The 144179-nt window shown below is 36.2% G+C and overlaps 8 protein-coding genes and 1 long non-coding RNA gene across 10 annotated transcripts; 4 read left to right on the top strand and 5 right to left on the bottom strand.

Annotated features, from left to right (window-relative positions):
* The first annotated feature begins 12296 nt into the window (after window positions 1–12296).
* Window positions 12297–15477, top strand: LOC143588566 (toll/interleukin-1 receptor-like protein). Of its 2 annotated transcripts, XR_013145126.1 has the most exons (3): window positions 12297–13583; window positions 14138–15232; window positions 15327–15477. XR_013145126.1 is itself a non-coding variant. In XM_077069542.1 (2 exons), exons 1-2 carry the CDS (start codon window positions 13105–13107, stop codon window positions 14400–14402), a joined length of 744 nt encoding a protein of 247 aa, XP_076925657.1. In that variant the 5' UTR covers window positions 12297–13104; the 3' UTR covers window positions 14403–15255. The 2 variants fall into 2 exon arrangements, 1 of the variants encoding a protein (XP_076925657.1); XM_077069542.1 differs by lacking the exon at window positions 15327–15477 and having other exon boundaries at window positions 14138–15255.
* On the top strand, window positions 14421–16786 carry LOC143588818 (TMV resistance protein N-like). The gene is made up of 6 exons (XM_077069734.1): window positions 14421–14580; window positions 14700–15232; window positions 15327–15505; window positions 15592–15625; window positions 15716–15889; window positions 16043–16786. The coding sequence occupies exons 1-6, from the start codon at window positions 14421–14423 to the stop codon at window positions 16784–16786; spliced, it is 1824 nt and encodes a 607-aa protein (XP_076925849.1).
* A 25694-nt stretch (window positions 16787–42480) lies between these two features.
* Window positions 42481–44705, top strand: LOC143588557 (omega-hydroxypalmitate O-feruloyl transferase-like). The gene has a single exon (XM_077069531.1). The coding sequence runs from the start codon at window positions 43116–43118 to the stop codon at window positions 44493–44495; it is 1380 nt and encodes a 459-aa protein (XP_076925646.1). The 5' UTR covers window positions 42481–43115; the 3' UTR covers window positions 44496–44705.
* A 30689-nt stretch (window positions 44706–75394) lies between these two features.
* Window positions 75395–79929, top strand: LOC143589138 (palmitoyl-acyl carrier protein thioesterase, chloroplastic-like). Its single transcript, XM_077069984.1, has 8 exons — window positions 75395–75648; window positions 76196–76310; window positions 77332–77861; window positions 78407–78540; window positions 78626–78739; window positions 78828–78999; window positions 79106–79174; window positions 79520–79929. Exons 3-8 carry the CDS (start codon window positions 77355–77357, stop codon window positions 79784–79786), a joined length of 1263 nt encoding a protein of 420 aa, XP_076926099.1. The 5' UTR covers window positions 75395–75648; window positions 76196–76310; window positions 77332–77354; the 3' UTR covers window positions 79787–79929.
* An 11298-nt stretch (window positions 79930–91227) lies between these two features.
* On the bottom strand, window positions 91228–91749 carry LOC143588810 (mavicyanin-like). Its single transcript, XM_077069724.1, has 2 exons — window positions 91527–91749; window positions 91228–91472 (listed from the first exon to the last, which is right to left on the bottom strand). Exons 1-2 carry the CDS (start codon window positions 91747–91749, stop codon window positions 91228–91230), a joined length of 468 nt encoding a protein of 155 aa, XP_076925839.1.
* Window positions 91750–93591: 1842 nt separating this feature from the next.
* LOC143588799 (mavicyanin-like) lies at window positions 93592–94113 on the bottom strand. Its single transcript, XM_077069717.1, has 2 exons — window positions 93891–94113; window positions 93592–93836 (listed from the first exon to the last, which is right to left on the bottom strand). Exons 1-2 carry the CDS (start codon window positions 94111–94113, stop codon window positions 93592–93594), a joined length of 468 nt encoding a protein of 155 aa, XP_076925832.1.
* Window positions 94114–97875: 3762 nt separating this feature from the next.
* LOC143588788 (mavicyanin-like) lies at window positions 97876–98399 on the bottom strand. Its single transcript, XM_077069709.1, has 2 exons — window positions 98177–98399; window positions 97876–98087 (listed from the first exon to the last, which is right to left on the bottom strand). Exons 1-2 carry the CDS (start codon window positions 98397–98399, stop codon window positions 97876–97878), a joined length of 435 nt encoding a protein of 144 aa, XP_076925824.1.
* A 2831-nt stretch (window positions 98400–101230) lies between these two features.
* Window positions 101231–101752, bottom strand: LOC143588777 (mavicyanin-like). The gene is made up of 2 exons (XM_077069699.1): window positions 101530–101752; window positions 101231–101475 (listed from the first exon to the last, which is right to left on the bottom strand). The coding sequence occupies exons 1-2, from the start codon at window positions 101750–101752 to the stop codon at window positions 101231–101233; spliced, it is 468 nt and encodes a 155-aa protein (XP_076925814.1).
* Window positions 101753–125870: 24118 nt separating this feature from the next.
* Window positions 125871–128236, bottom strand: LOC143588549 (uncharacterized). Its single transcript, XR_013145124.1, has 5 exons — window positions 127472–128236; window positions 127233–127381; window positions 126731–126810; window positions 126199–126257; window positions 125871–126082 (listed from the first exon to the last, which is right to left on the bottom strand). It is a non-coding gene; the product is annotated as an uncharacterized LOC143588549 (long non-coding RNA).
* Between the last annotated feature and the right edge of the window lie 15943 nt (window positions 128237–144179).

The following is a 144179-nucleotide window of genomic DNA, read 5'->3' as shown; positions in this document are numbered from 1 at the left end:
CTTGATCACCGCTGTACTTTGTACAATCTAAATTACTGACTTGATCAAAATCCGCTGTTAGTCATACAATTGTTCCTCCCTTTCGTGCGTCTCAATACCAATAAGAAACGGACCCCAGGGGATACAATGTATATAAGCCAAAAGATGGACTCGTGCATACTCACTCACAATAAAGGAAACTTGATGCATTGCTCAAATATTCAAAAAGTTTCAAATTTTATCAACATTATAATGGTTTAAGTCAAGTTGGGTGATTTGGCAAAAATCAAATTATGCTTTAACCGAGATTAGGGGCTGATAGTTTCTGATATTCTGTGCGCTAATGGAACCTTAAATCATATCACAAAAATGCTCGAAGGTTTGTTATAAGATTTAAGTGGACAACAATATCAATGACCGACTTAATGTCAGTCATAATATCGCTGAAATATAAAACTGTGATGAAAGGGTATTTTGGTCAATATGATTCTCTGCTCAAACTCAACAAAAATACAAAAATATGTTTTGTTTTTGATAAATCATTGAAAAACACAAAAAGATTGTCTATTTTTAATGATTTGGATATTCTTTTGTAAATACATTCTTTATTTTTTTACAAAATACCAAAAATATTTTCTTCTTTTATTTTACATATTATTTAATGGTTTTAAGTTATGTTTCGTAAAAATGAAACAGTTTTAAGGAATTTAGTTATCGGGATAAAACGGTTCTCGGTAACGCTTTAAAATTAAATTTGATTTATTCATTATTTGATTCATTTAATTATTTAATTTAAAATTAGATAAAGTATTTAATTCGTTAAAGCTACTTCGCTAATTATGGATAACGAACTAGGTGATTCTTTAGCGAACTGATTTCTATTTCGCTCACCTAATTCGCTTCCGCACTCTGTGACGAATCATCCCTTCTTTGTTACCCTAAGGTAACGAACTGGAATAGCGAATTAGCTAACTCGTTATTTAAAATTCAAACGAATTGCGTAATTCGTACACAGTGTACCTCGGGTAGTGTGTTAGGTTATATACGACAGAAAAGACGAACAGTCCTTCACTGTTCACCTTCTTCCTTCACTCTAAAGTCACCATATTCAAAATTTTCTCTGAAATTCGACCTTTGATTTTCGACATTTCAAGGCTATTATTGTGATTCTAAGGTATAGATGATCACCGCGGTGTGATTTTCGTCAAAAATGACTGAGATTTGATAGACCATTTATGGATGTTTGTGGTCTAAGGGTTTTCCGAGTTTATAAACCCGATTTATTTATGATTTGTCATGTTAAACCTGCTTATTTATGATTCAATGTGATCGGAATGTGGTTCCGATACCCTGGGTAGACTTTAATCGTTGATTATTTATTGTTTGCCGGGTCGATTGAATGATTGTTGTTTCAGGGTTTTAGACTGTTGATTGTTCTTATTTAGGGAACGGTGTTAAGCCTTAATCTTAACCTTGTGAGCTTCGTTTAGCGATTCCGAGTACCATTGATCTATTATTTTGTCTATTCAACGATAAGCATGTGCTAATTGTAGCTGGGTTAGTGTTGTTGACTATCTGTGTTCATCGCAATTTTGACCTTGACTATGAAGAGTCAAAGATTAAGTCTAATAACTAGACCATTCGTTATCCTTAGCGAATTGGGACTGTTTCGTGTCCAATTCGTTAATGACATATACGAACTAGCTCAGCGAAGAATGTAGTTCACGAATCAGATGTGGATTCATTAAAAGTATAACGAACTAGATCCTTAGTTCGTCATTTTGAAAACTAATTCGCTAAAACTACTTCGTTAATTTATTTACCTGATAGCGAATCGCACGATTCGTTACTGTATTGTAACGAATCAGTGGGATATTTAACGAATGACATTCAATTTTAACTATTTAATTAAATTTACAAGTCATTTTTAAATAATATAATGTATTTCAATCGTCTAAACGCGTAAATAAACTAAATACACATATCTTACACCATTTATAATTAACTAGACATATATTGATGTTTAATACATATTACGTCTGCTCATTCCTTATATCTGTTTTTATTCAGTATAAATAGTATAAATGGCTGATCAAGTAAATCAAGATCCACCGATTGTCGACCAAGGGCAACCCGAGCAACCACCACCAGAAAAACCTCCACAAGATCAACCACCACAACAAGAACAACAAGACGATGTTATTTTACTACCATTTGACAAGAAACATAATATTTGTGGATACGTGAGTCAAGATGTTGCAGATTTGGATGTGTTTGGGGACATGTTAACTTTTTTAAGACGGTCAGTGATACACTATGCTATAACAGCTAGACCTAAGGTGTGTCTGAGTATTATCAGGCAATTTTGGAACACAGCTGAGTATGTTGAAGCGGAGAAACACATTCGAGTCACAAACAATCAAACTCTGATTACAATTGATGCTGAGGTCATTCGCCGTGTACTTCAATTTGGTGATAATGATAACAACCCGAGTGAATTTGACAAACCGTTGGTCAAGGGTTTATTCACACGCTTGCGTTATGGTGGCGACATTAATAAATCTATGTTGAACAAGAACGGGTCATGTCCACCATACAAGTATCTTTTACATGTTCTACTTCATTGTATGAGTGGCCGTCGTGGTGGGTTTGACGAATGTAGACTCAGCTTGCAGTCAGCCTTTGTTGCTTTGATTCTGAATAAGCCGTTTAATTTCTCAGAGTTAGTCTTCGATCATTTGAAAGAACAAGTTCAGCAAACACTTCAGTCAAAGAAGTTCTTAATGTATCATCGCTTTCTACAGCTGATTATTCAAGCTTTGATCTCGAATTTGGTTATTGATCAGACACTGGTGAACGATGTACTTCATATGGAACACATGACAGCTGAAACTGTGCATCGAATGTTAACTTATAGAAAGGAGAAGCCAAGAGATAAACGGATGATTGGTCATATAATCAATCCTAATTATGTCTTTCCTCCTAATGAACGTTGGATCCATGACGATTCGGACTCCGAGCATGAAGGGGGGGAAGGTGTGAACGATGATGATGAAGATGATGATGGCAATGATGGTGGAGCTGGTGATGCTGCCTTTCAAGAACAACAAGAGGCAGTAAATGCTGCTTTAGCTGCCACCATTGCAGCTCAACAAGAAAGGAAAAGGAAAGGAAAACGGTGGCAACTGGTGAGCCATCGAAGAAAAGACGCGTTTCAGCAGAGGCAGGGGTAATTATAGGTGTGCCACCACCTCGTCATTCAACGCCTCAAAGCTCGGTAGTGCCGACTACTACTACTAGCACTCCGATGCATACATTGATGACAACGTTGGTACCGCATGAAAGGCTTGGTGTAATTCCACAAACGGCGTTATCAGAAATACCAAGGCCTCCTGCTATAGTGTCTATTGTCCCCCAACACCATCCATGAGGCCTCCCCGTCCTCCAACTCCTCACCAAGTGATGTCTCGTTTATAAGAATCACTCGGCCTCAAGGTCCAATGCAACCAGTTCATCCATCTCTGTATAACATGCCACCGAACCGTCAAACTGAGATGCTGTTGAATCTTCTTCATCTTTATGAAAACCAAATGGCAGCTCAAAGACGGATGATGGGTTACATCTCTTTCTGTCAAAAGGAGCCTAAAGCGCTGCGGGCGATTGTTTAGTCTCAGGGGGTGAAAATGAAGGAGCAAGAAGAGTTGATCTTACAGTTAACTTGTAAAGAAGATGCTCTAAAGAAACTCAGAAATGATGATCAAGATCCTGACGAGTCTGGTGCAGGAGGTGAGCCTAAACAATCGCATGGTTCATCTTCTGGTGTTGGTACCAGTGGCAGAGAGGACTCGAGCAAACAGATAATTGTTTATCAAGATCCAACTGCCGCCAAGCCAATTGAGATGATTGCGGCTAATACTGTGATATTTATTGATAGATCGGGGGTGGTTAAAAGTGTGGTGAACAGGGATGAGATAGAGGTTGGTGTGTTTGTGGAGAGGTCTCTGACATGAGAGCAGATTTCTATACTGCTTGTCTTGAATGACGAACAATTAACCGTGTTAGAGATTGAGCCCGATGTTGAAGTGGTGAATGAGGAAGGTTTAGAAGATGATCCGTCTATTCAGATGAATACGGATTTTATCAATGAGAATGAGGATATTGAGATGGAAGACGTAACTGCTGAGGAGTATCCGAACTTGTATCAACACACAAATGTTGATCAAGGTACTCCGGTATTTCATGAAGAAGTAATTAAAGAAGCAGAAGACCATCTTGAAGAGAAGTCCAAAGGAAAGGGTTTTTATACTGGTAAACCGTTTGATCCGTCTGTTGAAGAGATTCTGAGCTGGTTCAGATTTAAAGCTGTGGGTAAAATTATTCAGGCACATCGTTATGTTGATCAAGAACAAAAAGACACAGCTGCAGCTTGGGTTAAAGCAAATCAAGTGACCTCCTTCAAGACTGTTTCCAAGGTACATAGTAATATTGTATCCTGGCTTTATGACTCTGAACTGAAAGTATGTATAATCAAATGGGAGAAGGGGCTCCAGTAGTACGAAACGATAAGGGACGTTCTGACATTACCGCGGTGGGATGTTCGTACCCACGCGAGACGTCCATTTATCAATCGTGGGGTCACCAGATAATTAAGTTGTTTCATCGACATTTACTATTTGAGGTCAATAACGGCTTCAAATTCTTCAAGCCCCAAGTCCCAAGACGTAAGCGTATTGACGAGATTAATCCGAGGACTGGCTGGAGAAAACTTGTCCTGAAGGTGAAGCCACCAAAGATGATGAAACAGGTTCCTGTGAAGACGATGCCTCAAAATATGCATCTCTCTTTCAACCGCTGTACTATGACAATCGTACTGGCGAGGCCGTCATTGTTCTTGGTAGAGGACTGAAGACTGAGCTCATCAAGATAATCGACCCGATGTGGTTGGTTAATTTATCAGAGACAGACAATGACGTGCTCCACAGGAAGCAGATTTTGTTCGAGCGCCATGAAGACTACGACCTGGCTATGCAATTCCAACGAGTCGTTCGTGTATGTCATGAGCATGGAATTCATAGTTGCAGAGACTGGCAGTCCAAGTGCTTCAAGTAATTTAAAGACAACGAGCTCAAAGACGAGGGGGTGTCTGTTAGTGCACGGTTTTGCGTCTTGAGTCTTTGTAATTAACGTTAATGTTTTTGTTTAATATTTAATGTAATAATTAGTTTAATTATTATCTAGTTCGTTATATGTGCAGTCTAGTTCGCTAGGGGATGTTAGCAAACTAAGACTTAAGTTTAATCCCTCCTGATTCGTTAGGGGATGTTAACGAATCAGGGGGTGTTTCGTTATTTAAATGTATGTAACGAAGTAGCGTCTGGTTCGCTAGGGGATGTTAGCGAACCAGACCTGTCTTCTATATATAGTGAACACTGTTCACGCATAATTTAAGTTTTGAGAGTTTTAATTAACAAAAACCTTGCCCGATTCCTCTCTCGATCTTCAACCTAATATTATACAAACAATTGATATACATATACTGATAATATATAAACATATATAACACTTAATCTAAGGTAATTATTGAGCTAGATCTACATAAACGTATTAATTGATTATCCACAGATCTGAGATCTATTATTGTTATTGGTACTGGATTGATACAATTGAACGGGTTACAACACAAAGTATGATTAACAGTACGTTTGCATCTGTATCGGTTACAAACTGAGCAGTTTTTATGTTGTTAATTAACAGAACAGATTACATGGTTTACTTTGAAATTAGTGAATGCGTTTGATGGCGAGGGGAATGAGTCAAGCATGACGGGTTTCGGAGCTTTCAAACTAATTCCAAACGAAAGTGGCTTAGTGGACTCGCGGGCTTGTTTGGGACCGGCCCAAGCTACCTCCACCTTGGCCGACCCCTAATCTATCTTCAGTATAATATTTGTTTAATTTTTATGTTTATTTAGTTGAGACGTGTTCCTCAAGTTTGGATTTTCTGTTTAAACTCTTTCTCTTTTACGTTTGAAACTTGGTTGTTTATTTTTACGAATTTAATAAAGTTTATCGTTTAGAGGATTCAAAGGTGTTCTTGACATAGCTCAGGAAATTAGTGTTGACATAGATCAACACCGTGTGACCATCACGCTATCAAGTGGTATCAAAGCCATGTCGGATCATAACATATGTCAACGTCGATTCGCCGATAGAGGCAACGGTGATTATGAACGTGATCCGCGAGACATAGAAGAAATTGAAAGGCTGCGCCAACAACTTTTGGATGCAGAATTACAACCGGCCAATGAAGGAAGATGGCGGCATGAAAGCGATTCTGAACAAACTGAGTCGGATGGGTACGATACGAAGGACGGGATTAACGACAACCCTTTTGGCCAACATGCTAGAGTGCGTCGCCAGCCACCTCCCGTGTCCGACCCACTGCGATCCCTAGGGATTCACGTGGAAATTCCAGATTTTGAAGGCGGTGTTCAGCCATACGAGTTTATTGATTGATTGCATACTGTCAAACGGGTCTTTGATGTCAAGGATGTCCCTGATTACATGAAGGTAAAATCGTTTCTAATAAATTAAAGAAGCACGCGTCATTATGGTGGGAAGACTTGAAAAAAACACGTCCAAGAAGGTAAACATAAAATCAATTCATGGGATAAGATGAAGCGTTTATTGAAAAAAAAATTTTACCCATTAATCATCGGCAAGACGCTTTTTTAGAATATCATGGGTTAAAACAGGGGACTTTAAATGTGTCTGACTTTCTTTTGGAGTTTGAACGATTAAGGATGCGGTGTGGCGCAAACGAAGACGAAGAACAAGTTATTGCTAGATTTTTGGGTTCGTTACGCATCGATATTTCGAATGTCGTGTAGTTACACCCCTATTATACTTTTAATGACGTGTGCATGCTAGCTTATAAAGTGGAAAAACAAGCTACTGTGAGGGGACGGTATTCAAACCTTCGGCCAAATCAAAGCCAGGGATCGACTTCCGTTTCCGCTCCACTTCCGGCCTCTGCGGCCCACCCGAAAACTGCTGTCCCAGCAGATAAACCGCCGGCGTCAAACCCGCAAGGGGGGAATCGGTGCTTTAAATGCCTAGGGTTGGGTCACCTACAATGAAATTGTCCAAACACGCAAGTTGTTGCACTCGTTGATGATTCAGTACCCAAGTTTGATGATACTCATGATGCGGACGATGAATTCCACGATGCTACAATTCTTTACCCAGATCGGGGTGAAGCTTTAATATCTCAGCGCGTCTCTTGCATCAGATGTGGATGACACTATGTGGCTACGCAATTATATTTTTCAAACCAAGTGCACGATAAAAGGTAAAATTTGTGATATTGTTGTTGACAGGGGGAGTTGTGATAATCTGATAGCCACTACGGCTGTGGATAACTTGGGATTAACAGATAAAAACCATCCATAACCGTATCAGCTATCTTGGCTAAAAAAAAGGAAATTTAATTAAAGTGACACGTCAGTGTTTAGTACGTTTTCAATTGGTAACAAATTACACGAACGAATTTTGGTGTGAGTTCATCCCCATGGATGCTTGTCATATCCTTTTGAGGAGACCTTGGTTGTATGACCGTCGCGTGAAACATGATGGGTATCGTAATACCTATAGTTTTCGGAAAGACGAGTTGAGTATTACTTTGGCACCTTTTAACCCGAAAGATTCACTAAAAGAAGCGTTAATTCTTTCAAAAACTGAAATTTTGGAGTGCACTCTAAAACGGGAACCCGTGGATTTTTGGACTTCTTATTGTTGAGGAAAATCCGCCGACACCACCTCCACCGGTGGCGGTAAGGCCTTTACTCACTGAGTTTCATGATCTTTTTCCGGAGGAAATACCTGAGGGCTTACTATTGGAAGGCGAAATTCAGCATTGTATTGATTTTCACCTGGGCTCGAGTATACCGAATAAACCAGCTTATCGAATGAACCCAAAAGAATTTGCTGAATTGCAACGACAGGTGACAGAGTTGTTAGAAAAAGGTTTTATATGTGAAAGTAAGAGTCCGTGTGATGTTCCCGCTTTACTTGTGCCAAAACCAAGGGGCGCATATCGAATGTGTATTGATAGTCGAGCGGTGAATAAAATAACGGTGAAGTACCGATTTCCTATTCCACGATTTGAACACGACTCTAGCATTTTCTCCAAGATCGATCTTCGAAGTGGATACCACCAAATTTGAATGTGACAAGGGGATGAATGGAATACCGCTTTTAAGACGCGAGATGGGTTATACAAGTGGATGGTTATGCCATTCGGGTTAGCTAATGCTCGGAGTACATTTATGCGTCTTATGAATCATGTTTTTCATGATCTTATTGGCGTTTGTGTCGTCATTTATTTCGACGATATTTTTTAGCAAGACTTTGGCACAACACTTGCAGGATCTACGAGTAGTTTTTACTATTTTACGGGATCAATGCTTGTTTGCTAACGAAAAGAAGTGTCACTTCCTTACTCGTGAGGTCGTCTTTTTGGGATATTTGGTGTCGGGTGATGGTATTCAAATGGATGAGAGCAAAATTTCGGCCATCACATCTTGGCCAGCGCCACAAACCTTACGCGATGTCCGGAGTTTCGATGGTTTAACTTCTTTTTACTGTTGTTTCATCCGAAATTTCAGTTCTATTGTGGCACCTATGACCGAGTTGTTGAATAAATTCCAAATTCACCTGGACCGCTGCTGCACAAAAATCCTTTGACACCTTGAAGGCTCTTGTTATGACGGCTCCTATTCTCGCCCTCCTGAACTTTGATGATGTGTTTCAAGTTGAGTGTGAGGCGTCCGGTATTGGGATTGGTGGTGTTTTGAGTCAAAGCGGACGCCCGGTGGCATATTTTAGTGAAAAATTGAATGAGGTGCGACAACACATATGATAAGGAGTTCTACGCTATTATTCGTAGTCTCTATTATTGGCGTCATTATTTACTTCCAAATGACTTTATTCTTTTTTCGGATCATCAAGCTTAAATACATTCAAGGAAAAGTTAAATTGAATCAGCGTCATGCCAAATGGGTCGAAACTTTACAAGCATATTCGTTTACCATTCGTCACAAGGCAGGATCTTCTAATAATGTTGCTGATGCTTTGAGGCGTCGCTTACTGTTCCTGACTTTAGTTCTTGGAAACACTTATATATTTTGATGATCCTGATTTTGGGGATGCTTGGTCCCGTACCACCAGTTCGCCGTGGGGTTTTTTCACCCGTTGTCAAGGTTTTTTTTTTCGCGGTACCCGCTTATGTGTTCCACAATCCTCGTTTCAGGAAGCAATCATTTTGGAATGTCATAAGGGTGGTTTGGCTGGACATTTCGGTCGTGACAAGACGCTTGTGCAGGTTATGGATCGATTTTTTTTGCCACGCTTGGAACCTGATGTTGCTCGATTACTTCGTCGTTGCCACGTTTGTCGCATTGCAAAGACCACTCACACAAACCAGGGGCTCTATACACCCTTGCCGATTCCACACGGTCCTTGGGAGGATGTTAGTTTGGACTTTGTTCTTGGTTTACCACGGACTCAGCGACAGAAGGACTTGATTGTGGTCGTCGTTGATCGTTTTTTGAAAATGGCGCATTTTGTTCCTTCCGTAAGACTTTTGATGCGTCCTAAGTTGCTCGACTGTATTTTTCAGAGATTGCTCGCTTACATGGAGTTCCTAAGACTCTCATTTCTGATCGTGACATTAAGTTTGTTGGGCACTTTTTGCGTACACAATGGAAACGTATGGACAAACTGAGGTAACGAATCGTAGTTTGGGTAATTTACTTTGTAGTTTGGCTGGCGATAAGCCCAAGCTGTGAGACTTAGTTTTACCTCAGGCTAAGTTTGCTTATAATCGTTTGTGTCATAGGGAAGAGTCCGTTTTTTATTTTGTACGGGTACAATCCCTTTACTCCTTTAGATTTAGCGCCTCCTACTGATATGTCTCACCTTAGTACCGATGGTGATGTCCGAGCTGTTCAAACTCAGGACCTCCATCAGCAAGTTCGCGCTCAGATTGCTAAACATAACTTGCTATATCAAGATGCTGCAAATAAACATAGGCGTTCGGTTATTTTTCAGCCAAGGGATTTGGTTTGGATTCATTTGCGTCGCGAGAGTTTTACGCATGGTCGTTTCGCTAAATTGCATCCTCGGGAGGATGGACCTTTTCGTGTGCTCGAGCGTATTAATGACAATGGTTATAAGATTGATTTGCCGGGTCACTACAAAGTTTCTGCAACATTTAATGTGGCTGATTTGTCTTCCTATGAAGGTGATTTAGATGATGATGACTCGGGGACGAGTCCTTTTCACGCCAGGGAGGATGATAGCGAGGGGAATGAGTCAAGCATGGCGGGTTTCGGGGCTTGCAAACCGATTCCAAACGAAAGTGGCTGAGTGGACTCGCGGGCTTGTTCGAGACCGGCCCAAGCTACCTCCACCTAGGCCGACCCCTAATCTATCTTTAGTATAATATTTGTTTAATTTTTATGTTTATTTAGTTGAGACTTGTTCCTCAAGTTTGGATTTTCTATTTAAACTCTTTCTCTTTTACGTTTGAAACTTGGTTGTTTATTTTCGCGAGTTTAATAAAGTTTATCTTTTGGAGGATTCAAACGTGTTCTTGACATAGCTCAGGAAATTAGCGTTGACATAGATCAACACCGTGTGACCATCACGCTATCAGCACTGATCAACACCGTGTGACCATCACGCTATCAGCACTGTACTCAGAGCCGTGCAAGTAAAATTGTGAAATTGGCATCTTTTTTAGCCGTGTACAATTACGTACATTGGTACTGTGACTACGCCAATTGTATTTGGTATGCATAGTTTGTGATTACATCCTTGCATACATCGTATATTTGTAATTACGATAATTGGTATCATACTATGATGATCAGGTAAATATGATGGTTTATTTTCTTGTACATACGGAGGTTTTTTTTTTGTTTTTTTTTTTAATTTTCTTTTTGTTTTTTTTAAATACTGTCTATTAAATTGCTCTAAATATCTAAGTTTCTCTTTATGAACGATCACCACGCTTAATCAATAATTGACACTCTTTTACCTTTATGTTTTTTTATTATTCAAGACCATTTTATCCCGACCCCAACCCATCATAACCTACTTTTTTCACGTTGAAAATTCAATACATAAATCTTATCTTTTTTCAAAAGATAAGAGGCCTTACTCTTTCCACGTAAGAGCATTCACAGCCCATCCCTCATTCGCATTTTTATAATTACACTAAAAACAGTGAATTCTCTCTCTGGTTCAATCAAATAATAATTTCTTATATCTTTGTCATTACAGTTTCCCTTTCCTCTACGCATCAACCAATTTCAAATGTTCCATAAAAGTAATATGAATTTCGAACATCATGGAAAACGGAACTTTGATAAAATATATGTGTGTGTTGTATACGATGCGGTACTTCCTATATATAAACACCCGACTATATTATCAAGGTACCGTTAACCAAGATGAACGAGCTTCTTGTTACGCTCAGGTTTCTTCTGATATGTTATACCTTGGTCAGTAATATGTTAATTATTTGTTACGTTTTAACCAAAACAAGCATGCAGTAGATTGAAATTGATTTTACTCATTATTGCATGTCCTAATACCGAATTTTTAAATGCTTCAAAAATATATGTTTTGTGCGGTTCTAGCTTCTTGTGTAGTGTCCCACAAGCATGTTGTTGTGACATAAACACCATGTGCTCCTTCCGTGACGGAGAGATTCGTTCACGACGTCTCTTAAACGCAAGTGTGGTCTATAGCTATTACTAGGCATATGGATCGGTCCTAGATTTGCTACGGTTTCTACTACGGGAAATGGTTGTGGGTATGCCAACCAGTGCCATTTCGTGTGATTGATTATGTGTCATCACGTATTATGAGTTATGTTTTTGTTTGGCTAATGGGTACATCCGTTGATCTGTATGATATGAACTATCTGTAACCATTTAAATATGTGGTATGAATTATTGTAATGAATCATGTGTTGCAGTTTTGGATATTTGTTAGTATTCTGACTTACACACTAGTGTTTTGACTTATTCGAAAGTGTTTTGACTTATGCGAATTGTTTTCTTAATTGTGTATCAATTATCGAAATTGTTTTACTATTACCGAAAGCTGTTTTTCTACAGCCAACGTAAACTGTTTTTAAACTTACCCTCTTTACTAAAGATGTTTTCCTTTCTACGCGAGCCTACTATTCTGTACTGGTCATTCGGCTCTTTCCATAAACCTATTTTCCTCATAGGTTCACTATTACTTTGGGAGGGATGGAGAGAGTGAATTAAACTTTAGGATGCTTATGGAGATTGCTATCTAGTGGAATAATGTCTTCGGCCTCTGTATACCTTCGTACATTGTGACACGCCAGCCCATTTCATGTTGGGGTGTTAGAGTCACGTAGAGCGATGGCCTTCTCCCCGTACTTCGTGTAGAGCAAATGACAAACTAGTTGGATTTTACTTCAGGCTCCCTCACGTAGCGCGAGGGGGTGGCTTCAACCCATCGCGTAGCACGAAAGGGATATGAGGCAAGGAGTTTTCCTATATTTTACTTGTTTAACTCTGAAATGTGTGCGTGCTGATTTGGATCATCCCGAAACATCAATGTAAGCTCATAACTAGCTCCAATAAGCACCATTAGCGTTCAACTACCTTAAACACAAAAGCATGGCCGAAGTACCACCGTTCACGCTAAAAGCTTAACAAATATAAAAGATTACATAATATAATACACAACTTAAACCCACCATCATTGGCAACTTGTAATGAAATGAATTTTGTATGTTTTTAAAAAATCAACATGTTCCCCATTTCCAATATTTATGTGAATTCATCTGAACCCACTGCCTTCCACCAGCTTTTAGCACGGACCCATTAGTAAACTTATAATGTTATATGTATTTGCACACCTTTAATACCCATAAAGTCAAGAAATGCCACTACTCTTTGTCTCTATGGTCTTTATCCTTTTTACTATGAAAAGTAGAACCCATCATAAACATTTTTTCAAACTATCTTCTTAGAATTATTAGTCTTTATCCTTTTCATTTTATTTGATCATTCAAGCAATGGCATCTAGTTCGGCGTCATCTATTCAAAAGATTTTCAAGTATGATGTATTTTTAAGTTTTAGGGGTGAAGACACCCGTAAGACCTTTGTTGATCATCTCTATCATGCTCTTCACCAAAAAGGTATCGTAACTTACAAAGATGATGAAAAAAATGAGAAAGGGGAAAGGATCAGTGAGCAAGTCATCAGATCCATTGAAGATTCGAGATTTTACATAATTGTCTTCTCCAAAAACTATGCATCTTCATCATGGTGTCTAGAGGAGCTCGTAAAGATCATAGAGTGCCAAAAGACGACAAAGCAAATTGCTTACCCCGTGTTCTTTGATGTGGAACCCACTGAAGTCCGCCACCAAAGTGGGGCAGTTGGAGAAGCTTTTGCAAAACATATAGAGAAAGAGGATGTTGGGAGATGGAGAGATGCACTGAAAGGAGCAGCCAGCCTGGCTGGGTGGGAGTTGAAGAACACTAGTGAGGGGTAATTCCTTCATTTAATTTCTATTTCCGGATTCTAACTCAATACTAGAACTTGAAACATGAGTATACCAGTATGATGTTGCTTCATTTATGAAGTTGTGTAGATTAGGATACATCAATTTTCCTTGTTGGGCATACTATGGGTGGTGTTAGAATGAGTGGGCTCAAGAATATGTTGGTTAAAGAACAACATATGATGGTAAAATAAGATTGAACTTTCAATATTCACTACAAAAGATCACTACTTCAGAAATACTTCAATTATATGATGGTAATGGAATACTAAAATTTATTATCTAGCTATAAAATCCCAATATTAATTGTCAGATTTACATTGGTAGGGCCCTTAAGGAGAGTAGTGCTCCTTCCATCCTTAAAATTTAAACTAACTTCAAGAAAAACAAGATTCTGTAGGCAAATTTTCACATTTGCTACTTAAGTACAGGCCTCCGCAATTTACGAGGTCAATCTGGTTATGATTGTATGTTGTAAATTTGAAATTAACTGTTAATGTGGGACATTGGCTAATGCGATTTAAACTTCTTTAACACACAGACATGAAGCGAAATTTATCCAAAAAATTGTTCAAGAAGTTTCACTAAAGCTACATTTCATTAATTCAAGCATTGATGCAAAGTTAGTAGGCATGGAGACTCGGGTAAAGAATGTAGTTTCATCTTTAGAAAGTGGTTATGATGATGTCCGTATGATAGGGATCAAGGGGATGGGAGGAGGCGGGAAGACCACTTTGGCAAGAGCTGTTTTTGATCTTATATCCATTTGGTTTGAAGGTAAAAGCTTTGTTGAGAATGTCCGATAAGTTTCAAAACGCTCTAGTATGAAGGAGTTGCAAAAACAGGTTCTTAAAGATGTGTTAAATGATATAAACATTGATGTAACAAGTGCATCTCATGGAAAAAATATGCTGAAAAGGATGATGCCCAGTAGAAAGGCTCTTATTGTTTTAGATGGTGTGGATGATATAAACGATCTTGAGCGTTAGCTGGTGAGCTTACTTGGTTTAAGCCAGGAAGTAGAATCATCATCACAACAAGAGATCAGCAAGTGCTGGTAGCACACGGAGTGAACTTTATTCATGATGTCAATTTGTTATCAGATGAGGAAGCAATTTGCCTCTTTAGTAGGTATGCATTTAACAGGGATATTCCGAATCAAGGGTATGAAGAGCTTTCAAGAAAAGTTATACGTTATGGTGCTGGTCTTCCTTTAACAATCAAAGTTTTGGGTTCACATCTTTGTGGTAGAAGTGAGTGTGAATGGGTAGATGCCTTAGAAAGACTAAAAACAGTTCCCGAAGATCAAACTTTAAAAATATTGGAGCTAAGCTATAATGGTCTGGAGAATGATCATAAGGAAATATTCCTAGATGTTGTATGCATACTTAAAGGTCAAATGAAACATGACGCAATCAGAATACTTGGAGGCTGTGGATTTAACGCTCTAATTGGTTTAAGTGTTCTTGAGCAAAAATATTTGATAACTATTTCTGATATTCATGGTTTGGGTTTCCATGACCATATAGAAGAAATGGGCTGGAATATTGTTCGGCGTTTGCACCCTAACGAGCCTAGCAGACATAGTCGATTATGGATTAAAGAGGAAATTGAAAAGATTTTTCTGAATAAATCTGTAAGTTTCAAGTTTATATGACTAGTAGAAAACTAGAACATTTTTATTTGTTGACAAGTTTTCATATTTGTTTTTTTATCTTATTTATTTTTAGGGTACTGAAGCAACAAGAAGTATAAGACTGAGGCTCACGAATATAGATCCAACAATTATTGTGAATGGTCTTAGAAATATGAACGGACTTAGATTACTTTATGTTCATGGGAAATTTGGAAAACGGTCATGGAAAGATAATACAACTAGCATATACTTACCAGATGCTTTAGAATCTCTGTATGTTGGCATGAATACCCTTTTCGGTATTTAGTTAAAACATTTAAATCAAATAAGCTTGTTAACCTTGGAATGCGGTGGAGCAGTATTCCTCAATCTCAGGAAGTGAGAGAAAGAAAGGTACATTAACGGTTATCAGTCATTCTGCGTAATACAATGTCATATTCTGTCATATATCTAATATTCATCCATTTTTTTTATATATGACAGTTTCTTAATAAGCTTAGGTTCCTTGACCTTAGTTATTCACGTTTGACAACCTTTGACCTTGGCATGACTCCACATCTTGAAGTGTTAAATCTTCAAAGCTCTTGGGGCTTTGAAGAATTCCAATTTCCCATTGAATGTCCGAACCTTAAAGTCCTCAACCTCAGTTATACTAAGGTACGTCAACTTAACTTTGGGTTGACTCCACATCTTGAGGTGTTAAATCTTTCAGGATGTTCTCATCTTCAAGAAATTCGTTCTTCGACGGGATGTCTAAAAAACCTTGTCGACTTTCAGATAGGGCATTGCTTAAATTTTACATATTTTAAGTTTCACAAAGAGCATGGATCAGCTAATCTCGATTCTGTAGGTACATTTAATATAGATGTAGATTTCACTGATGTGTGCCCACTACATCCAAAAAATAATTTCCCAATGTTTAGGTTTAGATGTAAGTATGACGAACCTAGATCCTCGCCGAGTGGAAATCTTGAGAAACTTATTTCTTTTGGTCCGTGCGTTTGCGAAAACCTTAAGTGCATTTTAGCAACTATTTGTGGTTTACAACATTTAAGAGAGCTTTCACTTGGACGAAGAGTTCCTCAGGATCTATGGCGGTTAGAAAGACTAGAATTGCTACATTTAAGCGAGCAACAGTTTCAGCATCTTCCAGATAGCATTTGTACATTGAAACATCTACAATCACTTGAACTAGGTTCTTGTTTGGCACTTGAGCAGTTACCTGAGAATATACACGAATTAGAGTGTTTAGAGTCGTTACGCATATCCTGTTGCAAATCCTTACGAGATATTCCGAACAACATATGTAAGATGAAATGTTTAAAATCCTTAAAGCTCCGCTTATGTGATAATATTAAGAAATTGCCAGAGGAACTTGGGAGTTTAGAATGTTTGAAAGTGTTAGATATAACAGGTACAAGAATAAGTCATCTTCCACAAAGCATATATCAGTTGAAAGGTCTGTGTATTCATGGGTCAAGGAAGCAACTTGAGTCGTATGGTTTTACATCCTTCCCAGAAGAAGTCTCAATATACACTCACGTAGAGCTGTGAACAAGATAATCAGCCAGTCACGACATGAGTATCTCCTTCCTTACAGTCTTTATCAGGTACATCAAAATTCCCTACTCTTTTCTTTTTTGATTGCACAATAAAGCAACTTTTATTGTTTGGTTTTGATGTGTTTGATAGATTAATTATAGACAAATTAACTTTGGAACCCTTTTATTTTCTATGACTAATTCTCTCATCAACTTGTATGCAGGTTATACTTACAATCATGAATGCTTGAATTTGTTGAAGTTGTTAATCTCCTGATCAAGATCAAATCAGTTTGGAAGCTGTTCAAGGAAATATTTACGTTTTACTTTGTTGTTGGGTCAAACACTAGTTTAGTTTTATTTGGGATGAACTTATATTAAGTCCAATATTTATGTTTAATATGTAACGGGCCTGTTAGCCCAGTCAGTATGTAATGTTTAGGTTTATTATTGAACGATGTAAATTAGTTAGGATGAACGGTTATGATGACAGTTACAAACAAAACCGTTCATCAACAAATATATATAGGGGTCGATGTAAAGTATTGTATGTACATGAATTCTATGATCAATAATATTATCTTTACATCAGTTTGTTTTCTTGTTCCATTCACTATCATCTATTGTGTTCTATCATTATTGTTGTTAAACGATTCATACGATCATCATCATGAAGCCCTCCTCGAAGCAACATACCAACAGTGGTATCATAGCCAACGGGCTCGAATCGATCCGAACGACTGGAAGTTTTGGCAACGGCAGGAAGACGTCACCGGTGAGACGACTATCAACTGTGTTGTCACGATTATTGTTACAGGCAGATTTGCCTAGGGTTTCATCTCAGAATCGTTTCAAACATCAGGCAGCAAAGAGAATTATAAACCGGGAGAAATTCCACCAACATCGTCTTGCAAATGCACCCAGAAGAAAGAAGGAAGGCCATGGTGCACGGATTTGTGGTAAAGACGATATGGAACCTAGTAGTGTGGAAAATCTCTCGGAAGTTTGTTGGTATCGTTGTCAGAATTTTGGTCACTATGCTTATGCATGTCCAAGTAAGTTATCCAAGTTTATTTTTCCTACTGAATCCAAACCAGAAGATATGGATTATCTTGTTAAGGGGGGCGGACTATGGCGATAGGGATAACATTTGGTATGTAAACCCTAGTATAAAGAAACATCAAACAAGTAGTCTGACTTTGTTTTTTGACTTTAAACCCACATATAAAGTGGAAAAAGATCACCAAAATAATACGATGTTTGTTTACGGGATAGGGTTGACCAAAATTCTTGTGGATGATAAGATAGAAAGGATTCCTCATATTCAATATGTTCCTAAATCTACAAAAAAATATTTTTAGTAAGGAACAATTGATGTTGCAAGGATTTGATATAGTTTTTGATGGGCCTACATGTGTTGTTTCAAAGACTTTTAAAGAAATCTCAAATGTTGATAAAAGTGGGAATTCAGGGAATTTAGAGGCCGGAAAAGATAAAGAAATTGTAAAGCCTAATTCCCTAAGTTTGTTAAAATTCCATCAACATGAGGCCGATATAATGTTTGATCATTTGGAAGAAGTAAAAGAGGGAAACAAGATTGGTGTAAACTGGGACATATGTATCATGTTTATGAATATGATACAAGTTCACAATATGTTCCTTAAATATAGAAACTTTCTTAAAACCGAATTCAAAGATCTTGTTAAATGGTTCATAGAAAACCTTCAAAATGAAAAGGGAAAAGAGTTTCCCCCTAAGTTAGAAGATGGTATTATTGTCGATGTACTTGATTTGTATATGGAAGTTCATATGCTTGGAGGTTTTAGGAAGGTTAGTCAGGGTCAAAAAATGGACTGATTTGGCAGTCAAGTTGGATTTTCGAATTGATCAAGGTAGCGATATTCAAATGGTCTACTACAAGTACTTAAACACACTCGAATGGCATTATCAAACAATCACCAAAAGAGGGTACTTTGAAGACGAAGATTTGAAAGAACTTGTTGATAAAATAGGCGAAACAAGTAGCAACGAAGAGAAGATCAAGGCCCTGCCTATTAAGAAAAGAAGTACAGGTTACCAGCAAACTGGACCGTCAAACAGCCACTTTGCAACAAATATTGAAGACGAGGCTGTTGAAGATGCAACCGAGAAAGATTCAAATGAGTCGACTCATTTGAAATCATTTGCTAATCATGTCAAGGGAAAAGAGTAGCAGATGATCGGGGGTGTGTTGAACATGTTAATCTCCTGATCAAGATCAAATCAGTATGGAAGCTGTTCAAGGAAATATTTACGTTTTCTTTGTTGTTGGGTCAAACACTAGTTTAGTTTTATTTGGGCTGAACTTATATTAAGTTAATATTTATGTTTAATATGTAACGGGCCTGTTAGCCCAGTCAGTATGTAATGTTTAGGTTTATTATTGAATGATGTAAATTAGTTAGGATGAACGGTTATGATGACAGTTACAAACAAAACCGTTCATCAACAAATATATATAGGGGTCGATGTAAAGTATTGTATGTACGTGAATTCTATGATCAATAATATTATCTTTACATCAGTTTGTCTTCTTGTTCCATTCACTATCATCTATTGTGTTCTATCATTATTGTTGTTAAACGATTCATACGATCATCATCATGAAGCCCTCCTCGAAGCAACGTACCAACAGAATTCAATGATGATTTTTGTTTAAACTGGTGATTATGAGGATCAACTGAATCAAATTTTACATATCCACATGGTATTTAGTTTACGCGTACCAACTGCTCGAAGAAATCGATAAAATGACTTCCATGTTATTACCTGTTATGTACTTCCATTTTATGTTGTGATTTAAATGCAGCATTAACCGGATACCATTCGAACTGATATGATGCACGCATGTACAGGTTCTTTAGGGAGAAGTTAGCATTTTGTAATTTTGTTTATTCCCACGTTGTATAATGTAAAGGTCATTTATAGCCTAGTTTCTTTTAATGAATTAATGTACCAAGCTTTCCAATTCTCTTTTATCTTTGTGCAAAATCACGTAAACACAAATTGGTCTGAACTTCTGAGTAGAACTTGGGGCCTGAACCAACAGCATTGACTTATTCTATACTTAGGTTTTTATGTTGTGATTTTCACAGATTAGTCCATTTCGAGCAACAAAACTGATAAGTAACCAGATACAAAGTGAGCTGTTGGGATTTTGGTCTTGACTCAGGTTTTTTGGGTAGGTTATTTGGTCTCATTTTTCAAAGAAAGTTTAACAAAGGTAGAATCTTGAGAAAATAAGACCTTATTATTTTCTCTACTTTCCATGTTTTGTGGCACTATAAGCATGTATGTATGTTTATTAATTTTTAATATTAGTTTATTACTACAGAAATTTGGTTTAGTATAAATGATACAGGTTTTGTGTCTAATCCTGAACAAAAGCTTACATGATCATATTTTGTAACAACCCTCATCTTTGGACCGGATTTTTTCTTCCTTTATGATATAACACTGAGAGATAAAGCCTACAAATATTTATTATGGATTACATTTTAGGACCCATTGCGCGTTAGAGTTATATTAATGGACTAGGTTTGTCAGACTCGACCCAAGCACCCTAAACCCAGCGATGTTACCATAGTCACATGGTTCGCGGTACGCTCCGGTTCGGGAACGTGGAACGGGATCGCAACTCGCTAGGTGCCTAAAGTTCGGTTCGAGTGGGGTAGGCTCATTTCGGATCGCTCCGGTACGATGTACCATAATGTGATCCGATGTACCAATTAAACTTGTATGTTTATATGTATTGTTTTAAAATATATACACATTATAAGAAGTACAGGGTCAATTTTAAATGAAGGTGACATCTTCAAGGGTGAAAAGTGTCATTTAAGTTAACAACTTTAACATAACAAACCCTCTAACCCTATTTTCATCCGACATCATGTTCTTCATCGTCTACACAAGGCAAATTCTGGAAATTTAAATCTGGTGACTTTCCAAATACGTAATGGCTTTCCAAATTCTTTCTCTTTCCAAAAACTGTTTGATGTTCCCATGGAGTTGGATAGTGTTTCGAATTGATCCTGTTCACGATCCAGAGAGCATCCGAACCAATTGAAACGAATAACGGGAACGCCAATTTCAGGATTGGATCGCGAACCAGAGCGAACTGGGATCGTGTTCGTACCGCGTTTTGGTACGAACGATCCAGATCGAAAAACGCGGCACTTTGAGCGAACCTTGTGACTATGGATGTTACTGCTTTGGATTGACCAAGACTCAATTCCAAGGCTAACATTGTGTTCCCAAGTTTCATTTAACTGAGGAAAGGGAAGGAAAAGGAGGGATGAAAAAAATATGTTGTGTTCCCGAGTTTCATTTAAGAAAGGAAAAGGAAGGAAAATTTAAAAGAGGTGTTCCCGAGTTTCATTTAAAGAAAGAAAAGGAGGGGAGGGAAGAGAAAATGACAAGTAAAATAAAAGAATTTGTATCTTTCCAAATTGGAAAGATTAGGAAGGAAAATAAGTTGAAGAGAAAGAGGAGATACCAAAGGAAAAGATAGGAAGAGAAAATTTTCTTTTCCTTGGCTTTCTTCTCTAAAATGAACTCCGGAAAGGATTGTAAGTATTCAATAATCAAATCTCCTCTTCTCTTTCTTTAAGTTCCGGTAGAAACTTCAAGCTTGTTCCTCCATCCGTATCTCCCTCCTCAGGTCTCTAAACCACATAACACTTCTACCTCACCCAAACAAATCCCCACTGGTTTCACACAATTGCAGTGAGTATTAAACCTCCAAATCGTGCTCCCCTCCACTGCGGTGGAAACGTAGATGTTGTGATATCCCGCCTTTGTCATCCAATTTAAGGTATCAAACGAACACCAAATATTTTGATTCCTCTTCCTACCTCCTTGGAGTTCAATAATATTAATGTTGGTTGAAATAACAGAAACACTTGAGCTCCAGACGGACATCAAATCTGACCAGAAGATTCTCGAGTTCTAGAGGCATCATAGGTAAGCATTGCACCTTCTTGTTTTCGGATGTCCAGAACATTTATATTCTTACTAAGCTTCCGGTTATTCTTAATCTTAAAACTATATTACTTTCTTTTTGTTCCAGCCCTTCCTGAAGCTATAACTAGCCCTTTTGAAGCCCTCTTAATCGTCCCGGATGTTGGAAAAAGAGACCCTATGATGTTCCAGCCCTAAACCTCGATTCAAAGCACTCAAATCCATCCTAGTTTCTGTTGTGATCCGGCTAATAACAGAGTGTGATTTCTATACCTACACACATCAAACTTGTAAGTTACAATACATATATGTGTTCAATTGTTGCTTCCTAATCATCCTTAGATTGTTATTATAGAAGTTCCCAGCCCCGTGACGCTCCATTCTGGACGCACAACAGCCTTAATTGAACACGGAGCGTTCTCATAACAGCCCCTAGATCATTCCTAACAAGGTAACCCGAAAGCCCAACGTAAATCATCCAGATTCACATGTAATCTTGTAAGACAAAAAAAGTTGTGACTTGCGATATCAATGTGGCAAAACTCATTATATATATTGGTTGATCAATGGTAATGCCGGCGAGAATATGTGTCTTTATCTATAAAGAGGGAACACTCGTTAGTTTTATGTGTGTGTTTGTATGGTGTAATCAACTACCCAAGGGGAGCTCACCTTGGGTGGGATAGGTGTGACACCCGACTAAAAATTAGCCTAATTCCGTAACTAATATAACCGTACTTATGTAAATAAAATAATATAAAAATAAGTGATAATATTTTAGTCCAAAAACTCAAAAAATAGTTGAGATGTATTTAACTTCATTCGAAAAGTTCAAAATTTTGGCGCATAGTGAACACCACGCGAAACAACAGCCAATAGAAGTCCAAACGTATCAGGAACAACCCGAAAAATTTTAATTTTTTTGAAAATATTAGTGATAATATATAAAGTAATTTTCAGAAGATTCGAATCGTGAAATTTAGAAAATAAGCGAACAAAAGCCTAGTTAGATTATGTTTTGTAATACACCAACATTAGTTTTTCAAACCTATTATACACATCACAAGCCTACTTCCTCTCCCTCTCCATATATTCACGGCACCACCACCACCATCTTAAAATTTATAACTATACTTGATCAAGAACACACACTATAATAGAAGGTTAAGTATTATAGAAAGCAAGAATCAAGCTAGGAAGTTAAGAGAACACCCACACACAAAATCTTCTTTCATCATCTTACTAGTTTCTTCAAAATCCAAGGTAAGATATATAGTTGATTTTTGGTTAATCAAGTTTGATTAAGTAATGTTTTACACAAATGGGTTAGAATCAACCTTAGAAACAAAAAATAGTGAATCCATGTGTGTGTGAGTGTTTGAGCCGTGTGTGTGTGTGTGTGTGTGTGTGTGTGTGTGTGTGTGAGGAGTGTTAAATACTCACATACTTGGATACACTCATGTTAATAAGCTTGTTTGTATTGTTGAAATGGATTATAACACTTGGATTTGATAATAATCTTACTTGATTTGAAGACTTAGGAAGTACATACATTGTTTGGATAAGTGGGTTTTGATGTAAAAATAGCTTTTTATTTTACTAGTGTTCAAATGGTTGCTTGATATAGTCATAATATGAAAAATGAATAATTGATAATAGTTGATTTCCTAGAGTTAAAATCGAATTAGATGAAAAATGATAAATGATTATTCATAGATAGAATTTGCAATTTGGGAATTTAATAGCTTACTTGTATAAATTGGTGATTGTTAAAAAAGTTAATGTAACTTGAAATTAATATTGATGATAGGTTCATGCTAGAATTTCATAACATACTAATTCTAAGACAAGATTCAAAGTTAGATTGTTGTAGATTGTTGATTACTAATAACGGAAACTTTCTTGTTGATTTAAATTAAAACTTGTCTAATGGCTTCATTGATTATTGCATATATGAATATATGAATGATATATTGTTGGATTTCAATAGTAAACACCCTTATGAAAAATTATTGATAAAAAGATGGACAATGTTTGTTGCTAAAATAGAAACTTTGTAATTTAGTTAATAGAAAAATCTAAATTCAAATCACATAATAGGTTGCATGGAACCTTTTCAAATTAGTTGAATGAGATTACCTGAAAGTTTGAAGTAAATGAAGTTATTGAATTCAGAAAAGTTATTATTAGTAGAAACTTTTGTTATTGATGCTAGGACTGCGATTACTTTAGATGATGTTAAACAATAAAATATGACTATATTATAAATTGTTACAGTTTGGAAATATTGATGTCTAAACATTATATTAACATGTTAGAAATTGTCACACCCTCAAAATCCACTAACGGAGTTTTACCGTCAGAGGGTGTGAACTAACAGGATCGGAATCATCAGTTATAATCAAACCATGAAATAAAGTTTCAAAACCATGAAAACGTTTACGAGTAAATAAATGCGGAAGCGTAAAAACCTTTAATCAAAAGTTGCGTCACGCAGGACGACTTAAAACCAATGATAACCGTTAAAAATAAGTTTTGCATAATTAGAATGTGTCAAGCAATGCATGTTCCTAAACCGCGCGCCCGCCTTGGCTACCTGAGAATAACATACTAAAAGTGTCAACACAAGGTTGGTGAGTTCACAAGTTATATAAAAATAAATCGTTTAGCGTTTGCGTTCAGCGTTACGGCGTTACAGCGTTTTGCGTTACAGCGTTTTGCGTTTTGCGTTACCGGATAGTGTTATGTCAAATTATATATCTATAGGTAGCTAGCCTATAAAGCAAGTATTTACTAAGTGTTCGACACCGAAGCTGACTCGTTTATTAAGTGCCTTGTCACCAGGTCATCCAGACCATGGTACGTGTTAGCCAAAATTACACCCGCTCGACCTCCAGTCGAGTTTAGCGTTGGGTGGGGTTTGTCAAACCCAGTAGTACTACTCAACAGTGACTCGCTATTCTAAATATTAACCGGTTCGATGTGTAGGACTTCAAATGTTTCGTTTGCCACTTAGCCTTTACAAGTGATATATAATTTATAACAAAATCTTAAATGCGTTGTGGAGTATGTTATCTCCCCCAAGTGAAAAGCGTTTGAAAACAGTTTAAAGAGGGGAAAGTGAAACTCACTGTTTGCGAAGAAATTCCCAAACTAAATCACCAAGATGCGCGTCACAGAAAAACTCTCTCTAGCGTTCTAAAACAACAAAGAGATTTTTCTAAGTGTCGGGATATTATCGAGTCTCTAGACCCGGCACATAATACCTATGCACATAACATGTTTCGTGTTTCGTTTGTGAATCGTGTGTGACTTTAACAATGTATTTGTGATACGTTACATGTGTAAGCAATCATATACGTGTCATGTATTCATAAAGTTACTAGCAATTATTCCCCGTAAGGGCATTTTGGTCAAATCATGACAATTAACTAGCAATTATTCCCCATAAGGGCAATTTGGTCAAATTATGACAATCAATTAGCAGTTATTCCCCGCAAGGGCATTTTAGTCAAAACACGACAATTATCTTGCAATCATTCCCCTCAAGGGCAATTTGGTCAAAACACGATAATAAATTAGCAAGTATCATATTTCATGCATTTTCACAAAACTCAGCAGCTAGTTTCACCGAGACAGAAATTCTACTTAAAAGATTGTACTATTCCACCGATCATAGCATCCCAATTAATTTACCAAAAATCATCACAGAAGCATATATGTCTTAGGTTTCCAGAACATATTTTATTATATTTTCATTCCACATAGTTTTCTCACAATCATCAAATCATTACAGCAAACTCATAACAGTCAAATTCATGCGCAACAGAATGTTATTTGCAATTCCCGTTAAACGAAAAATCAAATAAATGCAAGACCACTTGGGTTAGGTTTCTAACTCAATAAGTCAACTTCCAGAAGTGGAACCAACCCAATTGGTCTCGTAGTTCATGAGATATAACATTTACAACACAACCTAACAGCAGGTCTAACAGCTCAGCTTTGCACAATGTTTTTGTAAAATCATAAAAGTTAACCTTTACTTGTCCAAAAATTACAAATTTACACTCTATGGAAACTAGACTCAACCTAGTTTACTGTAGTACAAATAATCTCAACCAATTTTCATATTTACACCTCGTTACAGTCACTTAAACTTCAAATACACATTCTGTCCAGAAACTGTTTGCATCCAAACTCAACATATTAACAACCTATGAACTATCATGCATTCATATGATCCTCTAGACTCCATAAACACCATCCATGCACATCAATTACATATTACATACTTGATTAGGGTTTGTGTTTGAACTCAAATCAAAGACACAACAATCAACATGTTACAATATCAATTCTACTTATCAAATCATTACTCAATCAACAACAATCATATTGATTACATGTATACATGAAATCGGCTGCTAGGGTTTGTTATTAACCCAACAAACATCAAAATAAAGTAGTAGAGATGTATAGGATGATCAATTATACCTTCCTAGCACCTAGTTCTTCAATCACAAGCTTGATTTCTTGATGTATGTGTGTGTGAAAGTCGACGGCAGCAAGGGTTTACAAGGGAGGGGGGGGGCCGATCGGGGTTGGGATAATAATAATAATAGTTAGGGTTTACTTGTTAATGATCTATTTATAAACACAACAAGTTACACTCAAGTCCCTCCACTTTCAATTGTTGTTTTTTTCTAACTTAACTAACTTAGTTCTTGTTTCTTGTCTAGCATTACACACAATATAATCAAGTAACACATATGTTAACACATAATTATTATGTTGACATTTTTCGTTTATTCATCAATCGTTTGCGTCAACTCGTTTGCGTTTCGGTGCAAATCCCGAAAGACTACACATGTAGTAAGTGTTAAGCGTCATTTAAACCCTAGTTTAAATGTAATGAAGTGTGTGTTATAGATTCAGTGATCTTAAGTTTGAATTGACGGAGTTGAGTTAACGGAGTTAACCTGAAATTGACTATTGTCACATCATTCCCATGTTAAAGAATTTTCGTCTCGAAAATTTGAGTCAAGTCGTGATGAGTGTCTGAAAGAGTAAGAAAAAAAAATTTCAGTTTGTCATATCATCCCCTAGTAGAAGAAATTTCGTCCCGAAATTTAATTCATACCTCCGGTGATGTCTGTCAGTTTGCCGGGTTTCGCGGTTTTCTGTGTTTGGTTAGCCCTTCAAAAAGGTGAGGATACTTTTTCATCATTTGATCCTCGCGTTCCCACGTGAACTCCGGTCCACGTCTCGAGTTCCAACGAACTTTAACGATTGGAATTTTGCTATGCTTGAGCGTTTTGGTTTCCCAATCCAAAACCCCGACTGGTTCCTCAATGAAACGTAACTGTTCATCAACTTGCAGTTCCTCCAAAGGAACTACTTAGGTTTCATCGGACAGGCATTTCTTCAAATTGGACACGTGGAATACATTGTGTACGCCACCGAGTTCCGTTGGTAGGTCCAGTCGGTACGCCACCGGACCAATGCGCTCAGTTATCCGGTAAGGACCAACATATCGTGGGTTGAGTTTGTTTCGCTTACCAAAGCGAACCACACCTTTCCAATGTGAGACTTTGAGTAACACTCGATCGTTCACTTGAAATTCGAGAGGTTTTCGGCGCTTGTCGGCGTAACTCTTTTGGCGGTCTCGTGCTGCTGCCATGCGATTTCGGATTTGAACAATCTTTTCCGAAGTTTCGAGTACCAGTTCTGGACCAGTGATTTGGCTGTCACCCACCTCTGCCCAGCAGAGTGGTGATCGACACTTCCGTCCGTACAGCGCTTCAAACGGCGCTGCCTTAATACTTGCGTGGTAGCTGTTATTATACGAAAACTCTACCAAGGGTAAGTGGGGTTCCCAACTTTTTCCGAAATCCAATACGCAGGCACGCAACATATCCTCCAGGGTCTGAATAGTTCGTTCACTTTGCCCATCCGTCTGAGGATGGTATGCTGTGCTCATATCGAGACGGGTGCCTAGTGCGCTTTGCAGCGACTTCCAAAAGTGCGAAGTGAAACGAGAATCTCGATCAGAAATGATTGAGACAGGCACTCCGTGTCTAGACACTACTTCCTTCATGTAGACGCGAGTCAGTCTTTCCATTTTGTCCGTTTCTTTAATTGCTAGGAAGTGTGCCGACTTAGTCAACCGGTCAACGATCACCCAGATGGTATCGCATCCCGTCGGTGTCTTAGGTAAACCCGTGATAAAATCCATTGAGATGTGTTCCCATTTCCACATTGGGAGTTCCGGTTGTTGTAGTAGACCAGATGGTTTCTGGTATTCTATTTTGACTCTGGCACAAGTCAAACATTTGCTCACGTAGGTGGCAATGTCGGCCTTCATGTTCGGCCACCAGTAAAGTGCCTTTAAATCATGATACATTTTATCCGAGCCAGGGTGGATAGAATATCGGGACTTGTGAGCTTCGTCCATCACTAGAGTTCTCAACTCTCCGTACCGTGGAACCCAAATCCGGTTCTCAAAATATCGGACCCCGTCCGATCTGGTTTCAAGTTGCTTGTTCATGCCCCGCATGAGTTCCGATGGAAGATTATCATCTTTCAAAGCTTCAAGTTGCGCATCGCGAATTTGATCGGGTAAGTTGGCACGAATCGTGAGTTGCAATGCTCGCACTCGCCTGGGTTTATCGGTTTCTTTCCTGCTGAGAGCGTCGGCCACTACATTGGCCTTGCCATGGTGGTACTTGATGGCACAATCATAATCCTTAAGCAGCTCGACCCAACGACGCTGTCGCATGTTCAGCTCCTTCTGATCGTAGATATGTTGGAGACTCTTATGGTCGGTGTAAATGGTAAACTTGGTACCGTACAAGTAATGCCTCCATATCTTAAGAGCAAACACCACAGCTCCGAGTTCCAAATCATGGGTCGTGTAGTTCTTCTCGTGAACTCGTAGTTGTCGAGAGGCGTAGGCTATAACCTTCTCGAGTTGCATCAGCACACAACCGAGACCTTGTATAGATGCGTCACAGTGTACCTCAAAATTTTCCGTTCCTTCGGGGAGGGCTAGAATAGGGGCGCTACAAAGTTTGGTTTTCAACAGTTGAAAAGCGGATTCTTGCGCGTCACCCCAATTGTACTTAGTGCCTTTGTGAGTCAAAGCGGTGAGGGGTTGAGCAATCTTTGAAAATCCCTCGATGAAACGCCGGTAGTAGCCGGCCAGTCCTAGGAATTGCCGCACCTCAGTCGGAGTCTTAGGTGCTTCCCAGTTTTTGATGGCCTCTACCTTACCGGGATCGACATGGATACCATTCTCGTTGATCACATGTCCTAAAAAGTGAACCTTACGAAGCCAAAATTCACATTTCGAGAGTTTAGCATACAGTTGTTCCTTCTTTAATAACTCCAGAATTACCCTTAAGTGTTCTTCATGGTCAGCTTCGTTCTTGGAGTAGATGAGAATATCGTCAATGAACACAATCACAAACTTGTCGAGGTACGCCTTGCATACTCGATTCATGAGATCCATAAATACGGCGGGTGCGTTGGTTAGGCCAAAAGGCATAACCGAAAACTCGTAGTGACCATACCGTGTTCTGAAAGCCGTCTTAGAGATATCTTCCTCGCGCACTCTTAGTTGGTGATAACCAGATCGTAGATCGATCTTCGAGTAGTAACTCGATCCTTGAAGCTGGTCAAACAAATCATCAATTCGGGGTAAAGGATAACGGTTCTTGACCGTCACCTTGTTCAACTCCCGGTAGTTGATACACATGCGGAAAGTCCCGTCCTTCTTTCGGACAAATAAGACGGGGGCTCCCCATGGCGATGAGCTAGGTCGGATAAAACCCTTATCCAACAAATCTTGCAACTGAGTGGACAGTTCCTGAAGCTCCGCCGGTGCGAGCCGATACGGGGCTCGTGCTATAGGTGCTGCACCGGGGGTCAATTCGATTTGAAACTCGACTTGTCGATTAGGAGGGAGTCCAGGAAAATCCTCCGGGAAAACTTCCGGAAAATCTCGCACAATCGGTATATCTTCAATTCGTTTCTCCTCCGCGGGTTTCTCAACAATATGCGCCAAAATTGCCGGATGACCCTTTCGCAGGTACTTCTGCACCTTCATAAGGGAAATGACGCTGGTGGTCATGCCGCTTCTCTCACCTCGGACCGAAATGATCTCGCCGGAAGGGGTAGTAATGTGAACTATCTTATCGTGACATATAATCTCCGCTCGGTTCTCGGATAAACAGTCCATGCCGACCACGACATCGAAACTACTAAGCGTAAAAGGAATAAGGTCGATATCAAAGACATGACCTGACAGTTTTAACTTACATCCCGCAAGTACATGAGTCGTTACTATAGTCTTACCGTCAGCTAATTCAACAGGAAACTTAGCATCTAACGGAGTTGGAGTTAAGTCTAAGAGTTGGCTAAAGGCTTTCGACACAAAACTCCTATCAGCTCCAGTGTCAAACAATACAGAAGCAAAACAATCGTTTACAGGGAACTTACCAGTCACCACGTGCGGATCATTGCGGGCTTGACCCGACCCAATAACAAAAGCTCTTCCTTTACCATTGTTTCCACCACCACTGCCACTTCCATTACCTCCATTGTTGTCGTTCTGTTTCAGCTTGGGACAATCTTTCCTGAAATGACCTTCCTGCCCACATTCGTAACATCCCTTCGTCGTTATAGGTGGTTTAGGAGCACCCGTTGCCGCAAGGTCTCCTCTACACTCCTTCGCCTGGTGACCCATCTTTCCGCATCTCTGACACTTGACACGGTTACACGGGCCAACATGATGATAGTTGCACCTATTGCACTTCGGATATTTTCCAGCATATCCGCCCGAACCCTGCCCGCTACCGTTGTTATTGTTGTTGTGACTCTGGTTGTTAAAGCTCCGAGTGAATTCGGGCTTACGGTAGTATTGTTGCGGTGGGAGGTTCGAGGATGAAGATCTGGTGTTGTCAAACTTCCTCTTCCCGCTACTCGGGTTGCTGTTGCTGTTGTTGTCGTTACTCGGGTTGTCACGGGCTTTAGTGGTCGAACCCCTAGGTGGTAACGCACCTTGGGTCACAGCCTGATCCGTCAGTTTGTAAGCTAAACGGATCGCTTGTTATATCGTGGCTGGTCTGGAAGACGTCACCATGCCCTGAATCTGCGGTGCTAACCCATCAATGTACATTTCAATCCTCTTACTCGGCGGATCCACCATCCGCGGACACATCACAGCCAGCTCGTGAGAACGAGTAGTGTAGGCTTCAATTTCCGAGCCCACCATCTTCAGTGACCAAAATTCCGACTCCAACTTTGAAATCTCTTCTCTCGGACAGTACTCCTCTCGCATCATGTTTTGAACTCCTCCCAGTTCATCGCGTTAGCCAGTTCCAATCCAAGGATCTGGACGTTCGAATTCCACCAAGTGAGGGCAGAATCTTCAAGTGTTCCAGCAGCAAATTTGACCCTAATGGCAGGGGGACAATTACACATCTCAAACGCCGATTCGGCCTTCTCAGCCCAACGCAGGAAGCCTATAGCTCCCTCAGTGCCCTTAAACGTACTGGGCTTGCAGTCAAGGTAATTCTTGAAGGTACACATTCCAATTGGACCTCCAGCTTGGTTCTGAACATGTGCGGCTAGAGCGGCCGCTGCGTGGTCATTCAGCAGAGTTTGGAGTTCTGCTGCAGTCAGGTTGATGTTACCACGTCCGTGTCCAGCGTTTCTTCCTGCCATTTCCTAGAATCACAGCATAAAATGTTAAACATGAATTTTTCTTTCATATGCAACACGCCATAGGCGGGAAATTTCCTCCGGTTCCTCTTCAGGTTCCTCCTCGGGATCTTCCTCGGGTTCCTCTTCAGGCTCTGCCTCAGGTTCGGCTACGTTGAGCAATTTGCATTTGTAAAACATCGCTATGCTCTAAAGCTATCTCGGTTCGAATTCTTGCCACTTGGAGTTGCTCTTGCAAGTCTATCATCTCGGCTTGCATCTTTCATAATCTTCATCTGTTGATCACTAGCCTCTTGCATTTCCTTCATGGCCATTGTCATGCGGGAAATTTCCTCTTTAGTCTCGGTTCCATATTTTAACAGTCCGGAAATGTTCGCTCTCGTATAGCACATGTAACCCACGTCACGCTCCAAGCATGAAACAACAGCTGCGAGAACTCGCTCTACAGGTTCGGTTATGGGTGGTAGGGTGTTGGGATAAGCAGGGTGGTTCGGGTGAGGCAACGGGGGAACTTGTTCGCGATAGACCATACGTCTGATCATGTTAGGGTACCAATCCCAGCTAACGTCGTTCTCGTATATGCCTCCGGATAGGCGGTACCTCTTCGGTGCGGGAGCTTCGAGTTCCGGGACTACTCGAGGTGGCGATGCGGTAGGTAACTGCGGTTCCTTCCCGTGAGCATGCGTCATCGAATCGGATGATGATGAGGGTGGCGTCGACATTCCTACAGGTAAGCCGTGTATGCGCGCGCGTATGAGTGAAAGAGGTAAAGAGATAAGATTACAAGACTACACAAACCTATGCAGTGCGTATCATTATAACTAATGGGTCGTCGCGGTTATAGTCTAGTATGCATGCAGCTTCTAGTTCTCTATAACCAATGGCTCTGATACCAATCTGTCACACCCTCAAAATCCACTAACAGAGTTTTACCGTCAGAGGGTGTGAACTAACAGGATCGGAATCATCAGTTATAACCAAACCATAAAATAAAGTTTCAAAACCATGAAAACGTTTACGAGTAAATAAATGCGGAAGCGTAAAAACCTTTAATCAAAAGTTGCGTCACGCATGACGACTTAAAACCAATGATAACTGTTAAAAATAAGTTTTGCATAATTAGAATGTGTCAAGCAATGCATGTTCCTAAACCGCGCGCCCGCCTCGGCTACCTGAGAATAACATACTAAAAGTGTCAACACAAGGTTGGTGAGTTCACAAGTTATATAAAAATAAATCGTTTAGCGTTTGCGTTCAGCGTTACGGCGTTACAGCGTTTTGCGTTACAGCGTTACAGCGTTTTGCGTTACCGGATAGTGTTATGTCAAATTATATATCTATAGGTAGCTAGCCTATAAAGCAAGTATTTACTAAGTGTTCGACACCGAAGCTGACTCGTTTATTAAGTGCCTTGTCACCAGGTCATCCAGACCATGGTACGTGTTAGCCAAAATTACACCCGCTCGACCTCCAGTCGAGTTTAGCGTTGGGTGGGGTTTGTCAAACCCAGTAGTACTACTCAACAGTGACTCGCTATTCTAAATATTAACCGGTTCGATGTGTAGGACTTCAAATGTTTCGTTTGCCACTTAGCCTTTACAAGTGATATATAATTTATAACAAAATCTTAAATGCGTTGTGGAGTATGTTATCTCCCCCAAGTGAAAAGCGTTTGAAAACAGTTTAAAGAGGGGAAAGTGAAACTCACTGTTTGCGAAGAAATTCCCAAACTAAATCACCAAGATGCGCGTCACAGAAAAACTCTCTCTAGCGTTCTAAAACAACAAAGAGATTTTTCTAAGTGTCGGGATATTATCGAGTCTTTAGACCCGGCACATAATACCTATGCACATAACATGTTTCGTGTTTCGTTTGTGAATCGTGTGTGACTTTAACAATGTATTTGTGATACGTTACATGTGTAAGCAATCATATACGTGTCATGTATTCATAAAGTACATTACTAGCAATTATTCCCCGTAAGGGCATTTTGGTCAAATCATGACAATTAACTAGCCATTATTCCCCATAAGGGCAATTTGGTCAAATTATGACAATCAATTAGCAGTTATTCCCCGCAAGGGCATTTTAGTCAAAACACGACAATTATCTTGCAATCATTCCCCTCAAGGGCAATTTGGTCAAAACACGATAATAAATTAGCAAGTATCATATTTCATGCATTTTCACAAAACTCAGCAGCTAGTTTCACCGAGACAGAAATTCTACTTAAAAGATTGTACTATTCCACCGATCATAGCATCCCAATTAATTTACCAAAAATCATCACAGAAGCATATATGTCTTAGGTTTCCAGAACATATTTTATTATATTTTCATTCCACATAGTTTTCTCACAATCATCAAATCATTACAGCAAACTCATAACAGTCAAATTCATGCGCAACAGAATGTTATTTGCAATTCCCGTTAAACGAAAAATCAAATAAATGCAAGACCACTTGGGTTAGGTTCCTAACTCAATAAGTCAACTTCCAGAAGTGGAACCAACCCAATTGGTCTCGTAGTTCATGAGATATAACATTTACAACACAACCTAACAGCAGGTCTAACAGCTCAGCTTTGCACAATGTTTTTGTAAAATCATAAAAGTTAACCTTTACTTGTCCAAAAATTACAAATTTACACTCTATGGAAACTAGACTCAACCTAGTTTACTGTAGTACAAATAATCTCAACCAATTTTCATATTTACACCTCGTTACAGTCACTTAAACTTCAAATACACATTCTGTCCAGAAACTGTTTGCATCCAAACTCAACATATTAACAACCTATGAACTATCATGCATTCATATGATCCTCTAGACTCCATAAACACCATCCATGCACATCAATTACATATTACATACTTGATTAGGGTTTGTGTTTGAACTCAAATCAAAGACACAACAATCAACATGTTACAATATCAATTCTACTTATCAAATCATTACTCAATCAACAACAATCATATTGATTACATGTATACATGAAATCGGCTGCTAGGGTTTGTTATTAACCCAACAAACATCAAAATCAAGTAGTAGAGATGTATAGGATGATCAATTATACCTTCCTAGCACCTAGTTCTTCAATCACAAGCTTGATTTCTTGATGTATGTGTGTGTGAAAGTCGACGGCAGCAAGGGTTTACAAGGGAGGGGGGGCCGATCGGGGTTGGGATAATAATAATAATAGTTAGGGTTTACTTGTTAATGATCTATTTATAAACACAACAGGTTACACTCAAGTCCCTCCACTTTCAATTGTTGTTTTTTTCTAACTTAACTAACTTAGTTCTTGTTTCTTGTCTAGCATTACACACAATATAATCAAGTAACACATATGTTAACACATAATTATTATGTTGACGTTTTTCGTTTATTCATCAATCGTTTGCGTCAACTCGTTTGCGTTTCGGTGCAAATCCCGAAAGACTACACATGTAGTAAGTGTTAAGCGTCATTTAAACCCTAGTTTAAATGTAATGAAGTGTGTGTTATAGATTCAGTGATCTTAAGTTTGAATTGACGGAGTTGAGTTAACGGAGTTAACCTGAAATTGACGATTGTCACAGAAATAACACATTCACTCGTTGCTAAAAACTTTGAGCATGTTTCGTTAAAATTCAGCTTGGTGTGTATATTTTGCTATATGATTTAAACTCGAAGATAATAGTTAATTACATGTTCTTTTGTGCATATTTTATGTATAAAATGATTTGGTTTTGGTAACATGGCTTAAATAGCTTGCCGGTAACATTAACGGTCGAAAAGTCCTTAATGTGAACTTATACATAACATATACATAACATAAGCTTAAATAAGCTTTTGGAACTGTTTTAGAGCAACCCCTAAAGTCAAAAAATACTTATACATAACATAAGTTAATGTATAAAATGAAGACAAGATAGTAAGATTTGATCCTAGACGGTTCGTGTCGCGAAAATCGACAGGAAAACGTAAAATTTACTATTTAAAAAAAATAATAACTAGAATGAAAAATTAAGTATTTTTTAAAAATAGCTTCTAAAATTACCAAATTTTTATATAAAAAGTGTTCTCAAAAATTTAAAATACAATGTTGCACACGAAAAGTTAACCGGTTCGCCGTCAAAAAGCGAAACCGGTAAAACCGATCAACACCGAAAAAACGACACCATAATCATAATAAGAATAAAAATTATAATTTCATAATATTCTAGAAACTAAAACATATTTATATAAATTTATATATATTATTAAAGAATATAATGGTTTGCTAGAATAGTATAAAGTATGGTATTTGTTAATATTTGATGTTTACTTATATACATGTATATTTGCTAATTGCTAATTAAGATAAGTATATATAAGTTAGGGTCTTGCGTGCTTGTGTGAAAACGTAACTTGACTTAAACAAACTAAAAGTCGCCGACGGACCGTTCGAACTTCAACTAATAAAAAGATAAAAATAAGCGTTAAAATTAAAACGTTTGTGTAAAATATTTTTAAGTTGAGCAAACAACTTAAAATATATATATATATATATATATATATATATATATATATATATATATATATATTAAACACGTGTACTATAATAATAGGACACAAAGTGTTTGGATATATCTGTCGTACCTACCGAATGTGAGTTTCTCTAAAAACCCCTCATTTTTAACTGAAATGTTTTATAAATGTTTTTTTAGAGAAAAGCATATTCTTTTTATTTATTTATTTAAAGTTTTAAATACATTTTATTTTACAAACCGTGTTAAAGTGGGATGAGTCAATTTAACTAAATAACTGTTAACCGAATTAGTAAGGGCATAGAAATGTTGGTTATCGGGGTGACGCCCCACTTCCAATCGCGTTGGGTTAAAAGTGGGAATATTTTGAGTTTGGTATGTTTTGAGTTATCATTTTGATAGTCATACACGTGTTGTACTCTTTGCTCGTTTACAACAATACGATTTGTTAAGAAATATAATGCTTCGTTTTCATAAAGTATCAATCATTATACCGGTTGAGGACTATTAAATATATAAATACAAAAGTTATTTTCATAAAATAAGAGAACTCGCCAACATTCGTGTTGACAAACGTTTTTAATATGTTTTTCAGGTAAATAAAAGAAGTATGAAGCTTCATGAAGAGCATGTGAAAATAGTGACGTGTGCTTGAATGAAAAATGTTGACTTTATGTTCGACATGTAGTTTGAATAAAAAAAATCGTGTAATGACTCTGATGGTTAAATAAAGTTCAACTTTCGTTAAAAATATATTCTTAAATGTGATTGGCTGAAAACGGTGTATGTCACTACCCGAATGACCTTCCGCTGTCTAAATTAAGATTTTCGGGGTGTGACAATATGTACGTTTAAAATTATCGATCTTTTTTGAATAACTTGGGGCTGGGCCTTCTTTTCGCACTATTGCGGATATGAAAAGAATGGGAAAAATCGGATTCAGTTGTCAACTGTCCCTATCGGAAATAGGATTGACTACGGATTCGAGCCATAGCACATGGTTTCATAAAACCACACGATTTTCCAGATCTAAATCAAGCAGGGTTTACATGAAGAAGATTTGGCTCAGCGTGTTCTATTCGATACGGGTAGGAGAAGAACCCGACCCGGTATTATTAAAATAATAGAGGAAGCAGAACCAAGTCAAGATGATACGGATCAACCCCTTTTTTTGCGCCAAAGATCTTACCATTTCCGAAAAAACTGGAGTTCCATCTCTTTTCCATTTCCATTCAAGAGTTCTTATGTGTTTCCACGCTCCTTTGAGACCCCGAAAAGTGGACAAATTCCTTTTCTTAGGAACACATGCAGGATTCGTCACTACAAAAAGGATAATGGTAACCCCACCATTAACTACCATTAACTACTTCATTTATGAAATTCGTAGTAATAGAGATACATGTCCTACCGAGACAGAATTTGTAACTTGCTATCCTCTTACCTAACAGACAAAGATTTAAACCAATTACAGAGTCGTTCGTTATCTTTATTATCTTTAAATTATATATTCGATCGTTTGATTTCAACGCACCAGTCTCGATCGCCTATAAGAACAAAGTAGGTTCGTTTGTCGGATCCGGTGTTTAGGGACCTACAAATCTTTATGTTTTCTTTAAACATTTTTTCTAAACTCTCTGCTATCATGGCCACATATTCACAGACATTTGGACTCCCTTGAAGCTCCTTAATTGTGTGTGAATTTAGCCATAACATAAGGTCATGAAACTCAACCGTGTCACAATATGCAACCATAACCTCAAATAACATAAGTATATGCATAACCTTAACCCAGTAATTAGGTCACGAGCACATATAAAATGGAGCATGTTACTTTTAGTGACACGTTATATGGATTTAGGGATGCTTTTCATTTGGAGCTATTTCAACATGGCATACAAGATTTCTTTAACATTTTTATCTTCACGTATAGACCAAGGTGAGTTCATGCACTACCCTTTTTCTTAAATTTAAATTTTGGGTGGATATATGCTTCTATATGTTTTTAAAATTAGTGGTGTGTTATTAATCAATACCATTTTAGATGCCATAAACAATACCCTACTTTGTAGCACAATCATTAACTCCCTTAGGACCTTATCATGGATGACCTCCCACCAAATGATAAATGGGTATCTTGTGACATATTTTCGTGCAGTTTTGTATCTTATGTTGGCAAACATAATTAAATTTGGCCCACAACAATAACGGGTACTGGGAAGGGGTATATATTATGTTGATGTTCACGGGTCGTGGACACAGGTTTGATTGTGAACTTGCTTAATGTACACCATACTTTTTAATTTATTTGTATACGTATGTTTTATAAACTCATGAACTCACCAACTTTTTAGTTAACCCATATCTTGAAGTATGTGTTCATGTACCTCTTCTAAAGATGTGAAAATATAGAGAATTAGATATGAGCTTGTTTGTAGATAAAAGACCCTTTTTTTGAATACTTACATCAAACTGTAGAGCTTAACTCGAAGATGCCATAATGGATAGTAGAGCCTATCCCCTAATTAGATGGTAATTGAATTTCTATCTTTGTAGTTATATTTGACATTTGTTTGTAACCTTGACCTAGTGTTTTAATATAAACTTGTTATCTTAATTCCTTTGTGTTTAGGTTGGTATTCAATTGTCACGTCCACCCCCTAGTAGGGGTGTGACAAGTTGGTATACGAGAATGCGGTTTTAGCGAATTAGGTTTCCTTAGAAATTCCTAGGTTTTAACCGAAAATACCTTAGGGACCCAAATTATTAAGATACCCACATTGCTTAGGCTTTGACTTTCTTTTTGTACATTAAGAAAACCTAAGATTCCTAAGCCTTGTTTCTAGGATTTGCTGATAAGTAAAAACGTTAGTTGATAAGAATTTGTGTATACCTAGGATGATCACTTCAATAACCTGTTTCACGTGCAAATAGTTCCATGACTTGACAAGTCTAGTTCAAATGTGGGCAATGATCTATCTCTATAGTCCTAAGGCAACACATCATGATACTTAATTTGTGTGTAGGTAAAGAAAATTACATACTCATAATACACTTTCACCAACACATACTATTTGTGGGTAATGACCCAAATTTCTTGTAGTGAAAGGAAAACTAGAAATACAAAAAAAATGGAAAGAAACACACATAATATGACTACAAGGGGAGATTAGTAGAATACTCTGTGAGGAGAACTAGCAATTACGGTCCGGAACGTAATTGTGAATTTATAGGAGCATGAGCATTATGAGAAATCCTATTTGGTTCGCAGGTTCTCCACTTAATTATACTATCTTTGTTTCTTGAATCTTAAAGGCTTATTCAGTTCAGTTCATACAAATTTATAACGATTTCATTTCATTTGATCCTTCAAACATATATGCATTCAATGGCTTCCGCTTCATCCATTCAAAAGAGCTTCAAGTATGATTTCTTTTTGAGCTTCCGGGGTGAAGACGTCCGCAAGATTTCTATTATGCTCTTCAACTGAAAGGCGTTATAACTTACAAAGATGATGAAAAAATCAAGAAGGGGGAAAGGATCAATGAGTAGCTCATTAAAGCCATTGAAGAGTCAAGATTTTACATCATTGTTTTCTCCAAGAACTATGCATCTCCATCACGGTTGTTAGACAAGCTTGTGTAGATTATAGAGTGTCGGGAGACGACGGAGCAGGCCGCTACCGCATCTTCTATGATGTGGAACCCACCGAAGTGCGCAACCAAAGCAGAGTGGTTGAAAACGCCTTTTCAAAACTTGTTGGAAAGGTGAAGAGAAAGAGGACGTTGGAAGATGTAGATCGGGTAATGACTACATTTTGTATTTTCACTTGAATAAAATGCGCTTTTGAGTAGAATAACTTTCTTGATTTGTTAATACTAAGAAAGTTTTGAACCTTAACAAATAGGAAGATGATGTTGAAAGATGGAGAAATGCTCTGAAAGATGCAGCAGCCAGCAGGTCTTGCTAGGTGGGAGTTGAAGAACACCATTGACAGGTATTTCCTTTATCTCATGATATTCCTTCATTTACAATTGTATGTAGTGACGTAGACATGAATTTGACTTTCGAGGCAATATCTGTGTCCCGAAAAAATGAGTTGGGCTAAAAATCAGGTTGATTAAAAAACAACACAAGATGATAAAGTAAAATTAAAGTTTTTATACAAACTACATAAAAGATCACTTGTTCTAAAATGTTTTTATTATGATGGTTAATGTATATTAAAATTTTAATTACCTATGAAATCTCAAGGAAAATATAATAGTGCCATATGGATCCTCAAAATTCATGCTAAACAAGATTTTCTTAGCTATTTTCTTGCATTTTATTAACGATTGTATGTCATAGATTTGAAATTCTATGTTCAAGTGGGATTTCTTGTAATCTGATTGAATCTTCTTTAACAAATAAGCATGAAGCAAAATTCATTCAACAACTTGTTAAAGATATTTTACTACATTCACATTTCATCTATTCGAGCGTTGATGGGAAGTTAGTAGGCATGGGTGCCCGGGTAAAGAATGTAGTTGCATCTTTAGAAATTGATTTGAATATATTAATTCGCATAATAGGGACCACGGGGATGGGAGGTGGTGGGAAGACCATGTTGGCAAGATATGTTTTCGATTATATATCCAACTGGTTTGAAGGTAATAGCTTTGTTGAGAATGTCAGATAAGTTTCCAAAGGCTCTGGCTTGAAGGAATTGCAAAAACAAGTACTTTCAATTGTGTTAAATGATCAAAGCATAGTTGTAGCAGGGGTTTCTAATGGGAAAAAATGATAAAAAAGATTATGTGTGGTCTAAAGGCTCTAGTTGTTTTAGACGATCTGGATGATATAGACTAGTTTGAGGTGTTAGCATGTGAGCTTACTCGGTTTAAGCTAAAAGTAAAATCATCATCACAACAAGAGATAGACAAGTGTTCAATGTCTAAAAATGCTAGTGGTGGCCGAATGATGTGTGATGGTGGTTGTGGGTTAAGTTTTAATTGAATGCAACACAATTAACAAATACACAGAAGGGTATATTCGACATTGCACAACACTTTAATCTAAATTTTACATTTAAAATTTAAATAAATTGAAGAAATCCATGTCATTGCCAAGTAATTGTCACACAACAAGCCAAGTCATTAAAAAATAAATAGAGTTAACGGCCAGTTATATGATCTAGAATTCAATAATGATTGCTTTTGTATTACAAAGATGAGAATTACAAAATAAATAGGAAATACGTTTGTGGTTTAACATGTTTAACAAGGAAATACAATGAAGAGTAACTTAAAAAAAAAAAAGCTTCAACGGTCCATAATTGAGAGAGGATCAAGCTGTCTTATAATAGGAATCCTATTATTTTATATCAAAAGTTCTTAAGTTTCTAACCCCCCCCCCCCCCCCTCAAGATAATTGCGGAAGATTCTTCCGTTGACGACTTTTGTCAATATATCAGCTAACTGGTCTTTTAATCGAACGAACGGTAGCTCTATAATCCCTTATAGAAAACTAGAAGGAGTGGGGGATAGTGTTTCTTATATTTTAATTCAATTTTAGCAAGCTAATGATTTTGTTAAACTCTTTTAACAACTTATAATAATAAACAAAAATAAATAAAGAGTTAAGGGTTAAAGATAACACAACCGGATTTATAGAGGTTTAAGTTAACGTTAACTAATTCACTCTAAATATGATGAAAAATTAAACCAATTACATATATTATAAGTTGACTGACCTTTTCTGAATGAAAGTTGCACTTGGGTGGTCTCCACAATATGCATCATCCCTACAAATATATATATTATATGAAAGTTGACCCCTTGTTTTTCAGTGATTAACTATTTACATAGTCTTTTTTTGATTCTTCACTACAAACTAGCTATTTCTTTTCCTCATGAACACTTAAAAAAACGAAAAGAGATATACTCAGCTTATGTGAACGTAGACGGTGTCTTTGTTTAGTTACCAAAAAGAACTCTATAGATTAGAGTGGCAAGTCTGGCCCATCCGTCTACGAATTACAAAAATAAGCAAATGGCAGACAAGATGTGGATTTGTAACTGTATTGGATGCTGCTGCCAGAGCCGCTGCAAGTGAGGCAGCGCGCAAGAAGTGCAAGACTAGCGGCGGTAAGATTTGTAATTGATGATATTTTGAGAGTTTTCACATAGCAAAAGTTTACATTTACAGTTTTTGTATGGAAATTTACTTTGAGAAAGATTTTGGGTTTTTACTTTATGCATTGTAGATTTGTAGGCAAGTTGTGTTTTTGGTAGAAAGTAGAAATGACTCTTTTATGGATGTTAATGTTTTAGAATTATTCTAGTTTTGGTTTATGGTGTGGTTTGTTTTATCTTTCTTTAATTATGTGAATTGGGGAGTTTGTAATTGGATTGTTATGTGTTTTGTTGAAAGTGTAACTTGCAATCAACGGTGCCAACGAGATGAGTCAAGCTCGTTACAGGAGCTTAAGCGGCTCATAAGTAGCCAATCAGAAATAGAACCCGCCTGTAACCACAATGACTATATGCTTAACCACATCTTTGGTGATCGACTTGGTCCTAAACACTTGTTGGCCAAGGTAATATTAGTTTGTAACCGAATATAAAACAGTAAATTGTAAAATAAATATCCTTGTTTTGAATAACTTTACTGGTAACTTTATAAGATGCAACTATATATCCACTCATTTGATTATCACAATATATGATCTTAATGTGGTTTCATATAATGCAATATGACTTTAGAGTTGACCAATAATTGAAGTCAAAAGGCTATTTATAAAAACCTAAATTATTTAATAAATAACAAAATATTTCTGTTAAATAAACCAAATGGAACTTTAAGTATCATAATCCACATGTTACATATATACAAAATAACTTCCAACAAACTCTCTTTTCTCCCTCTCATCATGCAAATATTATTTTTCAACTACCATTCTAAGAGAGGTTTGTTTAAAAGGATGCACAATATAAAACATTTTATACCCCTATTTATTTGTAGTTCAACATCTTGGCATGGCTTTCCACTTGCCTCTATAATCTTGCACAAATATGCTTACAAAATGACATCTTCATGATAAATTTCTACTTCTCCTACCCCTCACCTTCCAATGGCTACGTTTTCATCGTGGGTCCAAGAGCGTCATTTCCCCGACCTCCATATACCCATCACCATAGACAAATTGTTCTCAGTTTTTCCTGATGGACCAACTCAGGCTCAAGATGGGGATACTTTGTATCTCTCAAACCTTGATGACATCATCGGAGCTCGGGTTTTCACGCCCACTATTTACTTTTATATTGCGGGTGGAAATTCAATCGATGATGTTGTGGGCACTTTACGAGATGCACTTGCCAAGGTTTTGGTCCCATACTACCCTTTTTCGGGTAGATTAAGGGAGACCAAAAATAAAAAGTTGGAAGTGTTTTTTGGGCCTAACCAAGGTGCACTCATGGTTCAGGCCCATACCGAACTGTCATTGAACCATTTGGGCGATCTCAATGTTCCTAATCCAGCATGGTCCGATTTGGTTTTTAAGTTCCCCGATGAAGGCGACTATAAGGTTATTGACATGCCTTTGTTAATAGCCCAAGTTACTAGGTTTAGTTGTGGTGGTTTTAGCCTTGGGTTAAGGATTTGTCATTGTATATGTGATGGGCTTGGGGCTATGCAATTTCTTGGAGCTTGGGCCTCTACCGCAAGAACAGGCTCGTTGGTTTTGGATCCGAAACCATGTTGGGATCGGGAAATTTTTGCGCCTCATGACCCTCCAATGGTTAAGTACCCTCATGTCGAGTTTATGAAAATCGATGACATTTCTAACTTGACAAATAGTTTATGGGAAGTGAAACCGCTTCAAAAATGTTATTGGTTGAGCCGAGAATTCCAAGCCCATTTGAAGAGCGTGGCCCGACCCATGGATAGCTTAGGGTGCACGACTTTTGATGCGATGGCCGCTCACGTTTGGAGATCATGGGTCAAAGCGCTAAACGTGAAACCGCTCAACTTTGGGCTACGTTTGACTTTTCCGGTCAATGGTCGGCCCAAGCTCCAAAACCCGCCTCTCAAAGACGGGTTTTACGGGAATGTGGTGTGTGTAGCATGTGCCACTAGCACCGTGTCTGACCTTGTGCACGGGTCGCTCCAATATGTGACCCGTTTGGTCCGTGAAGCCAGGTTAGGGGTTTCAGAAGAGTATCTGAGATCAACAATAGATCATGTTGCGATGGATAGGCCAACTAAGCTCGAATTTGGAGGAAAGTTAACGATCACCCAATGGACCCGGTTTTCAATGTATGAAACCTCAGATTTCGGGTGGGGTCGAGCCATTTACGTGGGCCCACTTGACTTGACCCCAACACCTCAAGTTTGTGTTCTCCTCCCAGAAGGGGTGGCTAATTCTAATGGGGCCATGGTGGTGTGCATTTGTTTGCCTGAGGCTGCAGCCCATAGATTCAAAGAGTTATTGTGCTTGACGGATACATCATAATCTATTTACACCAGTTAATTTGAAAAGTAGCTAAAAATTGTTATAATTTTCGTTTTTATTGGGTTATTAATTTATACAACACTGTGTATTTTATAAGTTATATTATTGCATATTTTTATTTTTCAGCAACTTTTGCTTAACGTAAAATGCAAAGTTAAGCGAAAATAGTGATTAGCTAACGGATATAGATATTTGATCTGAATCATTAGCTTTTCGCCTTTTCGACATGCAACATATTTGATGAAGGTGAGTTATTAATAATTGGCAGTTTACAGTTTGGAACTTGGAACAGTATAAATTAATTGTATGTAACCCATTTTGCTAATAACTTATTTTTTACTCGAGTCTGTTTTGACCGTCACCCAAACCCGCTGCCCTACTTTAATTATAAACTGGCCCATGAGCATATTAATAATTTAATTTTTGTCATGGGAGCTAATGATTTAACTTTATGAGTTATTTTCAGAACCATTACTATATTAAAAGCTAGGAAAACTACATTATTACTTGTATGTATGTGTAAGTGTATTAATGATTTAAGGTTGTGGGGGTATAATTTAATGTTCGTGGTGCTAGGGTTGATTTGATAAGAGTTAACGAATGAAACGCTACTTCTTTAATAGGTTAAGGGGTGTTGAAGATAAAAGTGATTAAATTGTTAATGAGCTTCAAATTTCTCTACACACATAATAATTTTGAATTATTTTAATTAAATTGAGGGGAGTTAAATCATTTTCTTAAAGTGAGATGGTGTGAAATAGGATAAGAGTGGGTGATGTGACGCACGTTAAGTTAAGGGTTACAAGTGTGTGTATCGGCTCCATAACTGTATATTAGAGAACAATAGGGTGTTAAACGGTTATATAACCGCTTTATTGTTATACTTGAACAATAGGGTGTTAAACGGTTATATAACCGCTTTATTGTTATACTTAGAGCAAAAATGTATAGTTTTTTAAACTATTATTAGATGTTTTCACTTCGCGTTGCGCCGTGGTTGTAAGGTTATTACACCATAACAAATTGAATTTGCTATTTGTTTATAGAGATGCTTTGAGCTAATTAGGAGGCTAAGTTATAAGCCAACTGTAACCAAATCAAAAATATTGTCAAGAATTAGAACCTTTCTTCTTCTTTTGTTAGTTGGAATCTCTGCGAAATCAAAACATAAAAGTATATTGAGATTCCAAATGTGAAACTTAAAGCTATATTATACGTGGTAAAAGCCCAAAACAAGACTATAATAACACTTGGCATACATCGATAGAAAAACAAAAATATAAGGACCTAATATGCTAACATTTACATTCTGTTGGGCTAAATATGCACAACGGAAACTGCTATTGTAAATGTGAGTTGTATATTATGATTTGAAAATAATGTGTTTTCTTTCTATATGCTAAAGTAAGAAAATACTTCTTTCTTTTTTTTTTTTGGCTCATTTCAGCATTTTGGATTCCTAAAAATTACATACAATGATACTATGGACTTCATATGTGACACCTCATGTCATAACTTTAGGTAAACAACAAACAAAAACTTACATGGACATCATGCATGTATGCTTTAGCCAATATTTTATATGTGAAATATAAAAATGATATTTTTGTCCCTAATTCTTTTTTCAACGAAAATATATCTGAGTTGTCTTCTTGTACTAAACTAATATATTAGAAAATAATAAACTCATATAAATTGTACGGATCACCCATCCTTACTCTTATGATATAAGCACGTTTAATCGTAAAGTTTTTTATGCACTCACAGGACCACAAGCAACCAAGTCTAAAATAACGTTGATGTTTAAGAGACACAACATTCCTTATAACTAATGTTTTCTCTTATTCACAACCGACGTGTTTGCTTAGGTTGTTATAATTGGTTAGTTAATTTTCTCCGTATCATTAAAACTCTGGACCTGATTACACTAATTAATTAGGTTAAGTATAGGAGGTCATACTATATTATTGCCACTCTAATGTATACTTTTGTAAGTACATAAAATGAGTGATTTTTAATAGATACCTAACATATACTTTCATGATTATAGACACTCGATTTTAAAAGCATGTATTTCGTTTCAAATACAAATTTAAAACTGTTGGTAGGGACGTTGATGTAAGGATTTACTATAATTTAGTGACTTTGATATGTAACTATGTATTTGTGTTAATATCATGGCCAACTCAGCCGTTTTAGAGCCTGAAGTGAAAAAGATTTTAAGACATCTTTTAAATAAAAATGTGGTTTGTGTTTTCGTAATCAATTTTTACAAGATGTAAAAACTGAAAAATAACGTTATGAGCTATGAGATTTGAATATTTATCATTCAAAAGCACAAGCGGAGTCTTATCATTATACTAGTGGGGTGTGTGTGTGTGTGTGTTCTCTGATAGTGAAGTTAATATACATTAAAGACAGAATTACAAAAATTGTCATTTATGTTTGTATTAGATTTTATTCATTGTTTTTTATATTTAAAATTGACATGTTTTATCCTTTACATTTACAACTCCAACAGTGTTTTTACTTTGGCCCTAACTCAGTTAGTTTTTTTGGTTAACTATTGGCATATACCTTGTAGAGGGCAAATTGGTTATATTATTCAACTAATTAAATGTATTTTAATAAATAAACAAAAACACTAATTAAAATCCCTAATTTATATCAATCCTCTCTCTCTCTCTACCACCACCAACTCACCTCTCACCATCACTGCCACCAACCCACCACCACCGTGAAGTGCAAATTCCATTTGAAATGCAATATGCTTTGAACCACCATCGTTAGATCGACAATAGAAATGTAATCTTCGTTCAAAAGGATGGAAAAAACATTTAAGCGGCGCACTCCTTAAACCCTAAAATCAAAAGAGGGGAAAAAAAATAAAGCCCGCCTAACATGTGAATCGTGAAGGAGATGGTGAGTTTGAAGACTTAGAAAAATGAGAACTGCTATTATTGTGTCAGCTCTAATTTGAACCACAAAATGAACGATTGAGGCTGAAGAAGTTAGCGGAGTTCCATGTAATCGAGTAATAGCTTCATCTTTGACTGTTAGGAATTTGTAATTTATCTACTTTGGGTGTTGATTTTACTTATAAACACAGTATAATCATTAGAGTGAATTAAATTTTTTCGCAAAATAATTAAAAGTCAGCCATATATTACATAACATTCAAATCTTGTCTTGGGGGTGTTTGCTTTTTCACAAAAGATCTTCCCGACCTCTTTTGTCTGCTCCGCGCAGACCACGCGCAGACATTGAGGTTTGCAGAGTGTTTGTTTTTCGGAAGACAATTCATTAAAAAAGGTCTGCGCCCTCTTCTTCGCGCAGACATGGACCACTCACTTCTCACCTCTTCTAAACATCTTCCACACCATTTCACACTATCAGGTCTTTACATTTCATTATATCATACATCTCAAAACCCTAGCCCCCTCTCTTCAACCCACCCTCCCCTACCTCCGGCCGCCGCCCATCCACATCCACCTCCGGCAGCGTCGTTCCTCCTCCACCACCGGCAGCCACCCAACAACTCCGGCCCCGACCCTCACCTCCGGTAGCGCCGTTCCTCCTCCACCACCCGCATCCACCCAACACCTCCGGCCCCGACCCTCCACCTCCACCTCCGGCTGTGAGTCTCATGATTTCTTGTTTAGCGGGTGCTCGGAAAATGTAGCACAGGTTTTTGATTAGATCCGGGCTCGTGAAACGAGCAGCCCAATATCCGGATTGGCTTGAGATGTTCTCTCTAGTTCTTAATGCATGAAGTTGAGTGATGTCAAATTGTCATCTTCACCTTTACTTAAAAGCGATGTTACTAGTGAGATTAGTGTATTTGGAACTTGCTCAAAAAGTTGAAAATTAGAAACTAGATAGTGGGTGGATTAGATGGATATGGTTGTAGATCAAAACTCAACAGTGTTGATATAATTTTGGGTTTAGACCAATTGGTATTTTTATTTTTAGCTTTTTTTTTCTTTTTTGAGGAATGTTATTGTGGTTTATTTTAAATATATTATTATTTAAATTTCTATGTTAAATGATTTTTATATAATTTTTAGTTTATTTAAAAAAATTTATTTTATTTTAGTAGTCTGTAGACGTTAAAAAACAAACAGTATTATTCTTGCAGACTGCAGAGGTTTGGTCCAACTCTTCTGCTACAGATGTCTGCATATTTGGTCCGCAGACTCTAGACATTTTACCTCTTAAAAAACAAACAATACCTTAGTCAATACTCAACTAGTCTTTAAACAAAACATGAAATAACATAAACTATTATTTCCTTCAATGCCAAACCTTCTTCATATGCCATGTTTCCATCTCAAGTCAACATCTCATCTTATTTGTCTGTGTGCATACTAAAAGTCAGCGACGCTGAGTGGGTTCTAGTTAATCAGGAAACATGCATTATATACACATATATACGTCTCCGAAGTTACATATTGTATACGTAGCCTTCTTACCTTTCATTCATACATGCATACATTCATACTCTTATACTTTTATACTTTCATACTTTCTTATTTTAACTTACTTTGCATACATAATCATCTCTACGTTTTAAAGAACACTTCTCCCTACTTCCTTGAATATTATTAGGGTCTGGAACCCTTCTTTTTGGATAACCATAGACAATACAACCATACACACATTCAGATATAAATATATATCTACATACCCTAAACTTTTCTATCATCATTAATCATTCAAATATCATTCATAAGACATACATATGGCACACACTTACCACTTAAAGTAAGTGTATTAACTAAGCGCATAGGAGTATGCACACAACCTCGAAAAACATAATAGAGAAGTGGGGCTAGAAACTCACATGGATCATGTACCTCTCGGAGATTATGGTCATACCTCTCTTCAGCTGGGGCAAGACTAACTGCGTAACAATTACAAGCATCACTTAACTTCTCCTAACCGGATCATATTTCTAGGTTAGTAAAGCCTCTAACGAACAGTGTTTCGGGAGCATCTCCCCTAGTTGCAGGGGTCCTAGGGGCGCGCGGCCCCTAACAAGGTCCAAGGGGCAGAGCCCTTGGCTAGGGTTATTATTTTCGTTAATAAGGATTTATTATAAATTCATTAGAAAATAAAGGTTTATGATTATGTCACACATAATCATAAGTATTATTTAAAGTATTTCCAACATCTTAATCGCATTCAAATTTCATTAAACAGATCGAATCGAGTTTGAGCAATCTAGTTCAATCGAATTTGCACCAATCGAATCGAATTTAGGCAAACGAATCGAATCGAATTCAAACAAACGAAACGAATTCAATCAAATTCAAGAAAAGGAATCGAATCATATTCATGTTGACGAATCGAATCGAATTTAAGCCAATTAAACTGAATTTTAGCAATCCAATCGAATCGAAATAAATGCGATTTGAACAGGGTTTTCCTACTCTTTCGTTATAAACGTTTTTATTCAACCCATTATGACTCGTTTTACCGATATAATAGGTTTTGGGTCTTAACAACCTTACTCGTTTGCTACAAACTTGGTCCATACGCCACTTGTTCGTCCCAAACCGTCCCAAACAACTCATTTTTAATCAAGTCTACGTTTTTCTTAAACATTACAGTTCGATTCATCAGCTTACCAAAGCGTTTGACAAACTTACATGAAAGACATAACCTTTAACTAAAGCTTACCTTTTTTGGTTCGTGTTCGAGTCTAGATGCAGATCTAGACGTGTTTCTTGTTTCGGATCTAATTCAGCACACGGATCTGGGTGGGTTACTAGTTGTTCGGCGTTGCTTGGTCATAAAACTTGCCCTCCTTTAGGTTGAAATTGGGTCCGGGTTTGAAGGAGAGTGTTTTGTGTGTGTTTTTGAGTGTGTATGGAGGCAAGACTGGAATGAACGTTTAGGGTTTTTGGGAGGTTTATGGGTGTTCAAATACCCCTAAGCCCATGGTCCTCAAGGCTCATCGTGATCCCTTAATCCATCTTTTATTTTCCAAGCCCACACTCAACTTATTATTACTCTACATAACTAAATAATAACACCCAATTAATTCAGTAATAGTAGTTTTTTATTATTTATTTATAAACGTAAGATGTTACATTATTATTATTGATTTTCTCAAATGTTTTTACATATAATATGAATTAAGTTTTTAAATTAGTGTTTTGTTTATTTATTAACTTATTTTTAATTAGTTGGGCAAAATGACCAATCTGTCCTCATATGCAAGGCACGTGACCAAAGTTAAGCAAAATAACTAAGTAGGTTATGGCCAAAGAATTAACATTGTTGGATTTGTAAACGTAAAAGATAAAACATGTCAGTTTTGATAATAAAGGACAATGAGTGAAATTGAATATAAACATAACGACCATATTGTAATTTTGTCTACGTTAAATACATATTTTAAAAATAAGGACCTAACGCTTAATGAAACATTGAAACTAAATTTATTAGACAAATATTAACGTTATAATAAGTAGCCGGTATTTCTTTTATCTTTTACTTGATTTTTATTTTATTAGTTTATGTCTAATAATTTAATCTATTAAAAAAGGTTTTAGCCCAATAGTTATAAGATAATCAAGAGCTAATCATACTAATATATATATATATATATAGGGTGGGTTTAAAATAAGAGTGAGTTATGTAAGAAGTGTAAGAAGTGATCTTGGACATTGGATTTGTGGATCTGATGGTGGAGACGCATAGTGGGTTTTTTTGTCGGTGTGTTATATTTTATATCAATGTTTATAGTAGTGTTGGGGTAAAAAGGTCAATTTAGTTATTGTAACATGCAAGCTGTCAACTCTTTTATCTATGGGAACTACTAATTAGCAGCTCAAAACATCAATCAATCTTTCTCTCACCAAATCACGTATTACTAAGAGGCGATTCTTAATCAGAATATTGTTCAAGAAAACTTAGTAGCTGTGTTCTTCATTTAGACATTCATACAGGTTTGTTGTGTTTTTTATCATTTGAATCTACTGGTTGTTATCTTTTTAACGAGATTTTCAATATTTTCGAACGTCGGTTCATTTTCTAATATTCCGGCGACGTGGTTATTGGTTATATGTCTGAAAATTGTAGAAAATGGAGACCAAATCACCCATGAAGAGAGCAAAGTTAACGAGGAGTAGAAGATATGTTTAACAAATTGTCGATTGAAGAGGTTTGTATGAAAACCCCCAAAATTATAGGGTTTGTTGTTCGTATTATGAATGCGGTTTTATGTCTGGGCTTCTTATGCTTTGTTTTTGGTGTTTTTATGTGATGTTATTGGTTGAAGACGATTGCGTTCTTCTGAGGTTCAGTTTTGTTATTGTTAGTTTGTTAATCACGGTGTGTTTTGTGTTGTGTTTTTAATGTCGCGTTCTTAATGTTATAGGTTTAAAGTTATTGTGATTGATAGTGACAGTGTGTTTTGTTGTGTTTTTTCTCTACAAGGTGTGTTGCTCTGGTTTATATACTGGGTGGTGGTTGGGTGATACATATGATTTGACCGTAATTAGGTGTAGCTTGGTTTTTGGTGGGTTAGCAGGTCAATTTGTGTTATACAGAGTATGTTGGTGCTTTGAGTGTGTTATTTGTGGTGTTGATGGAGTGTATGAGCAGTGTTGAGGTTTTGAGTATGCTGTGTGTTTTATGTCGTGTAAGTGGTGTAGATGGTTAGGTGTTGTGTGTTGTGTGTTTTTTAGGTTTTGTGTTATATTTGATGTTGGTGTTTCGATGGAATGTAGTAAGATTGCGGTTGTGTGTATTTGGGATACGAAACATGTTGTTCGTGTGTGTTTTGAGGCTGTGTGTTATATTTTTTGTGGGAGTTGTATGGTTTGTGGCTTAGATTTTTAGAAGACTGATGTGTTGTTGTCTAATTGATGTTGTTGATGTGTGTAGTTGTTGGTGGTGTTGATGGAGTGTATGAATAATGTTGGGTTTTGAGGGTGTTGTGTGTTTTATAAGGCGTATTTGTTTTTGTTGGTTGAGTGAAGTTGATTGTGTGTTTGTGATGTTTGTGTGTTATATCTTGTTGGTGTTTCGATGGAATGTAGTATGATTGCGGTTGTGTATAGAAAGTTGTGTTTTTTGGATACGAAAGATGTTGTTTGTGTGTGTTTTGAGTTTTTGTGTTATATGTGATGTGGGAGTTGAATCGTTTGTGTCTTAGATTATAAGAAGACTGATGTGGTGTTGTTTAAATGATGTTGTTCTTGTGTGTAGTTCGAAGAAGCGCAAGAATAGCCTACAACGCAAATATGAGAGATGTCGAGGCTAGGAAAGAAGTCAAGAAAACGTGTATCCCGATAGGTAACGACCGTGAACATATGTTGTTGGTTGTTCATATGTAATGACCGAGGTGTGTATTGATTGTATTATTTTTTTTTGCAGGGACGAGTTCGGGTAATGCAAAGAACCATCCATTCTGGAAAGTAAGTTGGATTATGTTATATAAGTAGTTGTAGGCTAAAGCATGTCTGCTATATGTTATGTGATTTAATGACATGATGATTTGAAAAACACAGGTAACAAGAGCGACTCGGATGATGATTTTGTAAATCCACCAATTAGAATGAAGCATAGTAGTAAGGGTAAAACGGAACCAAAGGTTGTGTATCACGAGCATAGCGGGGAAAGAATAAGACCCTGGGTGAAAGCTAGCTTATTCCATGAGTATATCACAAAGCTAAGAAATGAGCAGAAGAAAAAGGTAAGATAGATGGGGTTTGGTAGTATTCTAGATATCAGTATAGAGAATATACCAACGGGTTTGGGTCATTGGTTGGTTAAAAATTTCGACTGCGAGAGTAGTGTCTTGAATTTGGGAGGTAAACAAATTTGGGTAACTCCAAAGCTAGTAGAGAGACTTTTAGGGATACCTAGGGGGAATGTTGAGATAGTGGAGACGATGAGGCCAAGGGTAGAAGATGTTGTTGTAAGTAGGTGGAGGAGTCAATTCGCGGACCCAAAGGCAAAGGTATGCCCACTTAAATTTATAGAGTACGCGAAAAACCAAATAGATAGTGGTTGGCATTTCAGAATGAACTTTCTTGTCGTTTTCGGCACGTATATGGGGGATATTACTGGTAATAACACAGTCAACCAGCGATTCATACCATCCATTAAAGATGTTGATGCTGTTATGGACCTGAATTGGTGTGAATACATGGTGACAATGTTGAGGAGAACACGTAAAAAGTGGAAAGAAAACAGAGAGTACAATGGGTCAATGACATTGCTTGCGGTATGTATTTTTTATGTATATTGTGTATACATGAATTAATGTATGAGTAAATTGTTTTGTTGTTAATGAATGTTTAGTTAGCTGTCAATTATTGATATATTTTTAATATTTGGTATGTAGCTTGCATATGCAAATGACCACTTTGGAAGTATTGTGGAAAATGGTAATGTTTTGACACCGGTTAAGATATTCACCGATGGTGACCTTAGTAAGTTACAAGATATAAAGGAAAAAGAGTGCTTGGTTAGTAGCGTGACGCGAGGAAAACGAGTGGGTACTGATGGCCAAGATGATAAGAAGGGAAAGAAACATAAACCGTATGTTGATGTGGAAAAGGAGTTGAGAAAATTCACCAAAAAAGATTTAAAGAATATGGTGATTAAAAAGAAAAAAACAGACGTGAAGAGAAAAGTGTGTTTAGAAGATAAGGATATTGATGAGAATATGAAACATTTGGGTGTTGTCGTAGAGTCAGAAGAGACCGAAGGAGCAGGTCATGAAGCTCATGAAAGTGGAGGATCTCTCAATATGAGGACACAAACTGAGGAGGAGGTACGAAATTGTAAATCGTTTTTGTTTTCTGTTTTATGATTTCCTAGGTTTGTGGTTTATGATAATATGTTTGTTGTATTAACAGAATAGGGCTGAAAGGCTGCGGACTAGATACAACACTTTGATAATGTTTACGGGGATATATGCCATGAGTTTGTAGAAGCAAACGACCTGTGTTCGGATAGCCTTTTAATTAAAGAACTTGACAAAGACTGGAAAAAGAATCTTGCTAGATACACTGGTAAGAATGAAGAGGATGTGAATATTAAAGACGGGGCTTCAAGTGTTGAAGTTGTGGAAAAGAGTATCGGTGAATACGAAGCAGATCCAGAAATGGCAACACCAAAAAACAAAAAGGTGACATTTAGTTTGACCAAATTTGACATCGACTCAGCAGATAAAAGTCAACATGTTGAAACACCTAAGACACGAGGCAAGGGTAAACAAGTTGTTCAAGTTAGTCAGGAGTCACCAAGGAACATTGTAGTGTTCAATGAAGATAGGAGCAGACGACTTAGATTCCTATCTGAAGTGTTTTGCTCACCTTTCGCAAAACATGCGGTTAATTTGACATCTTCAATTACAAAACAGGAAACTGGGGTGGCCGAGTGTATGTTTGCCGCGTACGGGAATCAGCGGTAAGTAGTATTTGCTCTTACTTATGTGTTTTGTATGGTAAAAAATTGATATGTTTAGATTACAAACTATTTTGATGCATTGAACAGCTACCGGAAAGATTCCTGTCATAATTATGTGTTATGGGGTAATGTAGGGATGTCGTATTTAGCACGGACAAAGGCGTTAGCATTAGACGTGTCATTATGGAATCGCTGCGTCCGGATGTGTGGGTGCATGTATCAGTGATGTCGGCATGGGCTAGCGTGTTAAACCATGAGGAATTCATCTGAGCGAAACACAACTCAGTGCATAGGCTGTATTGTTCATCTGTGATGTTGGTAAGTCAGCTTACGTTTTGTATTAGATGTTAGCTACGTGTACTACATAAAAAGATTTGTTGCATTAAACAGCTACCGGATCATTATGAGAAAGACGTGTCCACGAGAGTATCATATTTCAGTGTGAATATGGAAAAGATGCTGAGTATGCAAAAGTTAAAAAGCATTCATGGGGTGGAATTGGTGTTAATACCGATAATATACGTTAAACAGTTCTATTTAATGTGTTTCAACCTGAAGACGTGTCATATTCATATGATAGACAACATGGGGACGAGGGAGTCATTTAAAAGCATATATAAAGGGTGGCATGAGAAGATGTTATGTGATTTTTATGTTTTTCAATACTTTGCAATTGTAGAATTATAGCCTTTTTCTTCGAAATTGTATCAGAGGGAGACGCTAGCGGGATACTTGGCATTTGTAGAACACCAAGGTGCGTCGAAGATGAGGAGCTCAAATATAACAAGAGTTGATGTACCGTGGAAAACTATGTACAACTATGTTGACTGTGGAGTGTTTGTGATGAGACACATGGAGACGTTTAAAGGAGGAAACACAAAAGAGTGGCATATTGACTGTGGGCTGAGTGATGAAGTCGACAAACGTGGTCGGGTGTTACCGAAACAAAAGGAAGAGCTTGACGATCTTCGAAGGAAATACTTAGCCAAGATTCTACTAAGCGAAATTAACTTGTCGAAGGGTGTGATTGTAAACGATGTGATGGAGTATGAACAAATGGCAGCAACGGAAAAAGAAAAGATGCAGAAGACAGCGGCGAGGAGAATGGTGGACAGATTGAAACTCACTTGATGTAGGTTATAAGTATTTTGTTTATCAGGTTGTCACTGTTTTGTTTATCGCTAACGTTTTTAGACTGTCTTGTCTTGGTTGTGATGTTTTCAGCGAACGGTTTTAATACGTTTTGATGGATGATTATAGATATAGATGTAGACTTTTTTATGTTTTGGTAAACTTCTGTTGTTGAAAGTCTTGGTGGTTTAATGGTTGTAGTATGTTTTGATGGATAATGCCGGGTATGGTTTGAGTATGATTTTATGAATAATGATTGGTAATTTGTAGCTCAGGTTGTGCAACTTGTGTGGTTTGTAAAAAAACGCATTGTTGGTTTTGTATTGTTAGTAGACGGATATTATAAAAGAATATGAGTTGCTGCATATGAATATGCAAATGTATTTGATATGATATAGTAAGGACAATGGAAGGTGTGTCCAAAAATTATAGGCATAGAAAGTGAAAGTAATAAACAACCGAATGTATTTGAAGATAACAAAGTATGTGAAACAATTATGAAAATAACACACAACAACAACTCATCGATGATACAGTTAACCATAACGAATCCCCTCTCCCCTACAATTATAGAAATAACACAAAACAGAAAAGGCATAAATGTGTTTGGGTAGTGTGTATTTTAGGAGGGACAATTGAATTTGTGCATTAAAGTTATATGAAAATAACAAATCATCATCCATACATTTGACAGTTATGAATCCACTATGATTATGAAAATAACACACACCCAAAAATGGTAAAAGTACCTATAAATAACAAATCATCGACATGTATATCCGGTGTCTGATTCAAAAAAAGTAAACACGAATCAATCAAACCATGTAAAAGTTTTTTGTTTAAAAAATGTAGTATTAAAAAAATAGACATGTAGGCTATTCTTCCATAGTCTCATTATGTGATGAGCTCGGTCCGTCTTCTGAAGTGTTCTCATTGATATGGTACTTGTGATGGTTACGTACGTCATGACCTGGCTCGTGGCATATTCTACAGGTCCTTGGGGGCTTATCCAGCTGACTTTGACTGATAGCTTGCTCGCGTAATGACCTATAGCGAATTGGAAACCCACATCCTTTATTCCTAACACCAATTGGAGCACGAATATTTATTTGCTCTGGTTGGGTAACACCGGTTAGTTTAGCAAACCTGTCTCACCGACTGGGTCTAGGGGCATCAAAAGTAACCTCATCAACGGTGGTACTGATTGATGTAGTCATGGTAATTTTGTAGCTTCTCCATATCAGTAACCAACTTGTTTATAATATGATCATGAGCAATGTTTATGTCTCGAACAACACGATAAACGTCGGTAGTTTTGTCTATGTTGGGCTCATCAAATCCAATTGACCACATAGGGCTGTTAGAGACAGCGTCTTTGGTCCACCTACGATTAATTTATTGCTTGGGAAATACCTTGAAGATGTGACGACATAGTAAACCAAATTGCTCGAACCTTTTACAGCTGCAATACACAGTGACGTCTTCCTTGCGAATCATAACCTATCAAGAAGCATAATTTATAGGTAAATAAGTGACAACACATAAACACGGTACCAAAAAAATGTCATACTACATACCTCGTGAAAAGAAGCAGGTAGGTGTAGAAAGTCACGAATATTGAACTTCAGATAATCATCAATAGGTAGGTAACTCATGGAAGTGCAATTGTGAAGAGCTGCTTGTATTTCCAATTGGACATAAAAAAATGGTCCGTGTGTAGATTTCGGAAGCTTGTTTCTCAAGTGCAAAGTTACTCCATGTTTCGGCTCTTTTGTACCTACAGCCATGATCGTTCTTCCTATGTTCGTGTCTCTGATGATCTAAGGCTGTATCAAAATGTGACAGGAACTCAACCAGAGTGCATCGCGGGTTACAAAACTTGCCAAAAAAAATGGTTCTCGCTCTCTGATCGAGATGATGTACGCATGAGCCCAGACATGGTTTCTTCACGATAATATGCAGGAATCCATGATTGTCTAATGTGAAATATATCTTTCAGCCAATCGTGGTCGTTTAACTGAAAATCATTCATGATTGAAGCCCACTCCTTTTCGAAAAGTTCGGGTGTTATTGAGTCCGTCCACACAATATCACACAACCGAGTCTTAAAATCTGTGGTGTTGCAAAGGTTGGATCCAACCTGGAAGAATACAATGTTAGAATGGTATATAAATAAACATTCAAAAATGGATAAGCGAAAAACATAGTTTTGTTATACCTTCCCGGATAACTTATCCATAATATGCCACATGCAAAGCCTATGCCTCGAATTAGGGAATACATCTTCAATTGCACGTTTCATGGCCGGGTCTTGGTCAGTTACAACAACTGATGGTTCATAACCAAAAGCCCTCTTAAAGCACCTCAGCAACCAAATGTATGATTCGGCGGTTTTCGATCCAAGCAACGCTGCACCAAGGGTAACATTCCTGTTATGGTTGTCGATGCCACAAACGGAACAAAAACCAGGTTGTACCTGCACAAAAAAAAAATAACTAATCACTTTGTAAAATAGTATAATGGAATACGACTAAAATTAAGTGTTGTTGTGTTATTACTTGCTATGTCGATATGTTGCATCAAATGACACAACATCACCAAAAACGTAGAAATTCATCTTCGCACGCGCGTCTGCCCAAAATAAACCCTTTAACACACCGTCAGAGCAAATAAAATAATCACATGAGAAATTAGGACAAAAATCTTTCTTCGCCATAAGGCGCTAAACAGCCATCTCAGCATCGTAGTCTCCTATATATAAGTTGATATTTCTTTTATAGTTTTTGCAATCAGACTTTGTTGCGCCAACTTTATCGAAACCGCCATACATGGTCCTCATTATGTTGAAAGCTTTAACCGGACCGATGTTAATGTTAGCAAGATCGTCTAACATCTTTTTGTGTGTGAATGTTAGCTCAGGAGTAGCAGTTATGAAATGGATGTCGTCTTCATCAACAAATGGATGATTGTGTGCTTCACCAAAATATTTCACCCTATACTTGCCTTTATCCGTTAATATTATCCTTAATTGTGCATCGCAATTGGTTCTTTGAGAACAATTCCTATGCTGTTTTTTACCTTTGAAATCTTCAGCTATTGTGTCAACTTCTTTAACGGTTCTTGATCCCTTTTTAGTGCAAACAAAGTACTTCAAACGAACAACATTATTTTCCACCCACTGGATTGATTTCCTAATATAGAAACCGCCGGCTAAAGCTTACCTTCGATAGAATGCCTCTGCCACTTCAATAGTGTCAAAAAGCATACCTTCGTTAGGTTTGATTGACGCAGACACAACTGGCGTGTATGTCTTCCTACCAGAATTGGGAGATATATGTTGTATACCAACCTCCTTGTATACAGGTGGATCTATAAGAACGATGTAACGTAAGTAAAGATATACAACAAATAACAATATAATATGTACTCACCCCCGCCAAACTATTGTATATTTTTGTTATTTAAACACATGAAAAACTAATCAGTTTGATGACTAAAGGTTACAAGATTTTGACCAACAAAAAAACACACAAGTTAGCAATTACGCAAATGAGTATAATATAACACGAGAAGCATATCAATTCAGAATACCGTTAAATATAACACAACAAGCCTATCAAATCATGTTCTAGTCATATCACCTTGATAGTATTCAATGAAACAAGAACACACTAGATACTAAAATACAGCAACCCAATCAATATGGAAACGGACACGTAAACACCCGGACTGAAATACTAAAACACACTTCAAATATGAGTAAAACAACATCTGGTAATACAACAAAAAAACACTATGAATACTAATCTGAAAAAAAACCGCACATATTGTCATCGTGATGTATACTGAGTAAAAACACGATGATGAATATTGAGTAAACAATGATGTATATAGAGTCATCAAAACACACTTCCAATATGATTAAAATCAACAACTAGTAATAGAAAACAAAAACACTATGAATATGAATCTGAAATACATCCGCACATATCAAGCCTAAGACGACGTATTGATTCTGATAACCTATTGACGAACAACTTAGGATGTATATATTTACCTAGTTCATCTACGTCGTTGAAGTTACTCATGGTGAATTGTTTATGGAAATCGACTGAAACTTGCTCTGAAAATCGTTAGTGGATTGTTTATAGTAAATATTATGATTGATATTATTCCAAGATTATAGATAAAGAGATTATAACTGCTGATTCCATTAAATTAGATATTTATTTTAATTAATTAATTTATTTTTGGTTAATTAAAATAACACTTCCTATCCTTCTTATGATAGATTTACTTCTTATTCTAACATTCCTATATATATATATATATATTAAAAATGTATAGTATATAAATAGATTTTCGTCCCCTTAAATTACAGGCATTGGCTGATGGTCTGACTCGCACACCCCCGGGCCAGCCATGGGTGTTGTTCTTTGGCATTAAGAGGTTCATGCCCAAAATGAGGGTGATGTTATGGTTTGACAAAGCAAAATTCGTTAAAGTGTGTGTGAGTTAACATGACGCAATATTACAATTAGGGGTGTTAAAAGTCGGATATTCGGACCTTTCAGATATTTGAAATTCTTAAAAAAAAAACAATAAATTAGAGAACTTGGTTTTTATATATAACACAAACCGAGCTACATCTGGATAATGGGTAAGCGAGCAACAAGCTGTGCCGCTATCCCCTTTTGAATCGCAAAGCCTATTCTATTAAATATAAATCCTTGGTTCCTCGGGCTCTGCGAGTCACTGTGGACCACCTTCTGCACCCGCTCCAAGAAGCGAACTGCCTCAGGAGCTAGGGATCCAAAAGTGTCGAAGGCAAATGGAATGAACACGTGCTGATTCTCTAAACACGCTGTCTCATGCCTAGCAACCTTCCTAGATTCCGCTCTCAAAACTGTGACATCTGCCCCGATCCGACCCGACCCAGGTACCCGTTTCTCTGACCCGATCTCTTTCTTTTATGATTTAATATTTATTTATACTTATATTTTACTTTTAATAATAATAATATACTTTTCCTTCCCGCCTCTTTCTCTCTCTTTCTTTCCGCCGTCCCGTCCCTCTCCTTCTCTCTTTCCGCCTTCTTTTCCCTCTTGTCGCCGTCCCGCCCTTACGCCTTGTTTCCCTCTTTTTCTTCTAACTCTTTGCTTGTCCTTTGTTCCTTCCCGCCTAAGGTTGTCTGCGCAACTCCACGCGCCAGACTCCCTTACAAGGAATCCTGCGTGAAGACCACCTGTTTCAGCGATACGCGAGACGAACTCTTCTCGCAGCACGTTAAGAATTGTAATTCTTCTCGCAGTGCGCGAAGGACGGAAGTTCTTCCCGCGACGCGCTAAGGATTTGTAGTTCTTCTCGCAGCGCGCTAAGGATCGTAGTTCATCCCTCGACGCGCGAAGAATTATAGTTCTTCCCGCGGCGCGCTAGGAATTTTAGTTCCTCCCGCGGCGCGCTAAGAAATGTGATTCTTCCCGCGGCGCGCTTAGAAATGTAGTTCTTTCCGCGACGCGTTAAGGATAGTTCTGTCTGCCTTCGCGCTCGCGCTCTCTTGACCTTCTGTGTCTGCCTTCGCGCCTTAGCCTTCTCGCGCTGAACCCTTTGAGTTTTCTTCTGTTTAAATCTAGCCGTTTGCTTTTGTGTTGTCTTATCTTTTGTGCTGTTGACCTAATCTGCTTTATGTCTGAAAAGTTACTTTCGGCGCAGCATGCGCACCAACCCCATTGGTTGACAGATAAAGTGACTGACATAATCTTTTGAGATCTGCTTTTGCCATGCTTGACCTGTACCTTTATCTGACCCGCCCATGCTTTTTTTTACTGTTCCCTGTCAGCTTTTTCTCTTTTTCCCTGCTGCCATATCTTTCCATATCTTTTGCTTTTGGAATCTTTTGCTTTTTAAGATTCTTTTCCCCTTTTCTAGGGATTGTGTTCCCTAGGGTTTCCCTATAAATAATAGTATTATTTTTCCTAACACTACACACACAAAACACTTAATCTCTCCTGTTCTCCTTGCTCTCTCTGCCGCCTCCCTCTCTGCCTCCGTCTTCCTCCCTGTTCTGTCCTGCTCTTCCGGTAATATATATATTATATATAATAACTTACTTATTAATTATGCTAACTCATAATCAAGACTTAAAACAAATCATTAAAACAATAATCTTATTTATAGGTTAACTTGTGCTTGTTTAAAGTTGGTTCTTGCTTTATCTTACACCGCATCGTTTATCAAGTGAGTAATCTCGTACCTAATCCCTTTTTGCTTTTAATGTTTTGGGATGTTCATGTGTTCATACAAACTTAGAGTCTTAAACTTGTTTATGAACTTTAGTCGCGCAGTATCCCATGTGTTGAGGACGTAGACTTGGCTGTTTATTTGTATGTGTGGATTATTAACCGTCTTGTCGGTCTATTCCGCAGTTTTCATGGTACCATTAGATGAACACGGGAGAACTATCGTTTATGATTTTCTCTTTTGTTTACACATGCACAGTTAGTCTTGTTTGTGAGCTCAATTGTGAGCACTGGCAGTCTTATGAATCTTAGAGTTGGTCCCGATCAGATTACACCCTTGTTGAAAACCAGACATACACATGTTGCGCGCAGATTTATTGTCATCTATGTATTGTATTAAACTTGATTTCTCACCAACACGCAAGTGTTTGACGTTTATTTTAACACATGTTCAGGTTTGCAGTAGCTGTTTTGGAGCTTGTGGACACATAGGAAGTTTCTTTATTTTGGACCTAGATTAAAATGTATCAAGACAAGTTTTTGCTGTTCGAATATTATAATTTATAATATATTGATTTATGATGTTTTATGTTATCTTGTGTTTACCCTACGCGTGCGCGAATGAATGTATTTATTAAATATTGACACCCAATAGTGTCACGAGTAATGAAACAATATGTGGCGCCCCGATGTATAATCCGCCTTTGGTCGGGGTGTTACAGATTGGTATCAGAGCTCGTTGACTTTAGGATAGGTGGTTAGACGTAACGGCCTAGAATACCTAAGAGTCCCTTCTCGCGCATGAGAGAAATCTCATGTTTGCGCGCTTATTGTTAATTACTCGTTATTTATGAATATGCTCGCGCTTGCGCAGTATATGATTTTATGTTTTATTCCGCGATATTTCGATTTTTGTTGAATTTCGATTTTTATTGATTTTACTTACATATTCGTTTGTTGGGATTGAAAATCCGAAAAGTCATGGTGATACATGAATAGTTGATTTTCAATTTCCATTTACGATTATGTTCTGAGGTTGGAGACTTGAAAAGTCATGGTGATACATGAATTGTCAACCTCCAATACTCATTTTCTTGTATATTTTATATTGAAGATTGAAAAGTCATGGTGTGCATGAATCGTCAATCTCCAATACTTGTTTGCTCGTATATTTTAAATTGGGAATTCGGAAAGTCATGGTGATACATGAATTGTCGATTCTTGATTCGGAATTTGTTACCTTTATTAAGTCTGCATTAGGGTCATTTATTTTACTTTAACTTTTGATAGCATCTAACTCCGTGAAACCAAGCTTTATAAGATTAAAACTTTGCGATAAAAACCAAGATATTAACTAAAATTAAAAACTTTTATAGAATGCCTCCGCTATCTCGCCGATTTCAGAGAAGAGAAGCCTCGCGCATGCGTAGACATCAACGTTCCCAGGAAATGGCCGCCGCGATAGCCCAAGCCTTGAGCCAAAACAATACCAACACCTCTGGTTACAACATTAAATCCTTTAACGCGGGTAACCCTCCAAAGTTCACAGGTCTTGGAGGAGCCACCGTGATGCTCCAATGGCTCGAGAAGATAGAAAACACTTTCCTCCACACCCAATGCCCCTCAGACAGACGAACCCTATATGCTTCCAGTGTCCTGGAATCCAGAGCGCTTACATGGTGGAATGGAGTAGCTCATGCGCGTGGCGCAGAGGCTGCTTCTAGCATGACATGGGAGGAATTCAAGGAAATTCTTACGCGAGAATTCTGCCCTCCCAACGAAGTGAAGCGCCTGGAGGAAGAATTCTGGAACTTGAAGCAATACAGTGGCGAAGCGCGCGAGTACGCGACGCGCTTCCACGAGCTAAGCTTACTGGTCCCTCACCTTGTTACCCCTTCACGCCGAGCAATCGAGAAATTCCTTGGGGGTCTCCCCATGGAAATTCAAGATTCTGTATGGGCCAGAAACCCAGTTACCCTCTCTGACGCCATCGAGTTGGCCGCTGTGCTCAGCGACAACCATGTCAGAGCAGGAACCCTGTTCCTGCGGGGAACTGAGAAGACCAAACTCACCAAGACTGCCCCTGAACCAACAGAAACCAAACCTGAACCCTCAAACCGTAACAACCTCAAGCGCAGGCGCAAGGCCTATGCGCTTACCAACCCGCCCATTGTCCAGCAACCCACCTACCAACCTCCAGTTTACGCGCCTAACCCTCTGTCAACCTACCCAACACCTCCTGTAGTCCACAACTATGCCTTAACCAATCCCGCACTCCCTGCCCCGCCAACTAAGAAACCTTACACAGGAAATCAACCCTTTTGCCCAACCTGTAGATTTCACCACCCAACCCAAACCCCGTGTCGACTTTGCAACCGATGTGGCCGTACTGGTCACACTGCTAAAAACTGTAGAGTCCTTCCCGCCAATCCAATTGCGCCAACACCACCAGTCTACCCGCAGAACCCACAACCAACCTACCAAAACCCACGACCCAGATCGTGCTTTAACTGCGGTGATCCCAGTCATTTCCGGAACGCGTGCCCGAGACTACAAGTTCAGATTACACAAGCGAATCCGGTGAACCAGATTTCGAACCAAGTGACGCGTGGACGAGCTTTTAACATAACCGCGCACCAAGCGCAAGCGATTAATGACGTAGTTAATGGTACATTTTTGCTTAACGGATTTTATGCTTCTGTACTTTTTGATACTGGCGCCGATCGAAGTTTTATTTCTCGCGCCTTCGAGCAGAAGCTTGCGCAACCGCGCAACGATTTAAAAGAAGATTTTTCAGTTGAATTGGCTAATGGTGAAACTGTTTTAATAAACTCAGTGATTAAAGATTGCACGCTTAATCTTAACGAAAACGATTTTCTAATCGACCTCATCCCTATGCCTCTTGGAAGCTTTGATGTTATCATTGGTATGGACTGGCTCTCGAAGAATCGCGCCGAAGTTATTTGCGCCAAGAAGTTGATTCGCATTCCTCGAGAAAATGGTGATCTTCATATTTACGGCGAAAAACCCTCCCGCGGTCTTAAACTTATGTCTTGCGCCGAAGCCCAAAGACTCATGCGGAAGAAGTGTATTGCATTTCTAGCCCATGTGGTTAAACCTGCTGAAGAGAAGAAGCTTCGCGATATCCCCGTCGTGCGAGATTTCCCTGAAGTTTTTCCTGATGATCTTCCTGGTATCCCTCCCGCTCGTGAAGTCGAGTTTCGTGTTGATCTTGTCCCTGGTGCTTCCCCCGTAGCTAAATCTCCTTACCGTCTTGCACCCGCTGAGATGCAAGAATTGGCCAGCCAACTTCAAGAGTTGACCGCTAAAGGATTCATTCGCCCTAGCTCTTCGCCCTGGGGTGCTCCGGTGTTGTTCGTTAAAAAGAAAGATGGATCGTTTCGCATGTGTATTGATTACCGCGAGTTGAACAAACTCACCATTAAGAACCGGTATCCCTTACCACGTATTGACGACCTCTTTGATCAACTCCAAGGTGCCTCTTTTTTTTCCAAGATCGATCTCCGCTCTGGCTATCACCAGTTGCGCATCCGCGATGAAGATGTTCCGAAGACTGCGTTTCGAACTCGTTATGGCCATTTTGAATTCTTGGTCATGTCCTTCGGTCTAACCAACGCACCCGCCGTTTTCATGGATCTAATGAATCGGGTGTGTAGGCCTTTCTTGGATAAATTCGTGATTGTGTTTATCGATGACGTTCTGATTTATTCTAAGACCAAGGCCGAGCATGAGCAACATCTCCGATTGGTATTGCAAAAGCTTAGAGCTGAGCAGCTTTATGCTAAGCTTTCCAAGTGTGAATTTTGGTCGGATGAAGTACAGTTTCTTGGCCATGTTGTTAACAAGATGGGTATCCATGTCGACCCATCCAAGATTGAAGCAATCAAGAACTGGATCACGCCATCTACTCCTACCGAGATCCGTTCCTTTCTGGGCTTAGCTGGTTATTACCGGCGCTTCATTTCGAACTTCTCGAAGATCGCTTTGCCTTTAACAGCTCTGACGCACAAAGGTAAACCGTATATTTGGGGCTCGAAGCAAGAAGAAGCCTTTCTAACGCTCAAGCGTTTGTTGTGTGAAGCTCCTGTTCTTGCGCTACCTGAGGGTAATGATGATTTTGTCGTGTATTGCGATGCATCCAACCAAGGTCTCGGTTGTGTTCTTATGCAACGAGGCAAGGTTATCGCTTACGCATCAAGGCAACTCAAGGTTCATGAAAAGAATTATACAACTCACGACCTCGAACTTGGTGCAGTTGTTTTTGCCTTGAAGATCTGGAGACACTACCTTTATGGTACTAAGTGTATCCTCTACACTGACCATAAAAGCCTTCAGCATATCTTTGATCAGAAGGAACTTAACATGAGACAACGCCGATGGAACGAACTCATCAGCGATTACGATTGTGAGATCCGGTATCATCCTGGTAAGGCTAATGTGGTAGCCGATGCGCTCAGCCGAAAACCCTGCCAACTTAACTGTATCTTGCCGCGCACCCAGCTTCACTTCGCGCCGATTCAAAGCAACCTTGAATCGCGTATTCGTGACGCGCAGCGCGCATCCATCAGTAATGGTAACCTTCGCGCCGAGTTAGCGTGTGGCGCGGAAGCGCATTTTGTCCCTAATCTGAGTGGAATTCTCTGTTATCTTAATCGCATCTGGATTCCCTTTGATGAGAATCTTCGCGCTGATATCCTGAGTGAAGCGCACAAATCTCGGTATTCTATTCATCCTGGCGCTGATAAGATGTACAAGGATTTGCGCATTACTTATTGGTGGCCCGGTATGAAAAAGGATATTGCTGTGTTCGTAGCTAAATGTCTGACTTGTTCTAAAGTAAAAGCTGAACACCAACGCCCATCTGGTTTGCTCGAACAACCAGAAATTCCTACGTGGAAATGGGAATGTGTAGCGATGGACTTTATTACCAAGTTACCTTTGACAGCAAGCAAACATGATAGCATTTGGGTAATAGTGGATCGTTTGACTAAGTCTGCTCACTTTCTGCCCATTCGTGAAAACTACCGTGTTGAGCAACTCGCGCAGCTTTATGTCAAGGAAATTGTCTGCCGCCATGGTACTCCTTTGAGCATCATATCCGATCGCGATGGCCGTTTTATATCTCGCTTTTGGAAATCTCTCCAATCTGCGCTAGGAACTCGCTTGGACATGAGTACGGCATATCATCCTCAGACTGACGGTCAGTCTGAGCGAACTATTCAAACTCTTGAGGATATGCTCCGATCTTGTGTTCTTGATTTTGGAGGTAATTGGGATTCACACCTGCCTTTGGTTGAGTTCTCTTATAATAACAGCTATCATTCCAGTATCGGTATGGCCCCATTTGAAGCACTTTACGGTCGTAAGTGCCGCTCCCCGATTTGTTGGAGCGAAGTGGGTGAAACTCAAATCACAGGACCCGAACTTGTTCAAGAGACAACCGATAAAATCGCCAAGATCCGTGATCATCTGCTGACTGCCAGAAGCCGACAGAAGAGTTACGCAGATCGTAGGCGAAAGCCTCTCGAATTTCAAGTTAGTGATCTTGTTCTCCTCAAAGTGTCGCCTTGGAAAGGTGTTGTCCGCTTTGGGAAGAAGGGTAAGCTTGCTCCTCGATATGTTGGTCCATTCAAGATTCTCGCGCGTGTGGGAAAAGTTGCCTACAGACTTGACCTGCCACCCGCGCTCAGTAATGTGCATCCAACGTTCCATGTATCCAATCTCAAGAAGTGTTTAGCTGACGAGAACCTTCACATTCCACTTGATGAAGTTCAAGTTGATGAATCTATGCATTTCGTTGAGAAGCCTGTTGAGATTATGGATCGCGAGGTTAAGCAAACCAAGCGCAGTCGTATCCCTATCGTGAAAGTTCGCTGGGAATCCAAGCGCGGAGCCGAGTTTACATGGGAAAGGGAAGATCAGATGAAGATCAAGTACCCGCACCTGTTCTCTGCGCAACCTACTTCGAGATAAATTTCGGGACGAAATTTCTTAAAGTAGGGGAGACTGTGACATCTGCCCCGATCCGACCCGACCCAGGTACCCGTTTCTCTGACCCGATCTCTTTCTTTTATGATTTAATATTTATTTATACTTATATTTTACTTTTAATAATAATAATATACTTTTCCTTCCCGCCTCTTTCTCTCTCTTTCTTTCCGCCGTCCCGTCCCTCTCCTTCTCTCTTTCCGCCTTCTTTTCCCTCTTGTCGCCGTCCCGCCCTTACGCCTTGTTTCCCTCTTTTTCTTCTAACTCTTTGCTTGTCCTTTGTTCCTTCCCGCCTAAGGTTGTCTGCGCAACTCCACGCGCCAGACTCCCTTACAAGGAATCCTGCGTGAAGACCACCTGTTTCAGCGATACGCGAGACGAACTCTTCTCGCAGCACGTTAAGAATTGTAATTCTTCTCGCAGTGCGCGAAGGACGGAAGTTCTTCCCGCGACGATCTAAGGATTTGTAGTTCTTCTCGCAGCGCGCTAAGGATCGTAGTTCATCCCTCGACGCGCGAAGAATTATAGTTCTTCCCGCGGCGCGCTAGGAATTTTAGTTCCTCCCGCGGCGCGCTAAGAAATGTGATTCTTCCCGCGGCGCTCTTAGAAATGTAGTTCTTTCCGCGACGCGTTAAGGATAGTTCTGTCTGCCTTCGCGCTCGCGCTCTCTTGACCTTCTGTGTCTGCCTTCGCGCCTTAGCCTTCTCGCGCTGAACCCTTTGAGTTTTCTTCTGTTTAAATCTAGCCGTTTGCTTTTGTGTTGTCTTATCTTTTGTGCTGTTGACCTAATCTGCTTTATGTCTGAAAAGTTACTTTCGGCGCAGCATGCGCACCAACCCCATTGGTTGACAGATAAAGTGACTGACATAATCTTTTGAGATCTGCTTTTGCCATGCTTGACCTGTACCTTTATCTGACCCGCCCATGCTTTTTTTTACTGTTCCCTGTCAGCTTTTTCTCTTTTTCCCTACTGCCATATCTTTCCATATCTTTTGCTTTTGGAATCTTTTGCTTTTTAAGATTCTTTTCCCCTTTTCTAGGGATTGTGTTCCCTAGGGTTTCCCTAAAAATAATAGTATTATTTTTCCTAACACTACACACACAAAACACTTAATCTCTCCTGTTCTCCTTGCTCTCTCTGCCGCCTCCCTCTCTGCCTCCGTCTTCCTCCCTGTTCTGTCCTGCTCTTCCGGTAATATATATATTATATATAATAACTTACTTATTAATTATGCTAACTCATAATCAAGACTTAAAACAAATCATTAAAACAATAATCTTATTTATAGGTTAACTTGTGCTTGTTTAAAGTTGGTTCTTGCTTTATCTTACACCGCATCGTTTATCAAGTGAGTAATCTCGTACCTAATCCCTTTTTGCTTTTAATGTTTTGGGATGTTCATGTGTTCATACAAACTTAGAGTCTTAAACTTGTTTATGAACTTTAGTCGCGCAGTATCCCATGTGTTGAGGACGTAGACTTGGCTGTTTATTTGTATGTGTGGATCATTAACCGTCTTGTCGGTCTATTCCGCAGTTTTCATGGTACCATTAGATGAACACGGGAGAACTATCGTTTATGATTTTCTCTTTTGTTTACACATGCACAGTTAGTCTTGTTTGTGAGCTCAATTGTGAGCACTGGCAGTCTTATGAATCTTAGAGTTGGTCCCGATCAGATTACACCCTTGTTGAAAACCAGACATACACATGTTGCGCGCAGATTTATTGTCATCTATGTATTGTATTAAACTTGATTTCTCACCAACACGCAAGTGTTTGACGTTTATTTTAACACATGTTCAGGTTTGCAGTAGCTGTTTTGGAGCTTGTGGACACATAGGAAGTTTCTTTATTTTGGACCTAGATTAAAATGTATCAAGACAAGTTTTTGCTGTTCGAATATTATAATTTATAATATATTGATTTATGATGTTTTATGTTATCTTGTGTTTACCCTGCGCGTGCGCGAATGAATGTATTTATTAAATATTGACACCCAATAGTGTCACGAGTAATGAAACAATATGTGGCGCCCCGATGTATAATCCGCCTTTGGTCGGGGTGTTACAAAAACCGCCTGTCCCAGTACGAAGCCACTGTCTCTCAGCCCCACCAACGGGGACACCCCGGTGAGGTCAACACACGCATGCTTACCCACTGCCCAACCAAACACAAGAACATCCGCAGGGCGCATGGTAGATCTTCCCTCTCGTGGATCAGTCAAAAAGTTAACAGGTGCCTCTTTCTTGGCTAAGATCCAGGCACGTCTAAGCATATCCCATAAGACATCTCTAATCCAGTCATGACAATACTTGAATCCCGACAATTCCTTACAGTGGAGGGCATGCTCACCAAATCTATCCAAACAAGCTTTTTTACAAATGGGGCATGATTCATCTGGAGGGAAAAGAGGAATCATAAGCCGGTATTTAAGGATGGCTCTGTATTCAACTGCCGACATCCATTGCCCAAGACCTTCAATGGGAACAACAGCCAACAAAATCCTGGGCATGAGCCCCTTTGAGTGTGACAATCGTCAATTTCAGGTTAACCTCGTTAACTCAACTCCGTTAATTCAAACTTTAAGATCGTTGAATCTATAACGCATACTTCATTACATTTAAACTAGGGTTTAAATGACGCTTAACACTTACTACATGTGTAGTAGTCTTTCGGGATTTGCACCGAAACGTAAACGATTGAGGAATAAACGAAGCACACTAAAACACTAATGATGTGATAACTATGTGTTAGGATTATGTGTTATATTATTGTCATGATTATGTGCAAGTTAGGATAGAATGTTCTAGAAAAACAACACTTGAAAGTAGAAGGACTAGAGTGTAACTTGTTTGTTTATAAATATATCACTAATAAACAAACCCTAACCTATTATTCTAAACCTACAACACCACCGATCGGCTCTCTCTCCCTCTCTTGACCCACGGCTGCCGTCCACCATCACACACATATACACATCAAATCAAGAGATTAATCCAAGAACTAGGTGCTAGGAAGGTATACTTGATCATCTCTTACCTCTTTGTTGTTTAATTTTGATGTTTGATGGGTTGTGTGAAAACCCTAAATCGGCCGATCTTGTATGTATGTGATTGTTATGATTCTTGTTAGTTGGATAATAGATTGATAACTAGATTGATATTGATACATGATTGATTGTTGTTCTTGATTTGAATTAAAACACAAACCCTAATCTTGTATGTATGGTGTGATTGATATGCATGGATAGTAGTTATAGTGTCTAGAGGGTTATATGGATGCATGATAGTTCATAGATTGTTATTATGATGAGTTTTGATGTGAACAGATTCTGGACAGAACGTATATACGATGTTTAACTGACTGTAACGAAGTGTAAACGTGAAAATTGATTGAGATTGTGGGTACTGCAGTAAACTAGGTTGAGTCTAGTTTCTATGAAGTATAAATTCGTAATTTTTGGATAAGTGGAAGTATACTTTTATGATTTTACAAAAACGTGATGCAAAGCTGAGCTGTTAGACCTGCTGTTAGGTTATGTTGTAAATGTTATATCTCATGAACTACGAGACCAATTGGGTTGGTTCCACTTCTGGAGGTTGACTCACTGAGTTAGGAACCAAACCCAAGTGGTCTTGCATTTATTGGATTTTTCGTTTAACGGGAATTGCAAATAACATTCTGATGTGCATGAATCTGACTGATATAAGTTAGCTGTAATGTTTTGATCATTATGAACAATCTATATGGAATAAAAATAAGATAAAAGATGTTCTGGAAACCTAAGATATGTATGCTCCTGTGGTAATTTTTGGTAAATTAATTGAGACGTTATAATCGGTAAACTAGTGCAATCTTTCAAGTAGAAATTCTGTCATAACTAAACTAGCTGCTGAGTTGTATAGGAATGCATGAAATATGATAGTTTTTATATAATTGTTGTATTTTGACCAAAATACCCTTGCGGGGAATAGTTGCTAGTTGATTGCCATGAATTGACCAAATTGCCCTTATGGGGAATAATGGTTAGTTAGTCTTTGTTTGTTGACCAAAATGCCCCTACGGGAATAATTGCTAATAAGTATGTTATTAATACGTGACACGAAAGTAATTGCTCACTCATGTATCGTATCACAATTTTACTTGTTTAAGTCACACACGATTCACAAACGAAACACGAAACATGTTACGTGCATAGGTATTATGTGCCGAGTCTAGAGACTCGTTAAACATTCCGATACTTAGAAAATCTCTTTGTTATTTTAGAACGCTAGAGAGTTTTCTACGACGCGCATCACTCGGTGATCTAGATCGGATATTCTTCGCAAACAGTGAGTTCACTTACCCCACTCTTAAACTGTTTTCAAACGTTTTTCACTTGGGGGAGATAACATACTCCGATAAACATATCATCTGAGATAAACGCATATGAAAGATTTTGTTATAAATTATATATCACTTGTAAAGGCTAAGCGGCATACGTAACATTTGAAGTCCCACACATCGGACCGGTTAATATTTGGAATAGCGAGTCACTTTTGGGTAGTACTACTGGGTTTGACAAACCCCACCTGACGCTAAGCTCAACTGGAGGTTGAGTGGGTGTAAATTTTGGCTAACACTTACCATGGTCTGGAGGACCTGGTGACGGGCACTTGATAAACAGTCAGCTTCGGTCGCGAACCACTTAGCGATACTTGTTGTATAGATTAGCTACCTATCGATATATAGTTTGACATAACACTATCTGGTAATGCAAAACACTTAAACGCTGTAACGTGGTTACACACTTAAACGCTGTAACGTGGTTACACACTCAAACGCTGTAACGTGGTTACACACTCAAACGTCGTAACGGGGTTACGCAACATTTAAACGTCGTAACGAGGTTACGCAAAACGCTAAACGATTTATCTTATTTTACTTGTGAACTCACCAACCTTGTGTTGACACTTTTAGTATGTTATTCTCAGGTAGCCGAGGCGGGCGCGCGGTTTAGGAGCATGCATTAATGAAAACACTTTTATTCTGCAAACTTAATTTTAACAGTTACATTTGGTTTTAAGTCGTCCTGCGTGACGCAACTTTTGAATTAAGGTTTTACGCTTCCGTACTTACTTTCATTTAAACGTTTTTCTTTGGTTTGATTATAACTAATGATTCCGATCCTGCCAGTTCACACCCTCTGACGGTAAAACTCCGTTAGTGGATTTGGAGGGTGTGACATTGAGACAAGCTAAAACTGCCTTTTGTCTCGGGGTCATATCGAATCGCTCCTTCAAATCATGTACGTGTTTACCAAAAGAGCACTCGCCAAGGTTTGTTGAGGTTTCTTGTGGGCGGTCTCCTATCCGTAAAACCGCCTATATCAAGGTCCGGGAGAGTTGTTCCAATATTACCAAGTGCAAAATAGTAGTTAGGATCTACCACCATAACACCAGCGTTTCGTAGGATGTGGTCCTGCAATTTCCACGACTGGGGCGTGGAAGTCACAAAGGCATATGCAGAGACATCCTCAGCCCAGAAAATTCCTAAGCCTCCGCAACACATAGGGAAGGAAGCCAACCTCCACTAGAGGTCCCCAAAATTCGGTCCTCCACACACAACAATATCTTCAATTGACCCCCCCCCCAGGCCCGCATCAAAGATGGACACAACCTCTTTGACATGTTCAGGTTGACAGGTTCGGAGCCCAAACACTAACTTAGCAACCCCCATGCACGAGCGCAACAAAAGGAGCTCACTTTGGGGGTCCCTCAGGTCCGGCAGACGTTTCATAAGTTCAAACCCCCTCAAAGCTCTTTTAGTTGCCAAAGACCGAATAAACCATGCATCCCGACTAACCGCTCCCCCCCAGGAGTTTAACTCCTGTCACAGGCCTGCTAATCTCGCTAGGGAATAAACCTGACACTTTCTTCGAATCATCACATGATGGCAAAAAAATATCCGTTTTTCGAATATTAAGCCTAAGCCCTAGAGACACCCCCTCTGAGCGAATAATGCCCAACGCTCTAGCAACCTCCTCAACCTTACCAATGATAGTGCAATCGTCTAAATACCAAGCATGGAAGGGCAAGGAACATGTCCCCTGCACCCTAAGGATGAGCGGATAAAGGACCAACGCAAAAAGAAGAGGGCCAAGGGGGTCCCCTTGCTGCACCCCAGTAAAAGCCCCAATATGAGTATCCCCCACATATAAACGTGCGGGGCGGGCATATAAAAACTGGACCCATGGGAAGATGGATGGACATATGCAGCTAACTTCCCTGAGAAGGGCCGTCTGATCCACCTCGTTGAAGGCGTTAGAAAAATCAACAGTGAGCATAGCCAGGGACCCGTCATAATGAAACGTGCTCAAAAATCTGTTAGCACTATGCAATACCGCTTCTGCCCCATTAGGGATCCCTACCCCGAATTGGAAATTCCCTAGATAAGCAGCCACCTTTTTCCCTACTTTACGCATAGCTACTTTCGAAACCAATCTTCTCCAAATGGCCCCCACTGCGATGGGTCTAATTCCATTGTCAGGCTTCAACAGAGGGGTCAACGGTACCGAAGCAATGAACTCCGCTAGAACATTTGGACAAAGCCCCCCAAGCCACAAGTTGACAATATCAGTAATGGCCTTTAAGAGCCCGAAGGCGGTCGGAGACCCCTGGCCACAAAAAGCGCCTAAAATATGTTGGGCCCGCAAATCATCCCTTCCACAAGATGTACCTTTCGGGAAAGTTTTAGTACATTTCAGCACACAATTAAAGAACTAGTTTATTAAATACTTCATATATCCAAAACATTATCCAAAATATCCAAAAGTTATATAAAATTTATAAATAATATTTATTATTACTTAGTAATTAATAATTTTATTTCGAATACCACGATTTCAGAAAATCCATATTCAAATTCTCATATATACCCTGAATGTTACATAAAAGTAAAATTCATAGATAATAATGTATCAATTACATTATTAAATTATATATATGTTCAAAAATCAAAACCTTAAAACCAGACACCTCATTCACAACGTCAAAAAAAAACAAAACAAAACAAAACAAATGGCACAACCGTAAATAGCACCAACCCAAGGGTCAATAACAACAATAATAATCATCCTAACAAAAAAGCAAATCCCTACCACCAAAACACCGCTGGCCATCTCTCTCACATTTCTTCTCTTTCCTTCCAAAAAAAAAATATCATTTTTTGTAATTTTGTTTCTAAAGAATCATCTCACAAACAAAATTACAATAAATTTCATACCATCAAAAACCCAGTTTTTATTTATTATTACTTTCTGAGCAAATTTCATTAGGAGTTCTTCTTCAGCTTAAAGAGAGGTATGTTTACCGGTTGCAAGCATTTTACTTTTTTTACCTTTGTGAATCTGATGTAAAAATAAAAGGTTTGTATTGATAAAGGGAAATAGAATGGTGGGTGTAGTCTTTTTTTGTATTATTATTAACTTTTTTTTTGTGAATTTGTAATGAAAAAGGGTTTGTATTGATTTGGGTAAAATGGTGTGGTATGTGTAGGTTTTTTTGTTATTTTTGTATTTTTTGTGAATATTTTATAAAGAAAAAAGCTTTGTATTGTGTGTGTAGATTTTTTTTTGGTGAATAAGTTTTTTTTATTGATTTGGGGAAAATGGTGTGATTTGTGTAGATTTATTTTTATTATTTTTTTGTGAATTTGTGATTAAAAAAAACTTTTTTTTTATTTGGGGGAAATGGTGTAGTGTGTGTAGTTTTTTGTTTTTTTTTTATTTATTTTGTATTTTCTTTTTTTCTTTGTGAATTTGTGATAAAAATATCATTTTTTATAATTTTCTTTTTGAAGAATCAAAAACCTAGATTTTATTATTAACTTCTGTTTTATTTTCATTAGGGGTTTTTACAGATCGGATAATAAACAATGACAGCCTTGTTTTGGGGTTAAAAGTTTTGTATATTGTTGGCTCTTCTTCAGCTTAAACAGAGGTATGTTTAATGTTTGCTTACTGGTTGCAAGCATTTTAATTAATTACTTTTTTTTTCTTTTTGTGAATCTGGTATAAAAATTAGAGCTTTGTGTCAATTTGGTGAAATAGTTGGTGTGTGTAGGTTTTTTTATTTTTTATTTTTTATTTTTTGTATAAAAACAAGCTTGTCAATTGATTTGGGGAAAATGGTGTGGTGTGTGTAGATTTTTTTATGTATTTTTTTTGGATTTGTGATAAAAAAAAAGCTTTGCATTGATTTGGGGGAAATAATATGTTGTATGTATTTTTTTAATTATTATTATTATTATTATTATTATTTTGAATATGTGATTTGTATTGATCTAGAAAAAATGGTGTGTAGATTTTTTTTTTTTGTGAATTTGTGATAAAGAGTTTTGTATTGATAGTTTTTCAGTGGAATGTGATGTGGAATTAGGTTTGTGTAATTTAAAGTTTCAGATCTCTAGGTAGGAACACGTTTTGTTGGGTAATTTGTTTGGAAGTTAGGTTTGAATTAATTCTATTTTGGTTTTGTGAAAACTTGGGGATGATATATAATATGTATAATTGTTTCTGATGGTAATGTTATGTGCTGTTTAGACAACAGGGACATGTCATAGGCCCGTATGGTCTAACAAGCCGTATGTTAGAGCAAAAGGCAGTCAAAAGAGTCGTTAGTCATATGACTCGTATGATAGGTGACAAATGTCATACGAGTAACAAGCCGTATGATTTATTGACTGGTAAAGAAATGAACTTTTTAGCTCTATCATACGGCTCATATGACATCATACGATTTGTATGATAGGGGTAAAAAGGTCATACGCCCCCTTATGACATGACAGACAGGCTGGTGTACACTTTTGGGCGCAATTATTACTATTTTCATTCTAAAATACTTACAAAACCTTTGTAAATATGCAAAAAAATATCTTAGAAATCATATAATATACTTTCTTCTTGTTTTACAAATATGTAAAATCTTGTATGATTTAAAAGTTATTATTATCATGCAGGGATATATATATATATATATAGGGAGTTATTAATTAGAATCTTGTAACCATGGTTGCTACTGCTGCCACTGCATCACTCTTTCCAATCTCATCCTCGCAACCCGATTCCGCCAAGAATTCTGGTAAACACGGAGGCAGTTTTGGTAATGTTGACCCGCGCGGACTTAAGTCAAAGTCAAGATCCTCTAACGGTCTGCAAGTCAAGACCAACGCACAAGCGCCCGCAAAGGTAAACGGTACCCGAATAGGTGTTATGGATGGCTTCAAAACTGATGATAATGTGACGTCAGGTGCACCGAGAACGTTTATTAATCAATTGCCCGATTGGAGCATGCTTCTTGCTGCAATTACTACTATTTTCTTGGCTGCTGAAAAGCAGTGGATGATGCTTGATTGGAAAACGAAGCGTCCCGATATGCTTGCTGACCTGGACCCGTTTGGGTTCGGGAGGATTGTTGAAGACGGGTTTGTGTTTCGCCAGAATTTTTCGATAAGGTCGTATGAAATTGGGGCTGATCGGACTGCTTCGGTGGAAACGTTAATGAATCATTTGCAGGTATGGTTCGTTTTTCGAGGTGGGAAAATGGGCTGGTCGGGTTAGGTAACAGGTCGACGTTAGTGGTCGTTTTTTATGGGTTTAAATTGGTCGGGTCGGGCTAGGACTGTAACGGGTCGACATTAGAAGTATTTTTTTTTGTATGGGTTGAACTGACCCGAAACTAGGGGTCTAAGCGAGTTAATTATGTGTTATATATATGTGTGTGTATATATATATATGTTATATATTAAGCAAAACACTTTTGGTCCAAATTTTTAGAAATTTTAATATTATATATATAATTTCAAATTTGTATTATTTAAATACTAATCTCCTTTTTTTTTTTTAATAATTTGATTTCGAAGGTTATATGGGATAAAAGTAAACTTTGGATGACTTTCGACATGCTTCTTTTTTAACAATTTTATTAATTTTATGTTTGATCTGTTTATAAAATGAATTTATAACTGAATGGGTCGAAACTGTTTTTTTTTTCTTTTTATTTACACGTTTGACATTTTTAACATTTTAGTTACTAAATGAACCTTGTAATTGTTTGGCAGGAAACAGCCCTTAATCATGTAAAAAATGCTGGACTACTCGGTGACGGCTTCGGTTCAACTCCCGAAATGTCCAAAAGGAACTTATTTTGGGTGGTCACAAAGATGCAAGTTCTAGTCGACCGTTATCCAACTTGGTAATCCAAATGTGTATTTTCTATGAATGCTATCTGGTTGATTGATATTTTTTTAACATTTAAAAACGGTTAAAAATTATTTCAGGGGCGATGTGGTACAAGTAGATACTTGGGTAGCTGCATCTGGGAAAAACAGTATGCGTCGTGATTGGTTGGTTCGTGATTGCAAAACGGGTGAAATATTAACACGTGCTTCGAGGTTTAAACATTAAAATATTATGTTGTTTGACTTTGTTCTTATTCTTATTATCATTATTATTTATTTTGATTTTTTATTTTTTTTGTAGTAATTGGGTTATGATGAATAAAGTTACAAGGCGGTTATCAAAAATTCCCGATGAGGTCCGAACTGAAATCGAGCAATATTTTGTTGACACGCCTCCGGTTATTGATGATGACAGTATTAAGTTACCAAAACTTGATGAAAACACCGCTGATCATGTTCGTAATGGTTTAACTGTAAGTAAATTTTAATCTTCGTTAAAAAAAAGTTTTTTAATCCGCCTTTTAAAGAATAATGAATACGTTTTTGTTCTAATTTTAATTTTGTTTGACGAATATTTAGCCAAAGTGGAGTGATTTGGATGTTAACCAGCATGTCAACAATGTGAAGTATGTCGGCTGGATTCTTGAGGTAATTTTCGTTTGGTCGGACGTTCTTTTATTTTTTTATTTTATTATTATTTTTATAAACGAATGAACATGAGCAAAAAGTGTCGTTCATTTAGTTGAATGAACGAAATGAACACAGGTCTCGTTCATTCATTTATTTAAATTTGTTTATGTTCCGTTCATTTATGTTCGTCAGCATACATTTGTTTTCGTTAATATATTCATTAATTTTTTTTGTCCCACCACAACTAAGTCTAGTTTTAATAACTTTTCGTGTTCGATCATTTGTTTGGTTAAAGTTAAACGAACTCGAACATTCTCCTTTATGAGCACTTGTAACATTAAGTTTTTTATAATGTTTTTTTAGAGTGCACCACAGCCTGTGGTGGAGAACTATGAGCTTGCAAGCATCACTCTCGAGTACCGTCGGGAGTGTATGAAAGACAGCGTGTTACAGTCACTCACCTCCTTACTAGGCGGTGACGTGACGCCCGCTACTGGCGTCATCGACTGTCAACACCTGCTCCGACTAGAAGGCGGTGGTGGCGAGATTGTGAAGGGGAGGACCAAATGGAGGCCAAAATTTGCAAACAGATTCAAGAACATCAATCACTTCCCTACTGAAAGTGGCTAAAGTGCTTGTTTTCATTGTTTTGCTATTTGTGGTACACTTGCAAATTTCTTGCAATGTTTTAACCCCTCCTCTATGTTTGTTTTTTAATTATTTTATTTTATTTTAGTTTGAAAAAGAAGTGTAAGCCTATTGTAAGTAAGCCCTTTTGTGAAAAGAAAAAAAAAAGAAAATCTACTCTATTTCTGTCCTATACTCTACTGGAATGTGCTTATATTTATAATTCTTTATTATTGTAGAATGTTGGATTTAAATATTTTCTAATAGTTGGCTTGATTGATTTATTTTATTTAAGTTGTTTTGTTGGTTATGTTTAAAAGGTAACTTTTGTTTCTCTATTGTTATTATATTTTTAAATAAACAAATAAATAAATAAAACACTTAATATGAAAAGTTGCTTGTATACATGACTAGACAGTGGTAGTTGCTTCTGTACATGACTAGATAGTGGTAGTTGACCAAATTAGTTAAGGGATGTGTTATTCATATACCCTTTATAGGTATTATAAATAACGTAGTTATGGAAAATTCTGAAAACAAGCGTTATGGAAACAAATTTTAAGTTTTAGGTGTTATTTGTGAAAAAATTTAAAAATATGTATTATAAACTAGTCGTGACGAGTAGTTTGTAGAACCAATTAAAACTTGTCACGTGTCCTTACACTAACCGTAACGAACACATTCACTAATTATTTATTCGTCATGATTAAATAAGTTTCATGCCTCGTAATCAATGCCCACGAGTAATTCATAAGTCCTTTAGTCACGACGAGTAGATTATAAGATTAAACTAGTTGCGACGAGTTAGCTACTAATAAACTACTCGTGTAGGAATGTAAACCGAGTTAAAACATGGTTGGTAAATGTTGTATATATGTAATTTGGTATTATAAAATCCTAAATAGCCCCAGCTTTATTTATTGATCGTTAAAAAAAATCTAAAAAACTACTCGCGTCTTATTTATGAGAAACATGTAATAGCTTTTATTTGAGAAGAAGAGTGGGGGTGGGGGTGGGGGTGGTGGTGGGGGAATCTTACTCTATTGTATTTCAACTACAAAAACTAATATGTGATCCATATACTGCCATTTTAAGTTATGTTGATAGCTTACCAACACTACCTAAATTCCAACCACATAAAGGAAGAAATGTCAAATAAGAAAAGGTGGTCATTCGCTTATCAATGTTTTAATCAAAGTTTTTATGTAGTAAACTAAATTTACCACATATTTTATAGAACATTTTATCACTGTATTATTAAATGAATATCATTAACTTACATGGTATAAATTATTGGAGATATGCATTTTCTTTGAGATTTGAAAAGATCCGTCTTGACATTGTTGAGCTCTTCACATTCAATATGCAAACATTTTCATCATGGGGTTACCGATCAAGTCCCGGATCGATAATCAAACACGATATAAACAAATAACTCTTGTTTATTAATTAGAAAATTTAACTTAAAAAACTGATTACAATCTATCAAACCCTAACTCGGTTTGACTCTTGATGAACCCCAACTCGGTTACACCAACTTCACACTCTCTAATGTTTAACCATAACTCGGTTTATATAGACTAATCTAACTTGCTAGCCAAGACATTACCAAATATTATAAAACCCTAATTCTTGGGTTGAGCCTTACACTTGGGCCAACCAACAATTGACCCAACAATCACCCCCGCAATTGTTGTACCCGAGTCACCCGACTCACCCCCTAATTTCCTACTCGAAATTGGCAGGTCTTCAACTTCACGCTTGTCATCATTCTCTTGATTCTCCCGAGGCTTTTCATGATCTCTTGCAATGTTCTTTCGGCTCCACTTGGCTAGAAGACACACTTGCTTCGTTTGATCATTAGACGCCTTCCCTTGGACTTGAATCTCTTTCTTAACCACATGATTAGTTTCTTGAACACTCTTCTTTGGACTTTGAATTTTGAAACTTGGATCTTTGATTGGAATCTGACTCGTAACCGACTCGTCTTCTTTCAGCCCAATTATTTGAAGATCCCTACATGCAAAATTCTTCATTCCGATGATACCTTGTTTATCGGGACATATTATCTTGAGGCTGATATTGTATAATCGATTCTTGGTCCTTGTCACCTTCATCAAAAGCTTACATGCATCATCTTTAAAGGTTAGCAAATCGTGTTTCATGTAAATCTCGCATCCACCTTCCATTGCTTGACCAAGACTTATGATATTACACTGTAGGCTCGGGATGTAGTAGACATCGGTCAACAAACGTTGCTCTCCCGTTTTTCCTTCAATTAAGACCGACCATTTTCCCCGAATATCAATACAAGATTCATCTCCGAACTTCACCTTTCCCGTGACACATTCATTCAATTCATAAAAATACGCTTTATTACCCGTCATGTGATTCGATGCTCCGTTGTCGGGATACCAAACATCATTCTCCATCGGCTCGGTTTCGAAACGCTTTGGAATCACACCATCTTCATTCAGAAAAACCGTTTTCTGATCACCTTTTATCATAAATAAACTTGGATCAAAATCATCAATTTTGTTCAAATTAGATTCTTCCTTTTTCTTCATACGTTCTGGACACGTAGACGCAAAGTGACCAAACTCATCACAACGGTAACACTGAACCTGTGACAAATCCTTCCTTCTCCGTTGACGATCCTTTCTTTGACCCGTATACCTTGACCCACGATGTTGACCATCTCGTTTGTCACAACCATCTTGATCTTCATCATCTCGATATTGACCTCCAGTTTCACGGCCTTTTCCACGTCCCTGTGAACTCGGCCAACCCTTACCTCGGCTACGGACTGATCATACGACCTGCCTTTGTAATTAATTTCCGACCGATTGAAAAGTAACTGACCTCGTGAATTTGAAGTGCGTTCTCTCCCTCGTAGACGTTCCTCAAACGCCTTAAGTTTTCCAACAGCATCTTCAAACACCAAACTATCAAGATCAACACTTTGCTCGATTGAGGCTACCAGTTGAAAGTACTTATCTGGAACCGCATCCAGTAACTTCTTCACCAAGACATCTTGCTCGAACATGTGACCTAGACTCGTTGCCTTTGAAACCATACCTGTTATTTTTCCTACAAACTCGTCAACGGTCTCGTTTTCCGCCATCTTGAGTTTATCAAATTCACTTTTCAACGTTAGAAGTTGAGCTTTTTGAACTCGCTCGGCCCCAACATACAGTGCTTTCAAAGCCGTCCATATATTCCGGGCATTCTTGTATTGAGAAATCTAAAGAAGAATATCACCTTCTATTACTTGAAACAAAAACGCTCTTTCCGTTTTATTCTTCTTCGCATCAATAACTGCATCCTAATTTGGTTGAACAACTTCCCATAACTCTTGATCATCAAGATCGCTTCCACCACAATCGCCCATGTGATGTGATTAGTTCGTTCAACTTTGGAATCTGCAGCGATATCCCCCCACTAGCTTTGGGTTGGATTATAAGCTCTTATTTGTCACCTGCCATTGACGTCGTCGAACACCCTTGCTCCACTTCGTTAGAACAAATACAAACCACTCAGTCTGAACAACTTTTCAGAACCGAACACGCTTGCTCAAATCTTGGTTAAAACGTAACTCGTTTAACCCGTATAAAAACGAACTTTGAATTGAACTGTCTTGTTCAACCCAAATAAAACCCAATAATAATGGTTATCCTTCTTATTTAACCAATAATGATTAAACCTTATATAACCAATAAATATTGAACCTGATTGCTTATTTCCTTTTCTTTTAATTATAATGACCTGTGCCAAATCTTCCCTTTTCAACTAATAAAGAAACACACCCCGTATCTTTTTCCTTAGTTTCGATGTACCCCAAAGAAGAAAGTCAAACCACTTATTTGTTTTCTTGGAATCCGTGTCTTGCACAGATAAAGAACCACACGGTCCACACGTCTCCTTAAACCACAAACAACAAAGAGAAAAAGCAATATACTTAGCGATCTTCTTCTCGTTGGCGGCTTAGTCGATTATTGATTTCTTGAATTTGGCTCTAATACCAATTCAAGTCCCGGATCGATAATCAAACACGATATAAACAAATAACTCTTGTTTATTAATAAGAAAATTTAACTCAAAAAACTTATTACAATCTATCAAACCCTAACTCGGTTTGACTCTTGATGAACCTTAACTCGGTTACACCAACTTCACACTCTCTAATGTCTAACCATAACTCGGTTTATATAGACTAACCTAATTGCTTGCCAAGACATTACCAAATATTATAAAACCTTAATTTTTGGGTTGGGCCTTACACTTGGGCCAAACAACAATTGACCCAACAACCGAAACAATTACTTCCCCGCTTTCGATTGAGTTTATGCCTCCGCTCACATACGGCTCAAACTGCGGGGGACTACTAGCCATTAATATCAACCGATTATTTACGTGCATTTTGTAAATCAATTGTAATCATCAGTTAGTTAGGATGATGTGATTACCCTAAATAGCTCCTTAATTGTCCCCTTTACTTGTATTATATTTAGATCATTGTATTATTAAAGAAATATCAACACCCGAATCTCGCATTGTAATAGCAAACCAAAATATAAATTGAGCAGGAGAGAAAACTTGAATAAGATGCAAAAAAGTGTCCAATGGGCTATGGGTTGGCCCAAGGCTTGTTGCAAGTAGAGGTGCACAAAAAACCCGTACCTGGAATCGGACCCGAAAAAATACCCGGAGCCGGTTTATTTTATACCAGGGTATTCTATACCCGAAACTGTAACCGACCCTACCCGTAGGGTATGGATAGGGTATGCATTTTGAGGTCAATACCCGTACCCGAAACGGTACCCGATTTATACCCGTAAATACCCGGACCCGGTCATACCCTATACCTGATACCCGGTTATACCCGATACCCAATACAAATTTTCTAATACCCGAAATAATACCTGAGTTTTTATAGTATATTTTATGTTTATTTCACAACTTTTATGTTTAAGTTTTTGTAAAATGCATATTACTAAGTAAATAATTTGTAATTAGGTGGATTTATGGTTTTTGTAATATAGTTTAATTATTTTTATAAATTACAAAACAAGTTTAAATTTTAAACAAATTAAAAAATGTATAAAAAATTACAAATTCAAAACCGGGTATTAATACCCGGTCGTACCCGGTTCCCATACCCGAACCCGATCATACCCTACCCGGGTACATAGGGTTTAGTTTTTCTCCCTAATACCCTACCCGAACCTTACCCGATTTCTCTCAATACCTGATTTTCCAATACCCGATCATACCCGAAACCGGTTCCATACCCGATCCCGGGTTTAGAAAAACCCGATTTATGCACCTCTAGTTACAAGCATACACGAAATGACCGGATTAACAAAAAATCACATATGTTATTAACTAGTAGGATATCCGCACAACATGGTGTGTGTGTGTGGGTGGTGTGTGTGTGGGGGGGGGGAAGTGAATTTGGGTGGTATCATTTTGGTTATTTACGATAACGCTCAAAATAACAACCAAAAGAAAGAGCCCCAAAAATAAAGTCAATAATCAAAATGACATCTACACGAAAAGCATTCGGCAACTCAAGTTATCTTGTTAAGCGACTTTAGGATATCTAGTATATATAATATTAGTTGTAGTACAATAAGTATTTGGCACATAAGAGCACCTACAACTAGGGATAAGCTCGGTACCATACCGGTACCGAAAATACTGATTCCGAAAATCACAAATTCTTGGTACCTGTACCGTTATCGAAATATTCGGTTCGGTACCGGTATTGAGGTAAAAATTCAAGAAATACCGGTACAATACTGTGTCATACTGGTACCGTATCTATCCCAAAACTAAAAACTTTGATACTATTCGGTACCAATTTCGGCATCGATACCGGTACTAATCGTTACCAGTACCGAATTTGCTCATCTCTATCTACAACATTTGAAGAATAAAGTAGACCAAAAAAGTTATTTTTGTAGTATTGTTTTTTGTTCCAAAGGTTTTTAGGACAAAAAACCAGATCTACGATCTTCTACTTTAATAGTGTTCACACTTTATTAAAACATCGTTTTTGCGTTGCTGACAAATGAAATATTTAAGGAAAATTCTCAAAATAATCCAATTGTAGAGAGAGAATCCACAATTGATCCGAAGTTTAAAATCATTCCTTTAAAGTTATAGTGAAAACAATTGGAGGAGACACATTTGGAATCGTGCTAATGTGTTCCAAGATCCAATAACATTATGCCACATGTCTAAGTTAGACAAAGTTCATATATAAATCGTCTGACCACCCGTTGATGTGCTAAAAGTAGTTATAAATTTATTAACTAAATAAACGCTAATCTAAATACAAAATAATAATTTTGGACTCTTAACTAAAACTACTAACCGACAAGTGAACCGGTCGACTCTAGTACAACTAAGTATGCATGAATATCGAACCCACGAGACTCTTTTAATTACGCAAACTAACTAATTAGACTTAACTACGGATACGATTACTTATTTATTCTTAAAATGGGGGTTTTACTAAAAACTATGATTAAATTAATTAATAAAACTTAAGACGACTTTAACCAGGACTTAACTCAAACGATGATGAACAACCACATAGGCTAGAATCCCTAATGTATCAATTATCAAATGGTAGGAAAATGTTAATTATGGAACCGGAATCTTAAATTATTCACTTAAGGGGAAATCGAACAGGACCCTTGACCCTTCTCAAGGAAACACCTATGGAATCCTAATAAGCTATTATAATTACCGATTTTAATTAGACTCACTTACTATTGCTAATTTATTTTATGACAAGTACCTCTATAAGAAGTCTTACTTTACAGCGCATAAATCAAAGGTAATTTAAAGAATTCCCTCAAATAGATAGACAAGGCAAATAAACCAAATCTAGACGGACTCCTTACGAAGAACTAAATCTAGAAATTCATCAACCAAGACCTATCACATAATCTATCACCTTACAGCTATTTAGATTAGCAGCGCACTTAAGTCTACTTGATTTATAATATTCTTCCTATGGTATTATTACAAATCAACTACAAACTAGTCAAAAACACACAATAGATGACCTAACAAAATCCTATCATGTGAAACAATCACCAAAGAAGCTGTGAAACAATAAGACTCACCAAACAAACTTAAGCACACATATGCATCGAAAAAATATCAAGAAACCTCTTACTTAGTCATAAACCATAACAAAAACAGAATCCAAACCAAAATTAAATATCAACAAAAGTTCATTATAAGCCTAGGCGGTCTAAGGTTTTAGTCAACAACCATATTCAAGAGCAAAACTAAATAATTAAGTTCATACATTGAATTGATAAAGATAATAATAAATTCAAACCGGGAATAATGATGTTTGGTTGAGTAGGTGTTGAACCCAAACAATCTGTACTCGAATCAAAGCGCTCTTTCTCTCTTTTCCTTCTTCACGGCTGCCTCTCCAAAACCTCATTTGTCAAGCCACCTTGAATAAAAAAAAATCGGCCCCTCATCAATGTTGCTTTCTCTTTATATAAAACTAGAGTTTTACCTGGTGCGTTGCGTCGGGGCAGGTTGGTAAAACCCGGGTGGTGGTAAATCCAAGTGTTGTTGGTCCTAAGCATTGAGGCGGTAAGTTAAAGTAGGTAGTTTTGATGGTTTCACATGTAAGTTTAGGTGTTTAACAGCTTCATATTCACTTTACCCCTAAATATAATAAAATGGAAACCAAAAACATAGTTTCTATAATTAAATTCTACATGTATTAACGACGAACTTTTGACAAAAATAGTCACTAACTCCATTAGTAAATGAATAATTTTTGTTTTTTACTTTTCTAAAGTGCATCGGTAATTTCACTGGCAAAAACAAAATATAACTAGTTTTATACTCGTTCAGTAGACACAGGTTGATTAATATCATAACTACCTTTCTTTGAATTTTAAAAAACCATGACCTATATATTTTTAGAACTTTAAACTAAGAAAAAGTGACCACTAAATCATAACTTAAAATAGACCTAACCAATCTACATGATAATCATTGGTAAGTAGTTATGATATTGATTATGATATTAATCAACCTGTGTCTACTGAACGAGTATAAAACTAATTATATTTTGTTTTTGCCAGTGAAATTACCGATGCACTTTAGAAAAGTAAAAAACAAAAGTTATTCATTTACTAATGGAGTTAGTGACTATTTTTGTCACAAGTTCGTCGTTAAAACATGTAGAATTTAATTATAGAAACTATGTTTTTGGTTTCCATTTTATTATATTTAGGGGTAAAGTGAATATGAAGCTGTTAAACACCCAAACTTACATGTGAAACCATCAAAGATGAACCTTCTTCGCGTGTATTTATTTAAACTGCAAACAATTAAATGGTGGTGTATCCTTGATAAAAAAAATATATAATATTAAAAACAAAACGATTATACTTAAAAAAACATCACATACACGTTCATAACATTAACAAAGGTTATACTTATCCCTCTTAGAATACGAAAACATAGCATATATACATTTTTTGAATTTTACAGTATCTAAGAAATTGTAATTTAGTATATTTATATATTTTTAAATGTTAGCGTATTTTGTTCAGTTTATATTAAGGAACTTTCATATCTTGATAGATATACAGTGGCCATGAAGTCAATTGGCCTAACACGACCTGTTTTGACACATACCCAATCCGACCCGTGTTGACACACACCCAACCCGACCAATTTTAATAATTACCTAGTTGTTTAACCAAATACCCCACACCAGTTCAAACCATTACCCGACCCAATTTTATTATACCCATTGCCTGACCCAACCCGTGCATATCTATTTATGTAAATACATGTAAATTAAACATTCAAATCTAAGTTTTAGTGCCACGATTAAGATTAACTTGTACGCTTTAGTGCTGAGTCAACCGCATTATTCACAATCTCTTCGGTAACATATGTCCGCAATAATATAACATAATAAAATTCAAATTACCAAATCATATAAAAGAAAATAAGTCTTGTCTAATAATATGATTCTATAAACTAAAAGAGAGTTATATGATTTCGACTCATATAACTGTAATGGGTAATATTGGTTTTATTTATCTCAAACAGTTCAAATAAACTGAAAGATAATAGGGTTGAACCTTGCAAAAAATAATTGACAATAGTTTACCGTTAAACCTTGCAAGAATGTTCTTAACAATGATGCTTTTAGTTTTATTATATATGATTGATGTGTTAATATGATTATAAAAACAATAATATTACAATATTATTATAGGCATTTTCACAAACACATAGAATTGACCAAACATTTCAATTTCCAACACTACATGTTGGAGGTTCATATATAAAGAGGGATAAGATATATCGAAGATTGAACAAAAAAATATGAAGAAACTTACAGCGCCTGCGATAGGTTCGTTCCCCGTAAGAATGCTGATACCGACCTTGTAGCGAAAACCTCAATTAGAAACCCACAAAAGACACGCCAAGATGTTAACCCAATATATGGCTATAGATACCCAAAAGATGTTAGCTGACCATGATATTATCTTGAAAAGTCAACATACTGTTCTTACAGATCTACAAAGTACAATAGAAAACATCGCTAGGAGACTGGATGAAAAAGAAGATGAGAGATTGAAGTTTTTGGGATTTGTAGACGAGTCAGATGAGGAGATCACTAAAGTAACGGAGACGAAAACGGACGTTGAAGTCCCACCTCCGATTTCAAAGGTTACTTTTATTGATTACTAGAGTGACTCTGATGATGAGATAAATGAAGAAAAGTGGGTTGTTTATCAAAAGTCGTTAGTAAAGAAAGAAGATATAGAGAATGAATTGGATTTGGGTATTCACTTGAGTTGATGTTTGGTGTTGAGGAAAATGGTGAGAATAAGTTGTGTGAGGAGGATGAGTTTTTGGATTTTGAGTTAGAAGCTTTTCCTGAGTATGATGAAATAGGTGTTTGATTCGGAGGGTGACTTAGTATTTTTTAAAGCCCTATTAAAAGATATGGAAGTGGTGGTAGAGAAAGAACACCACCACTAGCCCGTGGCGATCGATAGGCTCTTTCCCCGTAAGCATGCTTGATATCGAAGTTGTAGCGAAAACCTCAATCATTTACCTACAAAAGATACGCCCAGAAATGTTATCTTAAATTCCAATTAAACACTAGAATATTAACTTCAAAACACCAATTGTTTGGGTCCATCTATGTAATTATTTGAGTTGTCCAAGGAGGTGATGATGAGAACCATATTAGTCCGTAAATTTTGATTTTATTTTATTTAGTTCCATTTCCTTAATTAACATAATAGAAACCAACAAAATTAAAGTCAATTTTTTTTACTTTTAGTGTCACAACGAACCTAACAGAAACCGATCGGATTTGCATTGACTCACCATCTCCGACAATGCTAAGGTTTTACCAATACACAAGTTTACCGACCGACCCCCCCCCCCCCCCAGTTAGCCACTGATCCACCTCGATCACTTGTTTTTTTTTAAATTATATTTTTCCGTTTTTAGCTTTGGTTTTGAAACGAACGTAATTGAAACTGACCGTATTCGTGTCGAGTTACCGCCTCAATGTCTAGGACCAACAACGCTTAAATTTTACTACCGCCCGCTCTTGCCGACCAAATAAATATATTTTTAGATATTTTGTTATTTTTATATGTTAATTTAACGACTTAATTTTTTTATTTTTAACACTTAAATTTTACCGCAACCGATACAGGCCGAATGTGCGTCGACTCACCATCTTAATGCTTGGGTTTTGCCGACTGCCCCAACGTAACACGCGGGGTAAAAAACTAGTTTTGTTGCAAATACGATTTGGTCGCTAAATATGCAACTAAAACTCTAGTCACAAAATCGGTCGCATTAATGAGTTTGAACCAAGTTATAACCGAAAGCTGGAATCTGCTGCAACTTTTGGTTTTTTCTAGTAATGGAGGTAGATGCCCAACTTATGTGAATTACAAATTTACATGGCAGGTTAAACACAAATTAAATTTGAATTAATTCTTGGCTACTTGGAATTAATATTAAAGTTGAGCACTAAGCCTGGTACGTGTAGTAATGTTTGCTCCTACGCAAAATGTGGAATGGATGACGTGAGCATGGGGAAAGACTGTGATCCTTGTACGAGCTTACGTTGAATGTTGCTCCTACAAGAGATCATTGTAGTTATCTTTAGTTAGCATATCATAAACTCTTGTGACATTTTTACATAGAACTTAGCATAGAAACAAATTCTAAACAATTGATACAAATCATGATAATCAATTAATAAATTTAGTAGTATATTATAATCCAATCCACTTTTAACTTACATACACTTATTATTGTTTCAACCATATTGGCTCTAGCAACTCGTAAAAACATTTATTAAAATAAACACCAAAAATGTGACTTATATATAGCTACTCAGAGCTTTATTTTGGCTTGACTGTGATCTGTAACTTCATGCCTTCATTACAATCGTTTCCACGGGCACTTGCGAAGTAAAAGGTTCCTGGATCTGCCAAAGTCCAAAATGTATATCCACAGCCTGAGGCGTCAATCAGTGCCTGCTCAAATTTACATTCATTATACTCCTTCTCACCGATCCACACTACATTATGTTTGCTCGTATCGTAATTGAACTCTGCACCAACAACATAAATCAACACATAAAAGCCTACACAATATATTTTAAAAATCTACAAATCATGTAAAATGGTTAAGAATATACGTATATTTTCTCCGGCCCGGATGTCCTTCGTGGCTGCCCAAGCTTTGTAATCAACGCCTGTGGTCCAACCTTTATCATCACCAACATAATGAAATGTTCCAGCCCCACCTTTTAGTGATTTGATATCTAGTTCTTTTGGAAGATTAGTAGCTGCTCGAACCCATGTGGCTTGAGCCACTATTGTTGCGATTAGGATGAAGATGGCCAAATTTTTGTTACCCATATTGATATTTGTGTTTTTAGAATACAACATGGACCTCTAATATATAGAATAAGGAAGCATGCTAAAATTTCTCTACACCATTAGAATTGAGAAAAAAAAACATTGGTTTGCCGAATGACTCACTCAAACTTTATAAATCTAAATCCGGAAATTTTGACATTATAATGCTATAATAGACCAACAAAAAAGTTATAGATCTGTTATTCTTTTATTTATGGGGGTATAGTGTTGGTAATTCCACCATATTTACAAGTCGGTGAATATTGAAGGACCTAGTTGGTAAGTCGATTAAGTTGGTTTAGTTTCCCAAACGTAACGTAATTAATATGGTAATGTCTTGGTCACCAAACTATGATTGGATTATAAATATAGGGTTTGATTAGAGGCATATTCTAAATCTCACTTCAAGAGGGTATTTGGTTCTTCCCATGGAGATTCGTCGGTTCTCGTTTTGTTAGCTTAATTTTGTTGTTTAGGCTTCTCATTTGTGTTGTGATTATGTATTTATGTATGTCTAGCAGTTGATATGAGTTAAGTTTAGGCTTATTTAATGTTATTTTGTTTCCGAGTAAAGAAAATATTTTTGTATTATTAATTACTTGAAACCTTGAAGCTGATTATTTTTTTGTTTGGGTTTGTTTTCAGTTTGATAGATTTAGTTGAAGTTACATTTTTTTTCAAATTTAATATAAAGGTCGATGTAATTAAATTGGTGTTAAAGATATCGATTCCTAGTAAAGTTAAATCGGTTAGACAATGGAACTTGGCAATAAGCTGAGAGTTTTGGAAGAGAGAAGGTTATTAAAGCATAGTTTTGAACGCCATTTGGAGCTAATGAAATGTCAAGGAACGAAAATTTGCCACAAACGTATCTCGTGTCTTGTAGAGAAAGTAAAAGCAATATTATTTTTGGTTAAATCTTAGATCGAAATTTAAGTCGCCAGAATGGGACATATAGAAGTCGTATAATTTGTATGACGTAAATTTGTAAATTGTAAATGAAAATTTGTAAATTGGACTCTTCAATGCTAGACTTTGGCTAGTTGTTGTTTTCTTTATTTCTATCATTTTTTTTTATCTAATACCGTCGTTCAAAAATAGACGAAAATATTTACTTGTCAATGGTTTGTACCTAAGAAAAAACAAAAATCTTGTCAATGGTTTGTAAGTGATGCAGTAAAATTTGTACTTTTAGCGATCTATGTATTTTGCCCAATTCCGGATTAGAAGGGTTTTGCTTTTGATCTATGGATGCTCTAGGTAGGATTTACTTGTTAAAAATATATTTATATAAATTTCATAGTCCATTTTAAATATGCTCTATTTTATTTTGTCCTATTATTATGGGCTTTTGAATAATCTTGTGTTGGGGCTTATGAATGATATATGAGTGTGGTTTATGGATACATGTCTTCCTCTTCATGCCTACTTACTTTTAGTATCCCGTGTCTCCTACTATGGAAACTCTAACCTGGATTGTTCGAGGTTCCGTGATTGATTTTTACGAAGCGTAGTCAATAAATTGACACTTTTGCTGGAGTAAAAGATACAAAAGAAGCATCGATCGATTATTAACAATGCAAGTCTAATCTTCTTTTTTAGTTTTAAGTATTCATCCATGTATTTTTCTTCTTGTTTTTTTAATATTATTGTACAAACCATTCTAAACAATTGATACAAATCATGATAATCAATTAATAAATTTAGTAGTATATTATAATCCAATCCACTTTTAACTTACATACACTTATTATTGTTTCAACCATATTGGCTCTAGCAACTCGTAAAAAATTTATTAAAATAAACACCAAAAATGTGACTTATATATAGCTACTCAGATCTTTATTTTGGCTTGACTGTGATCTGTAACTTCATGCCTTCATTACAATCGTTTCCACGGGCACTTGCGAAGTAAAAGGTTCCTGGATCTGCCAAAGTCCAAAATGTATATCCACAGCCTGAGGCGTCAATCAGTGCCTGCTCAAATTTACATTCATTATACTCCTTCTCACCGATCCACACTACATTATGTTTGCTCGTATCGTAATTGAACTCTGCATCAACAACATAAATCAACACATAAAATCCTGCAAAATATATTTTAAAAATCAACAAATCATGTAAAATGGTTAAGAATATACGTATATTTTCTCCGGCCTGGATGTCCTTCGTGGCTGCCCAAGCTTTGTAATCAACACCCGTGGTCCAACCTTTATCATCACCAACATAATGAAATGTTCCAGCCCCACCTTTTAGTGATTTGATATCTAGTTCTTTTGGAAGATTAGTAGCTGCTCGAACCCATGTGGCTTGAGCCACTATTGTTGCGATTAGGATGAAGATGGCCAAATTTTTGTTACCCATATTGATATTTGCGTTTTTAGAATACAACATGGACCTCTAATATATAGATGAAAGGAAGCATGCTAAAATTTCTCTACACCATTAGAATTGAGAAAAAAAACATTGGTTTGCCGAATGACTCACTCAAACTTTATAAATCTAAATCCGGAAATTTTGACATTATAATGCTATAATAGACCAACAAAAAAGTTATAGATATGTTATTCTTTTATTTATGGGGGTATAGTGTTGGTAATTCCACCATATTTACAAGTCGGTGAATATTGAAGGACCTAGTTGGTAAGTCGATTAAGTTGGTTTAGTTTCCCATACGTAACGTGATTAATATGGTAATGTCTTGGTCACCAAACTATGATTGGATTATAAATATAGGGTTTGATTAGAGGCATATTCTAAATCTCACTTCAAGAGGGTATTTGGTTCTTCCCATGGAGATTCGTCGGTTCTTGTTTTGTTAGCTTAATTTTGTTGTTTAGGCTTCTCATTTGTGTTGTGATTATGTATTTATGTATGTCCTGCGGTTGATATGAGTTAAGTTTAGGCTTATTTAATGTTATTTTGTTTCCGAGTAAAGAAAATATTTTTATATTATTAATTACTTGAAACCTTGAAGCTGATTATTTTTTTGTTTGGGTTTGTTTTCAGTTTGATAGATTTAGTTGAAGTTACATTTTTTTTTTCAAATTTAATATAAAGGTCGATGTAATTAAATTGGTGTTATTGTTATTTTTTCTTTACCATGACTGACTAAGAAATTTTTATTTACGAGGCTCTCTTTTTTCGTTGTTCAGGGTTTTCACAAGTAAATATTGAAATTTTCGGATCGGTCATCAGCCAAATCAGGTAACATATTAGTATAAGATATGATAATAGAAAAAATATTATCATCACATATTAAAAACATACAATAGTAATATGAGGACCTCTTTCTAAAGCCCTTAAACCAGTCATAACTAAATTGCCTTAATTTACCATCAATATCTCGTTTGAAAAAACATGACGTTGTTGACATGAACCTCTTTGGTTCTGGAATTGTTTTTTGTTCATCAACAAAAAACCTAGAAATCTTTGTTTTAGTTTTTCTAAAGTTGATCTAACTCAATGACCTTCGATTTTTTTCAAAAATCTTTGTTTTTGTTTTCATATTATGTGATTTTGAACACATGATAGATCATTATTTTCAAAAACTTCCGTAGCCAAACCCAAAAACTAACCTTTGAAAAATCAGTTGGAACAAACTGCAAGCTTTGGAATCGTTTAAAAAGTCTTTGAAAAAGCTATTATAAAGAATTCGGCGATGTAATCAGTCGGATAATTTCTTTTAACCAAAGAAAACACTAGGTAAATAGGGATTTACTACACGAGGGTTAATCTTATATACCATGCCACCATGGGTTCCATAAAATATTTCAAGTAGTTCTTTACGTTTCTATATATAATGTATAGGTAAAGACTGGTATTGTAAACTTTAGTGATTAAGTAAAATTTCTGTTTATTGACTTCTAGGGTTTGTATATGCACTTTATATGTTTTGCTATATATGTATGCTCTTTATTCTCTAAATTTTGGTAGTTGGAAAACTTGATACCACAAACAAGACTTTTGAAGATATCGAATCATAGTAAATTTGAATCGGTTAACTGTGTAACTCAACTAGGAACGGCAAACCATTTGTTGGTTACATGCTCGATGGCCAAAACAGTTTTGTGGAAAGTTTTGATTTGGCTAAAGATATCGATTCCTAGTAAAGTTAAATCGGTTAGACAATGGAACTTGGCAACAAGCTGAGAGTTTTGGAAGAGAGAAGGTTATTAAAGCATAGTTTTGAACGCCATTTGGAGGTAATGAAATGTCAAGGAACGAAAATTTGCAACAAACGTATCTCGTGTCTTGTAGAGAAGGTAAAAGCAATATTATTTTTGGTTAAATCTTAGATCGAAATTTAAGTCGCCAGAATGGGACATATAGAAGTCGTATAATTTGTATGACGTAAATTTGTAAATTGTAAATGAAAATTTGTAAATTGGACTCTTCAATGCTAGACTTTGGCTAGTTGTTGTTTTCTTTATTTCTATCATTTTTTTTTATCTAATACCGTCGTTCAAAAATAGACGAAAATATTTACTTGTCAATGGTTTGTACCTAAGAAAAAACAAAAATCTTGTCAACGGTTTGTAAGTGATGTAGTTAAATTTGTACTTTTAGCGATCTATGTATTTTGCCCAATTCCGGATTAGAAGGGTGTTGCTTTTGATCTATGGATGCTCTAGGTAGGATTTACTTGTTAAAAATATATTTATATAAATTTCATAGTCCATTTTAAATATGCTCTATTTTATTTTGTCCTATTATTATGGGCTTTTGAATAATCTTGTGTTGGGGCTTATGAATGATATATGGGTGTGGTTTATGGATACATGTCTTCCTCTTCATGCCTACTTACTTTTAGTATCCCGTGTCTCCTACTATGGAAACTCTAACCTGGATTGTTCGAGGTTCCGTGATTGATTTTTACGAAGCGTAGTCAATAAATTGACACTTTTGCTGGAGTAAAAGATACAAAAGAAGCATCGATCGATTATTAACAATGCAAGTCTAATCTTCTTTTTTAGTTTTAAGTATTCATCCATGTATTTTTCTTCTTGTTTTTTTAATATTATTGTACAAACCATTCGAACCTAGATGTTTTGCTTAAAAAACAATCATACCATTCAATTTTAGGCATTTACCTCATGTAAGAATTTAATGGAACAAAAATGAGAGACACGTTAATAACAAAATGATGAGCTTCAAAGAGTCGTACCATATGAATGCATTCATATGATCCAAAAGCGTATTAAAAGAAACAAAGTAGTGTTGATTAGTTCTTCATGTAAGCAATAGAAAATATGATAAATATCAAATCTATGAACCTGTTACAATAGTGAGAGTAGTAACCGCAACAGAGAAGGATGTAGATGATATGGTTGTCAGCTTGGTCCAGTTACCCTTTACTCCTTTAGGATGTATAGTTAAGGATAGTGGTAGAGTTCTTGAGAGGAACCGGGTTTAGGAGAAAGGAGAAACACAAAATTGTATGTGTGTGTTATTAGGGTATGATTTTAATTTATTTTCTTCATTTATATACACCCAAGGAAAACCATTTATGAGCTAGTAAGGGTAATATGATTTATCAACAATTACCAAACTAATATATAATAAGATATGATTAATATTTTGATATATTATAATATACATGATTATAGTGGCCATATATAAATATATATAATTATATATTTAATATTGCATTCTTCCACTTGACGGAGTAATCATTTATTATAAGTATTAGATAAGCCTAATCATGAGTTAACATTCATTTTAGCTTAGACTTAAAAAGGAGCAGAGAAATATAGTTATTGAATTAGACGTCAGCTCAAGATCCTCATTTATCATACTACAGTCCTTATTTAAAATTTAAGCATTTGTGATCAAAGTTTTCAAGTAAGCCCTTTAGAACGTTTAATTTGTATATTAATTCGTATATATATATATGTCGTTATGCATGCATAACATATTAAGAGACGCACAAAATCAAAACTGAGGAAAATTAATAACTAGTCATTCATAGTACGATATGCAATTATACATGGACATTAGTAATCCCGTCTTAATTATTAAGCACTTTCATAAGACTTATGGGTGACAAACCATTAGTTATTAGTTTCTCTTTGAATATAATCTTTAACAACCAAAAATGTGACTTATATATAGCTACTCAGATCTTTATTTTGGCTTGACTGTGATCTGTAACTTCATGCCTTCATTACAATCGTTTCCACGGGCACTTGCGAAGTAAAAGGTTCCTGGATCTGCCAAAGTCCAAAATGTATATCCACAGCCTGAGGCGTCAATCAGTGCCTGCTCAAATTTACATTCATTATACTCCTTCTCACCGATCCACACTACATTATGTTTGATCGTATCGTAATTGAACTCTGCACCAACAACATAAATTAACACATAAAAGCCTACACAATATATATTATAAAAATCTACAAATCATGTAAAATGGTTAAGAATATACGTATATTTTCTCCGGCCCGGATGTCCTTCGTGGCTGCCCAAGCTTTGTAATCAACGCCTGTGGTCCAACCTTTATCATCACCAACATAATGAAATGTTCCAGCCCCACCTTTTAGTGATTTGATATCTAGTTCTTTTGGAAGATTAGTAGCTGCTCGAACCCATGTGGCTTGAGCCACTATTGTTGCGATTAGGATGAAGATGGCCAAATTTTTGTTACCCATACTGATATTTGTGTTTTTAGAATACAACATGGACCTCTAATATATAGATGAAGGAAGCATGCTAAAATTTCTCTACACCATTAGAATTGAGAAAAAAAACATGGGTTTGCCGAATGACTCACTCAAACTTTATAAATCTAAATCTGGAAATTTTGACATTATAATGCTATAATAGACCAACAAAAAAGTTATAGATATGTTATTCTTTTATTTATGGGGGTATAGTGTTGGTAATTCCACCATATTTACAAGTCGGTGAATATTGAAGGACCTAGTTGGTAAGTCGATTAAGTTGGTTTAGTTTCCCAAACGTAACGTGATTAATATGGTAATGTCTTGGTCACCAAACTATGATTGGATTATAAATATAGGGTTTGATTAGAGGCATATTCTAAATCTCACTTCAAGAGGGTATTTGGTTCTTCCCATGGAGATTCGTCGGTTCTCGTTTTGTTAGCTTAATTTTGTTGTTTAGGCTTCTCATTTGTGTTGTGATTATGTATTTATGTATGTCTAGCGGTTGATATGAGTTAAGTTTAGGCTTATTTAATGTTATTTTGTTTCCGAGTAAAGAAAATATTTTTATATTATTAATTACTTGAAACCTTGAAGCTGATTATTTTTTTGTTTGGGTTTGTTTTCAGTTTGATAGATTTAGTTGAAGTTACATTTTTTTTCAAATTTAATATAAAGGTCGATGTAATTAAATTGGTGTTATTGTTATTTTTTCTTTACCATGACTGACTAAGAAATTTTTATTTACGAGGTTCTCTTTTTTCGTTGTTCAGGGTTTTCACAAGTAAATATTGAAATTTTCGGATCGGTCATCAGCCAAATCAGGTATGATAATAGAAAAAATATTATCATCACATATTAAAAACATACAATAGTAATATGAGGACCTCTTTCTAAAGCCCTTAAACCAGTCATAACTAAATTGCCTTAATTTACCATCAATATCTCGTTTGAAAAAACATGACGTTGTTGACATGAACCTCTTTGGTTCTGGAATTGTATTTTGTTCATCAACAAAAAACCTAGAAATCTTTGTTTTAGTTTTTCTAAAGTTGATCTAACTCAATGACCTTCGATTTTTTTCAAAAATCTTTGTTTTTGTTTTCATATTATGTGATTTTGAACACATGATAGATCATTATTTTCAAAAACTTCCGTAGCCAAACCCATAAACTAACCTTTGAAAAATCAGTTGGAACAAACTGCAAGCTTTGGAATCGTTTAAAAAGTCTTTGAAAAAGCTATTATAAAGAATTCGGCGATGTAATCAGTCGGATAATTTCTTTTAACCAAAGAAAACACTAGGTAAATAGGGATTTACTACACGAGGGTTAATCTTATATACCATGCCACCATGGGTTCCATAAAATCTTTCAAGTAGTTCTTTACGTTTCTATATATAATGTATAGGTAAAGACTGGTATTGCAAACTTTAGTGATTAAGTAAAATTTCTGTTTATTGACTTCTAGGGTTTGTATATGCACTTTATATGTTTTGCTATATATGTATGCTCTTTATTCTCTAAATTTTGGTAGTTGGAAAACTTGATACCACAAACAAGACTTTTGAAGATATCGAATCCTAGTAAATTTGAATCGGTTAACTGTGTAACTCAACTAGGAACGGCAAACCATTTGTTGGTTACATGCTCGATGGCCAAAACAGTTTTGTGGAAAGTTTTGATTTGGCTAAAGATATCAATTCCTAGTAAAGTTAAATCGGTTAGACAATGGAACTTGGCAATAAGCTGAGAGTTTTGGAAGAGAGAAGGTTATTAAAGCATAGTTTTGAACGCCATTTGGAGGTAATGAAATGTCAAGGAACGAAAATTTGCAACAAACGTATCTCGTGTCTTGTAGAGAAAGTAAAAGCAATATTATTTTTGGTTAAATCTTAGATCGAAATTTAAGTCGCCAGAATGGGACATATAGAAGTCGTATAATTTGTATGACGTAAATTTGTAAATTGTAAATGAAAATTTGTAAATTGGACTCTTCAATGCTAGACTTTGGCTAGTTGTTGTTTTCTTTATTTCTATCATTTTTTTTTATCTAATACCGTCGTTCAAAAATAGACGAAAATATTTACTTGTCAATGGTTTGTACCTAAGAAAAAACAAAAATCTTGTCAACGGTTTGTAAGTGATGTAGTTAAATTTGTACTTTTAGCGATCTATGTATTTTGCCCAATTCCGGATTAGAAGGGTGTTGCTTTTGATCTATGGATGCTCTAGGTAGGATTTACTTGTTAAAAATATATTTATATAAATTTCATAGTCCATTTTAAATATGCTCTATTTTATTTTGTCCTATTATTATGGGCTTTTGAATAATCTTGTGTTGGGGCTTATGAATGATATATGAGTGTGGTTTATGGATACATGTCTTCCTCTTCATGCCTACTTACTTTTAGTATCCCGTGTCTCCTACTATGGAAACTCTAACCTGGATTGTTCGAGGTTCCGTGATTGATTTTTACGAAGCGTAGTCAATAAATTGACACTTTTGCTGGAGTAAAAGATACAAAAGAAGCATCGATCGATTATTAACAATGCAAGTCTAATCTTCTTTTTTAGTTTTAAGTATTCATCCATGTATTTTTCTTCTTGTTTTTTTAATATTATTGTACAAACCATTCTAAACAATTGATACAAATCATGATAATCAATTAATAAATTTAGTAGTATATTATAATCCAATCCACTTTTAACTTACATACACTTATTATTGTTTCAACCATATTGGCTCTAGCAACTCGTAAAAAATTTATTAAAATAAACACCAAAAATGTGACTTATATATAGCTACTCAGATCTTTATTTTGGCTTGACTGTGATCTGTAACTTCATGCCTTCATTACAATCGTTTCCACGGGCACTTGCGAAGTAAAAGGTTCCTGGATCTGCCAAAGTCCAAAATGTATATCCACAGCCTGAGGCGTCAATCAGTGCCTGCTCAAATTTACATTCATTATACTCCTTCTCACCGATCCACACTACATTATGTTTGCTCGTATCGTAATTGAACTCTGCATCAACAACATAAATCAACACATAAAATCCTGCAAAATATATTTTAAAAATCAACAAATCATGTAAAATGGTTAAGAATATACGTATATTTTCTCCGGCCTGGATGTCCTTCGTGGCTGCCCAAGCTTTGTAATCAACACCCGTGGTCCAACCTTTATCATCACCAACATAATGAAATGTTCCAGCCCCACCTTTTAGTGATTTGATATCTAGTTCTTTTGGAAGATTAGTAGCTGCTCGAACCCATGTGGCTTGAGCCACTATTGTTGCGACTAGGATGAAGATGGCCAAATTTTTGTTACCCATATTGATTCTTGTGTTTTAGAATACAACATGGACCTCTAATATATAGAGGAAGGAGGCATGCTAAAATTTCTCTACACCATCATAATTGAGAAAAAAAGACATTGGTTTGTGAATGACTCGCTCAAAGTTTATAAATCCGGAAGCAGCCTCTCTATCCCTATGGGATAGAGGTAAGGCTGTCTACATCTTAACCTCCTCAGACCCTACCATAGCATTGCTATTGGTGGGATATACTGAGTACGATGATGATGATGATGATGATGATGATGAAAAGATAAACAAAATTATAGATATGTTATTCTTTTATTTATTGGTGGTACAGTGTTGGTAATTCCGGACCGTATTTACAAGTCAGTAAATATGGAAGGACCTAGTTGGCAAGTCGGTGAAGTTGGTTTAGTTTCCCAATCGTAACGTGATTAATATGGTAATGTCTTGGCCACTAAATTATGGTTAAATTATAAATATAGGGTTTGGTTAGAGGCTTTAGCCCTAACACTGTTAGCTTTGACCGTTATACGGGGTCGTGTAATTGGTCCTTTTTCGATGATTTTTTTTCTGGGATGAAATGATTACGTGACGAGACATATTCTAAATCTCACTTCAAGAGCGTATTTGGTTTAGGTTTCTTATTTGTGCTGTGATTATGTGTTTTTGTATGTCTAGTGGCTGATTTGAGTTAAGTTTAGGCTTAGTTAATGTTATTTTGTTGCTGTAAATAAATTATTTTAATATTATTGACTAGTACTTTTATCGACGCGTTACACCGAGACAATTCGGTAAAACCTAGGGGTGGTAAAACCTAAGCGTTGTCGGTCCTAAGCGTTGATATGGTAAGTCGACGCAAATTCAGTCGGTTTCGGTTACGTGTGTTATTGTACTAGAACTAAAACAAAAAAAAATTGTAAAATTGAAATGGACCAATGGGATGGTGTCGGGTGGACCAATAGGGTAGTGTCGGCATGTATAACTCAAGTGTTGGTAAAACCTGATCGCTGTCAACCATGGGGTTGAGGCGGTGAGTCTACGCAAGTTTAGTTGGTTTACGACACGTTCATTACTGTAACAGAATTAAAAATACAAAACAAAATCGACATTTGGTTGATTTTCGTTATGTTCATTCGGATGAAATGTCGAGATTCAAGAAAAGACGGACGGGTCTTCTATTAAGATAGACCTTGAAGAAATCATTGTCATTGTGGATTTGGAGTTTCTAAACCAGAGGAGAGGCAGATGCTGTGAAAGGAGAGAAGCTTACTCTATTCCAGAAGCAGGAATAGCAGGATAGAGTCAGCTACTTTGAGAATGAGAGATCAGTAAAACCCATGCGCTATAAAATAGTAGCTTTGTCCGTCCCGGCCATGCAGTGGTGTGTCGGAGCGAATTGGTTATTTTTGGGTACATTCGTTACGGTAACAAAACTAAAACCCAGGTATTAGTGAAACCCAAGTATTGTAGGTACCCGGGTTTCACGACGGTGAGTCGGCAAAACCATAACATTTTCAATCCGGGGCGTTGTGACGGCGAGTCGACGCAAATTTGGTTGATTTCGTTTACATTCTTTACGGTACTAGAACTAAAACAAAAAAAATTTCAGTTAAACCCGAGTGTTGGTAAAACTCGAGCGTTGTTGATACCAGGCGTTGCGACGGTGAGTTGGTAAAAGCCTAACATTTTCGGTCTCGAGCATTACGACGGTGAATCGATACAAATAACCATTTAATTATTAAAATTAAAATGTATTACTTAGCCAATCTCACAATGACAAATGGACCAATAATACTTTTGGGTCGCCAAACTTTTCATTTATATTATATAATAATTACTTGAAACCATGAAGCTGATTATTTTTTTGTTTGGGTTTGTTTTCAATTAGATAGATTTAGTTGAAGTTACATTTTCTTTCAAATTCATGCGACAAATAGTTGTAGCCCACCCACAATTCGCCCCATTTGTAGCATGGGGGCGGTGTTCGTGCCCCATTTCGCCATATTTCGCCCATATTTTTCGCCCACTACACTTGGCCTAAAGGGTTACCGTAACATTGATGAATCGGGATTAGTAAAAATATTTATACACTAACAATTAAAAAATATATATTATTAGGTCCACCCGACTACGGATGAGCTCGGTATGGGTACAGATACCGAAATCTCCGTACCGAATATACTGATACCAAAAATCACCAAAAATAGGTAAAAATTTGGGTAAATATAAAAATGCACCGATCCCGAACCTCAAAATGTTGAGCTCACCCGTGAGAAAGCTGTAATTATTCTAAAATTCAATTGTTTCAACTCTCTAGTTTCTCGAAAAGGTTTAACGGATGTATCTTTTATAGTACAAAATTTCTTAGGCTTTTTGTTGTGGGCACAAAGGGGGTTGGCGGTGCGACATGGCCCGGCTTTAACACCCGACACATGGCGTAAAAGGTTGGGCAGTGAGGCAGGAGTCGGTAGCGTGTTAATGTGTGGTAATGGAAAAAAAAGGTGTGACCATGGGGCTTTAACGTGGCAACTGGGAATCACAAATAGTTTTGATCTGAATGTGCAATATTACGAGTCTCAGATTTTTCTAGGATAACCCTTATGTATTTGCCGTGCTCTAATCAAAAACAAGTATTTATAAGACTTAAATACCTATTATTAACTAGTATGGATAAGTAAGGTCGTCTCCACAGGGAATCAATAGAAAACACAAGTAAAGTTCATGATTATTAATTATTATATTAAGCGGACAAACGATGTCAAACGGTTTATATAAGATGATTTAATAAAACACGGTTACTTTAAGTAGACTGTTAACAATTATGAGAGAATGATTCATTTCGGGTTCAGGTAAAGTGATAACCGACTAATCACAGATTCTTAAAGTTTAATTGCGCGGTAATTACTAAACCTAACAGTTGGGTTGTGAGAACAAACGATACCTTAACCGAATTGTTGACACAACTAAGCTCCGGTTTACCCAATTACCAGTTTAAAATATGAAAATTAGTTATAAGCAATGACTAACGACTATTGGTTCAATGACATAAGTGCAAACCCTCATGTGATGAACACAACTAGAAAAGTGATGCAAAGTTTGATAATCAAAATCATAAACTGTTTAAATACTCAATTCTAATGTATAAAAAGATTAAAGAAATTCAATCAAGTTCATAATCATTCAAAACATAGAATCTGATCAAAGTTAGTTTATACAAAACCCTAGCTTAAAGTGAATGCGATGGTTTTAGCCTGACGTCCAAATTACGAAGGATTCACTTATCTGTTGAGAGGATGAAAGCATGCGATGAACAGACAAGTCAAAGGCTTCGGGATGGTGGAAAATCGTCCTAGGGCTTGTACTTGGTTGCCGGAATTGTAGGGCCCCGTTACTGGTACCTCACATTTGGATGTTGGATTTATTCATTCACATAGTTCTAATCATCAGAGTTAATAAAAACATACGCGGAATATTTAAACTTTCAGAAATCGTTACAAATCAATCCATAACTTGTCTTAATAAACATTTTTGTCTTTCAAAATAAACATAAACTAAGAACATAAACGTTTTGAGTCCTCCGATGCCCGCCTCTTGTTCAATGCCCACGTGTTCCCCTCAAGCGAACTGTTTAATTCTACTCACCTGCGTGCATACTAAAAGTCAGCTACGCTGAGTGAGTTCTAGTTAATCAAACAACATACAATTCATTCATATTTACATACTTCCATTCATACTTTCATATTTTATCCTAACATACTTACCTTCATATCTTAAGTTATAAAGAGCATTACGCCCTACATTCCTCGAGTATTATTAGGGCCCTGTTCCCTCTTTCCTCGGGCATTATTAGGGCCCGGTTCCCTCCTTCTTCGAGTATTATTAGGGCCCGGTTCCCTAGTTCTCGAATATTAGTAGGGTTCGATTCCCTCTTTCCTCGAGTATTATTAGGGCTCGGTTCCCTCTTCGTACCATACATTAACCTTCCTTTGTTAACTTCATAACATTCATACATATAAACATGCATACCATACCTCCATTATTCATATCATTAAAACTTGTCAACACGTACGTGTAATATCCAAAGATTGTTCACGTGTTGGCAAGCAATCATTCCTAACCTTCACATAATCACATACGACATACACTTTTTGCTTAGGATTAATGTATTAACAAACACATCGAGTATGCACACAGCCCCGAAAACATAATACATAAATGGGGCAATACTCACCTGGATCCTGTTTTTTTCTCCGTTAATAGTTAATCCTTTCTTTAGTTGAGCTCTGCTAATTGTATATAAGTTACGCGTATCAATACTCGTCTGATCTAATCTAGTGGCCTAGTATTAGCTTACTTTCACTTAGCATTTTTTATGGTCTTTCTTTTATTTTATCTTTCTTGCATTTTATCTCTTAAGTCCTTTCAATGCATACCATCACGTGTGTACACATATATGTCTACATATAAAGGGCGCCATGTATCCGGGTCTCAATATACGCGAATTTAGAAGTAAGCGGACCTAGATAACAGCAGGCGAACTTATATGTAGGCGAACATATAAGTAGGCGAAGTTAATTAGCAACGAACTTAGCTACAGACGAACTTGGCTGAACGCGACTTATCGGTAGGCGAAGTTACCCAGCAGCAGCTACGAGTTTGATTTTAACCCCATAAATATCTTTGTTTCAATAAGTAACCTTTGATATGATACTAACCAACTCCCACAAGCATTCCCGTGGTCATTTTCGGATAAGACTCGGCCCGGAAAAGCATAAAGTTTTAACATTTAAGCTAAAAACTTTCAATACTAGATATAGGGTTCATTTTAAACAAGCCATTCATGGTTACGAGCCCGTTAAGTTCGTCTTTAACATCAAGTTTACTACTTTATGTTTCGTTTATACCCGATCTATTCTAGATTCAAGTTTCAAAACTAAACGGTTATAAAAACGTAAACTTTAAGATCAAGAACATACCTTTACATGTTCGTTTGGTCTTGGTTAGCTTGTTTATGAACTCTAAATATTTTATATAGCTCGTGTAATAAAGATCTAATAAAAATTAACGTCTGTTTGGTCTCAAATCTCACTCGTCTCTCTCAGCCGTATATATGGTGTAGGTGTATGTGTGTGTTTTTGAGTGTGTAGAGAATAAGATGGAAAGAAATGAAGATTTAGGGTTTTAGAGTGGTTTAAGGGAGAATTTATATCCCTTAAGGCCCATGGACCTATGGCCCATCTCACCCATTACTCCATCTTAATTAATCTAAGTTCATCTTTCTTTCTTTATTTAATACTAGTTAAATATTAACACACAATAATTAAACACGACTTCTTTATTCAACATTAAAATATTTAGGATGTTACAAGTCTTCCCTCCTTAAAGAGGTTTCGTCCCCGAAACCTAACTATTACCTAAACAGATTAGGGTAAAACTTGCGCATCTCACCCTTAGCTTTCCAAGTGGCATTTGATCTTTTTTGATGCTTCCATATCACTTTCACCAAGGGTATAACCTTGTGACGGAGCTGCTTCTCCTTGCGATCTACAATCTCTATCGGTTGCTCAATGTAGTTCAACTTTTTCATTTACCTCGTTTTCCATCAATGGCACGTGAGACGTGTCATCAGCTAGACATTTTCTCAAATGAGAAACATGGAAGGTTGAATGAATTCCTTCTAACTCATCGGGTAATTCCAGCTTATAAGCTACTTCTCCCACACGATCTAAGATCTTAAGCGGTCCAATGTATCTCGGACTCAACTTTCCTTTTTTCCTAAAACGGATAATCCCTTTCCAAGGCAAGACCCTGAGCATCACATTGTCACCAACGTCAAACTCAATCGGTCGTCGCCGCTTATCGGCATACGACTTCCGTTGGTCTTGAGCAGCTTTCATCCTAGTCTTAATCTGATCGAACTTTGAAGACGTTTCTTGAACCACTTCTAGGCTTCCCATTTCCTTCTGACCAATCCCCCCCCCCCCCAACACACCGGGGTTCTACATCGTCTACCATAAAGCATTTAGAATGGTGGCATACCAATACTTGAATGGTAACTGTTGTTATAGGAGAACTCTGCTAGATGCAGGTGATCATCCCAACTTCCACCAAAGTTTAAAACACAAGCACGTAGCATATCCTCAAGGGTTTGGATCGTCCTCTCAGACTGTCCATCGGTTTGAGGATGATACGTCGTACTAATGTTCAATCTCGTTCCCATGGCTTCATAGAACTTCTTCCAAAACCTCAAAGTAAACCGAGTATCCCTATCAGACATGATCGATAATGGTACACCATGCTTAGATACAATCTCTGTTATGAACAAGCTTGCTAACGATTCTGACGAGATAGCCTCTCGTATAGACAGAAAGTGAGCACTCTTGGTCAGACGGTCCACAATCACCCAGATGGTATCATGATGCTTAGCTGTACGAGGTAGTTTGGTTATGAAATCCATGGCGATGTGTTCCCATTTCCATTCGGGTATCTCAAGCAGTTGCATTTTTCCATAAGGCTTATGATGCTCGACTTTAACTTGTAAACAAGTTACGCACTTACTGACGTAATCCACTACATCATTCTTCATTCCCGGCCGCCAGTAGTCTTTTTTTCAAATCTTGGTACATCTTCGTGGTTCTTGGATGAATCGAATATCTTGACTTATATGCTTCCTCTAAGATTTGACCTCTAAGATCTCCATGGCGTGGAATCCACATATGGTCAAACCTAGTCTTAACACCATGAGTGTTTTCCATCAGCTCGTCTTGCTGACCGAAAATCCTTTCTTTCTTCACTAGCCCTTCATCAACCAGCACCTCTGACTGCACTTCGATGATTTCTTCAAAAAGACTAGAATTCAGAATCAACTGCTATGACTTTACTATTGCAATGACTTCCTCTTCCTTACGACTTAGCGCGTCAGCAACTACGTTAGCTTTACCGGGATAGTACTTTATGTCACAGTCGTAGTCCTTTATCAGCTCTAACCACCTCTTCTGTCTCATATTCAGTTCTTTCTGTTCAAAGAAATATTCAAGCTTTTATGGTCTGTGTAGATAGTACACTTAGTACCATATAAGTAGTGTCTCCAAATCTTAAGAGCATGCACTACAGATGCTAGCTCTAAGTCATGAGTCGGATAAGTACTCTCGTGGACTTTCAACTGTCTAGATGCGTAAGCTATCACTTTTCCTCGTTGCATCAACACGCAACCTAACCCACGATTCGAAGCATCGGTACAAACAACCAAATCCTCGTCACCATCAGGTAAAGCAAGGATTGGAGCTTGCGTTAGTCTCTTCTTTAATTCCTCAAAAGCTTCTTCTTGGAACTTTCCTCAACTGAATACTACCGACTTTCGGGTCATACCGGTCAAGGGTGCGGCTATCTTGGAGAAACCTTCGATGAATCTCCTATAGTAGCCAGCTAACCCTAAGAAGCTTCGTATATAAGTCGGCATCTGTGGAGTCTTCCAATTCGTTATCGCTTCAATCTTAGCGGGGTCCACGGTAATCCCTTCAGGATTTATCACGTGACCTAGAAATTGCACTTCTCTTATCCAGAATGCGCATTTCAAAAACTTAGCATACAACTTCTCTTCCTTCAGAGTCTCCAATACCTCTCTCAGATGCTTGGCATGATCAGACTCACTCTTTGAATAAATCAATATGTCGTCGATGAAAACGATAACTAACTTATCCAACATCGGCCGACACACCCTATTCATCATGTCCATAAATGTTGCGGGAGCATTCGTTATACTGAATGACATTACGAGAAACTCGTAGTGTCCATATCGCGTACGAACCGCTGTCTTAGGGATCTCTGCCTCTTTCACTTTCAGCTGATGATAGCCCGATTTGAGATCTATTCATGAGAACCAACTTGAACCTTGCAGTTGGTCAAACAGATCATCGATCCTTGGCAAATATATCTATTCTTTACTGTAAGTTTGTTCAACTCGCGATAGTCTATGCACATTCTCATGCTTCCGTCCTTCTTCTTCACGAATAGCACTGGCGCGCCCCATGGGGAAACACTTGGTCTAATAAAACCCTTGTCGAGGAGTTCTTGCAGTTGGGACATTAATTCCTTCATTTCAGATGGCGCTAGACGGTAACGTGCTTTTGCGACGGGTTGGGCTCCTGGTACTAAATCTATCTGGAATTCTATTTCTCGCTCCGGTGGCAACCCCGAAAGATCCTCAGGGAATACTTCAGGGTAGTCGCGCACGATAGGAACATCTTTCATTTATTTTGTCTCGGCCGTAGCGTTGACAACATACGCCAGGTAGGCACCGCACCCTCGCCTTAACAATCCCTCGGCTTTTATCATGGAAATGACATTAAGCCCAGGACTTTCCTTTTCACCATAAACCGTCACCACACTACCATCCAAGGACTTTAACCTTATTATCCTACTCTTAAACACAATTTGAGCCTCATACTCAGATAACCAATCTATACCTAAAACCACATTGAACCCTCCTAAGGTCATAACATACAAGGTAACAGGGAATTCATGTCCCTCTAACTCTATCTTACAGTCTTTGACCATTTTCATTACTTTAACCGAAGTGTCACTAGCGGTTTCCACTATAAAAGTTTCAGACACTCGGAAACTTTTCATTTTAGCTAATTTACTAAATGGCGTGGCTACAAAACTTTTGTTCGCACCCAAATCAAATAATACTGAAGCGAAAATACCGTTTACTAGAAACGTACCTATGACGACATCTGGAGTCTGCTTAGCTTGCTCTTGGGTTAGCATGTAGGCCCTAGTTCTTGGCCTAGCTTGTTCAGTATCCTTCTTCCCACTCCCTCCAGCTTCACCCTCGGTACACTCCCTAGCAAAGTGACCAGTCTTACCACACTTGTAACATGCATGCTTAGCACTACACTCATGAGCATAATGACCTGCCTTTGCACACTTGTAGCACACATTCGATCCAACTCTATACTCTCCAGCATGTATCTTCCCACACTTATGACATGTATTCGAACCAGTACCCCATCTACACTCTCTACCGTGCATCTTACCACAAGTCTTACACGACTTCATCTCCCACACCTTCTGTTTCTTATCTTTGGAGTTCCACAACTATGTACCCGGCCGTTTAACATGAGCGACCCACTTCTTATCCTTCTTCTCCTCCACCACAAAAACATCATCCGTAGCCAGGTCCTCATAAACCATCTGTGCGAGTTCGACAGCAAAGTCAAGGGTAGCAGGTTTATTCTCCCTGACTAGTATGCGAACTTTCTGTGGAAATCCCCTCACATAGCACTTGATTCTCTTAGCCTCAGTGTTGACCATATCGGGCACCAACCTAGACATTCGGTTGAACTCGGTGGTGTACTCACGATGTGTCATCGTCCCAGCTTTCAAGTTCAGGAACTTCATCTCCGCCTTTTCAACCTCGGCGTCAGCACAGAACCTCTTCATAACCAGTTCTTTCAGATCCTCCCACTCCATTGCCTTGATCTCTTCTAGACTCTTTCTCTGCTCAATGGATTCCCACCAATACATCGCCTCATCACCAAACGATTGGGTGGCGTAACCGATATCTTGGTCAGGGCGACACTCGCTGATTCGGATAATTTTATCCATAGCGGTTATCCATTGGAGAGTAGCGATTGCGTTCCCCAAACCAGTCAACTTCTACGGGTCGCATGCTTTGAAGGACTTATAGTTGCGCCCACCAGTCAACTTCATCGGCTTTCACAGACTTAACCCCACTCGAGGCCTCCCTCTCTCCTTCCTTATCCCTCTACCATCACCACCCGCCCCTTCAGCAGTTTTTTCACAGCTCCCAGCAGACCTTCCAGGGGTCATATTCTTCACAGTAGTGGCTACAGCTTGAACAATAGCTGCTTGAATCGCGAGATCCAGTTGAACCCCTTTCGTTGTTGTTTGGGTCTCTTCCAGCTGCGTTTCCTTCATCTCCGGTGTTGGAAGCTGTTTCGACCGAAGGTCGTTGGGCATGACGAGGCTTGCCACGACGTCTAGTGCGACCTCCAGCTCTCACAATTCCTCCATCTCTCACATTTCCTCATGTTCCAGCCATCGTATTCTAAAAGAGAAAACACAAACGTCATCACTCAAGGAACTATTTAGTACAAGGATAGTAAGGCTTACAGGTAATAACAGTGGCCAGCTGTGATTAGCTGATCACGTTACCTTCCGTGCCCTATACACTTCCTCTTATGAGTCTATTTGTACTTATTCTAATCTTAAACAGTTAATCAATCAAACAATCAAGAAATCATATCCATATAATCAAGATAATATTAACATTTATTATCTAACCATACACTTTACCTTTACTGAGCTTGCTTGAGTGACACATGGTATTCTTGGACTTGCATCTTCTTACTTAAATCTCATTCTCTGTTCGAGTCTAAGCATGTAGGATGCTTAAATCTCTAGAACTTTGCTCTAATACCAACTTGTAAGGTGACGTTACCGGTACCACACATTTGGACATTGTATTTACTCATTCACATAGTTCTAATCATCAGAGTTAATAAAAACGTACGCGGAATATTTAAACTTTCAGAAATCGTAACACATCAATCCATAACTTGTCTTAACAAACATTTTTGTCTTTCAAAATAAACATAAACTAAGAACATAAACGTCTTGAGTCCTCCGATGCCCGCCTCTTATTCAATGCCACGTGTTCCCCTTAAGCGAACTATTTCATTATACTCACCTGCGTGCATACTAAAAGTCAGCTACGCTGATTGAGTTCTAGTTAATCAAACAACATACAATTCATTCATATTTACATACTTCCATTCATACTATCATATTTTTATCCTAACTTACTTACCTTCATATCTTACGTTATAAAGAGCATTACACCATACATTCCTCGAGTATTATTAGGGTCCGGTTCCCTATTTCTGCGGGTATTATTAAGGCCCGGTTCCCTCCTTCCTCGAGTATTATTAGGGCCCGGTTCCCTCTTTCCTCGAATATTAGTAGGGTACGGGTCCCTAGTTCTCGAATATTAGTAGGGTTCAATTCCCTCTTTCCTCGAGTATTATTAGGGCCCGGTTCCCTCTTCGTACCATACAACAATACATTAACCTTCCTTTGTTAACTTCATAACATTCATACATATAAACATACATACCATACCTTCATTATTCATATCATTAAAACTTGTGAACACGTGCAATATCCAAAGATTGTTCACGTGTTGGCAAGCAATCATCCCTAACCTTCACATAATCACATACGACATACACTTATTGCTTAGGATTAATGTATTAACAAACACATCGAGTATGCACACAGCCCCGAAAACAAAACACAGAAATGGGGCTAGAAACTCACCTAGATCCCGTTTCTTTCTCCGTTAATAGTTAATCCTTTCTTTAGTTGATCTCTGCTAACTTTATATAAGTTACACGTATCAATACTCGTCTAATCTAATCTAGGCCTAGTATTACCTTACTTTTACTTAGCATTTTTTATGGTCTTTCTTTTATTTTAACTTTCTTGCATTTTATCTCTTAAGTCCTTTCAATGTATACCATCACGTGTGTACACATATATGTCTACATATACAGGGCGCCATGTATCTGGGTCTCAATATACGCGAACTTAGAAGTAAGCGGACCTAGATAACAGCAGGCGAACTTATATGTAGGCTAACATATCAGTAGGCAAACTTGAAGTGGCGAAGTTAATTAGCAGCGAACTTAGCTACATACGAACTTGGCTGCACGCGAACTTTTCGGTAGGCGAAGTTACCCAGCAGCAGCTACGGGTTTGATTTTAACCCCATAAACATCTCTGTTTCAATAAGTAACCTTTGATATGATACTAACCAACTCCTACAAGCATTCCCGTGGTCATTTTCGGATAAGACTCGGCCCGGAAAAGCATAAAGTTTGGACCTTTAAGCTAAAAACGTTCAATACTAGATCAAGGTTTCATTTTAAACATGCCATTCATGGTTACGAGCCCGTTATGTTCGTCTTTGACATCAAGTTTACTACTTTATGTTTCGTTTATACCCGATCTATTCTAGATTCAAGTTTAAAGACTAAACGTTTATAAAAACGTAAACTTTAAGATCGAGAACATACCTTTACGTGTTCGTTTGGTCTTGGTTATCTTGTTTATGAACTCTAAATCTTGTATATAGCTCGTGTAATAAAGATCTAATACAAACTAACGTCCGTTTGGTCTCAAATCTCACTCGTCTCTCTCGACCGTATATATGGTGTAGGTGTATGTGTGTGCTTTTGAGTGTGTAAAGAATAAGATGGAAGGAAATGAGGATTTAGGGTTTTAGAGTGGTTTAAGGGAGTATTTATATCCGTTAAGGCCCATGGACCTATGGCCCATCTCACCCATTACTCCATCTTAATTAATTTAAGTCCATCTTTTTTCTTTATTTAATACTAGTTAAATTAACACACGATAATTAAACACGACTTCTTTATTCAACATTAAAATATTTAGGATGTTACAGGAATTAAAGATATGTCTAAATAGGGGCTTAAAACTGATTATATGAAAGTTAGGTTAGATTTCCCGTCTGGAAGGATGTTAGCACGACGCTAACATCCAGGGGTGAGCCTTTAGCGCTGCGCTAAAGACTCATTTGTCTGATGATCTTAGAGTATCTCTAACATCACCCTTAGCACCCATTAGTGTCGCGCTAAGGGTGTCTGACACACTTTTCTTTATTTTCTTATTTTATTTTGTATAGGAAAGCGTGTCAATCATCATGAGTCTTCTACATCTTCGTTCCAAGCCCATAATTCATCCCAATAAGCGTCCTTAAGGTCAAATATCCTGAAATACATAAACACGCTTGAAGTACCAAAGTTCACATAATATTTAAACTAAAAATAAATAAATAATATAATAATGACTTTTACCTGACGATCACATCCCCACACATATCTTTTTCTTGCCCTCAAGCAAACACTCATGCAACGTATACACCTCGACCGATGATTCATCAATTACCACGATTAATACTAGTATGATATAAGGTCATACCCAATTCCCAAGAACTGACACTGTCAAGGTTAATAACCCACCAAACAATTTAATGATACATTTAAAACTATGGAACCGCCAAAACGAGTGTACTTCGTTTCCGGTTAAGGCACACATGTTCACACCCCTCATAATATAACATCTCTCATCTTGGTTTAATATCTGGACCAACATAAAATTTGCTAGTATCTCTCTGTCCTCTATACCAAGTATGAACACAAAGTAAATCATGGAAGCAAGTCATATCTCCACCCATTACCCACCGGTTGCATAAAGAATAGAACTAAGGGTTTCGATGTGGCTTAGGTTAGGGTGTGGAAGCGAATTTATTTAGTAGCTTAAAGTGGATGAAACCCAATTTATTCAAGCAAACAAACAACTCACTCATCGTTATATACAAACAACTGACTCAAACATTAACTCTTTTTGAGTTTTTTACTTTTTTATTTTTTTTTCATTTTTTAAACAAATACTAACATCAATATATATAAACAACTGACCTGAGACATACGTACATTGTGTACCATGCTCGACAAACAACTTAAATACAACTCTTAGCATACCGAATTTCATCCACAGGGTTAATAATAATAAAGCCCAAGGCTAAAACAGCTTGTAATGTGGGTTAAAAAGAGCAAAGAAAAATGAAAAGGCAACAATTGGATCCTAAGGGATAATGTAAGGTAGGAATTTTTTTTAAGGCCAATATAATGTGGGTTTTTTACAGTCCTATTTCTTCATACATGTGGTGGTATTAAGATCTCGAAATGCATGAGACAACCAAGTTTTAGATATCATGGACAAACTGGTTACTCTCTATAATGGCACTCATATGACATGTGTATATACTATATATTATATGTGTATTATATATAAAGAAAATCTCACACACGTACCGGAGGAATTTGGCTGCCGATATGAAATATGTGTACCCGTCCCCATGACTCGTTATCCCCATCTAAACGGTCCATTTTAATTTTCTATTTTTGAAAAGCATTTGCATGGGAAGACTTTCGAGAAGCTTAAAAATTGACCATGACTAAAGACCTCTACTTGGCATTAATACTAGCAATTAACAAGTTAGTATTTCCGACTTTTGCACACAATCAAGGTACTCTAAGGCAAAATTTCAATTTTTACCCCATCTCCACACTCGAGGTTGACATTGTCCACAATGTTTAAAATTTAACATTTAAAAGAACATTAACGAGGACGGGGTTAAAATATACGGCTTATTTTATTAATTTTAAACCGGATTAAAGTGATGGTCATAGCAATTTTTACAATTACACTTTTAACAAACAAACTATACAAACAAAGAAAATTATGAAAACGAAATCATCTGATATAGGTAACTCATGTTCACTCGTGCTGGCCTAGACGAACCTGTCTCCTCAACTCACTCAACAGTATCTGCAAACTCTCACACGTGTAGAAGCATGCTTCTCACAATATTAGAATAGGCCTTTTAAACTGTTTGCAAAACTGTTGAGTTTAATTACCAATCCAAGTTAAATAAATTTCGTTATTAAATTTTTTAAACGAGTAAATATGTTAAAAGACCTAACTCATTTTCGTAGGAATCACGATTGCATTTAGCATATGCAACAATCCCTTTAAACCCCTCGGTAGCCCGGGTGGACGAGTAAGGTCTCGTGAGGGTTTATACTGAACTACACCCACAAAGTTCAAATACAACAAAACTATACACGTACCTGAATCAACCGTAGCAAAGTATGAACGCACCTTTGGTAGCTGCAACTCATGTCAAGATGATTCTTTACCGAAACATTGCAAACTCCGACTTTTCCATGTGTGGCATCCCCATACTTGACTTTTGCTACAATGGTACGCTTGAAATAAATCGGTTAACCAAACTACAAAAAAATAAAATACAAATTGAAAATAAAATTCGGGTTACCTCCCGGTCAGCGCTAAGTTTTTGTTAAGGTCTTCAGCTGGACTGTTACCTAATTTTCCGGTTATGGTGGTCTAATGGAGCATTTACCTGCTGAGTTTCCTATAAAATCTCGGTAGTTGACACGCCTCAGTTTTACTTCCTTCTTCATGATCAGCATGTACGATAAACCAAAGTGGGCCGGTGTGAATGCATATTTACCTTCAGAATTTCCAGCATATGCTCGATAGTGAACACATTGAGCCCACACACTCTTTCTTATCTTCGAAACATCAAATATTGATCGGGGCCAAACCGAGCATTTTCCCATCAAGTTTCCCATGTATGCTCGGTAGTTGAGGTGTTGTGTCCATAATTTTTTTCTTGTGGTGGACACATCAGAAGAACCATAACCAATATGGGCCCATTTCTTAATACTCTGCCCACTACCCTTCACATCCACCTTCCTCTTCTTGAAAGGTACTTTGTCTTCAACTCGGTCCACAAATTCAACTATATACTCCAAAAGGTCTAGACCCTCTCCCTCAACATCCTCATCAGCAACCACAACTAATACATTCATTGGATTTTCGGTAACTAGAGGAATTGGTGTGGTATTATTATCCACAGCCACCTCCTCAAATTCGTTCTCTGAAATATCAATAGCCTCATTTATTACTTCATCATTCACCCTGAAACAACTAGCCAACTGCTCCCGATATCGTTTAATTTGGGCCACATCTTCAAATAGTTGACTCATTAGTTCATCTTGGGCAGCATTAGACGTTTCTTGAAGTTCCAACCTCTGATTCAAAGCCTTATTTTGAGCCTCTTGATTTCTATTCTGAGTCTCTTGAAAAGTCTTCATTTGCTTCAAGAATTTCATCACATCCTTAATTGACTCCTCTTTGTTACCCAAGGAATCATTTTGATCTTGCTGATAAATACCTTGACATATACCACCATGATTATAATATTGAGGGAATTCCTCGTATAACGGTTGGGATTGTTCATGGTAGTAATAGTTTTCCTCCTTTTATAACTCACAAACGTTGGAGTCTTGGGCCCGTCACTGTCATACTCATCTGACTCATAATATCCCTGATAGTTAGGTGTAGGCGGTGGATAATTATGGTATTGTCTATTACGGCCATGTTGGTTGATGTTCCTTTGATTATAATTATCTGGCTCGTAATAAATTTGGGTGTTGTATGAAGGCGGTTCATGATATGGAAATGGCGGTACATATCAACATCTTCCACGAACGCATATCATGTATCTAGGTCATAGACCAAACTCCCTGTCATTGTGAGTTACCTACACACATGAAACACAATTATAACCTGCGTAAAATCAAACAAAAAAAATAAAAACAAAAAAAAACTTAACTAAAGCAAAAAAGAATAAAAACAAAAACTAGCACTTTGTGCGTTGATTCCCCGCTATTTTGATGTAGATGTCCTGCTCTAATAAAAACAAGTATTTATAAGACTTAAATAACCATAACTAGTATGGGTAAGTATATTCGTCTCCACAGGGAATCAGTGGAAAGTGAAAGTAAAGTTCATGATTATTAATTATTATATTAAGCAAACAAACAATGTCAAGCGGTTTATAAAAGATGATTTAGTAAAACACGATTACTTTAAGTAGAATGTAAACAATTATGAGTGAATGATTCACTTCAGGTTCAGGTAAAGTGATAACTGACTAATCACAGACTCTTAAAGTTTAATTGCGCAGTAATTACTAAACCTAACAGTTGGGTTGTGAGGACAAACAATACCCTAACCAAATTGTTGACTCAACTGAGCTCCGCTTTACCCAATTACCAGTTTAAAATATGAAAATCAGTTATAAGCAATGACTAACGATTATTGGTTCAATGACATAAGTGCAAACCCTACATATGATGAACACAACGAGAAAATATATTGCAAAATTTGATAATCAAAATCATAAACTGTTTAAACAATCAATTCTAATGTAAAACAAGATTAAAGACATTTGCCGGAATGAAGGATAGGTCAAAACAGGGGCTTAAAACTGATTATATCAAAGTTTGGTTAATTTTCCCGTCAGAAAAAGATGTTAGCGCGTTGCTAAAATCCAGGGGTGAACCTTTAGCGCCGCGCTAAAGACTTATTTGTCTGATGATCTTAGATTATCTCTAACATCACCCTCAACACCCTTAGCGCCGCGCTAAGGGTTTCTGACACAATTTTCTTTATTTTCTTCTTTTATTTTGCATAGGAAAGCGTGCCAATCATATGAGTCTTCTACATCTTCGTTCCAAGCCCGTAATTCATCTCGATAAGTGTCCTTAACGTCAAGTATCTTGAAATACATAAACACGCTTGAAGTACCAAAGTTCAAATAATATTTAAGCTAAAAGTAAACAAATAATATAATAATATACACGACTTTTACCCGACCATCAAACTCATTTTTCAGTAATTTTTCCAACAGTATTAATATTATCAAATAGCAATGTTAATATTTTAAAATAATAAGCCACCATAACAACAAAAGTTAAAAGAGAGGGTCAAATTATTTTACAAATGAGAACAAAAATGAGAATGACGAGAAAGATTTGTAGCCACACAGAAAAACTCTTAAAAAAAATCTAAAAATTAATAAAAAAATCATAACTCAAAATTTAATAAAAAACAAAAAGTTAAAAACACAAAAATGTTTACACTGTCTTTTTCGTTATAAAGAAACACACAATGATGAGTGAAAAAGATAATTGTGTCTTTTTATTTATCATTGTGTGTGTTTATTTTCGTCATTGATTGTGTCTTTTTTCTTAACATCGTGTTTTTTCTTTATATTGTGTTATATTACTTAACGTTGTACTATATTTTGTTTGTCATTGTGTTATATTTTGCTATTTATTGTCTTTTTTATTTATAATTGTGTCTTTTGTTCATTTTCGTTACCGTGTATTTGATCTCGGCATTGTGTTTTGATTTTTTTTAAAAAAATTTTGAACGAGAATGATTGCGGAAACATTTTAGTTTTTAAAATTTTTCGTTTTTTATTTATATTTTGAGTTATGATTTTTTTTGGATTTATTTTTAAGAGTTTTTTGTATGATCACAAATCATTCTCACATTTTTCAATTTTGTCTTTATATGTATTTTAACTTTACCCTAAAACACATTAAATCACTAAAAGGTTAAAAGGGATTAACATATCCGGTTATACCGGTTGCAAGTAAAAAGAATAGAATCAAACTCTAAAAAATATGAAAGGATTAAAACATTACGTTAATAAGAGTAGATATTAAGAGAAAAATTAAATAATGATTCTGAGAATGGTTTAAATATATTTTAATTATATATGATGATGGAAGGAAACATACTTAGTAATAAAATAATCATTGGTTTATAAAAATTGTTCTATATTCTAAGAACAAGTTTCTTGAAGTGGAAGATGGGAACAAGTGTGTAAAAAGGGTGAAACCACATCTACTAATGCACTTTTTAGGGTTGTAAAGTGACTCATAATTGGATTCCTCACTTTCATTTGACACACATAAAGATGAAACTATTTAACAAATATATATATATATATATATATATATATATATTATTAGAAAATTAGTTTTTATTGGTCTTAATTATTGTCTTTTGGTTATTGCCGGTCCCAACTAACGAATTGGTCACTGATGGTTCCAACTTTTAATGTATTTGTTCATAACGGTTCGCGGCTAACAAAATCCTAACGCCGTAAGCTTCAGATCACCGGAAAAACGTTTTTGGCGGGGAAAATCAACTTTTTTGCCGTAAAACACCACGTGAACACCGCCACCACCAATTGACTCACCGCCAACCAACCACTATCACTTAAGCACCATCAACTGATTCTGACGATGGTTCTAGGGTTCCTGCGACCTCAATAACTGGGGCTTTTATTAGAAAAAAGGTTCCTAAAGGTACGATACAAAGTTACCATGATGTTTTGGACAAAACTGTTGAGTTTCGGGGAAAAATGTGTATTTTCCGGCCAAAAATGTTTTTCCAGCGACCTGAAACTAACGACGTTAGAATTTTGTTAGTCACGGACCGTTAGGAACAATTACGTTAAAAGTTAGAACCGTCAGCAGCCAATTCGTTAGTTGGGACCGGCAGTGACCAAAAGACGATAGTTGGGACCAATAAAAACTAATTTTCCTATATATATACATATATATATATAAATAATATTAAGTTCGGGAGAAAAGTCAACTTAGTGCGAGAAGTGTAAAGTCAATCCAACCAATTAATTTTTTTATTTTCTTTTTCTTATTTAACTAAATAGAAGGGTGTATTAGTAACTGTTGAAATTTTTTATTTTGGAAACTATTAATGTTTTTTAGAAGTTTTAGTTTTACTTAATTATTAAAACAAGAGAGCTTGTTTGGAGAATCAACACATGTTTATCCCCTTCACCTTTGACACTTTTGGTTTCTTAGCTCCGGATGTCGTGGACCTTTTGAATAGGGTTCAGAAAGTTGTGTATAGTAACGTATCAGCCCATAAGAATCAAAACTTTGTTTTTAGTCGGATTGGGTTTGCTATCCAAAAGGGGGTTGCGGCGCAGTTTGTTGTCCGCTTACCTGCACTTCATTGTAAATCGTTTGGATGTTTCTATGAAATATAAAAGTTGCAAAACTCGAAATAAAAAAAATATTAATTTACTTCTTTATTATTTTTAAATTTAAAAACAATAACATTGTTTTAGATGAATCTGGTTATTATTCTATTGCCCATATCACGTTTACATTTTTTTCTAATTTATTTTATTTATAGTTAAAGATTATTATAACATCTTCATATTATAATACACTTATCCTACACACTTTAAACATATAAACTTATTTATCCTACACATTCAACATAAACATATATATTTATTTATCCTACACACTCAACACAAGTAGTACAATAATTTATCCAAAGAGTAAACATGTTTATTCAACTAAGCCTACAAAATAAACGCATTTATCTAATTATCCTACACACCAATTGACATATACGGACCGTATTATATAAACGTATTTATCTTACATACCCTACACAATATACATTGAATCCTTAACAACAATATCCTACACAAAATAAATTTATCTATCCTACACACTCAACACAAGTAGAACAATAATTTATCCAAAAGGTAAACATATTTATTCAACAAAACCTACACAATAACTATTTATCCAATTATCCTACACACCAATCGACATATACGGACCGTATTAAATAAACATATTTATCTTGCATACCCTGCACAATATACATTGAATCCTTAACAACAATATCCTACACGCACTTCATAGTGAACAAAATTATGCTACATACTCTACACATAATTTATTTATCTTTCCAAATACACTTTCTCTCAAATAATCATATATAAATATATATTAACACAAACCAAAACAATATTTAATACAAAACAAAATTATGGTTTTTTGCTTTACGTTGCTCCACCACAACTTAACCTATTTTATGTAACACAATAACAAAATTATTCTTACATTTAACTACATTAATTGATCGATCTGAAATAAAAAAACTGAACTCCGTTACAGAATTCCAAATATATTAAACTAGTTTTTATCCCCCGTATTACGGGGGTTGTTTTATATTGTTTGTTCTATTATTTATTTATTTTTTGAATTTATATTTTTTTATTTTGTGAAAGTTAATAATATACTTATGGTTTGATGATAAATTGTTTCACAAATAAATGAGATGTTATAACCCCGTTTAAAAGCTATATGGTTTTGATGAGACCCAAGACCCGTTTATTTTTTTACTGTAAAATTGTTTTTTTAATTATAAATAATATTTATGAAAGTTAATAACATACTTATGGTTTGATGAGACCCAAAACTAGTTTATTTTTTTACTATCAAATTGGTTTTTTAATTTAAATAATATATATATCTTTTTTAAAATAAATAAGATATTAATTTTTATTATATCCTAGTTTATAGGATTTTTACATCAATAATTTGGTGAGAATAATTTTTAATTTAATGAGATGTTATAACTCATTTAAGGAATATATGGGTTTGATAAGACTCATACCCATGAATTAGGGTCAAATGCATGAGAAGCCTCAATTTAAAAATCAAGCAAATCTGACGACTTCAGAAAAAGAGAGAACGACCACATCACGACACGTAGGATTTTATATCTCCGTTTATATATATTATAGATGAGCTATGAGATTGGAAAAAAAAAGATTATCCTAAAACTAGGATATATTTAAATTAAAGTCAATAAAATATATCTATGATGCATTAATTGAATGAATGTTAAGCATAAAATATGAAAACTATTTATAATACAATGTTTTCTAAAAATACCCTACACAACAAAATACATAAATACCCTTTTATGTTAAAGTTAACTAATATAAAGATCTAAAATTTATATATTTGTCATTTTAATTAGTGACCATTAATTAAACATAATTAAAGGCCAAAATTTACTTCTCACACTAAAATGACTTCTCTTTTAAACCATCTCATATATATATATATATTGGTTATCCTTTTTAACTAATTAAAACAATTGTTATATATGTTTTTAGCAAAAGGCCAAGCAAGAGAATTTCAATTTCATTCTCCACTTCCCGATTTCATTTATCAGTTAGTCAACACTTCTTTACGAAGAATTTTGCAAGTACCCTTTTTTGAACCAAGGACTATTAGTTTGTTAGTATCATTTATTAAGTTGTAATTCAAGGGTTGGGCTAAGGGTGTGTATAGGTTGGTTTTGGTCAAAACCATAACTATAACCACAACCAAACTTCAGTTAATTAGAGACTAATTATCGATCCATTATGGTTAAGTTTAGGGGTGTAAGCAAGTCAGGCCGCTAACGAGCTCCTTAATTAAGATTGGCTCACAAAAGGCTTAATTCAAGTTGAGTTTAAACGATCTCAAGCCTAAAAATAAGTTTATTTAGTAAACTAACCCAAATCCGAGTTTCACATATTGAGCTCAAGCCAGCTCGCAAGCCTAAACAGACCAGCTATTTGTATAGTTTCTATTTGATTCATTTAGTTATATGTTTGTTTAATAATTATCGGTATATATAAATTTATCACAAAGAATAAATAAAACTAATTATAAATATTGCAAAACTAATTATATATATTAAACAGAAAAATTCTCTTCCTCTCACGTATCTACAATTTTACTATTCAATATTTTAATGTTTTATTAAATATTATAACTACTAAATCATTAACCATGATTTCATAAATAAAAAAAATGGTTTTTACTTTCTTTATTTTAACTTTTTTTTTCAACTAACTAAAATATTTAACAAACTATATTTTTAAACACAAAACTTGGACAAGTGTGGGCTTTACATGATTTATTTGTCGGTTAAACGATTTTCTTAAACTTTGCTTTGATATTTTATATAGTTCGTCTTTACAATGACCGAAGTTTTTTTGCGATTTAAAATATCTAATCGTTGCACGGTTTTATATCCATGTTTCAATGTTTAATACCTACCCTTTAATTTTTTTATTGGCGCACTAATATATGTTTACGAATTTGTGTTGGCGCTGCTGATACCAACCGAATTTATAGGGTTCACAGTTGTAATGTGCCGGTTTTTTTGGTTCTACAAGTTAATTTGTTGTATTTTGACATTGATCGGTTTATTTATTTTGTTTAGTTTCAACGTCGTAACTTGATACATACTGACATTGCGTCGACTTGCACGAGTTTATGGTTTAACGTTTTTAGTTATGTTTTTTTGTTCGATTTAGCGGTCCCGTTGCGAAGCATGGGTCCTAAGTCCTGGTTATAATAAATAATGTACAAGCAAAAAGATCAAACACGAAGAAAGAAAAACTACATAAAATATGAATAATGATTGGTTAGTGATTAATTACGACGTTAGATCAACATTTTAGGTTGTCAAAGAACGATTATCTTCTAAACGAAGATACATATCAAGTGTTGTGGGAAGAATTATGTATTTGATGGACACTAGATCATATACAACTATGGTTAGGTATTTCGTAGTGAAGTGGGTACTTTGAAACCAATTGGAAGGTCAATAGTCAATACACAAAAACGAAAAGCTTGAACAAGATTTATCTGGAGAGCACGCCAATATTTATTTATTTATTTATTTTGTATGTGTACCTGTATTTTGACGTATTTGGCTATATGTAGCTTGTTGTTTTAGAAATTTTTTTCATGGTTTATCATACTGCTAGTAACGATTTGGTTTGATTTTAATTTTCAATGGTTCGATTTTAGCTTTTTATGATAAAAAACCATTAGTAACGGTTTGGCTTACGGTTTGAACTAAAAGTGATAAAAACTGGACCATGAACGCCCCTACGTCTTGTTATATCTTTATTTTCATTTCTAAAATCAGTTTAGGCTAAAATTGTACGTCAATAGCTGTGTGTACATGAATTTTGATATGTTTTGATGACATTTTGGTTGATTATATATGAAACTTGTATAGTTTTAGTAAATTTATGTTATTACACTACTAGAAAATAGTCCTTATGCGCGTCAATAAAGGGGTAGATGACACAATATCTCGTGTCAAGGAAGGCCATGTCATAAAGAAACAATGACGCAAATTTGTGTGTCATCTTTTTATGACATTCATTTATGACAAACATTATTGACATCTTTTTTTCGACACGCGTTTGCGTGTCATGGTTTCAAGTATTATAAAATAGAATGTTTTTGACAGATTTATAATTTCAACATTAAATAATGGCAATTAGCGTCTCATAATAAAACTAAAATTCATATATAGCAAAATAATCCATTTTATATAATATTTCAACATACTAACAAACATTCAAAAGTCGACCATTCTTCACAATATTTCAAAGTTTAACATTTAATTAACATCGATACGAACATTCACTGGTAAATAAAGGATGCCACAAAAGTCGACCATTCTTCACGAATTCCATCAAAATATCAGCATCCGTGTATTCATTATTCCCCCCTCCAACCTGAGAAAAAATTTAGATTACTTAAACCTAAAGTTCAAATGATTTGAAGATTTATTTATCAGATCCGTTTAACTTTTAACAGTCAAAGCTTCTTTTTTGACCATTAAACTACAGTTTTGACCCGTTAGTCAAAATTTCCAGTCAAATCCACAAAAAAAATTTGAAGTCAAACAATTTCATTCTGAATAACTAACTGGTTCACACCAGGGTATATGGGTAAATTTGTCTGTTTGCACTGGTTGTAAGCTAATTAGGTTGAAAACTTTTACCTGACCCATTAATGCATCTATGGAAGGGGGGACATCACTTGGTAATTTGATTTTTGTAAGAAAATTATCAACATGGTTGTGTAGGATGCAACAATAACTTTGGTACATTTTGTTGTCATTGTACCCTCAATCTGCCCAATTCCTTATCTATGTCCAAAACCGAAAAAAAAAACCTTTAAACTCTTAAAGCAAGACAGAAGTTTAAATTCATAGTTTCCTAAAAGTGTTAATGTTCAAATATATAAAAACAATACAAATATTACCTTCCAAGGACCATAATAATGTAATGCATATTATCCACCCCAATACCCTTGTTAATTGCCTTTGTGTTGCAGAAACAAAATAATTAGCAAAATATAAAAAAACATACATTAGTATCTTCCATCCTAACTCGTGCTATTCGGTTATATGATTCCTTTACATAATGTACATTTCTTCATGATCATAATGTTTCCAATCATTAATAAACTGTCTTACAATATCTAAATCTTTTTCAATATGCTTCAAGGCACTACATGCTAATAACTGAAAGCAAATTTTTTTGCGCTAAACAGTTAAATGCTAATACTGATAAAGTCATAGCCTAATTCTGAACCACAAAACAAATACCATAGCAAAGCTACAATAAGTTTATCATTCATTATAGTCAAATTACACTTATTTTCCTTAAAATAACACGCCTCTTAAAACAAACAATCATGATTCTAATTTAGTTATCTACTAATTACAAAAATACTCAACAGACAGCCTCTAATCATCGTAGAATAATTAACTGTAATAGTGAATAAAGCATACCGTAAATATTGGCAATGGAAGGATTGAAATTGCTAGTCATGAATGATTGTAACCTGCCTCATGTGACTATTTAGTGAAATCTGAAAATAAATTAAACATAATATTATTGAAGTTAATAATGCATTCCTACATCAGAAGACCCCTTGGTATGTTCATATTTTGAAAAATCTCAGTTCTAGCCCTGATTGTTTGAAATTTGCCATTTTGAAAAATGCAACGATTCCATTTTGAAGAAAGATTTCAAGTTCAGTTACATAATTGCTCATTATCATTAAAACAAATAAGTTATCTTTCAAAAAAAGATAATTACATATATAAGTTAATGATGGTGTTTCACTCCATATAATACTTGTGACTCTCTTAAAGTGTCCTTCCATAATAAAAATTAAAACATAACAAAAAAATATGTTTATTAAATTCACATGAACTACTTAACATGGTTAACGAACTAATAAAAATGGAGACATATTTCATCAATTTTAGAATTTGAATGTAAGCTTACCATTGACATTTAAGAGATGTTTGATGCCTTGCCACACTAATGGTTCATAAGTTAAGAATTAATACTGAATAAAGAGATTTTATTTCATTTCTTTGACCGCAAAATCCAACAGGATGAATAGCATCTACCCATCCAAAGTAAAGATCAACCTAATAATAATTAATAAACATGCATAAGATAAAATGTATTGATCAAGTATTATTATCAGTTGTTAAAAAACATTCAATGGCTCAATTGACCTCATTAGAGTGTATGATTAATGATTCTTGCCTTCTGAAGCATCTATATGAACTCAATAACTCAGAAAAACCATTAATAAAAACAACTTAGTCAAAATCTTAACAATGAGAACTAAACAAAAAGAAATATTAAAAGAGGGCTAATGAACTCACCTTACGTGCTTACACATTTCGCTAACTTTCCACACGCTTGTCCGAGTTCGTTTTAAGTCTAAACGACCACTATTGTCGCGAACCGTAACAGATGCAGGCATCTTAATCCCTGACTGATCGCTTTTAATCCTTCGCTGTTTCAGTCCTCGGATCCCTTATCACCACTGCCTTGCCATTGAGTACAGCCGTTGTCAATAACTTTATGCTCGAATTGAACCCGTTGCGCACTGCCTTATTTGCTCCACGGTACTGCCACCGCGAACCAACACTACAGATCCCACCTTTCGTCACCCAAAAAAGCAGCAACACAATGCCGTTCGCCGCCTTTTTCTTCTCTTTTTAGTTACGCTAGTGATCTCTCTCTCTCTCTCTTGCTTTTGTGAGATCTAAACGGTTCTCTAAATTCAGTTATATATCCATTTAATCAACTCCAATAACTACATTTTAAGTTTTGAAAACCAAATATTGGTGATTGCTTATACGAGTTCGTATTTAACTATGCGACGTGAATAATCAAGATTAGCGATAGTAACATGGAATTGATTACGCATTAATGAAACTGCAGTTTCCCCCAATTAGTAAAGATAAAATAGAATTAAGAACTGGAAATATCTTATTACCTACTGAGAAATTATGACATATGAGAGTCTCTGTAATAAAAAAGGAAGTGTATCAAAAGACAAGCCTTAGACTACTCGGCTGCCAAGCACCATGTAGCAGAACCAATAGCAAACATCATCAAGTCACCAATGATGATCAAAAGTTGTTATAATCACAAAATATCACACACGATTAAAAGGAACCATGAAGGAAACTACAACCTGAAAAGGCGAAACAATATCAATAACAATCAAGCTTCTCCGTATATCAAAATGACAAACAGATTAAACCTAACAATCATGTCAACATATTAAATCTAACAGTCAAAATTCTTACTAGATAAAAACTAAAACCAAAAGTTAATCAATAGCAATATTCGAGTAAACACAAATTAAAGGTAAATATTAAACGATAATCAGTACTTTTATCAAATAAACACAGATGTTAGGTTACAATTAACAGACGTGAACTAACACAACAAGTAAGAGATGCACCAATTTATGCTGAAACCCTAGAATGGGTCAATTCCTTGCATCTAACAATCAACAATCAAGCTTCTCCATATATCAAATTGACATATGCAGACGACGTTCAGTTTAAGTATAATTTAAGACTGAAATTAGTACTATACCTACGAAGATGATGTTATTATTTCCGTTGAGTATTCAGGCCGAGTAATAGTGAGTAATCAGAAGATCCAGAGCCACAAAACACTCCTAATCAACAGATACAGTGACGTAATTATGAATCCAGATCCGTAATCGCAATGCAGCAGATCAGCAATCAACGATGCAAATGCAAATCGTGAATTGACAACGATGCAGAGCAATCAGACGAATGGTGTGTCAAATTCTTTTGCAGAGCGTATGTATGAGATGTTGATGAAGGGTAAAAACCCTAGAAATTATAAAGTGACGTTTAAACATGACCCGGCCTAGTAAAAAGGGTAGCGCGTGTTTTTTTTTAAGTTTCATGAAACTAAAATGATGACACATAAATTGGTGTCATCCCCTTTTCAATTTTTACAAAAGATGACAGAGTTTCATGACAAGCATCTTTTACTTGTCATAAAATGACTGTGTGTAATTTTTCGCGTGCCATTAAAGGTACATTTTCTAGTAGTGTAATTAGCGTTTATGGCGTATGATTGTTTGACTTTGTTGTTTTATTTATCTATTTCACTATTTGTGTGGTTGTGTCGGTTCTAAGTATAGGCCTTTTGGAGTTAATAATAATGGATATTAAGTTTAGGTTATAGGCTTCGGTATGTTATCTAGAGCTGGAGACTAATGATGAAAAGATAATCAATTGTGTAAATCATATAAGATGCCTTAGAGGTAGGTTTGAATAAAAGAGTCTAGAACTTAGTTAGGATCTTTCTCATTTAATATAGCTATTAGTGTGCTTGTTAACACAAAGTGCGGTAGTTTTGTATAGTTTGAGTAGTTCTATGTCTTATTAGTAATGAAAACTCTATATGTGGGATGAGATAAGTTAGAGCGTGTATGTAGTGTCTAACCATCTATTATCATAGTCATATAAGGCTGAACTGGATCAAGTCCGTTCTTAGTAATCTGAACAAGTGGATACTGGCACTTCATTAGAGTGAATCCTAAAGAAGTCAGAAATCAAACCCTGGAGTTCTGGGTGTTAGCTCATCTACGTGTTCTAATCAGAACTAGACCCTTTTAGGTATTACTTGTCATAAAGATAATTAATCAAGATTGTAAAAATAGTCAGAAGGATTCAAAACCTTGGGGATCCCATTCTCATATGCAATTTACAGTTAATATAGTCTTATCTAGTTAAGCTTGATTATGTCTCGATAAAAGTATAGTATTAATAGGAGCAAGAGTATCGTGTCCATGAATCGACATCTGCTTCTTACCATGACTATATTACATGGAAGATAGACGCACTTTGCCTATATGTGTGTAGTTGTTTAATAGTCGTTTTATAAAATTAAGCCAATAGTACAATTATCATTCTTTTTATATACACTACAGCAAGTAAGACTGACAAATTAACGATATATATTCAACAAGGCTCCATTATTTTTTAACAAAAACTTATATTAGAATATAAATAAAAACAAAATCATCGGAATGTCACATTGGTACTTATTATAAAACATTATATATATAATTAACAGTTAATAAGAAAGAAAATCAAAACAATAACAAGTAAAGACACGTCAATGCACATAAATAATAAAAATTTTGGTATAAGCATAATTGCCCTTATAATATTTGGTTTAAACTGATTATATCTTAAAATTATATTGTTTGGTCGATTAACTCTATGAAGAATTAACCGTTCATAAAATCAAAGTTAAAGTCCAACAAATTCGAAAATACGAACCGATATAAGTGTTCAAAAAGGTACAAGCATCAACATGATCATTATCCTTTTTAGAATAATCGATCATTAAATAGTCTGAAAATTGTCTCGTCAAAATTCCTATCATGAATGACTTGATTAATTCGACATGGTCCCTAGGATTAAGAATATGTATAGGATTATCAAATGAATTACCGAATATAATACTACAAAACCGGATTGTGTCATCTCAGCCGTGATTCTATACCACTTAATTTGATTCTAATCTCAAATAGACCCGACATACATTAAATATACCCTAATTTATCTTTAAAAAAGTTTTGAACAAGAATATTTCAGATAATGCAAAATAAAGACCATCCTTTTTCTCTATTTGATTCCAAAGTCTTTCATATCAACAAGATAATAGCATAAAATTTTAATCAAATATTTTTAGTGGTTGGATAAAAGAAAATAGAATCTTACCTAATTTTTTTTAATTTTATTGTTTGAAATCTTTTAGTTTTGTTTTCAATTTATTTTAAGTATCTTACAAATAATAATGAATTGTTTCTCTGTTGAATTTTTTAAATCAAACTTATTGGGGTTGTAAACTATTTGTTGTAATTTGTAAATAAGCCATTGTCATTTGATTATAAGTTGACTGGTATTATATTTGCATGAATATGTATTTGTTTAATCGTGACCCAAAATCTGACCAATTTTCATCCTTAGAAACAACAAAATGTTCAGTAACAACTGTGATCCGATTGAAACGGTTGTGAATCATGAGATCATGGTTAACATATATCTAGGGGTCAAATGAGACGAGCTACTTGCGAGCTACTTGAGATCGGCTTGTTAAAAAGCTCGATCGAGCCGAGCTTAATCGAGCTCGAGCCTAAAAATAAGCTCGTTTAATAAACGAGCCCGAGCTTCACTTATCGAGCTCGAGCCGGCTCGCGAGCCTAAACGAGCCTGTGATTTATATAATTTTTTCATAATATAAATTTAATAATTATTAATTAATATGTATAATGTTATGAAAAAATAAATAAAAATAACTAAATAATATATATTATTTTATACATAAAACTATAATAGAAAAAAATAGCTAAAAATAATTATAATTATATAAAAAATAATTGATAAATAGTAAACGAACCGAGCTCGAGCTTCAAAATCCACTCATGAGCTGAGCTCGAGCTTTGAAAATAGAGCTCGAAACAAGCCGCGCTCGAGCTCTGTGTAAGTTAAACGAGCCGAGCTCGAGCCTAGCGAGCTCAGGCTCGGCTCGAATCGTTTGCACCCCTACATATATCTTTGGATTAAAACAAAGTAACACTAGTAAACTTGGAGTCATCGTGCTGTGATTTTTTAAGTTATCAACTTTTCGGGTTGTAATATATAATAATCGTATTTTTTCCAGCTAATGGCATTAGCTGGAAAAAATACGATTATTATATATTACAACCCGAAAAGTTGATAACTTAAAAAATCACAGCACGATGACTCCAAGTTTACTAGCGTTACATTGTTTTAATTAATAAAATCTTTTGTTGCCCGTTAAAAAAATACGTTGATAAATAGTTATAAATAAACTAGTATGAGTCCCCCATGATATTGAGGTTTATTTAGGTTTTTATTTTTAATTGTTTTGTTATTTTATATTTTGTAATGATTTGTTTTATTTTTTAACGTAGTTTTGTTTTGATCTAATATGTACATATTTGTTGTTATGTTCATTATAATTGTTTAGCTTCCAGACTCTTTTAGTTGAGATATGTAGGTTTTTAGATTTTCAGCAAACGAACAAAAACGAATACGAAATATGCTGATTTTTAAAATGAACAAACATGAACACAAATTTTTGTGTTATGAAAAGGGGTGGTTGATGTAGGTGACGATGGTGGTTGATGCATGAGATGAGAGATTGACGATGTGGGTGGTAATCGAAGTTAATTGATGATGCAGAGGATAGACCGGCGACGAAGAATACGTAGATGAGAGAAATTAAAATAGAGTTTGAAAATGAGATGTTATAACTGATTTAAGAGCTGTCCGGATTTGGTGAGACCAATGATCATCAGAAATTATTTCGGGTACAAATTTTTTTGGGTACAAATTTATATATAGAGGTGCACAAATCAGGTTTTTCTAATACCTGATTTCGGGTATGGAACCGGGTTCGAGTATGACCGGGTATTGGAAAATCAGATATTAATAATACCAGAGTAAGGCTCGAGCCTGGGTATTGTCTTTATAAACCATACCATATGCACCGGGTTTGGCTCAAGTATAGAACCGAATATTTTAAAATCAGGTATTTGAATACCCAATTTCTGTATATTGAAAAAACTGTATATTCGGGGTTTTTCCGAGTATTTTCGGGTAAACATAGAGTTTTTTAAGGGCTGTACTTTTTTGGGGTATTTTTCAGGTAATTTCGAGTATAGATCGGGTATTTGAAAAACCTTGTTTCGGGTATTCGAAAAACCCTCTACCGGGTATAAAACCAGTTCTTGTTTTCGGGTCTGATTCAGGGTACATGTTTTGGTACTGAAATGCAACACAATAAGGACAAGGTTGCAGAACTTAAACACACTTATTCGAGATTGAAGAACTAGAACACAATGAAGATTACGAGTAACCTGAGGGTTAGATAGACGTTTCCCACGAGGGGTAATTCCGGCAAGATGGTTCTTCCAATAACCTGCAAAACAGACACCGTGAGCTCGTCACTAAGAAAGGGGGGGGGTTCCTCCTTGTGACCACCCTCCGGCGTGAGAATCAGTCTATATTGCTCTTTGAATATAAAAGTATATTAAGAATACTAGAGCAGTTATCAGGTAAATTATACCAGATATTAGATGATGAAATGATAATACCATTTGATGTCTTTTATAGCCGAAGGTGGGTTTCCAAGGAGGTTTAGCCGGCCTACTACTCTGCCAACTGTGGCCTACACGCGTGCTCTGCTGGTAATTGGTGGGTAGGCAGCGGCTGATAGTGACCAGGCGTGCTGTTTACTTTTCCTTTTCCACCAACTACAGGCTAGGCACGTGGTATGGCAGGAGTTGGTGAGCAGGCGGCGGCTATTGGTCACAGTGCTGTGGCGTGCTGTCTGCCATGATGCTGTCAGTGAGCTGTCGTATCCTTGGTCAGATCTTTTGTCCATACCTCGTCAGGTATCACACAAAAGATCCTCCATTATTATACGGACTGGCTCATTTAGGCGGGAGTTTTCCCCCTCCCGCCTTTATGCGGGAATGTTCCCGACTTGCTCATTCCTTCTTCAGGTGACTACTGAATTATTATGAGTGTTAAGCCTTATGCGTGTAGCCATGCTGCGCGGGTGGCCAGTCCCTAATGGCGGGTCTCCGCACCTGCGGGAACAGGCGGGTACTTGGAAACCATAGGGAGGTATTTCCTGCGGGACCAGCTTGCGTACCGCATGTGATATAATTACACCATAAAAACGAGCATTTTATTCTCTTTATTTGGATATAATATTGTTATAATTTTTTTGATTTTAAATAAATTAATATGTTACGTAGGGGTGTTCAGTGTCGGTTTTGATGGTTTTTAAGTTAAACTTGTGAGTCCAACCGTTAATACTGATTATTTTGTCGTCTAAAACCAATCTCAACCATTGAAAGTTAAAACCGAATCATTACTAACGGCATGGTTTTAGTTTGGTTTCACAGTTTAAACTTTAATAACAAAATTTAGTTTAAAATAATTATTAATTTAAATGTACCATCAATTTTAACTAATCACCAACATAATATGATACTTGAGAGGATCATAAATAAAAAAAATGATAATTTTAGCCACATAAATGGTAAATATTAATGGAAGATCTAGGACGTGAAATAATAACAACAAAGATCACAAAATGAATCATACTGCAATTAGGTTAATTTGAAGTTGTATATCCAAGTTATTTGTAATAAAAAGATTATGTTCAATTAAATTTTAACTATATCTAATATATATTACAAAGCATATCTAACAATTAATAATAAAAAACATTAAAATGCATTCAATATTTACAGTCAGGTCTGCTTTCATATGGTCGGTTGCCATATAAACCACGAACCAATCGTTCACTACGTGTTGAAAATTTTGAAACCGACCGACAAATGGAAAGTAAAAAAAAAGAAAACGAAAAAAGAAGTCAAACCAATGACCGGTTTCAACAATTTCAAGGATTTAACCGAACCATAAACACTTATATTTGTTACGTGATTAACAGGTTCAAACTCCCGCTGCATCGCGCGGGCACCCGTCTATTATATATATATATATATATATATATGTAACATCCCGAAATTTCTAAGATAATGTTAATTATATTACTTAATAGTAGAGGGGAAGTTTACTCGGGTAAGCGGAGAAATAAATAAACAGAGTAGGAGTTAGTGTGGGTCGGGCTAGTTTTGGTTAATGTATATGGGTTATGGACTTGGGTCATGAATGAAAGAAGGATGAGACCATGGGCTTAAGCCCATGATCCATAATTATAAAATCCTTAATCACCCAATTATCATTCATTTCTCATACTCCATACGCCACCCAAAACACACACTTAGCTCTCTCATCCTACTCTCTCTCTCTCTCTCTAAGCCGAAACCAAGAAGAAGAAGAAGAAGAATTGATTTCCGATCCGAGGTAATGATAGTATAACATTGTAGAGATACAAACCCGTTAGATTTAGTCACGAAACGACGAGCCGACACCGTTAAACCATTGAAGTCACGAGATCCGGGTAGAATCGGGTATAAACCGAACCTAAGATGAGCTTAGGGATCACCCTAGCTCAGATTTGGATCGAACGGGACGAAAACGGTGAAAACGGTGGCCAAACGAGTGAGATCTCGCTTTTCCGGCGAGATTCACGTTTTTCCGGCAACGGCGGCGCCGGAGGTTGTGTCACATCAGATGTGACGTCTGACGAAACCATAACCATAATTCGTTACGGAATTCTAACGAATAAGCGGTAATTCGTTAACAGAAGGGTGGCCAGTTCGTTGTGGCAATTCGTTATGGTGGGGGGGGGGACGAACTAGAAGCAGCTCGCTAAGTGATTCGTTAAGGAGAAATGACAAATGAGGATAACGAATCAGACCATGTTAATTGATTCGTTACTCTCCCATTCGTCATGGCAAGATAACGAATTAGCTCACTCAGTTCGCTAAGTCAAGATTACGTACTAGGCAGTATTTTGATAACGAATTAAACAGTGTTGTGATAACGAATTAGGCTTAATTCGTTATAGCAATCAAGTGGGTGAATTAATTAATAATTTAAAATCGTAGTGGAAAATGTGATAAGACAATTAATAGAAATAAAATTTTTAGGGGCTGCCGCTTGAACCCTGCTAGGGGCTGCCGCCCCTAGACCCCACTGCCAGGGGCGCTGCCCCCGGATCCCCGTTCATTGTGGGTTGTAGTTGAACTAGAAAATACGATGTGGATAGAAATAGTTAATTGATACATGTAAATATTATGCAGTTAGCTGTGCACAACCAAAGATAGGAGTAACCAGTAATAGAAGAAGTAACCGAGTTCAGGTGAGTTTCTAGCCCCATTTTCCTTGTTATGTTTTCGGGGCTTTGTGCATACTCGATGTGAAGTGTGAATACACTTACCTTAAGTGGTAAGTTTATGCTATAGATGTTATACGAGGTAGCTATTATATAATGCTTGTCGGTGCGTGAACGATCTTCGGATATTTCACGCATCGTCAAGGATAGTGATTGTTAAGTGGTTATTAGTGTGTCTGAGTGCTATGATGTAACTTGGTTATTATGTAAATGATGTGATGATATGAAGTGTGTTGTAGACAAGTAGAGGTAGAGAGTGTTAGAAGTGGCAAGAGTCTAGTAATAGTGTTAGTGGTATGACAATAGTACGTGGTAGGGTAAGCCTATACGTGACTTCATTATTAAAGTGGCAAAGTGGCATAACGTTATACGTTATTAAAGTGGCAAAGTGGCATAACGTCATTCCTTATTAAAGTGGCTAAGTGGTAGGGGTAAATAAGAGGTTAAGTGGTAAGGTGAGTAGGTCAGATAGTAGGCTACGTGCCTTCGGATACGTAGATAATGCATGTAGTGGTTGTATGATAAGTTGCTTGATTAACTAGAACTCACTCATCGTAGCTGACTTTTAGTATGCACGCAGGTGAATATGTTTATCGAGATGGCATGAGGATGACACATGGCATGGATTGAACGGCTGGCATCTGAAGATAGAAGTAAAAATGTTTTAAATATAATGTTTTGTGTTGGTATCAAAGAAAAGATTTAATGTTTTGTAACGAATGCTCTAAGTTAACGTTTCCGCGAAAGTTTTAATAAACTCTGATGTGTAGAACTATGTTTATGAGTAAATCCGACGCTAAAGTAGGGCTACCGGGAACGGGGCCTTACAATATATATATATACATACATATATATATATATATATGAAGTGAACTGTGTCTAAGAAGTGTAAAAAGTAATCTGGTGCGTTAGATATGTTGATCTGACGGTGGATATGGAAAGTGTGTTTATTGTGCAATGTGTTTTATTTAAGCTGCTGTGTTTTTATTGTGTAGCGTGTTTTATTAGATTTAATGTAACAACCTGTTTTCGTTAAGATTTAATAAAATAAATTTCGTTTATTTTATAGTGTGTCGTTTACTAGTTTAAATAAATAAACTAATAGAAGGTGGGACTGGACTGTAAAAGATGGAATAAGAGATGGAATGAGCTTTAGGTCCATGGGCTTAAGGTAGTATAAATACCCCTTAAACCCTAATCTTTCCATTTTTGTCCATCTCTACACCATAGCCTACACCCTCAAAAAAACACACCAACACTATCTGTAACAACTCGGGTTTACCAAGTTATGCTACCCGACCCGCTTTTATACTCGGGTTATTTAATCAAATAAAATACCCCAATTATCAAGTTAAGTTAATTGTTATAATATTAGTTTTAATTATTTATTTAAAACAAATTTACAACTTTCACTTTATGACAATTTTAACCCCAACAATACTTTTACTCATTTGTGATTTCATCTTGATAAATCATGGAAAAAATAGCAAAAAAAAAAAATTATATTCTATCCTATCTCCCAAATCAATAACCCGGTTACCAAACCCGAATCCCTTTTAAATTATCAAACCCGAGTCCAATTCTTAGGCAATAAGTTTAGTAAATTTGGAATTAATTTGTGTGTTTGTTTCTACTTGCCAAAACGACCATGCCGACATCTTTTATTAGGAAAACTCGATCATAATTGATACGTATTATCAATACACCAAAATAATCAAATTAAACTGGTGGATTCCTTCCTACCAGTCTCGCGAACATAACCCATGAATTAATTGAAGTTTAACATGCTGCTACTATCATAAGGAGTTCATGTTCTGTGCGGCTCTTCCTCGTCCTTGTTATCCATCAATTAACCTTCTTTTGAGGTAATAACTATGTGTTGTGATCGTTTTTAATCAGTAATGAAAAGCCCTAACCTTAAATCAACAATCATCGATCAGATTCTTCGATTGCAGATCTAGGGTTCTTCTTGGTTTAAGGGTTTTAGTCGGCTTCTATTTATAATATTTAGATTTCATTCTTTAATCAATTGATGACTTGGTTCAGATGGCTTTGTGACGGTGTAAAGACCCGGTGGTCACGGTTTCGAACCCCACCACCCGGTATTTTAACTTTATGTTTTTGTTTTTTATTATTATTATAATAATTAATTCTAAGTAATTGATAAGCTAATATTGGTCATTAAATAAATATTATTTTATTAAACCGTCGTCTTCGAGTTTACGATTCTTGTAAATTACTCTCATTTCAAGCTTTCATATATATATATATATTTATGTATGCATGTATTATATTTATATATTTATAATAAAACAAAATTTACTTTATTAAATCCGAACATCATTATTGATTTTTCTCGTCATTTATCGTTCTTTTACAAACTTCTTATACACACACACATACTATATGTAATATTGTTTTAAGCGAAAATATAATAAAACGCATTAAATGTGTTACTCGAATTAACTATATTTTTACAATTGGGTTTCGTTAAAGATTTTAAAATATAGATCTCATTATAATTAAATATTTAAACGTTTATTATTATATTATGTCGTAACTCTTATTTATTTAAATTAAATATTCATAACTTAGATTATATGGTAAGCAAATAATTCTTTTAATTCAAATATGACTAATAATATTGTTTTCATAATAACAAGTAATCCCCAAAGATCAATCGTTCAATCAATAGCGTACTAAATCACAAACATAACTCAAGTCGCATCAAAATCCTAAATTCACTATACGTGTTATCTCATTATTAATTAATTCATAATATTGATATTATTTAACTAGGAATCCTTGACGGTTTACTTTTCTCATCATTCCTTATTTCGTTCATCCGATCAAGGTGAGTAATCACTCCCCCTTTTTACTTATTTTAAATCTTTTGGGGACATATGCGTATCATATCATATTTACGTATTATCTAGTATTCAAAACCGCAATTGTTTAATCCTTGTGTGTATATCAGTTTATGCCTAACTTGCTATTTGCTTACTTGCTTTATTTGAACCGCATTCGGAGAGGTCCAACATATTGACAGTCTAGTATGATCATACGACCGTCGTAGTGGCCGACGTCCGACGCATTGACAATGGTTTCACCGACACCTCATTTATGGTAACCAATGCCCATTCGCATGGCAACGGTTTAGCCCTTTCTTTATGGTTGATTGTTTGTGTATGTGCTATGGCTTAAGTGCTTATCTCACAAGAACAGTTTCCATCTTTCTTTATTTATTATACATTATTTATGTGGTTTCTTAAACTGGTGTTTTACTCACTCAACATGTGTTGTTGACAAAAAATATATTTTATACGCATTTGCAGGTTATCAGCTTGGTTGTTTAGCAAGATGAAGATCACGTAGGCATACCTTTTAGGATACAAATTTAATTGATCGTTGTTGTAATTGTTTTATACTTTGTGTACTTAACTGTAATTGTTTTATTTAAATAAATTTAATAGATATTGAAATTTCCAATATTTCATGACAGTAACCTTTGAAAAGCTGTGAGCAATCAGTTATGCCCCGAAATTTCCGCTGTAGGTTGGGGTGTGACAAATTGGTATCAGAGCCGGAGGTTTAAGATAGGTCGTTAGTGGTGCCTTAGTAACATGCTTAGGAACCCCAAATGTGCTTATATGTTTACCTGATGTGTTCTATTTGATTGTTTAAAACTTACATAATTACTTGTTAGATTAAATACTTATTAACTGCTTAGCTAATTGTTTATTTTATTGTCGCGCACACACACACAACTCTGAAGCTATGCTTCATTTTCAAAATATTTATGACTCCGAGACTACGTCTCATTCTCAAAATATTTTTATAACTCTGAGGCTATGCCTAAACCTCAAAATATTTCTATTTAATTTTATTAAATTATCTTTTATTGTCGTAAATTTTATTGAGAATTTCCTAGCTTTGTATTTGCTCTTTTTCGCTTAGAACTAGGGAGTGTGACAAGATTCCCCCCGCCATTGTGGGAATTGTCATGCACCCGACACTTTAAACGTTTAATGTAACCGGCTAAACGGTTACACCATTTATTGTGTTTTATTATTTTTTTTAAAATGTCTAGTCGGGTGAAAAATCCATGGGACGCCATGGACACGCCAACTATTCATTTTCACAATTATTATATTTACGATATTTGGTTGGAGCATTATCACGCATGGTGATACACGAGATACTTCAACTACTCATACTTACATTTGTCATTGGTTATTTAGTTTGGTTGGTTAAAACGGCACGTAACACTCATGGGCCAACAAAATACCATGGACAAGCTCATGGGAAACCCAATATATCAAGAAACTTACGTTATTTTTTTTATTTGTTTATGTATTTTATTTTATTTGAAACAAGTTACGATTTGACTCAATTACTTAATTATTCAATTACATCGAACCAAGACTTACTGATTAAATTTCATTCACATACTCACAATTATTTTTATTTCCATAATGGAGCACAAATCATTCACTGACTGACTGGGACTCTGTTATCACAAGTCCATCTAAACAACTTACTATTTAATTATCTAATCGGTTATCTCGCATTGATATTATCACATTCACAAATTATTAAGAGCAATTAATAGCTATTTTCTCATACGCATATTACAACATCATCAAACTATCAAATATAATAAAAAGTATTATCAAATACCTTAATATTTGAACAATATCCCTCATGTTCACGATTATCATGTTATCAATTAACGAACTTATCACAAGTAACTCAATAACCCCAATAACTATCAATTACATCTCAGTTATCACCCTCAAATTTTAAGTATTAACATTTTAATTTGTTATGTTTCGACAAAAAATCTCATATCAAATCACCTCATTGATTATATCATCTACTTAACAAATTATCGTATAGATTATCTCATTTAAATTCTGACTTTTCCATAAGTCATGATTAACACTAGCACAACTTATGTCAAATATCACTATTTCCTTAATAACTAATAAGAAATTTACACAACTTATTATTTATACTCATTTAATCTCAATTTACATAATTATAGAAGGATTTCTACATCAAATAATATAGATCATATATTCTCTACACCCGCTTTATGACCACAAGTACTCTTAAAGAGATAGCTCCTAAAATCTCTAGGGTATAAATTATAACTCAAAACGCTAATGCAATCAATTTAATCTTATTCATTAATTTCTTTCAGAGAAATTTCTATTCATTTACCCTTACTCACCCTCATAACAACGCATTGTTCTTTACTAATTCACGCCGAGTTCAAATTATACCGGCACCGTACCGTACTACCCATGCTCATTTAGCTTAAACCTATCAACTCTATGCCTTTCAGGCTTTCTTCATGTAACAAGGTCGTTCTCGCTTATTCGATTCTAGACCCGCAAGACTTAATTTCATCAAGCTTACCTTAGTCAAACCTCGTTTTCACAAACCTATTCGAGGTGTCCCAAATCATTCGATCTCAATTATTTAAGTTTTCATAAACTCAATTAACAAAGGTGTTTTGAATTAAACCAAACGTAGTTATGTTTTCACAAAGAAGATTTTTATCGTCTTCATCATTTTCGTCTAAAAGTATTTTGTATTCAATTATACCTTAAACGATTATTTGTCTAGATTAGTTATTTTGGAACAAACCGAACTTGGAAAATCCATCATTTTAAGTATCTTTTTCGCATACAATAAAAATTTTTCTTATCCTTCCAAAGATCAATATCGTTGGTTGCCGTACTTATCTATACGTTTTGTTTTACTTAATAAAAAATTATAGGATTTGGTTCATTAACATTTCGTCAACTGATCAAAATATTTAGATCCTCACAAATCGAAACAATTTTTTTTTCAATTATAAAGACATAATTTCGACAGTCAGTTATTAACTGACCATATTATTTAATTTGTTTTTTCTCATTTACCTTATTTGCTTATTAAATTATTGACAACGTGTCAATTTCTACTCTCAACTTTGATTCTTAACATTTTTGTACGTCATGTATTTATTGATCTCAAGCATTACAATTTATCTTTCATCTTATAAATTTTTTATCGTTGAAATTGAATTGTTATAGTTCTATTATTAATTGAACTTGTCATTATTTAAACAAAATTATTTCCGCTATAGAATTTTATTTTCCTTTCTTTAAGTTAATTTCACTATAAAAAATTGAATTTCATTGAATTCCCATGGTAATTTAATTGGAATTTTATTATTAATTTTCACCATTATCTAATGATATTTGCGTGATTGTTGTCAAAAACCTGTGCTGGTTCGTGGGTACCTCAACAATCCATTTTCATTCTTGTTAGATTTCGTTATTTAGTTGGAATCGCACGTTGGTTCGTAGATATTTCAGCTCCTTACTTTAAATTTTAATACATCTTGGAAATTTAAAATGTTTCGATGATTTCTTCAGTTGTTGCTGGAATAGTCATGGTGGTTCATGCATTTCTGACTCCGCGTTTTCTTCTATTTAAATATATTATTGCTCAACTCGTCTATATTTTTCATTATTACTTTAATATTCATTATTTATTTAATCTTTCATGATAAACTATTAATATTGCAACTTCTTTTATTTTAATTTTAACGATGTTATGGAGATAGGAAAATCCCTTGTAATTTGGGGATATTCCAATGACACACTTTATACTATATCTAATTTTAAAGATTTAACTGGAATAGGACTATCTCGGTAATTCGTGAATATCCGCTTCCCAATTTCATCTATTTACAGTTTGTTTGTATACATAAATATTTGCATTAATATTTTTGCATTCTCAATTACTACTACTAGTACTTTAATATTATAATTTACCTCATCTTAAATACACAATTGCGATATTTCAATGTTGTATAAAGTTCTCTTTAAATTTCATGAGTTTCACATTTAACTAAACTAAATCCCTCAAAGTCTTCGTTTAATATTGTTCAAATTTGTACTCAAGGTCTTATGAATTCTACCTCGAATGTTGCAATATTTAAAAATTTCACAGGTTATTATTCGTCTACAATTATCAATTAATTCATTCATAAACTTTTGTTGATGTTATCCTTGCAATCATAGAATTTTTGGTAAGTTCACGTAAATTTGTTTGTTGGCTCGTATCCCCACTCTCTTTCTTCACAATCGATGTTGTCGACGGATCATATATGACAACTTCAATGTTTCTGTTTCTCTTAACTTTTAAGTTACCTTAAAATTTTCACTAATTTTATCAATCAAACTTGAAAGTTCACCTAAATTGCGTTATTAGAAATATTTTATAAAATCTTCTGATTTTACACTTATAATAAATCAACTTCCAATGGTCTTATAAGATGTTAACACTTTCCTCATATTTATAATAAATTAATAACTTTTCTCACAAAATCATGCCTTTAAAATATTTTGTAAACCACACGATGGGACGAGTTATGTGGACCATCCGACGACCTAAGTAATTATGGAGGCCTACATAATTATCGAAGTCCTTGCATGGAAATCATAATGCGTGCAATTGTGTGTCATGATATAGAACCGAAAGCAGTTTGGATAACGGTACAAATGTAGAGATGATAAGGACATGGTGGATATGCCGCTGGTACATCCTATATATAGGTGGTCTTATCGGATTTACATTTAGAGCGTTGTTTTAAGTACTCGAATGTCTGTGTTTTGATAAAATTTAAAAGCTATATTTTAAAATTTTCTTTTCCTCAAAATTTGATGGGGTTGTTATACTATACTTTAATTTCGGGACGAAATTCCTTTAAGTAGGGGAGACTGTAACAACTCGGTTTTACCAAGTTATGTTATCCGACCCGCTTTTATGTTCGGGTTATTTTAACAAATAAAATACCCCAATTATGAAGTTAAGTTAATTGTTATAATATTAGTTTTAATTATTTATTTAAAACAAATTTACAACTTTCACTTTATGGCAACTTTAACCCCAAACAATACTTTTACTCATTTGTGATTCCATCTTGATAAATCAGTGACAAAATAGCAAAAAAAGTAAATTTTTATA

This window comes from Bidens hawaiensis, unplaced genomic scaffold, assembly GCF_021521415.1.
Source record: "Bidens hawaiensis isolate Kalapana, Puna unplaced genomic scaffold, B.hawaiensis_p1.1 tig00001576_1, whole genome shotgun sequence".
Lineage (NCBI taxonomy): Eukaryota > Viridiplantae > Streptophyta > Magnoliopsida > Asterales > Asteraceae > Bidens > Bidens hawaiensis.
The sequence above is the reverse complement of the archived record's forward strand: the minus strand, read 5'-3'. Positions and strand labels throughout refer to the sequence as shown.

Coding starts and splice junctions, on each gene's coding strand:
- LOC143588810 (XM_077069724.1), bottom strand. CDS start 91,749: ATGGGTAACAAAAATTTGGCCATCTTCATCCTAATCGCAACAATAGTG. Junction 91,473..91,526: donor CCGGGCCGGAGAAAATATAC/GTATATTCTTAA, acceptor TATATTGTGTAG/GCTTTTATGTGTTGATTTAT.
- LOC143588818 (XM_077069734.1), top strand. CDS start 14,421: ATGAAGGAGTTGCAAAAACAGGTTCTTAAAGATGTGTTAAATGATATA. Junction 15,506..15,591: donor CCAGATGCTTTAGAATCTCT/GTATGTTGGCAT, acceptor GCGGTGGAGCAG/TATTCCTCAATCTCAGGAAG. Junction 15,626..15,715: donor AGGAAGTGAGAGAAAGAAAG/GTACATTAACGG, acceptor TATATATGACAG/TTTCTTAATAAGCTTAGGTT.
- LOC143588557 (XM_077069531.1), top strand. CDS start 43,116: ATGGCTACGTTTTCATCGTGGGTCCAAGAGCGTCATTTCCCCGACCTC.
- LOC143588566 (XM_077069542.1), top strand. CDS start 13,105: ATGGCATCTAGTTCGGCGTCATCTATTCAAAAGATTTTCAAGTATGAT. Junction 13,584..14,137: donor TTGAAGAACACTAGTGAGGG/GTAATTCCTTCA, acceptor TTTAACACACAG/ACATGAAGCGAAATTTATCC.
- LOC143588777 (XM_077069699.1), bottom strand. CDS start 101,752: ATGGGTAACAAAAATTTGGCCATCTTCATCCTAGTCGCAACAATAGTG. Junction 101,476..101,529: donor CCAGGCCGGAGAAAATATAC/GTATATTCTTAA, acceptor TATATTTTGCAG/GATTTTATGTGTTGATTTAT.
- LOC143589138 (XM_077069984.1), top strand. CDS start 77,355: ATGGTTGCTACTGCTGCCACTGCATCACTCTTTCCAATCTCATCCTCG. Junction 78,740..78,827: donor ATATTAACACGTGCTTCGAG/GTTTAAACATTA, acceptor TTTTTTTTGTAG/TAATTGGGTTATGATGAATA. Junction 79,000..79,105: donor ATGTTCGTAATGGTTTAACT/GTAAGTAAATTT, acceptor ACGAATATTTAG/CCAAAGTGGAGTGATTTGGA.
- LOC143588788 (XM_077069709.1), bottom strand. CDS start 98,399: ATGGGTAACAAAAATTTGGCCATCTTCATCCTAATCGCAACAATAGTG. Junction 98,088..98,176: donor CCGGGCCGGAGAAAATATAC/GTATATTCTTAA, acceptor TTGTTGGTGCAG/AGTTCAATTACGATACGATC.
- LOC143588799 (XM_077069717.1), bottom strand. CDS start 94,113: ATGGGTAACAAAAATTTGGCCATCTTCATCCTAATCGCAACAATAGTG. Junction 93,837..93,890: donor CCAGGCCGGAGAAAATATAC/GTATATTCTTAA, acceptor TATATTTTGCAG/GATTTTATGTGTTGATTTAT.